Below are 125,391 nucleotides of genomic sequence, written 5' to 3'. Positions count from 1 at the left end.
TTTTTGAAAGAAAAATAATTTGTAATATAAACTAATCATAGATATTTGGGATTCCCTAGATATTTCTATGAATATAAAATAATTTGATTAAAATAAATACACAAATTTGTCATCAATTATTTTAAATAAAAAAAAGTATGACATTCCTAATTAAGGTTCAATCTATCATATTAATTTTAAGATTCAAATTATATATAACCATTGTGCAACTTTATTAATGTTGCAGAATGATGCAAAGATAATATCTCTCAATGCATAAAAATTGAACACTTCAATTTACATGTTCTCATTTTGAAGTAATATAAAAGTAACCATAGTGGATTTTAACATTGATCTAAATTAATTAAATTATGTTTAGAATATAGAATAAAAAGTAAAAACTATTTTTGTCTTATCAATTTATTTGTGTTATTTATTTATTTTAGTTTGATTTACATTTTTTAGTAACTTTTAAATTTAATTCTTATGTAGCACGTGTAAGATGGTAAGATCATAGAATATCATAGTATATTCTTCATATTTTTAAATCTAATATCATATGATTTGAATTTCTTATTTATTTTTATAAAATACGTGTTAAGTTTGAATTATATAAATAAATTAAGAAAAAAATTAATAAAAATACACAATTTATATTATTAATTTTTTTTATAATTTGAAAAACATTACAAAATTTTTTATTTAAATACATCGGTATGCGATATTTCAAAATGTCGTGAGATGTTGAAGGTTGTATTTAAAATCACAATGCGATGATCAAAACGTTTTGAGCTGCATTCGAATTCTATTGAATTTAATGGATCTTAGTATTATTTTTTTTTAAAAAAAAAATACATATATAATGTAATTAGATCTTATCAATATGAAATTTATGTGAAATTTCAATTATTAAAATGGATAAAAAGCAAAATAACAGAGTATATCTCTAAAGGTCAGTTAGAGCTCTGAGTAGGAAAAAGATGAATAACCCAATAGCTATTTTAGTTTTTTTGGCGTTTTGGTCAGAGTCAGTGAGTATATTTTTGCAGTCAATTTATTTTTTAATTAAAATCAATCATAAGTTCACTCACTTATTTTTAAAGCAGAGAATTTCCTCATTTTCTTTTTTTTTTGTTATACTTATTGTTGAAAAATAATTGTTACATCAAAGTTAATTTATCGCATTATTAAGTTTGAAAAAGAGGCTTGCGACAGCGTTGACTCATTAAGTCTACGGAAGTCAGATAATGTCACAACTCACAATAGTAATGCTTTACTTTTAGAAGACCAAAATTAAAATATTCGCATATATTACTATACAGAAAATTTAAATAATTTGTGAAATCAATTTCATTGGGTTGCTTCTGTCAAAATAGTTTAATTTTTTATAACACGCATTTATTTCATCTCACATATGTCAGTCGTATAATACACCTTTATATTAAATGTTTGATTGAATATATAGTTATTTTTTTAGAAGTCAAATATTTATGATTATGAATTATTTATTATGAACGAAAAAAATAAAAATTAAGTTATTCTAATTATGAAACAGCAATATTTTCTTTTGAAAAGATTAAAAACAAAAAGACATTCCATAAATAGAGACAACTTTTTAAAAATAAATTACGATTTAATTTAAATAATTAATTTCGTTTAATCGCTCCCGTCCACTGTATTAAAATGAGTAAGGAAGATACGAGTGATATATCTTGGAAGTATATTAGATTATTTGAAACTTCGAAAAGAGGGAAAATATGATATTAATTAATAGTAAGTGGTAGGCTCATTGCTTGCATAATAAATCGTGGCGCTTTTAAGAAATTATAATTAGGTGTAAATGATATTTTTGAAGAGTATAAGGATTTGAACTTTATTGTTACATTTATGTAGCATCATTAATTTATGAAGATACTTTATACTTTACGAACAATAATTTCATCAAACGCCAACTCCTTTAGTATTTCATACATTATTAATTAATTCATTTTATTTGAATAATATTGTTGCTCTTATTTAACTTGTATACCATGAAGACGATGTAACATAAATGAACCAATTCCAACCAACAAAAATAAATTAAAGAACATACATGAATCTTTTCCAATTTCCAACCATAGACACATAAAAGAAAATAAATATAACTACGATAAATTTGAAGTTAATGAAATTTTAACTTTACGTGTTTTAATTTTAGAGTGATAATTTTAAGTGTTGATAACTGGATTATAATGGAGCGGGACCAGTGAACATGGCCCCCTAGCCAGCTCTCAAGTAGCTCTCAATTACCTAAGCTCCAAGTGCCATGGACCATATTGGTATCCATTGCTTAGATGTGCAAACAAAAGAGACATACAAAATCTCACTGACACTGAGAACTTTGTGGAAAGCATTTTTTAATTTTTTTGAAACACATGCTTGAATTTGATTATTTTTTTCAACAAAAAAATTCCATGAACCTGTCACTCAAAATATCTAAAATCTAATTATGATGGGTTTTTTTTTTTTTTTTTCAATTTAAAGTTGTGGTTGTTTTTTGTGAATGTTATAAAAGAGTCATCCGCCAGTGATCTAAAACTTTCGCTATTATAGCTTATTTTGAATTTCTGTAAGAGATGATTTTCATAACTTGAATGTGTAACTTTTTAATCACGTGACAATAACTTTATCAGTTACGTAAATGTTAAAAAATTATTGGATGATAAGATGATAAAAAAGAAAAAGCAATGGCTCACCAACTACTTACTGGCAATATTAAAAAGTGTTAGCTGCAAATTTTCCATAATCATCACAGCAAAAACCAAACGCGTTGTTTCTTTAATTTAGTGTCTTGTCATCATCTCACAACTCTTAATGATGGCTAAAAAATAACACTAATTACATTTCAAATTATTGGGAGTACATGCAAAGTCTTCCAGGCCCCCCCTCCCCCCCCACCCCCCACCCAAGTATCTACATGCAAGTTCACCAAATACTAAGAAAAAAATAAAATCCAACACTACTTAGTTTGAAATCAAGATTTAGAATTAATAAATTCAAATGAGCTAATAGAAACAACAATAACTACGACTCAGTTTTAAGCAAGTTAAAATCAGCTATATGAAATTTTTACTTTTTTAAAATTTAAACTCATATCATATTATATTAATATCATAATAAAAAAAATTGAAAAAATACTACATTGAAAATATATATACTAAAAAGGATAATAAATAATAATATTTTTTTAAAAAGTTTCATTTGAGTCAAAAACATATCCTCAACTAATAGCTATCACCTATATGTATCTTTTTATTCAATTATATGGTATTTTTGAGTAAGTCTGTATTAATACCAAGCATTTGAAGGTCTTTTAAGTTCATCTGATGTAATTTTAAGGGTATCGCGTACTCTTTTAACCCCTTCACTTATCATAGTTCCACACCTACAGACCAAAGCAACTATATATATGGGCCAACAGAAAATATGTCCAAACCTTTTTAACCTAATCGACCTTCTTACGTTTTATTACTGAATATGGTCATTTCTAATTTGATATAATCGTACATCTGTCTTAGCATCCGCAAACTCAACATTAACTACCATATAAAACATGGCTTGTCTACTTTCACTTTGGTAAGTATCCTTGTATTACACTACACCTCGATTGCACTTTTTCATTTTACTATTTCATTCTCGCAAAACAAAGAGTCTAGATATCTAATTGAATAATATTGTATACATTTTTATTATTATGCATGTATACATAGTTCGAGTTTGAAATAATAAGTTAGCGTAAACTAAGCCTCGAAAGATTTTCAGATGAATTGAATCATAGGACTTAGAAGGTTGTAAGAAAGAATAATATAATGTGTTTGTAGAGACAACAAAGGTTGGTGCTAGCTGCTGTGATGGCCCATGAAACAAAAAGTAATACTGATCACTAGAGAAGTTGCCAAGAAAATTACAACACACAAATACAATCGACTTCAATCATTCACTTTTGGAAGATGAAAAGTGTGCTCACTTTTATGGTTTTGTGGTCCTATGATCTAATTTTGTCGTCTCATAAAATTTGTAGAGCCATGTGAATCACATCAACAATGGTGTCATTATTATTGCACCTTCCTTTGTCAGACCAAAACGTTAATATATTCAATTTATTTTTATAGTAATTATCTTTGATCAAACTAAAAAACAACTTGTTAGTAGTAGCCAACCTAAGACTTGTGCTCATAAGCACGTAAGTGTTTTATCGAACGTGTATATAAGCCAAAAGATGCTAGTAGGTTTGTCAAATGAGCAAAAGATTGAGATTGAAGATATTAAATTAGGTTGAAACAAAAATCAACGTGGATCATGATTCGCCTAGATTTACATTGGGTTGAAACGAGTCAAGTTCAAATAGGCTAAAAATCAAATTGACTTATTCAATCTCAATAAGTTTAAGCATGTTGTTATTTAACTTTTTTTATAACCACTAACTTTAATAAGTCACAAATAGATCGATAAATTTTAATTAGAATATAAAATTAGATAGTAATTCATCCCTTCAACATAGAAACATACATTACACTAATTGAAATAAATAGTCTAACAGATTGAAATTAGAGATTAAATCAAGTTCAATTCAAGATTCTTTTAAAATGAACTAAAGTTTGAATAAGTTGAGATTAAACCTATTCAAATTATCTTGAACCCAACTCTAATTCTAGTAATGAATAAGTTGAACCAACTTATAAACTTAGCTAAATGCTCTTTTAAGAATTTGTTTTAAAAACTACTTCTTTGGGTGCATTTATAGATGAATTTATCTCCAATAGAGGTCCCCTCCAATGTTATGACACAGTTGACCATTTTCTCTGAGACCAAGTCATACCAATGAACTTCCTCTTTAAAAAAGAAATATAATTCTCCCCTTTCTGAAGCAGTTCAGAAATTCGTATTTTTTTCCCCACGCATGTAATATTGGAGGTCCCTTCAAATATCAGTCAGTACACACTGGTCCATTTTTACAATCAACTGTGGCACACACATTTAAGTTACTGTCAAGATTGATTCAAATGTTATTAACAGAACTAAGAGAATGTAATTTATATCCTTTCTTGTAATTTGATCATGGATCACCAAATAATCTTGTCAACTATGAACACCAGATTGACATTGATACCTTCACCCAAATCTGCAATAACTTCAGCTTTTTCGAAAAGGAATCTGGCGAAATGAAGAAACAATCCAGCAGTTACGTTCCTGTTAGCACAGGCTGTAAAACCAGTACGCATTCCTGATTAGTTAGCGGTGTGGACAGTAGATAATCATCAGAACAAGTATGTGCCATCACACTGAGAGCAAAAAGGACTAAACTATTTACAGAAACATATTGATTCAAAACTCTGACAGTAACGAAGAAGCTTAATATGTTATCTGAAATAAAAGATTCTCCTCCACAACATGGTATGAATGAAAAATATGATTTTTAAATGTTGCTGATAGCTTTTTCACAAACAACTCTCATGCCATACGGGCGCATACACCTTCAGGTTTACAAGTCAAATTTACTTTAGGAAGATAAACTAAATTGACTAACCTCCAACCAAGATTTCTTTAAGCTAGCGACACACTAACTCTGCCGTCAATAATATTGATTCTTACAGTTTTAAATTTTTAAACTAAAAGCACCTAAAGAGTCTCTCATGCTATATGCTGTGAGTAGCTGATTAATCAACAAAGGAAGATAAATTCACCTTCAGACTACAACTTGTTTCTTGACAGATGCAAATGCTACAAGTGGATGGATACTCCGTTAATACAGAGATGCTGGTGTTTAAGGTATGCTTGCGCACGTGTAAGAGGTAGGGAGTACAAGGATTTACCCACCATATGCAATTATTACTGAAGTTGATCATTCATTCCGTGCAGTCCTGATTGGTAAAAAAGAAGTATATACATCAAGGCAAAAAACATTAAGGAGGAGACTGATTAGAAGGGTAACGCAGCCACCAAAACTTACTTTGGTTTGTCACTTAAGGTCACCATAGATCTGAGGACACCTGGACTAACCGTATCAGCAAGAACTCCTTTATCTGATATCCATAAAGACTTCTCCTTTACAATGCTCTGAAGTTTATTAGCTTCGTAATCGAGTAGAGTTTGATCTGCATCAAGTAACCAACAATTTGAACCAGATCATGTGTTTCAAATATGGAAATTGAAAACAGGGTATAGAACCAAGGTAAACAATAGAGTTCTCAGCAAGAATAAAAATCAAATGAATTATAAAATATAGAAAATTAAAGGGAGACACCAGTTAAAGTTAATGGTCATACTTTTTTTTTTGTTTGGGGTGGGGGATAAGCTAATGGTCATTCCAGTGCTTCAACTTGCATAAAATCCTTTCCTACACTCAATAAGACCATCCTTAAGTGGCAAGTCATGATGGGTTGGCCTTGATAACAAAAACATACAATCAAAAGAAATAGCATGGGAAAATTTAAATAGCTGGCAATCTACATTGTAATTGTTAAGTTTCACATGACCATGAATGCAAAAAAATATGGGCCTGGGAGAGGTTCGTGAGGAAGTGGTAAGTTTTACCGGAAGTAATACAGGCTGCATCCCTGGATGTAATTTCTAATAAATTATTTACTCACTAAAGGAAAAAAAGCACAAAATATTGTTAGGCAACATAGCAGCTGCAAGCTAAGAATATTACATAGTTTGAATTGAATGAGGGCGTTAAGGCGATATGAAGCAAGATGATAGATAACAATTAAGAAATCCAACAGATAGGATAACGTTTCCTGTAGAGAATAAAGATTCATTTCATACCAAAGCATATACAACCCTGATGTTTGGACTGGCACAACAAGTGATCCCTGATGTGTCATACAAAAAGGACATAAGAATATTTACTCTCAAGAAAGGCAACTTCACGCCATCACTTGTATAAAAGCGATAATTAACTACACAGTTTCAAGTTATCATGCTTTGCTTGGTACCTCAAGTTTGGCCCAGTAAACTTGCTACTTGATTTAAAGTAGTTTACATTACAAAATCTATATAGCATCATGCTATAGAATTGGTAATTACTAGAAAATAATAAGTCTCATCTCAGACATCGGTCTTCTACTACCCTTCATATTGGCCCCACACTTCTCTCTCTTCTGTAAGAACATGTTCAGCACCTGGCAACGGCCTCGGTACCAAGGGATCTAACTCAGTGGAGGGCAGCATCAATCACCACATCACAAGCGAAAGTACTCCATAACTTGCATTTGATGTTGAGAAGATGAATATATTTCGAGATGTCAAAGATGAAGCTTACAAGGATTAACCTACTTGAAATAAAGTGTGCAAGCATAAAGGATGGTACAACACTTAACCTGGGGTTTGTATATTTGTTAGACCATCAAAAAATGAGTTCAGAGACTCTCAGAGAGCCAACACAAAGCTAGACACTCTTAAGGAAGATCCAAGAGGCAAGATGGGAGGGGTCAGAGAGAAGCAGAGGGCCAAAGGCTACGCCCTGGCCCTGAAGGCCTAGCCAACAGCCTGCCTACCTAGTTGTCGATCCCAGATTATTTTTTGTTTCGCATTCCTGTTTTGTTTTAAGATCTATTTTATGGGCCTCAATTATTATCAGTTTAGACAATAAATAACACATTAGAGGGGTTAGTTCCTTAGTTTTTAGATAATAATTGAACATGTGAAAAGCAAGGAGAACCCTATGCTCCTAGTGATTATCAAGGTCTTCTTAAATTGAGTTATTAGTTTGTAAGTAATCTACTACTCATCTTTATATCTCTGTTTCACTGTATGGATATTTAGGAGGTGAAAAGCTCTTTAATACTGTTTGTTGCCTATTTTCTCATTCTAGGAGACCTTGAATCCAAATCTCTGTCTTCTTAATCTCGATTCTATTTTACTTTTTGAATTTCAATTCTCTTGGTTGGTTCATTATCATCAAAAGAATGTCGCTCCTTTTTCTTCTCGAATGTGACAGAAAACCCATTCCAGACCTCCAGATAACCTTGTCTGTTGCATTTGTATCAAGGCTAGTACCCCACCCAAGAGTCAACAGTGGCCCCTTCCACTTTGCTCCCGTGGTGATTCAAACTTCCACCCTCTTTGTTAGAAGTAGCTCATGTTGAGCAACCTCACTTGTAACCCTTTGCATTCACTTTTATCTCCACTAAATTGATAAGGGAAAAAAGGTCTCAACTCTCAAGGCTGTCTACCCCTAAAATAGCTTATACTCATTAGCCAAGCAATTTTTCTGGTAAAGCTTCGCTCTGAAATAGCACATTTTTCATACATAGAAGCTTCTTCCTGACTTCCTCATGCTTTCATGTATAATTCATTCGATTAAGATAATACAGAGGAACTATTTTTGTATAAAGTTCATATAGAGAATGTTACTGGTGCATACTTTGTTAAAAAGATTCATAACATAAATTTGGGTAAGAAAGAAAAACCTTTCTCCAGAATGGTATGAGCAGCATGGAAAGGAATATTGGCAAATACATCAGTTCCTGGGAACATGACCCAAGTCTTCTCCTTTGAATCATGATTACCACACGTTGAACAAATCTCTTTCACCAACGGTCTTGATTCAACATTCCTCATTATTGAGTCAAAAGGAGTAGGAATGCTACTTTTTGTCGTCTTAGCCCTCCTCCTTAGTGCAGTTAATGCTTCCCTGTTCCCATTCCTCACTCTATCATTTTCAACTAACTGCATTACATTATGCATAGTTTTCTTACACATTCGAACTAAAAAGGGGGTTTTAACAAAGAGGGCACATCAAGTACCTGTTGCCGAGCTAATAGAAGACTTTCACCTTCGATTTCAACCTCAATAAGCTTTTCTTGTATTTGCTTCATCGAGTCATCCATTTGATCTCTACAAAAACACTAAAAATTATGAGTGTCCTCAAATTTCCACAAACTAATTCGTCTGATAAATTATTGCAAGAAAAAAATATCATGGTTTTAAAAGAAATACTGGTGCAAGTGACGAAGTCAACATCCCAACTTCTGGTCCAAAAAGAAAATATAATAGAATAAGGGGTTGATCAAGTGTACAACTTCCAGTCTCCGATTACCTAATATGTTACATAATAGTAAAATGGAGATAATTTAACTTTAAAATCTCCCAATGACCTAATTAAATCCACAAAAAAAATAATTATGGTAAGAGAAAAAGAATCTCATATTAATGTGATGTTATAGGAAAATTTCGTTAAAGAATTGTTTCGGTAATTCGCTTCTGTTTCGATTTCTTTTTTCTGTTCTTGCATTTGTTGCACCGAATATGGAACCAAATTATTTCAGTTCGACTCGATTTCTGTTAATTCGGTTCGGTTTCACAATTCATACGCTACAGGAGAAAAAAAACGGAGAAAACAGAAATCAAGAAATCAAAAAATAATCAAATACCATACCTGGACTGGTCGCGGCGGTCGGCGGGAAGGGAAGTGCGGGGGTGCACTACTGATTGCTGAAAAGTGGACAGTGATGACCTAATTTTTTATTTTGTTCGTCTATGATGTTTATTTGATATTAAAAATTAATAAATATGCTCTGTGTGTTCCAAATTAAGTTAATTTTTAAAGTTTTTTTTAAAAAAAAATTAACTCAATTGTTTTTTAATCCAACTTTCATCCTTCATTAGTTAACATTGGAATTTATTATTAATTATAAATTTAATAATAATTAATAAAAATAAAAATAAAAAACTAGATTTAATTTATATCTTGATCAATTTATTTTTTTAAAGGAAACATCTCAAAAATTTCACATAATGTGAAATGGGAAAAGTATAATAGAATTTATTTTGCTATTGTAACATACAAAAATACATATCGAAAATCATACTAAAAATGTAATGATATATTTAAAAAATTCGATTTAACTTGATGTTTATATGAGCTCAAAATGAGCAAAAATTAGCACCATAGAACCCCACAACATATAGATCAAATAACAAAGCGTTAACTATTTTGGGTAGTGCTACAATCAAATAACAGCACATTAAGCTCCAACTCTGAAAGGATCAAAAGTATACTGGTCTTATAAGTCTAACGATGGTAAATGAATGGGTTGAGAAAAAATTATTTGCCCTAAACCTGCTCATAATTGATATAAGTTTTTAAAAATATTTCAAATAATATTTTTTATAAGGCAATTTAAGTTACATATCAACTCAATGTGAATTGAAATGAATTGAGCTGATGAATGAGCTGATTTAAAATTCGTCCAAACTTAAATGAGTTGAATTTAATTTTTATCATTCTAAATATAATTTGAAAATTTAAACTTAAGATTAAACTCAATTTTAATTTAACCAAATCATAAAATGGAAAGAGAATACTTCGTATATAGAATATTGTTATTATATAACTTTTGTTATTTATCTTGATTCAATTATTAATTATACAAAAAATAAAATCATAAAGCCAAGTGGGAGGAACAAAAAATATAAATGCGTTTAGACTTTTTTTTTTGATCGGAATACATTTTGTTTTAAACTTTTCTGCTTTCATAATTCATTTTTTTATTAGAACATATCTAAGATATCTAAAATTGTTCATAAAAAATAATATATTATGTATATAATTATAAAAAAATATGTATGTAATTTGCCAGTTTGATTTTATTTATCTTTTTGTTCTTTTAGCAAATTTAAAGTTGAATAAAGTATTATCATTTTTAAGAAAATGTTAAACCAAATTCAAATAAAATCAATATATTTAATCTATTTGGTCCTATTTTTATCCAAAATGTGGATAACACTAGTTTACCGTAACAGAATTATTATATACTCCAACATTGCATGAGTTTCTTTCTCCTATTTTGAGATTTTGTATAAGATTCTACATTGATGTATTTGATGGCTAGGAAACATCATATTTTAATTTTAACCAAAATAATATTTGATGCTTTGATCTCTTAATGATATCTTAGACTTAGAACTCATAAGTATGTAACTTTTCAGATTGAACATCAACAAATAAGACAAAGTAGTTTGATTATACGAGAGTAGAAAGTGAAAGAATTTAGAGACAAGGAATCATATTTTGTCAATAGTGAAAAGATGATTCAACATATTAGTATGTGAAAATAAACTAAAATTCCATTTATTTCATTCATCTTCCAATGTTTATTTCCCTTGATAGATAAGAATTAATCACGATTTCAGTTTAGGCATGAATACGCTAAGGATTTTTCCTCAGCCAACTCCTTCGCGGTTGCATCCATCTTGGCCCTTGAAAACTCGTCTATCTTTAGACCTGTATCAATAACGAGGATCTTTAGGTAAGCTACAAACAATAGATACTTCCTTCGTTTCATATTATTTTATCTTTTAAAACTTTTAGGATACTCCTTAAGAAACACGTTATTAATATCCTTAATTATATAAGTAAAAAGTATATGTCTAATGTACTCTTTTACTGTCCAATTTTTCTAGTATTTGACAAAAAAAAAAGATTATTAGATGAAACTAATTGATCATAAATGAGACCACAAACTAACCTTGCACAATTGACCATTCTCCTTTTTCACAAGTAACAGGGAAAGAGTAAATTAAACCAGCTGGAATGCCATAAGATCCATCAGAATAAACCCCCATTGAAACCCATGTCCCCTGAACAAATATTTAGCTCGATCACGAAAAAGTAGAAAAACGGAAGGGGAGCCTTGGCATAACTGATAAAATTATTGTCATATCGTCAGGAGGTGTTATAAAATGGATGATACTAAACCTTTGGAGTGCCGAGAACCCAATCATGTATATGATCACAAGCTGAGCTAGCTGCAGATAATGCACTTGATAGCTTTCGAGCTTTTATGATAGCGGCTCCTCGTTGTTGCACTGTGGTGATGAATTCCGTGTTCAACCTAACATATTTTACAGAAGCTTATCAGTACTGGTTTGATTTTTTCTAGAAACATGCAAAGACTCAATAGCATTTACCATTGATCATTAGCAACAAGTTCTCTGACAGGCTTTTCTCCAGCAGCGGTTTTCACAGTTGCATGATTCACATCTGGATACTGAGTTGATGAGTGATTTCCCCATATTGCCACATTCTTCACATCACCAACGTGAACGTTTAGTTTCTCCGAAATCTGACCTAAAGCTCTGTTGTGATCAAGCCTTGTTAGGCAAGTGATGTTTTTCGCTGGAAATGAAGGGGCAAATTCTTTCAAAATAAGTGCATTAGTGTTTGCTGGATTAGCAACAACCAAAACCTGCAACAATTCGAGACTTCGATTAGACCTGATAAATGTTCCAGAGATAATTGAAATAATAAAATTCTGTTTTACCTTGCAATCAGGGGCAGCATGCTGTTCTAAGGCAGAGGCTTGTGCTTTGTAAATTGAAACATTTTTCGTCATCACGTCCTTTCTTTCCATCCCTTCTTTTCGCGGAAATCCACCAACCATAACAGCAACATTGACGCCTTTACAAGCTTCAACAACGTTCGTGGTAGCAACAACATCTGTGCAAGAATAATATTCAATAAATTTAACAATGTAAAAAAAAAGTGGTTGCACAATGCTTTTTATCTCTTGCTGCATTTTACCTTTGAGAAGAGGAAAAGCTGCATCAATCAATTCCATTTTCACTCCTTTTAAGGACTCAGCAGCTGGTTCAATATCAAGCATGTGTATGATAACAGGTTGATCAAGGCCTAACATGGCTCCTCTCGCGATCATAGGAACAAGAGCATAGCCAATTTGACCTGTTACAACATGTTCAAATCAACATTATGGTTTTGACAATTTTAGTTTTCAGATATAAGACAATTGACATGATTTTCAATTCAATTCATTTCATTTTTTGAAGTGAATCTAAGTTGATCTCGATCCTCTAACATCTTAAACTCTCAGATGAGATGATTATGGCTGTCAAATGGTCGGGTTGTGTTGAAATTGTAGATATTAAAATGGGTAGAAATAGAAATCGGATTGGGCTAAAATGGGTTGGACCTTGATCCGTCCAATTTGATCCAATTAATCTCAATAATTTAACATATTGATATTTAACTTTTATATTTACAATTTGAATTTTCATTTCTAAGAATTTTTGTTAAAAAAAATACAAATTGATAGATAAATCCTAAAATATATTAAATAGATAATAATTCATACCTTCAATATAAGAAATTATCTTAATAAAAAGTTTTAAAACATGTTGAAATTAAAAATTGAATTGAACTCAATTGAAGATTATCTTCAAATGGGGTTAGGCTTGAATGAGTTGATATTGAACTCAATTCAAATTATCTTGAGTCCAACCCTTAATATTCTGGACAGATTATCTATGTTTGAGTTCATTTTTGACACAGCTAATGACAGTACACTTCAACATGATATCACAACGAGTAGAAGAACTGAGATTGAATCACACTGCCATCAAGACAAAATAAATCAAATAAAAAGTTCACAAAAATAGAAAATAAATGCAATATAAATTAAACATGCCTGCAGCACCAGTAACAAGCACTGTAATGGGATCCTTTTCTATATTCATGAAACTCCATATATGCGTAACAATCTTCCATGACAAATATGCACAACCCAACAAAACAATAGGCTTTTCAATTGAACCCCAATATTCCATTAATTTAATAATTAAGAATAAAATTCACAAATAATTGAAATTAGACACTGTTAAAATGCTACCACAATACATAATTTAAAGGAAAATTTCACACAATTAAGAACAACAAAAGACTTTGAAGACAAGGCACACAACCCAATTAAATCAAATACCAAAGACAAAATCCACAAGCTATGAAATAGAATAGTAACTCATCCATGTCAAGAAAAGAACCTCATACAATTATACCAAAAAATTAGAACATTATAATGGTTAATTTTTTTTAAAAAAAAATTAAATAAAATTGTACCAGCAGCTCCAGTGACAAGAACTCTAGTGGGCTGTTTTGCCATGGTTAAAAAAATAAAATAAAAGTGTAGATTTAGTGTGAGTTAGAATATTGTGATGAATGTTGAAATTGTTATATATATGGACTTTTTAGGATGCTAATATCGAAATTCAAGGAGAATAATAAGGAGATAAATAGTCATGAAAAGAATTTGTAGTCACATGAAAAGCTGCATGTTAGTTGATGCATCATGGAATTGGCACTATACTAGTACTAGTTAATAATAGCAGTATAAATCAAATTCAAAAATCTCTAAATTTTATTTTTAAAAAAACACCGTTTGAACTTCATTGATTTGGTTAAATAACCGATTAATTTATCTAAAATAAATTAAATATTAACTAATATTTGGTCCATATATATAACCATTTTATCTAAATAAAAAAATTGAGATACATATAATATGCAAGGTATATTTTTTAAAAAGCAAGAGTGTTACAATTAGAACAAATAAATCATATATTAATTATGTTGCAATTAATTGTTAGAAAAAATATCCTTATTTGATAGTTGAACTTTCGATTTTACTTCCCTTACACGTGACTAAAAGAGAGTATATCTACCCTCTTTGTCACATCAACATTTAGAAAGATCAAAGCTATCAAATTTTTAAAATTCAAAAGATAATTGAGCTAACATAAGATTTAGATATGTATCGAATAAAACTCGTTAAATTTAGAAAATTTTGATCTATTCAGCCTAATAGTTATGGTTTTACAATTACTTTACACATTGAAAAAAAGAAAGCCTAAACCAATACTTTATTTCAAGGCCTCTATATAAATTAATCCTTACTTGAATCGTAAAGTGTTAATAGTCATTGTTATTTATCAAATTGATGAAATTTTCTGGTGTATTTGCATGTTCAATATAGTGACAAATATTTATTTTTTTAAAAAAATAAATGATTTTTTTTCTCAACATACAAATATTTAAATTAACAATTTAAGAATTAAGTAAAAATTCTGAAAGGAGGACAAAGATAAATCATTTGACAGAGTTTAAAAGATAAATATAAAAATCTTTTTCTCTTTGCGTAAAGCCGTAAATATTTAAATTAACAAAATTTTAAAATCCATAAAATACGGTAACGTGGAGCCATTCATGCACGTTTAAAAGATAAATAAAAAAACATAATTTCAACTATATCGAAATAAATTATAAAATTATAAAATTATATTTGTTAACCTTATCTAGGACGTAGGATGGATTGTGGGAAGTAGCTAACGTCTAAATACACGTTTAAGTTGGATGGATTAATTATATTTTAATACTAAGATTTGTACTCTTATTGGCCAAATTTTTTAGAGGCTAAAATTGTTTATTTTTAAGAAAGTCCGAAAAGTATTAAACTCCCACAATCCTTAATTAGTTGTTATTTTTTCTTTTATAATTAATAGGAGTACAATAATAAATATACTGTATTATTAATAGTTTTCTTAATACTTATATCAATTTAAAAGTAAACAAGTAATTACGATAGAGGAGAGTGATAAATAGCATAAACATAATTGAATAAAATAACAATTAATTCCATTTATTAATGAAAAAAAACCTTTAGCATACGAGATGAGTAAATTACAAGGAGGTTGCCGCGGTGATTCAAGAGATTCACCGGGAACTCCACACACGCGTTCCGGGGGGTTTTAACTTGAGAAAATTACAATTTATATTTTTTATTTTAATTTATTTTGCTTAATTTTTCTTTTTAGTCTTGCTAAAAAGATAACATTTTTTTTTATTTTCAGTAACTTTTTAATTCGAACTTTTTGTATAACATACTTAAGATCATTAGTTAAATGACATTTTGATATATTTTTAATTTAAATTATAAATTTAAGAGCCTTTTTTATTTCTTTATTACATCGTGTCAAATTAAAATAAAATATATAAATTAAAACAAAAATTACTATTATATGTAATTTTTGAATATTTAATGTTTATAAATTATCGTCTAATCTAAATGATCTTTCAAATTGACACACTTTTATTTTTTAAAAAGGAATCCTAATAACTAATTTGGAACAAAGGGAGTATATAGAGATATTATATCGTATAAATTTTATCACTAATTATAAGCGTATTTTATATATTTTTCATTTTTTTTGACTAAAATTCGTAATTCCGTTACTGATTTAGCAATATCTTCAAAGGCCTTCACTTATAAATAAACGTGATAAAAAACATTTTAAAAAAATATTGTCTGCCAAATAAAGAAATTTTTTTTAAAGAAGTTCCGTCACGGAAGTTTTTTTGAACGTATGATGGTTATATACAATGAAACTGACTCACTCATTCATGTCATGAGTAATTCTTTTGGTATTTTAAATAAATAATTATTTATCAAAATAATAATATCATATGTATGTATTGTATTATATTACTTAAAAATATAATATTTAAGCAAATTATAGTGTTTTCTATCTTTATATGACGTGACACATTAATGAAGAATAAATATACGAAAAAAGCATAATAAAAGATAGATTTTACTTATTTTTAGTTCAAATTTATTTAAAGCAAAATCAAATAAATAAATTAAGACTTAATTAATATATAATAACATGGTAATAAATGTGGGATTTTGCCTTTATTAATAATAATTAGGCAAATACATAAAATGTGAGCCCTTCCGAATATCAAAAGAAATCTGTGATTTTTAAGCTCTCCATTTTGCTGTTTTTGTATAAGTAATAGTAAAGAAGACAAAGATTTAAACTTTACATTTGGTTAACAGAAATATGCAGAGCTTCAAATCGACATCTATTTTGAGGCGTTTTCTGCAGAAATCACGGTTGGTTTCTCAGTCCAGAAGCTTTTGCGGTGTTTCTAGCAATGTCCTAATCGATGAACCAGAAAGCACAGTGAGCCCATTTAAGATTCTATGATGAAAAACCCCATTTTTTTTTTAGTATTGTAATAATGATTGTATGAGTTGTATTTCTCAGGTTTTAGTGGAGGGGAAAGCTTCTTCAAGAACAGCAATTCTTAACAGACCCCATGCGTTAAATGCCATCAATTATTCAGTTGTTAGTTTTTTTACCCGTTTTTCTTTTTTTCTCTCTTTTTGTATTTTTGATTTATACCCACCAAGGGAAATCGGTGTTTTTATGTTGAATTGGCTCTTGTTTTGGCTTCAGGCGTCAAGGTTGATGAAGCTGTACAAAAATTGGGAAGATGATCCTGATATTGGATTCGTGGTATTGAAGGTAATCTGTTGAGTGAAATCATATTTTTTATTTGTTAATCTACTTATAATTTTAAGGTGAATTTACTTATATGTTAATCTATTTAGTACTGAGTTATTCTTTTATCTTCGAAGGGAAATGACAGGGCATTTTCTGCTGGTGGTGACATTGTCTCTCTTTATAATTTGCTAAAACAAGGTACAGTGCATAATTTTTGACTGCTGTAATTCACGAGTGCAAACTTATTGAACTTCGTTTTGTATCAGCCTTTACTCAATTTAAATTTATCAGTTAATTTTTTTTTTTTTACATGACAAGATAAATTATTTTTTATGCCATTTATACATAAATGGAGTTTACCCCATTAAACTCAAGTCAGCAGATCGAAGTTTATAAATGCATCTAAATTATTCTGATTCAAACAGATAAGAACAGTACAATCCATCACCTGAATAATGACAACTCTGAGAGCCATTGCTATGCATATTCTTCCTTTGTTTATTATTTTCATCATGAACATGGCATAAAAAATAATTTATTTTTTGTCATATCAGTTTTTTCAATAATAAATGTAGTTGAGTGATTTTATTGATACAAAGGTCTAAGTTGAGTGGTTTTATTAATTACAAAACAAAGTTTAATACTTTGCTAGATAAATTTTCAAAGTTGAGTGTTGAGATATTAACTCGTAATTCACAATGATTTTATTCATATTCTGCTACATTGCAAGTGATATATAGTTGAGCAGAATGTTCTGAGTAGGAACAATTAAGATGGTTCTGGTTGATCATATCTATAAACTGCAGCGAGTGTTTTAACTATTGCTGCCAATGTTCTTTTAGCTCAATTTTTAATTTTATCTTCTCCAGCCTTTGTTTAATATTGTTTGTGTTGGATGGATGCAGGGAATTTTCAAGATTGTAAAGAATTCTGTTGGACAATATATAGCTTAATATATGTTGTTGGCACATACTTGAAGCCACATGTAAGTATGATTATTATTCAAACATCAGATACTAAATGAAGCTGTTGACTTGAATTTCTTTTGTTTCTACCCATAATATAAGTATCAAGAACTTTTTTTGTATTAACTAGTCTTTGATACAGTCCAGTGCCTTGTAAATTCCAACTGATCCAGACTAACACAGCACAAATTTATGCTATATTTGGAACCTAAGAGTTTCTAAAATGTAAAAGTTCCATTAGGTGGACAATCATCAAGGATGGATCGCCCTTACACTATCAACATACTCATACTAATGGTAGTCTTGTCGCTAGCTAATTTGGAAATGAAAGAAGTGTACTGAAAGCCATTGGTAATTGTTTGATCATCACACTGATAGCTTCAATAGTTCACTGAAAAGTTTGTGGTTTGGTATTTCACCTGTTAGTAATTCAGTATACGTATGCTAGGCCTCCTTCACCATGACATTAGTTGCTTAGCCGTTTGTGCTACCCTTCGCCCGATATTCTCTTGGTTACTGCTTCCGCCTCTTTAAGCATGAAATCCAATGCTTACTGTTATGTCGAGACCTTTGTACTTTTGGCAGGCAGTTTTAAGGATACTATTTAGAGGAATATCTAGATCATTTAGCAGATAGCTCAGTTCTGTTGATTAGATTCTCTCCCATCTTACTGTGGCTAAGATGCTTAGAGACAACACTTTGACGGTTAATTACACCAACCACTTTCTGATTAAACAAGTGTTCAATGAGTTGGATGTGTCTTGCCAAAGTTTGATGAATCTTATATTTAGAGTCAAAATAGGAACTCAGTAACTTTATTTATGCCAACTGCTTTACAATCTTCCAAATTGTGCCTGTTGAAGGAAATGTAATTTGTCACATTATATTTGACTTACCCTAGGATAAATGCTGATTTGATCCAATTGTTGTAGATATTCAACTCCATTTTGTTAAAATTTACTTATCACAAGATATTTTCAGCTTTGCCTTGACATTTTTTTTCATTTTTTTTTTCTGTTGCTTATCATAGAGTTGTTTCTTCAAAAATGTTTGAAACATCATTTTCCAGACTAGAATTCTGGAGTGCATTTGATAGTAGTTAGGAGTATTATCTTTGTTGCTTTATATCTTTCTATTGATTAGAAGTTCGTGCACACTTTCTGATTTTGATTACTTTGCTCTTTTGCATCCTCGATTCTGTGTTACAACTTAGAAGTGTTAGAACTTAGGAGTATTGCATATTCATTACTCGTCATACTTTTGTTGACATTAACTTGTCACTGGACACTATTTCAAAAACCATGCAGGTTGCTCTTTTGAATGGAGTTACCATGGGTGGTGGGGCTGGCATCTCTATTCCTGGAACTTTCCGTATCGCAACTGAGAAAACTGTATGGAAAGACTAGTCAAGTTTTATTTGTTTTAGCTTTTACTTTGTTGGTTCAATATTAATTCTCCTAGTCCAAGAATTTCTAGACTACATTTCTAAGCAATGTTAAGTTTGATTTGTGCTCATTCTTATATCTTTGTAGTGATTTCACGTATCATGAACTTTATGTTCTTCTATTAAAAATTATAAGTTATATGTTGATGGCTCTATACTGTATCAGATAAAGTGCAAGCATGTTCTCTGGATACAGGTAGTGAATGCTTTTTCCTTAAAAATCACACTTTCTCCTCCTGGAACTAAAATCCTTCTCTGCTTTCTACTTCTTGTATAATTCGATTTTTTGATGAAGGGCAGAATCGACACATGAAGGCCTATGTATGAAGACTTTGGAGTGTAGTGAATCTTTATTAGACCTGAACAGCTATTTCCGAGCCCAAGAACTGCATCTCTTGCTTTTCATTCTCATTCCCATTAGAATAATTCTATTAATGGGAATGAACTGGGATTGTACCTGGTTGAGACAATTGAAACATGTGGACTGTTCAGTACTTGAGAAGAAAGAAAAAAAAATTCTCCTTTTCTCTCAAGACTGCTACTGGTTCCTTGGTATCCTGAAAGTGACAGGTGGGATAATGTAGAAGTAACATGAGCACTTGTATCCCTTTCGAGAGATGGGGGGAACGGGGAAAAAAAAATAAGGTAGACTATTTCATTCTATTTCCTCTCTTTTTACAGCTTCGTCGACGGACAAAAGAAGAGAAGTTAAAGAAAGGGGCAGTTTAGTTCTTGATAGTCCTTTTTGAGACTCTAGTCTGATCCCCAATCAAGAAACAAAAGAAAAAGGAATGTGATAGCTTGAATAGATGGTTTCTATAATGATAGGTCAAAGCAAGATTTTCTCAAGAATCTGATTCATTCTGTAGAAACTCATCAGTTGGATGCGACACCTTAAGATCAAAGATAGGGAGAGACGTGCAGTGAAGGCTGACCTGATGAGATTTATGTTTTAATTATTCCTGAATACTTGTCATTTACAGTACAAATTGAATAGAAAATCTGCTTTGAGAACTTATTTATGATTTCGTGCTAAACCCTGTAAATGAACAAATGGGTAGTCTTTCAGCTGGAATGGGGTGAGAAACTCAGAAACCATATTAGGATATACATCATATGGGCGGAAATAAAGCATAAAATTGCATTTCCTCTATGATTGATCTCAGGTTCAGTTCCTTATTGTTGTAGTTTTTGAGGCAAAGACATTATGCTGCATCCAAGCATTTAAAAGGTCAAGGTTTCAGCCAGTTTATGTGCTACTGCTGTATTTTAGGCTTCATTTATATCTGTATTTGGTTTCTTAAGGGAGAAGTTCGAATCGTAGTGCAACAAACTTATACAGCGAACTTTTCCTTTGGCTCTTTTCTTTTTTGTCCTTCATTGATTGTTTTGGCCACTTCTCTATTTTATTAGCTATAATTTATTCCTGAGTTAATACTGAGTTCATTTTATAAAATTCATTATTTTCTCTTCATATATTAAAGGCTCTGTATTGGTGAACTTTCTCCTATACCAAAAAGTGAAATAGTAATTATGTTTATTTATTATTAAATCTTTTGACTCCTTGTGAAGAAGCTTGTTTATTTCCATTATATCTGATTTATAACGACAGATTTAGCATTTTTAAAGTCCAGAAACCATTAGATATCTTGGTCTTATTGCAAGGTTATAATCTAATTTTGAATTTCTCAAGAACTAAATGAATGCGCAGGTAAATAAGTCAGAGATTTTTTATTGAACTCAAAAGGGTCTGTTAAATTTGGACAGTGCTAGGTGATAATTTAGGTGTTTCAACTTTCAAGTGCTTTAAGTTCTTGATTTTTCACAGTTCTTATAGGGTATTGGGTGTTGCATCATGTAGGTTTTTGCCACACCAGAAACATTGATTGGTTACCATCCTGATGCTGGGGCTTCATTTTACCTTTCTCGCCTCCCTGGTTATTTGGGTAAATTCTTTTGCTGATCTCATGCTGTGATTTGGATTCATTAGTAACTTCTATCAGGTCATATCGCTGAGCGCCTTTGATATGAATTATCTAATTTGGAACTATTTTTCTGATCCCCCTCTCTACACACACCTTCTTTCTCAATCTTAAATTCTTTCTTAGTTTAGGGTAGTTGAGTCTGCACGTAAGAGATATCCATTTTCTACGAGGAAAAGAAACATGTCAATATCTGGACACTTTATATATTTGTTATCGAATTATCTGCATTAGGCATGATGTTCTTTTTATTTCATCTTACATTTCCCAATCTCCTTGGGAAGTAAGCTTGTGTGCCTCCTCCTGCTGCATGTATTTTGGAGATTACGACTCTTCGCTTGTGCTTTCCTCTGTTCAGTATTTTTCTGAACTACCTTTATTGCATGTAACTTCGTACCATGATGTTAATATGTGGCTCCCTATATTTGACTATTTATTATCTTTAAATGGTTTCTGACTAAAATTACAAGGCCTTTTATTTGTAGATATCACTGATAACTGATAAGTCAACATGCTAGTCGCTAGATCATGTAGGATAACTAAATTTTGATTTGCAGGAGAGTACCTGGCCCTTACTGGAGATAAGATCAGTGGAGCAGAAATGATTTCCTGTGGGCTTGCTACACATTACTCACACAGTGCAGTAAGTTCTGTGCTTAATTTGTTTTGCACCTTGGTGCCAACAGCCTACTTGGGTTATTTGATAATAGTTCTGGAAACTTCTTATCTTCCCTCTCCATTCATCTCAGAAAATTCCCTTAATTGAGGAACAACTTGGAACGTTGATTACTGATGATCCATCAGTGATTGAAAGATCTCTTGAAAATTGGGGAGAGATTGTCCATCCAGAACCGGAGAGTATACTTCACAGGTACCTGTCATCCTTGATAAACATGTAAAATGAATGTCCAAAAATATATTGTTTCCCGTTAAGTGTTATAGGGGTGGATTGATACAGATCACCGTTTTATGTTATGGGCTGCTTTCAGATTTGAATCACCTTTTCTAGTAGTTAATCAAGCATGTATTGCTCCAGTCAGTTGATTCCAAAAAATACCCTACATCTTCAGGAACCCCCCCTCATATTTCTTATTGGACATAGAAATGATCCCTTGCTGCAGCCTTGCTTCATCATTTTGCTTGCTGGAGGAAAGCAAGTTATAGATTTGATTGGTTGAGAAACTTGCAATCATTTCTTGTAACATTTTTTATGCTAGTAAAAAAGAAAGGATTGCAAGTCGATCTTTCTTTTTTTTCTTCTAGGAATCAAATTGGTAGTTTCTAGCAAATTGTTTTATTTTTAAACAGAGAAAATCCTGCAACTATCTCTTCAAATTAAACTTCGCATAGGTTTCAAGTGCCAGAAATACTTATTATTTTCTTTGTAGAGGTCGTATCACCAACTTTACCTTGAGTTGTATAGAATGCATCAACTGGTGGAGCAAAATTTCAGCTCTCCGAAACATACATTACATATGTCATATGGAAACTTTTGTGGCTCCTGATGACTTTTTTTATGGTTCCGCATGGATCTTTTAATCATTGTAATTAATCTTATTCTTTAACCTGTATTTTCTCATTGAGTGGTGCATGATCTTTCTTGCAGATCACTTTTTATTTTGATAGCTTAAACTAATCCATCTCTCTCTTTCTTTAGGATTGAAACTCTTGATAAATGTTTCAGCCATGACACAGTCGAAGAAATTATTGATGCATTGGTGAGCATATAGCTCCTCTGTGTGTGTATCCGTGTTTACATTATTCTGTGAAGGTCTCTGAATGATGCAAAGTTTCGTACATTGATTGATTTAAATTTGTGTGATATCTCTAATGGGAAAAGGAAGAACGGGAGCTCTTGAACAAAATATCTTAATTTCATGAAGACTGGGGTGTGAAGGCTATATGACCGAGTAAGAAACTTTACTGGATGGACATACAATCATAATGTGAACAGTAGAAACATAATTCTTTAAAATAATGGTGGTGTCTGGGTAAATTTACTCTCATATTGATAATTTTACCAGAGACATGCTATCTTGCACCAGCACAAGTATTGGGTAACTCTGGCTCCCAAATCACTTAACTTTTTCTGTCTCTGCTGGATTTAAAGCCTGATCTTCCATGTTTTCAAACACTTCTTCGACTTTTAGGCTACATCCTTGGGTGGTAGTAGAAACATAATTGAATTGATCTATACAATTACGTTCAGCATTTGATTGCTTTGCTTTTAATACCTTGGCCTTTACAATTACCACTTGAAAAATCTGGAAAAAGAAAACAAGGATCATTGTTCAGCCTTCTCTTTGCTTGCTCCCTGATGTTCTATAAGTGCGTATAGATCTAAATGCTGTTGTCACACTAAATTGTGTCAACTGTCAATCATTCTTTGGAGAAAGTACATTGTGGAGATCCCAACTTCCCATAAGCTAAAATTTATGGAGAGGCCTTCCCTTGATACATTTTTTTGACAATTGTACAAGCTGAGTCATTGAAATCAGCTATACATGTGAGTTTTTAATCACGGGTGTGATTACATTTCTAAAAGAAACTTAACTTATGTCAGGAGAGCGAGGCAGCCAAGCAAGATGCATGGTGTGTTGCAACACTGAGAAAACTACAAGAAACATCCCCACTGAGTTTAAAGGTTTCACTCAGATCTGTAAGTTCTAATTCTTTTTTTGTTTCAGATAGAATATTCTCTCTTCCAGCCAGCAGGGCATTGTGAGATGACCATCCACTAATGCCTACTCTCAGATCCGTGAAGGCAGACATCAGACTCTAGACCAGTGCCTAAGGCGTGAGTATCGAATGTCAGTACAAGCTTTATCTGGACAAATAACTAGTGACTTCCGTGAGGTAATATATCTTTACAAAACAAAAAATCTCAGTTTTACATCGGTGGATGATCATCACTGTGCATAAATAATATCTTCTTACCAGGGGGTTCGTGCACGGCTTGTGGATAGAGATCTTGCTCCTAAGGTAAACCAATATGTTATTTCAGTGAATAATGATCCTCTTTAACCTCGGGGTGCGTTTCTTGATTTATGTTAAAACGTGCAGTGGGATCCTCCAACGTTGGAGAAAGTAACGGACGACATGGTAGATCAGTACTTTTCTCGGTTAACAGCATTTGAGCCTGAACTGGAGCTACCAACACAACAGCGAGAAGCATTTACATAACTTTTGGGTAGGGAAACTCCTCAACTTTGAAGATAACAGAAGAAAATAAGTAAATTATATCAGTTATCTTTTCTTCACATTACAAACACTGAGCAATTCAGTCTTGATATAGTAGCATTTGCAAATCTGTATTGAAAATTACTAATGATATGGCCTTGGCAAATTGCCCAAATGATGTGGCAGCTTCTTCTTTTTTTAATCTTCTTGTCCTGGAAGATTTTCAGAGGAATTTGCTGGTATACATCGTCAGTATTGCAAATATATATATATTCAGTTGTTATTCTAAACAAAAATATATACCGTCGTTATTATATGATATAAAAGAACTATGCTGTCAATATCAAAGAAATTGAACTCTTTTAGAAGTGGAACCCTCTTAGGAATAGTGGGAGGGAGAGGTAAATTCAAGTCATTACTTTTGTCTATTTCTTTCTGTGTTGGGGTGGGAAGATGGTTAGCTTTTTGCTTTTCTACATATCATTACACCTCTCAAGGGTTATGAATACACAACCTATATGTATGTATATAAGCAATTATTTGTATACATTATGGAATTTTACTGTTTTATTCAGCATATCAAAATTGACTGACCAGTTCTGGTCCTAAGGATTTCACAACATTGCTCCCACCCAAGGAGACAAATTCATAAAAAAAAATAATTAAACAGGATGTAGTTGCAGGAGCTTCAAAGGCACACCATCTTTTCAATTTTCTTTGCTGGCCTTGTATGCGTTAACAAGTTGCGTTTGTGTATCTCCTGAAACTGGGGCATGCTCTCTGTATTCCATTGTGAACTCACCTTTCCCCTGCATGAAACAAAACAATGATTTGTATCACTGAAGTTCACTAAGCAAACAGAGCACTGAGGTCGGCATCACATATTTCTTCTCACTATGCAGTATACGCATGATCACGGGAAAAGGAAAAGGAAACAAAGTTATAGGAGAGGAATAACTTTAATTTTTTATTTTAATATTAAAGAAAAGAAAATAATGTTTTTTCACTTCACCTTAACACCTTAATGACATATTTTTCTACTAGTAAGCCTTGTGTATGGCATCATAAAAGCTTCTTCAGAACGTGAAACTTTTTTTTCTTAAAGGTCTCCACTCACTTGTATGACAAAATTAAAATTGTTATAGCATTATCCATCATTTTTCTCTTCTCCTGTCTTCCTTTCACTCCTACTATGTCCAGAAGCTTAAAAAAAATTGGAATCACCACCAACCTTCCTTTCCCTTAATTCAATAAAAGAGTTCTGTTGAGGAACTGGAAACAAAATTACTGACCTGTGTCATTGATCGAAGAGATGTTGAGTACCCAAACATCATGTTGAGAGGAACCTGAGAAATAAACAGTATAACCTCAGCTCTCAGAAGACAGAAAAGAGATGCTCATAACTCATGCAATAATACTTCCAGAACAAATGTATACTGTTCCAAGGCTGAAAGAAGTCGAGAACGAATTTTTCCTTTATCCCTTACAAGCCATGTAAATTAGCAATTCTTGTGCTGTTGTGCATCAGACTCAAAATAACAAGCATATGCAAGTAACATGAAGAACACTAATCTGCATGGAAACATTCTCTCATAACTATTCCATCTTCCCTTGCATGAAAACTAATCTGTTTCAGACACCGTTTGGCTAAGGTATTAATTATTAGATAGAAACACAAAATTATGCATGATGCATCTTTCTCACACAACTTTGTCGCACATACTTGAAAGCTATAATAAATATCATTGAGAAGTACGACAAAATCTGATAGGGGAGTAGGTCAACCACATTAATAAAAGTTAAAACTGTGATTACCAAGTGTCAGACACACGCCTTGTGACGCGTGTGCTCAAAAACTATTATTAAGAAGCCCCAATACAAACAAGTAGAAGATACATGACTAGCAATTTTATAAGCCAATTCTGTACCCAAAAAAGGAATGAACAATTGATTGCTGGAGCTGTATTCTAAGTGGTTTTTCTATAATTACATCACATAAAGTCATCCGAACAGAATAAAGAAAGAGAGGATAGAAAACATGCATATAAACAGCAATCCATGCTGATAGCAACAGGCACCAGAATCAATTCTAAATACAGCTTAAAGAGCAAAGAATGATAGACATACATTGGCAGTAATTACAGAGTCATCTCCTTCCTGGTCATTGCCGATTATGACACCTTTCCTCCTGTGAGAACAAGAAAAGAAGTGGTTAGAAAAGCATAAATCACATTCTCAAATCTCAATAACAAAGTCCCAGAAAGAACTCAAAGAGATTACTTATTGATATCCCCAGTAACAGTGCCCTGAAATTCTGTTGGCACTTTTATATCCACCAGCATCACAGGTTCTAAAATTATAGGCTTGGCTGCAGTATAACACTGTTTTGCAATAAAATTAGAGATACACATGGGCAATCATAAAATCACTGCAAGCATAGGGAACTTAGATAAAGCTCACCAAGCTAAGAAAAGAGAGGAAGGCTGGGAAGTTGGAGGTACAAACAAACATAACAGAAATAGTCTACGGTCAATAGGATGAATGTCTTACCTGTCTAAAAGCATAAATAGAAGCTAATTTGAATGCAAGTTCACTTGAATCAACATTATGTGAGGCACCATCCGTCAAAACAACACGGATATTTTCAACAGGATGACCAATCAGAGAGCCCCTGGAACACAGGAAGATCCAGATTTCTAATCAAATTAAAAAAAGAAACACCTAAACAAACTAGTCCAAGCAAGTCAATGACCAAATCTCCACTAAATCATGCATAAACTAAGATATGATAGTTCATAAGCAATTACTATATAATAACAGCACATGCTAGATTCTTGACTTGAAGGAAAAGCAGCAGGTGTATCTCAGAGTCTCGAGGCAAGTCATAATTTAAAACTAGAGAAAGAAAACTTACGAATTGGCAGCCTCCCTGAAACCCTTTTCAATTGCAGGGACATAGTTTGACGGAATAGTTTGTCCCACAAGCATGTTCTCAAATTCAAACTTACTGCCTGACCCTGGTTCAAGAGGTTCAACATACCTGTGGAAAACAACGTATTGAGGAAACATGAATATCAACAATGCCACAGAATTGAATTATGAAAATATAAACAGCTTACCCTCCCAAACCAACTCTCTCAGAGACAATTTAACATACTCTTGTTTACTGCAGACTTAATGGAGGTCAATGTTGAATTACTCCTTAAAGTTAAAGCTGTGATCTATTATACTAGCCAAAGAGAGTAGCCTATGCATGGGGATCTGTAACTGAGCCGCCAACTGTAAGCATTACAGATTTACAATCTAAGCTAGAAACAGGAACTTTGTAGTGGAGAGGGGGCTACGGGCAGAGAAGGGGATTTAGTTTAGGTTACAAGATTTAGAGTACTCTGTCAGGGGGCTGCAATCCGCCCATGTCAAAATATTAGAACAATGAGGAACCATATTTGCAACCACAAAGAAAATGGATCTCGGGCCTGGATCCTGAGATGAGGATTGCCCAAGACAATATAAAGAGAGCAATTTAGTCTTGATCAATATGGAACATTCTAAAATACTACTCCACGATTGGGGATGGACATACAGATCAAGGGCAACAGCACATGGGAACCCAACAGACGGTAAACCAAGAATAGAGATGATTTCCATCTGATACCACGTGAAGAACATGGATCTTGGCCTTACTCAACTCCAAAAACTAGCCTTTGAGGTGCTGATTAATCAAAGACCATCTGAGACAATGGTCAATTCCCTTCATCAACGTAGGAAGCCCAGAATTGAACATCTGATGACGGGACAATATAAATTGAGGCTCAACATTGTGTAAACAAAGAAAAGAGATAAGTTTGCCTTTGCTACTCTTTTCTCACAGCCCAACGAAAACTAATCAACTTTATGATCAGGCACTAAAGAAGATACCAAATATTCTATGGAAATCATCAGGCATACAATTAGTAGAGAAGGTGTGGAACAGTTGGAAATCATATAACTAGCATTAGCTCTCTCCATTCTACTTGCCCGTCATTTCATAATGGTAATTATTTATAGGCACTTTTAAGTTGCATGCGATAAGCTTTCAAGGAAATAACAAAAGGGACTTGCCAAAATGATACACATCTACACTTACCCAATTACTCTACCATATTGACCTTGCCCACCACTTTGCTTCTTGTGTAGATAATCAAAATCTGCTCGCTTAGTGATGGTTTCCCTGAAGTTTACACGAGGCTTTCCAACCTGAGCTTCAACCTAAAGAAACAACAAGATAGTAAGAAAAGGATCAAACAAACGATGATCCCAAAAAGAATGACTATTTGTGGAAGAAAATAAACCTTATATTCTCTCCGGATGCGCTCAACATATATGTCCAGATGCAGCTCCCCCATGCCAGATATGATTGTCTGCTCAGAAAACCATTGAGATGTTCAGTGATTCTCCCCATAAAGATCAATAATTCACATAACATGCAAATTATGCCCCCATCTAGGGTAGACAAAAAATACCTCACCACTCTCAGCATCTAAACCCACACGGAATGTAGGGTCCTCCTTCTGAAAACGATTCAAAGCTTTTGAAAACTGCCAACCAAACAGACACAACAATTATAAGAGGCTCAAAGAACAATTGCAAGAGTGCACGCCTTATAGACCCAACAGAACAACAGGTTCTACTATGACCACTCACTTGTCCACCAGAATCTTTAGAAACAGGTGAAACAGCTAATGACATCACTGGTTCAGGTACATTCATAGAAGTCATAGTGTATTTGACTGATCCATCAGTAAAAGTATCCCCTGCAAATGGATCAGACCTAAGCATCAGAATACATCATAATGGAAAGATCTCAGCCTTTTCTAATCAAGTCGACTTGAGCTAGAGAATAGGATGTTACCTGATGCACAATCTACGCCAAACACAGCAACTATCTGCCCAGCATGAGCCTCTTGGATATCCTATTATTAGAGTTGATATACATTTCTCAGAGTTAAGAAAGATGGGGAATCTAGATATACTGATATTGCAGGGAAAAGAATCTTTTTTTCCCTTCTAATATCTCTGAAAAAATCCCGTAAGGTAAATTCAATTTAAGAGTAACACAAAATATCATCCTGACATAGTAAGATTTGTATCTAATAAAGAAGTCAAAAGGACAAGGTGTGAATGACAAACCTCCATCTCATTTGAATGCATTCTCACCAAGCGAGGAATCTACAAAAAAATTAGTTGAACGTTAGGTTATAATAGCAAAATAATATATAGACTAATTTGCAAATAGTATGCAATAATGTCGAGCACATTTTCCATGTAAATAGATCACACATCCACAATTGAGTGGGTGACTAAAAAAAGACCTACATGGGTAAGCAATCGATCTCGGTATCCACATCACAAAGTAGAGAACAATTCTGTTCAAATACTATTCCCCTTGCAGAAGTTCTTTACAACAAATAAACACTTCTAACTTCCTTTGGAACTACCACCGATTCAACCAGCTCCAAAACCCAAGAAACTGCTATTCTTGGTGTAAATAGATACTTAACAATTACAAATAAATTTCCCGTTATGTATATCCCCTATATTTTATATACCTATTTGTAGGTTTTAACAACTTGGTCTCCTTTTACTTCCCGCGAGTATTTTTGCAAGTTCACATCTCTTTCCAATTAATTCTAGTATCTTAGCTGAGGCCATATCTCAACCCAATTGTGCCTTCCTACCTGGATAAATTCTAAGTTCCCCTTTTTGTGCTAATAGCTGATGCTTTGTTGCAGTAATTCAGAAAACAAGGCGGATGTTTTTTTATATGAATAAATGGAAATTTAATGAAAAATCTGCATCCCAGATTGGTAGTTCACTAATGTTTTGCACAAAGTTAACTTTCAGTAATAGCCAATAGAATGAATTCGTGAACAAGCAAAGCAAAAATACGATTTCTTTTTCAACAAGCAGAACAACATTCGTAGAATAGAACAATCAAGAAAATATTTTTGATTCAGTAAGATTAAAATTGTTCAGAGGAGTACACGTCACATAATTGACCAAAAAACCAAGAAAAGGCAGAATGATTCACAAACCTGTAAACTTTCGTAAACATGAATGCAACCATGAATCCATCCAAAGAAATTTATACAATAAAAACACCGCCCCAATCCAAAATAGTTCGCATCGGGTATCAATATCCTCAATGTCCAAAAACATTAATTCCAGTAGACAACAAAAATTCAAGGGATGAAACTACTAACACAAATATACACAAGATTTACAGAGATCATCAAAAGCAATTATTTTTACGTTGATTTAAGATTCTTAAAATCAGCATAAGGTCAAGGGAAATGCATTCAGATGCTAAACTAACATGACATATTTTGGTTCAAATGAGCTGTTTTCATATCAGGAAGATGAGCTGGACTGAACTCACCTTAATCTTCTTTCCCGTGTTCACGTTGATTATAAAATCGCCCTTCCGGATGACACCTTCATAGATTCTTTGATGGAAGATTATGTTAAAATGTGCGGTCCTTGCTAAGTGCACATACGGAGAAAACAATTGCACAAGAAATAAGTTTATACCTTAAATAGGTCAATTGACCAAAACGGCCTTCCTCTAATTTAAATGCCAGGGCAACCAAAGGGCCAGAAGGGTTTCCGGTTAAGGTAACCTAGCAACAAATGAGCACGAGGCTTAAACTCTACATCTGTACATGGAGAAAAGAAAGGTAAGAACTCAACAAAAAATATTATCAACTAACCTTCTCTTCATCCTTTGTTTGATCCAGAGCATAGTTGCTAACTTCAACTGGACAAGGCAAGTAACTGAGAACGCCATCAAGAAGTGTTTGAACTCCCTGTTTAGCACAAAATAACAGAAAGCATAAATTAAAACTGCAGCCACTGAAATATAAAAGAATTATACATTTGTTGTCACTTGAAAATCAAGAATGAATTGGGCATATGGTGCCAAATCAAGTATCAGAAAAGAAAATATAGCCAAGCAACAACAGGAATAAGTTAGAACTGCAAGAATGAGAACAAGCAGGCATGGACCTAGATTTACACCAGTAGAAACAATTAGCCAGAAAAATGTACATTGAAAAAATTGAGCTGAAAACGGGAAGGATGGACATCAAGTACTAATTACTTCACAGTTGTAATCATTAAGGAATTAGTCTTGAGAAGAATATATCATGGTCACAGCTAGTTGTCAGAATACTTCCGACTTGCATTTTTCTAAGCTCTAAAATGATCACATTGTAATTGATGAGAAATTTGATCCAGGTTCAAATGATTAACCTTCATGAAAGATGACAAAGTTTTACACAAGCCCAGTTATTCTGATATTCAATTTGGCGAGGTCGACCTAAGAAGAAAAATTACACCTCTGGAATTCAGTGGGAAATAACAATAATCATTCCGGTAAATTTATGCAACTTAAATATTTTTCACATAAAACAAAAGCCCAAAATATAGCCAATATCAATTTAAGATCAAAATTTTGCATCCCGTATTTAGTTAATCAGTGAAAAAATAGCACCTTGTTCTTGAAAGCACTACCCATAAAAAAAGGAACAAACTTCCGTGCTATTGTCGCTCTCCTTATGGCTGCCTGATGAACACAGAAAGAAAATTAAACAAACAGGGTAATAGCAGTATAAATCAAATTCAAAAATCTCTAAATTTTATTTTTAAAAAAACACCGTTTGAACTTCATTGATTTGGTTAAATAACCGATTAATTTATCTAAAATAAATTAAATATTAACTAATATTTGGTCCATATATATAACCATTTTATCTAAATAAAAAAATTGAGATACATATAATATGCAAGGTATATTTTTTAAAAAGCAAGAGTGTTACAATTAGAACAAATAAATCATATATTAATTATGTTGCAATTAATTGTTAGAAAAAATATCCTTATTTGATAGTTGAACTTTCGATTTTACTTCCCTTACACGTGACTAAAAGAGAGTATATCTACCCTCTTTGTCACATCAACATTTAGAAAGATCAAAGCTATCAAATTTTTAAAATTCAAAAGATAATTGAGCTAACATAAGATTTAGATATGTATCGAATAAAACTCGTTAAATTTAGAAAATTTTGATCTATTCAGCCTAATAGTTATGGTTTTACAATTACTTTACACATTGAAAAAAAGAAAGCCTAAACCAATACTTTATTTCAAGGCCTCTATATAAATTAATCCTTACTTGAATCGTAAAGTGTTAATAGTCATTGTTATTTATCAAATTGATGAAATTTTCTGGTGTATTTGCATGTTCAATATAGTGACAAATATTTATTTTTTTAAAAAAATAAATGATTTTTTTTCTCAACATACAAATATTTAAATTAACAATTTAAGAATTAAGTAAAAATTCTGAAAGGAGGACAAAGATAAATCATTTGACAGAGTTTAAAAGATAAATATAAAAATCTTTTTCTCTTTGCGTAAAGCCGTAAATATTTAAATTAACAAAATTTTAAAATCCATAAAATACGGTAACGTGGAGCCATTCATGCACGTTTAAAAGATAAATAAAAAAACATAATTTCAACTATATCGAAATAAATTATAAAATTATAAAATTATATTTGTTAACCTTATCTAGGACGTAGGATGGATTGTGGGAAGTAGCTAACGTCTAAATACACGTTTAAGTTGGATGGATTAATTATATTTTAATACTAAGATTTGTACTCTTATTGGCCAAATTTTTTAGAGGCTAAAATTGTTTATTTTTAAGAAAGTCCGAAAAGTATTAAACTCCCACAATCCTTAATTAGTTGTTATTTTTTCTTTTATAATTAATAGGAGTACAATAATAAATATACTGTATTATTAATAGTTTTCTTAATACTTATATCAATTTAAAAGTAAACAAGTAATTACGATAGAGGAGAGTGATAAATAGCATAAACATAATTGAATAAAATAACAATTAATTCCATTTATTAATGAAAAAAAACCTTTAGCATACGAGATGAGTAAATTACAAGGAGGTTGCCGCGGTGATTCAAGAGATTCACCGGGAACTCCACACACGCGTTCCGGGGGGTTTTAACTTGAGAAAATTACAATTTATATTTTTTATTTTAATTTATTTTGCTTAATTTTTCTTTTTAGTCTTGCTAAAAAGATAACATTTTTTTTTATTTTCAGTAACTTTTTAATTCGAACTTTTTGTATAACATACTTAAGATCATTAGTTAAATGACATTTTGATATATTTTTAATTTAAATTATAAATTTAAGAGCCTTTTTTATTTCTTTATTACATCGTGTCAAATTAAAATAAAATATATAAATTAAAACAAAAATTACTATTATATGTAATTTTTGAATATTTAATGTTTATAAATTATCGTCTAATCTAAATGATCTTTCAAATTGACACACTTTTATTTTTTAAAAAGGAATCCTAATAACTAATTTGGAACAAAGGGAGTATATAGAGATATTATATCGTATAAATTTTATCACTAATTATAAGCGTATTTTATATATTTTTCATTTTTTTTGACTAAAATTCGTAATTCCGTTACTGATTTAGCAATATCTTCAAAGGCCTTCACTTATAAATAAACGTGATAAAAAACATTTTAAAAAAATATTGTCTGCCAAATAAAGAAATTTTTTTTAAAGAAGTTCCGTCACGGAAGTTTTTTTGAACGTATGATGGTTATATACAATGAAACTGACTCACTCATTCATGTCATGAGTAATTCTTTTGGTATTTTAAATAAATAATTATTTATCAAAATAATAATATCATATGTATGTATTGTATTATATTACTTAAAAATATAATATTTAAGCAAATTATAGTGTTTTCTATCTTTATATGACGTGACACATTAATGAAGAATAAATATACGAAAAAAGCATAATAAAAGATAGATTTTACTTATTTTTAGTTCAAATTTATTTAAAGCAAAATCAAATAAATAAATTAAGACTTAATTAATATATAATAACATGGTAATAAATGTGGGATTTTGCCTTTATTAATAATAATTAGGCAAATACATAAAATGTGAGCCCTTCCGAATATCAAAAGAAATCTGTGATTTTTAAGCTCTCCATTTTGCTGTTTTTGTATAAGTAATAGTAAAGAAGACAAAGATTTAAACTTTACATTTGGTTAACAGAAATATGCAGAGCTTCAAATCGACATCTATTTTGAGGCGTTTTCTGCAGAAATCACGGTTGGTTTCTCAGTCCAGAAGCTTTTGCGGTGTTTCTAGCAATGTCCTAATCGATGAACCAGAAAGCACAGTGAGCCCATTTAAGATTCTATGATGAAAAACCCCATTTTTTTTTTAGTATTGTAATAATGATTGTATGAGTTGTATTTCTCAGGTTTTAGTGGAGGGGAAAGCTTCTTCAAGAACAGCAATTCTTAACAGACCCCATGCGTTAAATGCCATCAATTATTCAGTTGTTAGTTTTTTTACCCGTTTTTCTTTTTTTCTCTCTTTTTGTATTTTTGATTTATACCCACCAAGGGAAATCGGTGTTTTTATGTTGAATTGGCTCTTGTTTTGGCTTCAGGCGTCAAGGTTGATGAAGCTGTACAAAAATTGGGAAGATGATCCTGATATTGGATTCGTGGTATTGAAGGTAATCTGTTGAGTGAAATCATATTTTTTATTTGTTAATCTACTTATAATTTTAAGGTGAATTTACTTATATGTTAATCTATTTAGTACTGAGTTATTCTTTTATCTTCGAAGGGAAATGACAGGGCATTTTCTGCTGGTGGTGACATTGTCTCTCTTTATAATTTGCTAAAACAAGGTACAGTGCATAATTTTTGACTGCTGTAATTCACGAGTGCAAACTTATTGAACTTCGTTTTGTATCAGCCTTTACTCAATTTAAATTTATCAGTTAATTTTTTTTTTTTTACATGACAAGATAAATTATTTTTTATGCCATTTATACATAAATGGAGTTTACCCCATTAAACTCAAGTCAGCAGATCGAAGTTTATAAATGCATCTAAATTATTCTGATTCAAACAGATAAGAACAGTACAATCCATCACCTGAATAATGACAACTCTGAGAGCCATTGCTATGCATATTCTTCCTTTGTTTATTATTTTCATCATGAACATGGCATAAAAAATAATTTATTTTTTGTCATATCAGTTTTTTCAATAATAAATGTAGTTGAGTGATTTTATTGATACAAAGGTCTAAGTTGAGTGGTTTTATTAATTACAAAACAAAGTTTAATACTTTGCTAGATAAATTTTCAAAGTTGAGTGTTGAGATATTAACTCGTAATTCACAATGATTTTATTCATATTCTGCTACATTGCAAGTGATATATAGTTGAGCAGAATGTTCTGAGTAGGAACAATTAAGATGGTTCTGGTTGATCATATCTATAAACTGCAGCGAGTGTTTTAACTATTGCTGCCAATGTTCTTTTAGCTCAATTTTTAATTTTATCTTCTCCAGCCTTTGTTTAATATTGTTTGTGTTGGATGGATGCAGGGAATTTTCAAGATTGTAAAGAATTCTGTTGGACAATATATAGCTTAATATATGTTGTTGGCACATACTTGAAGCCACATGTAAGTATGATTATTATTCAAACATCAGATACTAAATGAAGCTGTTGACTTGAATTTCTTTTGTTTCTACCCATAATATAAGTATCAAGAACTTTTTTTGTATTAACTAGTCTTTGATACAGTCCAGTGCCTTGTAAATTCCAACTGATCCAGACTAACACAGCACAAATTTATGCTATATTTGGAACCTAAGAGTTTCTAAAATGTAAAAGTTCCATTAGGTGGACAATCATCAAGGATGGATCGCCCTTACACTATCAACATACTCATACTAATGGTAGTCTTGTCGCTAGCTAATTTGGAAATGAAAGAAGTGTACTGAAAGCCATTGGTAATTGTTTGATCATCACACTGATAGCTTCAATAGTTCACTGAAAAGTTTGTGGTTTGGTATTTCACCTGTTAGTAATTCAGTATACGTATGCTAGGCCTCCTTCACCATGACATTAGTTGCTTAGCCGTTTGTGCTACCCTTCGCCCGATATTCTCTTGGTTACTGCTTCCGCCTCTTTAAGCATGAAATCCAATGCTTACTGTTATGTCGAGACCTTTGTACTTTTGGCAGGCAGTTTTAAGGATACTATTTAGAGGAATATCTAGATCATTTAGCAGATAGCTCAGTTCTGTTGATTAGATTCTCTCCCATCTTACTGTGGCTAAGATGCTTAGAGACAACACTTTGACGGTTAATTACACCAACCACTTTCTGATTAAACAAGTGTTCAATGAGTTGGATGTGTCTTGCCAAAGTTTGATGAATCTTATATTTAGAGTCAAAATAGGAACTCAGTAACTTTATTTATGCCAACTGCTTTACAATCTTCCAAATTGTGCCTGTTGAAGGAAATGTAATTTGTCACATTATATTTGACTTACCCTAGGATAAATGCTGATTTGATCCAATTGTTGTAGATATTCAACTCCATTTTGTTAAAATTTACTTATCACAAGATATTTTCAGCTTTGCCTTGACATTTTTTTTCATTTTTTTTTTCTGTTGCTTATCATAGAGTTGTTTCTTCAAAAATGTTTGAAACATCATTTTCCAGACTAGAATTCTGGAGTGCATTTGATAGTAGTTAGGAGTATTATCTTTGTTGCTTTATATCTTTCTATTGATTAGAAGTTCGTGCACACTTTCTGATTTTGATTACTTTGCTCTTTTGCATCCTCGATTCTGTGTTACAACTTAGAAGTGTTAGAACTTAGGAGTATTGCATATTCATTACTCGTCATACTTTTGTTGACATTAACTTGTCACTGGACACTATTTCAAAAACCATGCAGGTTGCTCTTTTGAATGGAGTTACCATGGGTGGTGGGGCTGGCATCTCTATTCCTGGAACTTTCCGTATCGCAACTGAGAAAACTGTATGGAAAGACTAGTCAAGTTTTATTTGTTTTAGCTTTTACTTTGTTGGTTCAATATTAATTCTCCTAGTCCAAGAATTTCTAGACTACATTTCTAAGCAATGTTAAGTTTGATTTGTGCTCATTCTTATATCTTTGTAGTGATTTCACGTATCATGAACTTTATGTTCTTCTATTAAAAATTATAAGTTATATGTTGATGGCTCTATACTGTATCAGATAAAGTGCAAGCATGTTCTCTGGATACAGGTAGTGAATGCTTTTTCCTTAAAAATCACACTTTCTCCTCCTGGAACTAAAATCCTTCTCTGCTTTCTACTTCTTGTATAATTCGATTTTTTGATGAAGGGCAGAATCGACACATGAAGGCCTATGTATGAAGACTTTGGAGTGTAGTGAATCTTTATTAGACCTGAACAGCTATTTCCGAGCCCAAGAACTGCATCTCTTGCTTTTCATTCTCATTCCCATTAGAATAATTCTATTAATGGGAATGAACTGGGATTGTACCTGGTTGAGACAATTGAAACATGTGGACTGTTCAGTACTTGAGAAGAAAGAAAAAAAAATTCTCCTTTTCTCTCAAGACTGCTACTGGTTCCTTGGTATCCTGAAAGTGACAGGTGGGATAATGTAGAAGTAACATGAGCACTTGTATCCCTTTCGAGAGATGGGGGGAACGGGGAAAAAAAAATAAGGTAGACTATTTCATTCTATTTCCTCTCTTTTTACAGCTTCGTCGACGGACAAAAGAAGAGAAGTTAAAGAAAGGGGCAGTTTAGTTCTTGATAGTCCTTTTTGAGACTCTAGTCTGATCCCCAATCAAGAAACAAAAGAAAAAGGAATGTGATAGCTTGAATAGATGGTTTCTATAATGATAGGTCAAAGCAAGATTTTCTCAAGAATCTGATTCATTCTGTAGAAACTCATCAGTTGGATGCGACACCTTAAGATCAAAGATAGGGAGAGACGTGCAGTGAAGGCTGACCTGATGAGATTTATGTTTTAATTATTCCTGAATACTTGTCATTTACAGTACAAATTGAATAGAAAATCTGCTTTGAGAACTTATTTATGATTTCGTGCTAAACCCTGTAAATGAACAAATGGGTAGTCTTTCAGCTGGAATGGGGTGAGAAACTCAGAAACCATATTAGGATATACATCATATGGGCGGAAATAAAGCATAAAATTGCATTTCCTCTATGATTGATCTCAGGTTCAGTTCCTTATTGTTGTAGTTTTTGAGGCAAAGACATTATGCTGCATCCAAGCATTTAAAAGGTCAAGGTTTCAGCCAGTTTATGTGCTACTGCTGTATTTTAGGCTTCATTTATATCTGTATTTGGTTTCTTAAGGGAGAAGTTCGAATCGTAGTGCAACAAACTTATACAGCGAACTTTTCCTTTGGCTCTTTTCTTTTTTGTCCTTCATTGATTGTTTTGGCCACTTCTCTATTTTATTAGCTATAATTTATTCCTGAGTTAATACTGAGTTCATTTTATAAAATTCATTATTTTCTCTTCATATATTAAAGGCTCTGTATTGGTGAACTTTCTCCTATACCAAAAAGTGAAATAGTAATTATGTTTATTTATTATTAAATCTTTTGACTCCTTGTGAAGAAGCTTGTTTATTTCCATTATATCTGATTTATAACGACAGATTTAGCATTTTTAAAGTCCAGAAACCATTAGATATCTTGGTCTTATTGCAAGGTTATAATCTAATTTTGAATTTCTCAAGAACTAAATGAATGCGCAGGTAAATAAGTCAGAGATTTTTTATTGAACTCAAAAGGGTCTGTTAAATTTGGACAGTGCTAGGTGATAATTTAGGTGTTTCAACTTTCAAGTGCTTTAAGTTCTTGATTTTTCACAGTTCTTATAGGGTATTGGGTGTTGCATCATGTAGGTTTTTGCCACACCAGAAACATTGATTGGTTACCATCCTGATGCTGGGGCTTCATTTTACCTTTCTCGCCTCCCTGGTTATTTGGGTAAATTCTTTTGCTGATCTCATGCTGTGATTTGGATTCATTAGTAACTTCTATCAGGTCATATCGCTGAGCGCCTTTGATATGAATTATCTAATTTGGAACTATTTTTCTGATCCCCCTCTCTACACACACCTTCTTTCTCAATCTTAAATTCTTTCTTAGTTTAGGGTAGTTGAGTCTGCACGTAAGAGATATCCATTTTCTACGAGGAAAAGAAACATGTCAATATCTGGACACTTTATATATTTGTTATCGAATTATCTGCATTAGGCATGATGTTCTTTTTATTTCATCTTACATTTCCCAATCTCCTTGGGAAGTAAGCTTGTGTGCCTCCTCCTGCTGCATGTATTTTGGAGATTACGACTCTTCGCTTGTGCTTTCCTCTGTTCAGTATTTTTCTGAACTACCTTTATTGCATGTAACTTCGTACCATGATGTTAATATGTGGCTCCCTATATTTGACTATTTATTATCTTTAAATGGTTTCTGACTAAAATTACAAGGCCTTTTATTTGTAGATATCACTGATAACTGATAAGTCAACATGCTAGTCGCTAGATCATGTAGGATAACTAAATTTTGATTTGCAGGAGAGTACCTGGCCCTTACTGGAGATAAGATCAGTGGAGCAGAAATGATTTCCTGTGGGCTTGCTACACATTACTCACACAGTGCAGTAAGTTCTGTGCTTAATTTGTTTTGCACCTTGGTGCCAACAGCCTACTTGGGTTATTTGATAATAGTTCTGGAAACTTCTTATCTTCCCTCTCCATTCATCTCAGAAAATTCCCTTAATTGAGGAACAACTTGGAACGTTGATTACTGATGATCCATCAGTGATTGAAAGATCTCTTGAAAATTGGGGAGAGATTGTCCATCCAGAACCGGAGAGTATACTTCACAGGTACCTGTCATCCTTGATAAACATGTAAAATGAATGTCCAAAAATATATTGTTTCCCGTTAAGTGTTATAGGGGTGGATTGATACAGATCACCGTTTTATGTTATGGGCTGCTTTCAGATTTGAATCACCTTTTCTAGTAGTTAATCAAGCATGTATTGCTCCAGTCAGTTGATTCCAAAAAATACCCTACATCTTCAGGAACCCCCCCTCATATTTCTTATTGGACATAGAAATGATCCCTTGCTGCAGCCTTGCTTCATCATTTTGCTTGCTGGAGGAAAGCAAGTTATAGATTTGATTGGTTGAGAAACTTGCAATCATTTCTTGTAACATTTTTTATGCTAGTAAAAAAGAAAGGATTGCAAGTCGATCTTTCTTTTTTTTCTTCTAGGAATCAAATTGGTAGTTTCTAGCAAATTGTTTTATTTTTAAACAGAGAAAATCCTGCAACTATCTCTTCAAATTAAACTTCGCATAGGTTTCAAGTGCCAGAAATACTTATTATTTTCTTTGTAGAGGTCGTATCACCAACTTTACCTTGAGTTGTATAGAATGCATCAACTGGTGGAGCAAAATTTCAGCTCTCCGAAACATACATTACATATGTCATATGGAAACTTTTGTGGCTCCTGATGACTTTTTTTATGGTTCCGCATGGATCTTTTAATCATTGTAATTAATCTTATTCTTTAACCTGTATTTTCTCATTGAGTGGTGCATGATCTTTCTTGCAGATCACTTTTTATTTTGATAGCTTAAACTAATCCATCTCTCTCTTTCTTTAGGATTGAAACTCTTGATAAATGTTTCAGCCATGACACAGTCGAAGAAATTATTGATGCATTGGTGAGCATATAGCTCCTCTGTGTGTGTATCCGTGTTTACATTATTCTGTGAAGGTCTCTGAATGATGCAAAGTTTCGTACATTGATTGATTTAAATTTGTGTGATATCTCTAATGGGAAAAGGAAGAACGGGAGCTCTTGAACAAAATATCTTAATTTCATGAAGACTGGGGTGTGAAGGCTATATGACCGAGTAAGAAACTTTACTGGATGGACATACAATCATAATGTGAACAGTAGAAACATAATTCTTTAAAATAATGGTGGTGTCTGGGTAAATTTACTCTCATATTGATAATTTTACCAGAGACATGCTATCTTGCACCAGCACAAGTATTGGGTAACTCTGGCTCCCAAATCACTTAACTTTTTCTGTCTCTGCTGGATTTAAAGCCTGATCTTCCATGTTTTCAAACACTTCTTCGACTTTTAGGCTACATCCTTGGGTGGTAGTAGAAACATAATTGAATTGATCTATACAATTACGTTCAGCATTTGATTGCTTTGCTTTTAATACCTTGGCCTTTACAATTACCACTTGAAAAATCTGGAAAAAGAAAACAAGGATCATTGTTCAGCCTTCTCTTTGCTTGCTCCCTGATGTTCTATAAGTGCGTATAGATCTAAATGCTGTTGTCACACTAAATTGTGTCAACTGTCAATCATTCTTTGGAGAAAGTACATTGTGGAGATCCCAACTTCCCATAAGCTAAAATTTATGGAGAGGCCTTCCCTTGATACATTTTTTTGACAATTGTACAAGCTGAGTCATTGAAATCAGCTATACATGTGAGTTTTTAATCACGGGTGTGATTACATTTCTAAAAGAAACTTAACTTATGTCAGGAGAGCGAGGCAGCCAAGCAAGATGCATGGTGTGTTGCAACACTGAGAAAACTACAAGAAACATCCCCACTGAGTTTAAAGGTTTCACTCAGATCTGTAAGTTCTAATTCTTTTTTTGTTTCAGATAGAATATTCTCTCTTCCAGCCAGCAGGGCATTGTGAGATGACCATCCACTAATGCCTACTCTCAGATCCGTGAAGGCAGACATCAGACTCTAGACCAGTGCCTAAGGCGTGAGTATCGAATGTCAGTACAAGCTTTATCTGGACAAATAACTAGTGACTTCCGTGAGGTAATATATCTTTACAAAACAAAAAATCTCAGTTTTACATCGGTGGATGATCATCACTGTGCATAAATAATATCTTCTTACCAGGGGGTTCGTGCACGGCTTGTGGATAGAGATCTTGCTCCTAAGGTAAACCAATATGTTATTTCAGTGAATAATGATCCTCTTTAACCTCGGGGTGCGTTTCTTGATTTATGTTAAAACGTGCAGTGGGATCCTCCAACGTTGGAGAAAGTAACGGACGACATGGTAGATCAGTACTTTTCTCGGTTAACAGCATTTGAGCCTGAACTGGAGCTACCAACACAACAGCGAGAAGCATTTACATAACTTTTGGGTAGGGAAACTCCTCAACTTTGAAGATAACAGAAGAAAATAAGTAAATTATATCAGTTATCTTTTCTTCACATTACAAACACTGAGCAATTCAGTCTTGATATAGTAGCATTTGCAAATCTGTATTGAAAATTACTAATGATATGGCCTTGGCAAATTGCCCAAATGATGTGGCAGCTTCTTCTTTTTTTAATCTTCTTGTCCTGGAAGATTTTCAGAGGAATTTGCTGGTATACATCGTCAGTATTGCAAATATATATATATTCAGTTGTTATTCTAAACAAAAATATATACCGTCGTTATTATATGATATAAAAGAACTATGCTGTCAATATCAAAGAAATTGAACTCTTTTAGAAGTGGAACCCTCTTAGGAATAGTGGGAGGGAGAGGTAAATTCAAGTCATTACTTTTGTCTATTTCTTTCTGTGTTGGGGTGGGAAGATGGTTAGCTTTTTGCTTTTCTACATATCATTACACCTCTCAAGGGTTATGAATACACAACCTATATGTATGTATATAAGCAATTATTTGTATACATTATGGAATTTTACTGTTTTATTCAGCATATCAAAATTGACTGACCAGTTCTGGTCCTAAGGATTTCACAACATTGCTCCCACCCAAGGAGACAAATTCATAAAAAAAAATAATTAAACAGGATGTAGTTGCAGGAGCTTCAAAGGCACACCATCTTTTCAATTTTCTTTGCTGGCCTTGTATGCGTTAACAAGTTGCGTTTGTGTATCTCCTGAAACTGGGGCATGCTCTCTGTATTCCATTGTGAACTCACCTTTCCCCTGCATGAAACAAAACAATGATTTGTATCACTGAAGTTCACTAAGCAAACAGAGCACTGAGGTCGGCATCACATATTTCTTCTCACTATGCAGTATACGCATGATCACGGGAAAAGGAAAAGGAAACAAAGTTATAGGAGAGGAATAACTTTAATTTTTTATTTTAATATTAAAGAAAAGAAAATAATGTTTTTTCACTTCACCTTAACACCTTAATGACATATTTTTCTACTAGTAAGCCTTGTGTATGGCATCATAAAAGCTTCTTCAGAACGTGAAACTTTTTTTTCTTAAAGGTCTCCACTCACTTGTATGACAAAATTAAAATTGTTATAGCATTATCCATCATTTTTCTCTTCTCCTGTCTTCCTTTCACTCCTACTATGTCCAGAAGCTTAAAAAAAATTGGAATCACCACCAACCTTCCTTTCCCTTAATTCAATAAAAGAGTTCTGTTGAGGAACTGGAAACAAAATTACTGACCTGTGTCATTGATCGAAGAGATGTTGAGTACCCAAACATCATGTTGAGAGGAACCTGAGAAATAAACAGTATAACCTCAGCTCTCAGAAGACAGAAAAGAGATGCTCATAACTCATGCAATAATACTTCCAGAACAAATGTATACTGTTCCAAGGCTGAAAGAAGTCGAGAACGAATTTTTCCTTTATCCCTTACAAGCCATGTAAATTAGCAATTCTTGTGCTGTTGTGCATCAGACTCAAAATAACAAGCATATGCAAGTAACATGAAGAACACTAATCTGCATGGAAACATTCTCTCATAACTATTCCATCTTCCCTTGCATGAAAACTAATCTGTTTCAGACACCGTTTGGCTAAGGTATTAATTATTAGATAGAAACACAAAATTATGCATGATGCATCTTTCTCACACAACTTTGTCGCACATACTTGAAAGCTATAATAAATATCATTGAGAAGTACGACAAAATCTGATAGGGGAGTAGGTCAACCACATTAATAAAAGTTAAAACTGTGATTACCAAGTGTCAGACACACGCCTTGTGACGCGTGTGCTCAAAAACTATTATTAAGAAGCCCCAATACAAACAAGTAGAAGATACATGACTAGCAATTTTATAAGCCAATTCTGTACCCAAAAAAGGAATGAACAATTGATTGCTGGAGCTGTATTCTAAGTGGTTTTTCTATAATTACATCACATAAAGTCATCCGAACAGAATAAAGAAAGAGAGGATAGAAAACATGCATATAAACAGCAATCCATGCTGATAGCAACAGGCACCAGAATCAATTCTAAATACAGCTTAAAGAGCAAAGAATGATAGACATACATTGGCAGTAATTACAGAGTCATCTCCTTCCTGGTCATTGCCGATTATGACACCTTTCCTCCTGTGAGAACAAGAAAAGAAGTGGTTAGAAAAGCATAAATCACATTCTCAAATCTCAATAACAAAGTCCCAGAAAGAACTCAAAGAGATTACTTATTGATATCCCCAGTAACAGTGCCCTGAAATTCTGTTGGCACTTTTATATCCACCAGCATCACAGGTTCTAAAATTATAGGCTTGGCTGCAGTATAACACTGTTTTGCAATAAAATTAGAGATACACATGGGCAATCATAAAATCACTGCAAGCATAGGGAACTTAGATAAAGCTCACCAAGCTAAGAAAAGAGAGGAAGGCTGGGAAGTTGGAGGTACAAACAAACATAACAGAAATAGTCTACGGTCAATAGGATGAATGTCTTACCTGTCTAAAAGCATAAATAGAAGCTAATTTGAATGCAAGTTCACTTGAATCAACATTATGTGAGGCACCATCCGTCAAAACAACACGGATATTTTCAACAGGATGACCAATCAGAGAGCCCCTGGAACACAGGAAGATCCAGATTTCTAATCAAATTAAAAAAAGAAACACCTAAACAAACTAGTCCAAGCAAGTCAATGACCAAATCTCCACTAAATCATGCATAAACTAAGATATGATAGTTCATAAGCAATTACTATATAATAACAGCACATGCTAGATTCTTGACTTGAAGGAAAAGCAGCAGGTGTATCTCAGAGTCTCGAGGCAAGTCATAATTTAAAACTAGAGAAAGAAAACTTACGAATTGGCAGCCTCCCTGAAACCCTTTTCAATTGCAGGGACATAGTTTGACGGAATAGTTTGTCCCACAAGCATGTTCTCAAATTCAAACTTACTGCCTGACCCTGGTTCAAGAGGTTCAACATACCTGTGGAAAACAACGTATTGAGGAAACATGAATATCAACAATGCCACAGAATTGAATTATGAAAATATAAACAGCTTACCCTCCCAAACCAACTCTCTCAGAGACAATTTAACATACTCTTGTTTACTGCAGACTTAATGGAGGTCAATGTTGAATTACTCCTTAAAGTTAAAGCTGTGATCTATTATACTAGCCAAAGAGAGTAGCCTATGCATGGGGATCTGTAACTGAGCCGCCAACTGTAAGCATTACAGATTTACAATCTAAGCTAGAAACAGGAACTTTGTAGTGGAGAGGGGGCTACGGGCAGAGAAGGGGATTTAGTTTAGGTTACAAGATTTAGAGTACTCTGTCAGGGGGCTGCAATCCGCCCATGTCAAAATATTAGAACAATGAGGAACCATATTTGCAACCACAAAGAAAATGGATCTCGGGCCTGGATCCTGAGATGAGGATTGCCCAAGACAATATAAAGAGAGCAATTTAGTCTTGATCAATATGGAACATTCTAAAATACTACTCCACGATTGGGGATGGACATACAGATCAAGGGCAACAGCACATGGGAACCCAACAGACGGTAAACCAAGAATAGAGATGATTTCCATCTGATACCACGTGAAGAACATGGATCTTGGCCTTACTCAACTCCAAAAACTAGCCTTTGAGGTGCTGATTAATCAAAGACCATCTGAGACAATGGTCAATTCCCTTCATCAACGTAGGAAGCCCAGAATTGAACATCTGATGACGGGACAATATAAATTGAGGCTCAACATTGTGTAAACAAAGAAAAGAGATAAGTTTGCCTTTGCTACTCTTTTCTCACAGCCCAACGAAAACTAATCAACTTTATGATCAGGCACTAAAGAAGATACCAAATATTCTATGGAAATCATCAGGCATACAATTAGTAGAGAAGGTGTGGAACAGTTGGAAATCATATAACTAGCATTAGCTCTCTCCATTCTACTTGCCCGTCATTTCATAATGGTAATTATTTATAGGCACTTTTAAGTTGCATGCGATAAGCTTTCAAGGAAATAACAAAAGGGACTTGCCAAAATGATACACATCTACACTTACCCAATTACTCTACCATATTGACCTTGCCCACCACTTTGCTTCTTGTGTAGATAATCAAAATCTGCTCGCTTAGTGATGGTTTCCCTGAAGTTTACACGAGGCTTTCCAACCTGAGCTTCAACCTAAAGAAACAACAAGATAGTAAGAAAAGGATCAAACAAACGATGATCCCAAAAAGAATGACTATTTGTGGAAGAAAATAAACCTTATATTCTCTCCGGATGCGCTCAACATATATGTCCAGATGCAGCTCCCCCATGCCAGATATGATTGTCTGCTCAGAAAACCATTGAGATGTTCAGTGATTCTCCCCATAAAGATCAATAATTCACATAACATGCAAATTATGCCCCCATCTAGGGTAGACAAAAAATACCTCACCACTCTCAGCATCTAAACCCACACGGAATGTAGGGTCCTCCTTCTGAAAACGATTCAAAGCTTTTGAAAACTGCCAACCAAACAGACACAACAATTATAAGAGGCTCAAAGAACAATTGCAAGAGTGCACGCCTTATAGACCCAACAGAACAACAGGTTCTACTATGACCACTCACTTGTCCACCAGAATCTTTAGAAACAGGTGAAACAGCTAATGACATCACTGGTTCAGGTACATTCATAGAAGTCATAGTGTATTTGACTGATCCATCAGTAAAAGTATCCCCTGCAAATGGATCAGACCTAAGCATCAGAATACATCATAATGGAAAGATCTCAGCCTTTTCTAATCAAGTCGACTTGAGCTAGAGAATAGGATGTTACCTGATGCACAATCTACGCCAAACACAGCAACTATCTGCCCAGCATGAGCCTCTTGGATATCCTATTATTAGAGTTGATATACATTTCTCAGAGTTAAGAAAGATGGGGAATCTAGATATACTGATATTGCAGGGAAAAGAATCTTTTTTTCCCTTCTAATATCTCTGAAAAAATCCCGTAAGGTAAATTCAATTTAAGAGTAACACAAAATATCATCCTGACATAGTAAGATTTGTATCTAATAAAGAAGTCAAAAGGACAAGGTGTGAATGACAAACCTCCATCTCATTTGAATGCATTCTCACCAAGCGAGGAATCTACAAAAAAATTAGTTGAACGTTAGGTTATAATAGCAAAATAATATATAGACTAATTTGCAAATAGTATGCAATAATGTCGAGCACATTTTCCATGTAAATAGATCACACATCCACAATTGAGTGGGTGACTAAAAAAAGACCTACATGGGTAAGCAATCGATCTCGGTATCCACATCACAAAGTAGAGAACAATTCTGTTCAAATACTATTCCCCTTGCAGAAGTTCTTTACAACAAATAAACACTTCTAACTTCCTTTGGAACTACCACCGATTCAACCAGCTCCAAAACCCAAGAAACTGCTATTCTTGGTGTAAATAGATACTTAACAATTACAAATAAATTTCCCGTTATGTATATCCCCTATATTTTATATACCTATTTGTAGGTTTTAACAACTTGGTCTCCTTTTACTTCCCGCGAGTATTTTTGCAAGTTCACATCTCTTTCCAATTAATTCTAGTATCTTAGCTGAGGCCATATCTCAACCCAATTGTGCCTTCCTACCTGGATAAATTCTAAGTTCCCCTTTTTGTGCTAATAGCTGATGCTTTGTTGCAGTAATTCAGAAAACAAGGCGGATGTTTTTTTATATGAATAAATGGAAATTTAATGAAAAATCTGCATCCCAGATTGGTAGTTCACTAATGTTTTGCACAAAGTTAACTTTCAGTAATAGCCAATAGAATGAATTCGTGAACAAGCAAAGCAAAAATACGATTTCTTTTTCAACAAGCAGAACAACATTCGTAGAATAGAACAATCAAGAAAATATTTTTGATTCAGTAAGATTAAAATTGTTCAGAGGAGTACACGTCACATAATTGACCAAAAAACCAAGAAAAGGCAGAATGATTCACAAACCTGTAAACTTTCGTAAACATGAATGCAACCATGAATCCATCCAAAGAAATTTATACAATAAAAACACCGCCCCAATCCAAAATAGTTCGCATCGGGTATCAATATCCTCAATGTCCAAAAACATTAATTCCAGTAGACAACAAAAATTCAAGGGATGAAACTACTAACACAAATATACACAAGATTTACAGAGATCATCAAAAGCAATTATTTTTACGTTGATTTAAGATTCTTAAAATCAGCATAAGGTCAAGGGAAATGCATTCAGATGCTAAACTAACATGACATATTTTGGTTCAAATGAGCTGTTTTCATATCAGGAAGATGAGCTGGACTGAACTCACCTTAATCTTCTTTCCCGTGTTCACGTTGATTATAAAATCGCCCTTCCGGATGACACCTTCATAGATTCTTTGATGGAAGATTATGTTAAAATGTGCGGTCCTTGCTAAGTGCACATACGGAGAAAACAATTGCACAAGAAATAAGTTTATACCTTAAATAGGTCAATTGACCAAAACGGCCTTCCTCTAATTTAAATGCCAGGGCAACCAAAGGGCCAGAAGGGTTTCCGGTTAAGGTAACCTAGCAACAAATGAGCACGAGGCTTAAACTCTACATCTGTACATGGAGAAAAGAAAGGTAAGAACTCAACAAAAAATATTATCAACTAACCTTCTCTTCATCCTTTGTTTGATCCAGAGCATAGTTGCTAACTTCAACTGGACAAGGCAAGTAACTGAGAACGCCATCAAGAAGTGTTTGAACTCCCTGTTTAGCACAAAATAACAGAAAGCATAAATTAAAACTGCAGCCACTGAAATATAAAAGAATTATACATTTGTTGTCACTTGAAAATCAAGAATGAATTGGGCATATGGTGCCAAATCAAGTATCAGAAAAGAAAATATAGCCAAGCAACAACAGGAATAAGTTAGAACTGCAAGAATGAGAACAAGCAGGCATGGACCTAGATTTACACCAGTAGAAACAATTAGCCAGAAAAATGTACATTGAAAAAATTGAGCTGAAAACGGGAAGGATGGACATCAAGTACTAATTACTTCACAGTTGTAATCATTAAGGAATTAGTCTTGAGAAGAATATATCATGGTCACAGCTAGTTGTCAGAATACTTCCGACTTGCATTTTTCTAAGCTCTAAAATGATCACATTGTAATTGATGAGAAATTTGATCCAGGTTCAAATGATTAACCTTCATGAAAGATGACAAAGTTTTACACAAGCCCAGTTATTCTGATATTCAATTTGGCGAGGTCGACCTAAGAAGAAAAATTACACCTCTGGAATTCAGTGGGAAATAACAATAATCATTCCGGTAAATTTATGCAACTTAAATATTTTTCACATAAAACAAAAGCCCAAAATATAGCCAATATCAATTTAAGATCAAAATTTTGCATCCCGTATTTAGTTAATCAGTGAAAAAATAGCACCTTGTTCTTGAAAGCACTACCCATAAAAAAAGGAACAAACTTCCGTGCTATTGTCGCTCTCCTTATGGCTGCCTGATGAACACAGAAAGAAAATTAAACAAACAGGGTAATGGGAGAATGAACGTCCCATGAGCAAGATAAAGACAGTAGTCAAGGATCCATAACAGCAAATTACTTTACCAATATCAAGTACTGCAATATTTATTGTATTAACAGTAGACATTAATGTAGGTTAAGCACTTTGACATAGTCCGTGTAAAAAGATAAGGCTAAGCGTAAAGTCGTGCAATCACAATCAATTAATCTAGTTGGGTAAATAACCCTGTCCACCACTACAGAATCTCAGCTCCCAGTCCTATGCTCACACAAATAAATGGTACAGGAAAGAATATTACACAAAAAGAAGATGAAATGCCCTTTCAAACTATCACCAAACCTCCCTCATTGTGCTTGTTTCAATTGAGAACCCACAAAGCATTCAACTGCTATACTTCCACGATCTACAATGACTATGCTAAGCAGCGTGAAACAATCACTTTTTATTTCATTCCCGATAAGATTAACAAAGCTTGCAAGTTTGGCTCAAAATTTGAAATTGGGTATTTATATGTCGTTGAATCCTCAAAGTACACAAGATGCAAAAATCTACTATTTGAAAACGAAATACGTGTCGTAAACATAATGTATACTTCTGAAAGGTAGCAAATGGAAACAAACAAGGTTGTAATTTCCTTGTAAACAAGATTGACTAATGTGTACAGACCTCAAGATCAGCAGATGATATAGGCTCATCATTCAGAAATGATTCGGCAAGCTTATCATCAACCTCAGAGACTGCTTCAATTAGCTCTCGCCGCTTCTCAGAAGCAATTGCTTCCATATCAGCAGGAATATCTTCTGCGACAATCTTCTCACTGCAAAAGCCAAAAATGAATATGAACCTGGTAGAGAAAATTTACCTATCATACCTAACCAAACATTTTTAAGCTAGTCACAGACCCATTGGAACCATGGAAATAGTAAGCTTTTGACTGCACGAGATCAATAAGACCCTTGAAGTCATCTTCTAACCCAATAGGAACTTGCACAGCAGCACTGTGATGCCGAAGCTTTGCTCTTGCCTGTGCGGGAAGGAAAGAGAGCAACTGAACATACTATACTCACAGTTTCAAACAGCTAAACTGCTATTGAGAATTCACATACAAAGTTCTAGAGGAAAGCAGCAAATAATATCAGTGATAAAAATAATAAGTGCTTCCTGCCAAAGAATTAAGGCAAACACATGTCACACACAAGAAGTAAGTGAGGATGCAGTGAATCAAGTAGCAGATGTTTATAACAAAGATATTTTCTAAAAACCAACCTAATTGATCCAGTTTGCTACGTTGACAGACATAAATGCTTTCAGTTAACAGCAGAACTACAAATGCTGATTTCTAGCATGAGGTCTAGTGATTTGAAACTCAAATAAGTTTATTCTGTTTTAGTTCCTTCACATATGATGACAATGAGCTTGGCCAGGCAACAAGAGAAAATGTCGCCCGGTACCAAAATCAACAAATAAAGGGCAACATTATTTAATTTATTTAAGGGAAAGTTTTTAAATTAAACTTTTTAGAAGTTTAATAGGCCTTCAATGATACATAACTGACCTGGTTAAGAACTTTCCAAGGGTCTGCCCCCATCCGATCAAGTTTATTAATAAAAGCAAGTCTTGGGACTTCATATCTTCTCATTTGCCTATCAACAGTGATAGATTGACTTTGCACACCACCAACACTACAAAGGACAAGAATGGCTCCATCAAGGACACGCAAAGCTCTTTCCACCTCAATTGTGAAATCAACATGACCTGGTGTGTCTATTATGTTCACCTACAACAACAAGCAGAAATAAAGAACTGAAACCAGAAAAATTACCACAATTTTTTTCTAATGACGAAACGGTTGAGAATTATTGCAATGTGCTTGACTCAAAAAAAGAGAAAACATCTGCATGCAATATTATGGTCAATTTACCTAGAGAAAAACCTTGGGAAAAAAAACAGAAGTTATAACAATGTTTCACATATCTCGCTTAGTTAAGTAAATAAACATCCACCAAGAATCTCTAGTGAACCAATCCTGACAATCTCATTTATATCATTTTTGATCGATTTGTCTAGTCAGTAAAAGTTGCTATTCCTTTATCAAGAAACTGATGAGGGATAAAACACTCATCCCAAATCCTTGTTATAACTTGTACAGAAAAAAAATCTTTTTTGTTTTTTTCTCCACAACATATTAAAAGATCAATCAGAAACTGGAAAACCAAACTTCCATATAAACAACATTTATTCCATGGCTGCTCTATGATCTTATATAGAGCACAAATACCGAATGAAAACCTACTATGATTCAGTTGATTATGTACTTAGTCCAGGTTAATCCTTTAACTGAAATGAGGAGAAGGGAAATTCAATATCTGATAGTTGGGAACAATAGAAAGGAAATAGACATGATAAATCTTTCTCCAACAGAACCCTCAAAACACTATATGCATATTTTTCATGTTACTTTCTATCTAGTATCTAACACCGACAACATAATGAGAGGAAATCAATTTTCCTCGCATTTTCTTCATTTACCTCCTTATATTCTGCAGGCAGAAACACCAACCAGCAAGAGAGAGAAAAATTCATTGACCAATCTCATTGCTCTAAATGACAGTGGGAACAACCCTAATGTATTTGCCCTCGTGCTTTCGTCAAGTGGTATGAGCACAGCACTTGGTATGGATATGGCTCATAGCACAGGTTCGAACCTTGCCACATACAAAATCATGTAATTTAAGTGGAGAAGGGTAGAAGGGTTGGGCCATTATCCACGAGTTCCGAACAGTGTGCCACAAGCCTTTAACAATTCAATTTCAATAAATCAAACCATTTCCCCTTAAACAATTCAATTTCAATAAATCAAACCATTTCCTAGTTCTAATCAATTTGTTACTAGCACATAAATAATTTAAAACCTAGCAGCGAAAATGATTAAGATTAGCAATCGACAGTGTTCAATGCCAAATTAGCTACTTCCACTCCATTCAAACAAAAAAACAATAATTTTGAAAAACAAAAACTGCTGAGAGTAAAATAATATATACTAAATCGAAAGAACATTTTTTAAATACCTGGTAGTCCTTCCAAGTGCAGTAAGTAGCAGCAGACTGTATAGTAATCCCTTTTTCTCTTTCTAAATCCATGGAATCCATCTTTGCACCAACTCCATCTTTACCCCTAACTTCATGGATCTCATGGATCCGGCCAGTATAAAACAATACCCTCTCTGTCAGTGTAGTCTTACCGGAGTCAATATGAGCTGAAATCCCAATATTCCGTACTTTTTCTAGCGACTCCCTCCATACCGCATCTTTCTCCTCTCTCACTCTAGCGGTGGCACTACTGGCGGCGTAGTGGCGCAGCTGGAAGTTTCCGGCCAATAAGGCGGCGACTGGGGTTGGCGGTGGGTGTTGAGGAGTCAACGGCGTCCTTTTGGTTGAGGAACATAGGGAGTAGAATAGGCGCGTCGTAGAGGATCTAGCTGATCGAGCCATGGGGGGTTTAGGGTTTTTGGTTAAACCCTGTGGAAATTTGCTCCGGCGTGGAAGAAATGTTTCAGAGGCTTTTTTCTTAAAATAATTTATGAAAAATTTAAACGGGTCGGTTTCTTGAAACGGGTCAAATTGTTTAGTACCCGCTCAACTGCCGTACTAACTACTTTCTAAATTGCTGTAACTTTAATTTGTTAGTAACTAATATTAATTCTCACACTTAAATTTACTTGATTGGTTGTTACTTTTAATATTATAAAATTAAAGTCTGAAATAAAATTCATATCGCATATATAGACATATAAATTGATATTATAACAAAATTTTCATTTTATACGAATATTTCATTCAATTTGATATTATTCTATCTCAACTTTGATTACGATTGCTCAAAATATCTTATCCATAACCTAATTTTTTCTGGTTTATCAAGAAAATTGTGTAGATACCTGCACTCTCAGAGGTTGACTTAAAAGTAGAGACTATAGAGGGGGAAAATGGGAGGAGGAGCCATGTTGCCACTCTTTACAAGTACAAACTCCAACAATTGTTTCACTACCCTACCCCTACCCACCCACAGGGACTCCAATATCCACCCTCCCCCTTCTTTGTCATCAATTTGTGAAACACCCTTTGGAGAATCTTGGAATAAGAATAGGTGTATTGAATATGGTTCAAACTCTAAGATTCTTGATAGTGGATCTTTTGATGAGTTTGTTGAAAAAGGGTCTCCTTATTATGAGACTGTTTTTGGTTCTGTTCCTTCTAGGTGGGAGGTTGAGAAGGCCATGTCTGATCTCCAAAGGTAAAATCATTGACTTTATAAGAAAGATAACAGTTGGATGTAGCGATCAGTGTATTAGTAATGTTGGGACTATTTCTTATCCATCAGTATTATTCCATGGTGTATATTATACTGTAAAGTAGATGTCTGAAGCTCTGTTGAGTATACTGTTTACTGCAGTTTCAATTATGCTCCAAAAGAAGAGATGAATTGGGCTGAACCGATGCTGGTGAAATCACCTGGAAATGCAAGATTTTATGATGCTCTTTATATGCTTCAAAATGAACCATCAATTCAGGTGTGTATTTTGACTAGTTGTTGTTGTCAGCTTGAACTCCTCTTACTTTGTATGATGCTCAGCTTTTAGTGATCTCCAATGAAAATTTTACTGAGTTATGACTACTTTAAATAAGAACATTGAACGTACATGCTTCATTTCATTTGTCAGTTGCATAGACATACATGTCTCTTTTATTTGCATGTAGAGATTGGTTTGTTCCATAGCTTGTGATAGAGCTGTTTGGGAAGCCATGATGAGCAACAAGGCAGTTCAAAATCTTCAAGGCTCAGTCATATCTGCAGGTTTATATTATTAATAACTCCTCCCTCGTTGGCTGGTACTTTTTCGTATTTCAATTTTGATGTTAATCCCTAGAGCAATGAATGCAGCTAAAGTAGAAGAATCACAAAGCTCAACTGGGGATATCGGATCCCTCATAGTGAAATGGATTATGGGCATCACAACTTCCAGAATCGCGGAGCTGCTCCAATCATTTGGATCATTATTAAGTGAAATAATCCATGATATATTTGAACCAGACAATAAAGAAAAACCCACATCAGAACTCTCTGACCTCATGGAAGAGAAGATTAGATCCTCTTTCCTTTTATCAGTTGTTTTGTTGTTGATTGTGGTCGTCACAAGAACCCAAGGAGCTTGATGACGATCCATTTGCTACATACTTGACATCAGAAAAAAAAAACAAAGCTTTTTGTGAATAGTTTTCAGATGTTGTTGACTTGTGTAGTTGCTTACCTCTCTCGATTCATCCGCCTTTGAAGCATTACGCCTTTTTTTGTGATAAAAATCATATTCGACCACTCTATCCACACCAAATTGTATGGTACCAATGCAGGGAGGGGTAATCAATTCAGTCTGGGCTGCTCATACTCTCATAGCAAACAAAAGTAGGAAACACCATAACTAACATGCATCAGCAAACAAAAGACTCTGTTCAACCTTTTAGTCTGCTAATTTTTGTACTTCTTATGTAAACATCATTTTGTCTTGACAGTAATATAATCAAAGATTAGGCACGTGAGTTTAAGCACCATTTTGGAAAGAAAAAAGAAAGATCTCAGCATTTCAATCACCAATAAGATGTAAAGCCTTTGAAATGAATCAAGATTTAACATCTCTGTCTTTAAACCTAATAGCATACACAGCAGGAAGGAGAATCCACAAAAGATTCAGAAGCCCTTGGGTTTATACTTTGACATGAACCTGTTGACAGCACCAATACAACAATCATCGAGTCAACCATAATTTAGGGGCAGTTGATTCACGATTGGCAGCAGGCCCTTCACTTGCAAGCTTCTGAATACGAGATGAGAATTCTTCAGTCTGAACAAATGTAGAAATGGTATCATTAACATTTCATATTTAAGGAAAGAAAGCATCCAAAGTAAACCAAGAGTACGTTTAGAACAGTCTCAGATCTTATATCATTCAGTTCATAAAGGTGAGGGTTCGAGTCTTAAATTGCATCTAGATGAAGCCTTCAACAAAATTAAATCTATTCACAAAATGAACAGTAGAAAACAGATCTGGGATGGTAAAGTAGGCTACGTATTGATCAGTATCAGTAATAGTAGATCCTAAAGCATTCGCTAAGACAGGGTAATGTATGTACTATGATGAATTAATAAGAATTTTGTTAGTTTACTAGTACAATCTAGGGGCATAAGAATTTTTGGGAGTAGGGAGGAAGAGGCATAATAGACTTTTCGCCCTAAACAAGGTAGTAGGTGCAGGAGACTACACCCACAGGCCCCACAAGAAAAGGATTTCACATTGGCAATTATAATTCATCAGAGTGATAGTTCCAGGTGGTGATCCCCCTTCCTATATCTGTTTTTTTAGGTTGTTTTTGGCAATAACGTATTTTGGCAATACTGTATTCAAACTGTAACCAAAACTTGACTCTGCTTATCTTTAAAGAATTACTCCCAAACCTAGTCCGGCTATAGATTTTTTTTGTGAGCTTACGAATTTAAAACGAGTATATGAATCAAACAGTTAGAAACTTAGTGGAGTAATATTTCTAACCCTGCAAGATCAATGATTCTCTGATGTAATTGCTTCTAAGAGTATATCAAACCCTACCTCAAGATAAAAAACGAGTATGCCATTCCAACAAAATGATCCAAAAAGAAATCCAAAAGGGAAGACAAGTATGATTCCAGCTGAATTCTGAAACAGGTGCTAGTAATCCACATACAGTAAATTTCTTTATGAACTAATTTTCTCTCTCTTAATCTTTTCCCTTCTATAGTGGAGATAACCATCTATTCCAAGAGAGAGAGAAAACATTATCAGGAATAGCAATGTCTCTTGAACAATATGCATTTACCAAAATAGAATATTTTCCTTTCTATATGGAGATAACCATTTGTACCAAAAGAGAGTGAAAACTTTATTAGGAATAGCAATGTCTCCTTGGACAATATGCATTTCCCAGAAATAGAAATTCTTAGACTCATACAGAACAACACCATTTTTGTCACATAAGATTATCTGGAAGAATGAATCTAAAAACTAAAGACTTCCCTTCTTTTTCTTTCCTTACGCATCTCTCACCAGTCCAATGACATTGTTACTAGTCCAACTTACTTTCTTTTCCTTCTGATTTCATTTAATGCAATAGACTAAGAAACAAAAGCCACAAGAAACACAAGAAGACAATACTCACCTTTTCATCAATCCACATCAGTGAACTCAATTGATTGTTCAAGATTCGTACAACAACATCAAGCGGTGTCATTCCATCAGTTGCCTCAAGTTCTCCACCCTAAATGAAATAAACCAGTAAAGAAAGAATTAATAAAAAACATATATTTTTAATACCATCTAATCATAATGCAGGAGCAGAAATAAATGAAGGTACAAAACCTGGCAGGCATTAAAAGTATTAATGATTGACTTGATCTGCTCTGTCATTTTCTCCATTTCCCTCTCCACAAACTCGGCCTGTTCATACCTGAAATCACACCAGTTCCGCAGAACTGGATGCATTAAAATATGGCCAAGTGGAGGATATAGATGAAAAAAGGGCAGAACGAATCTAGGATTAAAAAATAAAGTTTATTTCTTGACTGCAAGAGGGTAATGGACTATCCTGCTTCCATTTACAGGACAGATCAAAATAGAGAACTATTTAAAGATCCAAGTGCAAGTTGATACTTTATGTCAGAGTTCAGACTATGAAGTATGAATAAGAAGAAAATGGATATATAGTTACTAATTATATTCTCTTTTAAGCTATCTATTACGGCCTGACGCCCTAACCTTCTAAACTGGCAAATGAAACCAAAAGAAGGTAACATAATGCACTTTTTAAGACTTGTTTTAGGTCATTTAATGCCCCACTCCAATAAAAGAAACAGTATGAGATTTTTGCAGTTGGCAATACCAACAAGCTGGATATGAATTTAAAAGGCCATCATTATGCATGGCTTTAAAGAACCCAGATGCAAAAAAGATTATCCAAAAATGCACATACATTGCATCCCTTGTTGCTGCAGCTTCATCATCAAGAATCACTCCTCTCTCATCTTTGTAAATTCGCTCAGCTTCTTCTTCCATGCTTTGCAATGCCTTGTCAACCTAACAGAGGGTGAGAAAAATGAGAATGAACTTCTGGATGTTTCTTGTAACTCCTGGAAATCACAAACCAGGAGTTACAAGAAACAAAACAAGCAAGTAGCGACTGTGAAACACTGGCCTAAATAGGTAACAAAGATTCACGCAAAGTAACTCCATATTCATCAATTATACAAGGCAAAATTGATGTGTGTGTCCTCATTCTATCCTCAACCATGGATGATAGGTTAGGAACATCCAGAAGATCTAAACTATGAACTTGAAACAATACCAACTAATTGTGATTAAGCTAGTTAAACGCTCAAGATAGTATAAAATTTAGAGAAACACTAGTTTGTCTTAAAGGAAAAGTAATTAGCACCGCAATGGAATAGAACTAGGCAGAACAGAATGGATAAGATACAAGTAGCGACCTTAATGGAACTGGGACAGCATAGATCTGGATACTGACTAATAACAGCTTCCTCCAATGGTACATTGGCACAAGAAAGTATGCAAAAGTTGGGTATCAAAGAATATCAGTAGATCCACTCCAGAAACATCAACCAGATTAGCATTTTTAAAAGTATGGCTCCGAAATACTATTTAACTTCTTCTTCTCTTATGAAATTTCTAGTTAGATGAACACTGCTCTGCTGCATGACGGAGTGATCTTTCCCTCTTATGAAAGCCGGTATCTCACTTTCGAAAGAGAGTCTCGACGTGGCGGTGTACACCTAGCTCCATAGCTGGGCTAGTCACTGGCTAGAGGGCGACCGACCTACCGGACCGGAGGCAGCCGAGCCAACAATCTTTTGGTTAAAATTGCACGGATGGCATAAGCATAGAATCTTTTAAAAATTACATGACAAATACACATTCAATCGGGAAAAAAGACTCAAATTGCAGGAAAGATCATGGTAATTAAGTGACCTCTTCCTGATGAGTCTCAATTAGCTCCAGCTGTCGCTCTAAGCTGCCTTGTGTCTCAACAACCTTTGCAACTTCACTCTGAGATAACAATGTAATTACATATGTCAAACTTCCCAGGAGAAATAACTGAAGGTACAACCTATACAAGTATGTTAGGAAAAACGCAACTAAAGAACATGGCTACAAGTAACTCTTTTGACCAGGACTTAGCAGCAAAGATCAATTAGAATGAATATAGTGCTCTATTATTAATCTTGGAAACTCGACCTCTTAGCAGGAAACGCCTACCTAGCTATTGCATAAGATAATTGAAGACAAAAATGACATGGAGCTTACTGCATGCAGCAGCTACAGAATAGAAATGGATTTGCAGAGAGCTTGAATTAAATATTGGGTATTTTCCAAAGAAGAATGTTGACTCTAAATAAATCTTAAGTTACCTCAAGTTTGAGAAGAATATCACGGTTCTGCAAGATCCTTCTGTCCCACTCAGCAATCGCATTAGCCTGCTTTCTAAATTTTGCAGTACGTTCCTGCAGCTCAGCGTTCCATTCCTTGATGATCTTTCATTGAAAGAAGGAATCGCAGTAAGTTACATATGTAACAAACAGGAACAATGTGAATTCCTCAAAAAGAAACGGGAATGGGTGAAATATTCACTAAGAAAGACTGGATAACTGACCAATAAATATTGAAATTAATGTCTCTATCATCTATCCCCCCCCCCCCTCGTGCAGTATGTTCATATTATTAATTTTTGCTAAAACATTACTCGGCCACAAAAGTTAGTGAAACTTCAGCATATTCAAGGAAGTCCATAGTTCAATACATGTGAAATCAAAGGTAAGTGCATTATATCACCCCTAGAATTGATTATCAAGGGGAAAGAGAGAAAAAGATACTACCCAATATTTAGCACATATGTTACCTCTTCTACAGACTTTCCTGTAATTTCTGATGGTAATTTCGGTGTGGAAGTGGCAACTACAGTAGAAGTTGAAGTAGTCCTGTAGAGAAAGAGGCAAGCAAAATAAAATTCAAAGCCAAACTGATGCACATAGAGCAGGTCACAACAAGATTGGATCTCAATTGAAGAATACATTCCTAATTTGTGGCCATAAAATTCTCAAAATAATGTTCTTTTTGCATGGTTAGCATGAGTTGGAAAAGAGAAGTACAAGAATCTTTATACCTCATTCATAATAGACTCTCCTCTTCACTAAATAAATAACCACCACAACAGATGAATTGAGCTTTATTTGATGTTATTACATCCAAATTCTACTTTCTGAGGGGACTAATTGTGACTTGTGCTGATTAAATCAATAAATTTCCAACTAACAGTACAGAGTATAGAGAATCTGCAACTTAATAGTTTCTTCTTCTCCAATGACTTCTTTGTGAGTCTAGGACCTTTTTTTGGTGGGTTGAATAATGAATTTACTGATGTAGGAAAACAACGGTGGTAGCCAGAAAACCATAACCTACACAATTCTGTACCAATAGTACCCAACCACATATCTTTATAGAAGCATAATACCCAATTGCCAATACTTGTAGGGAAATTGTGGCTGCTCCAAAAGTTAAACTTTGTAATCCTAGTATGTTCCAATTAGAGTGTTAACTTCAATTGTTTCAGGATGACAGAAATGAAGCCATGCTTCCTTAAATGATGTTAAGAATTTTTGTAAAATATCCAATAGCATAAGAAACCATCAATCCGCATTAAACTAACAACACCTGAATAGAGCTTTACACTATCTTTGGAAGCCAGACGCCTTATGGTTTGAAAGTCAATTGATATAGGAAAGGACGAGAAGCTCTTTTGAAATAAATTACTACAGTGCAACATCAAATAGAAAAGCCAAAAATACTGCTCATTCTTAACACACAAGCTGAAGTAAGCTCATAAACTATTTACTGCAGTCACAATGTTACTCATTCACTTTGCACTTTTCGTCCCCAAAACTCTCTTCATTCCTTGGCATAAACCCAGGAACTTATTTCAGTAAGATAAGAGAAGTTTGAGTTTACTTTAAACAATCAAAATATACATACCCACTACTAGAAGCCACAGTCAAGGGTGATGATGTTTGAGCAGCTGAACTTGTTGCAGTGGCAGAAGTTGTGCTCGGGACACCTAAAAAAAATAACAAATGGCACTTAATATTGTATCTGGAAATGCTTGGAAAATGGAAGCAGGACAGAGTAAGGTAGATGATCACATTCTGATCTTAAATAAATGGGATGTAGATAATTTCAATTTTTAGAATAAAATTTAAATGTTTGTGAACAACCAAAAGTACTACAATCCACAACATTTCATCAAATATCAATTAAATACATTTGATAGCTTATTCAAATATTCGTTTCACTCTAGAGGAGCAAACATGGACTAATATTTCAGGACATGGTAAATATGCTACTAAAAATGACATCGACGTTGTATTCAGTAATTACAGCAACTCTAAGCAGAACATAAACAATGCGCTTTTAGTATCAGGATGTGTAAATGATTAACCAAACTACCACCATTGGTTCTTGTGAACTAATAAAATTCTCCTAGAGATTTCCATATGATCCATAATTTTGTTCTTTCCTAACAGATTAAGTTTTTAGTGCTACACGATTAAAGATTAAACAGCCCATTTTCAGCTCTAAACTGTTCCTCCACAGTTCCATGAGTCGGGTCAACTCAAATTGTTTTGTGTTTCTATTTTGCTCCCTCCATTCACTTATGCTTGTCCCTATACTAAAAACACATTTCATGTTTAGCATATCAAGAGATGATCATGTTTTTTTCATGTTTTACCCTTAGCATTAATTACTTGTTCCCCAAATCACTTTCCAAGACCTAAGACTAAATAACAATTAATATGGGTATTGTGGTAAAATACCCATATCAATCAGTGTTTCTTAAAGTGCGAGCGAAGTACAAGCTGGACAAGTAAAAGTGAACGTAGGGAGCACTTTTCTGACAGGTGAAGTGCATCGTTCCATGATTGAAAGAAAAAATTTAATGAGCCTGGCAAAGAAACTAGTGGTAATCCTTTCAAACATAAAGATGTTTTCATTTGATATAGCAACAAAATTGGACAGGCACGGGGACATAATACATGACACATTTCTGTAATAGTTGAAAGTTTTGAGTTTTCTCAACCATGGAAAGAACTCCTCTCAATTGCTTCCAAAGGCTCAATTGTTATAACTATTCCTATCTATGCTGCTTAGACATTTAAAATATGCACAATTTACATTATTGCAACACATAAAAGGATGTTGCCAGATAAACCTATTTTCTGACATTTAAACCCTACAAGTGTACAACGCTGGAACATCTAGGGGATAAAAGCAGATGCTTAGCAGCGGTAGAGCACCAACAAATAAGTGTGGGCCCAGTGTGCATATATATATATATATATATATATATATATATAACCATATGTGTAACACCAAACTAATGAGCCCAAAAGCACTTATCAGGCTAGGCAAAAAATATTTCAAGGCTCTCAAACACCTAAATCTTTGTGATTGTAAGAATCTAAGACTGAAAATTCCAGTAAGATCTGAACCAATATTTCACACATGTTACTTCTCCAGTTTACTTAAATCAACAAACAAGAGGAGAAACGATAAAACATTGAGAGATATGGCACACAGAAAAATTTTCACTTGGAACAAAATTAACACTACTTCTGTGAAGGAAATAAAGGAGATACAAGCAGTTCATCATCCCTTCACCTAAATTATTTCAAATAAAACCTTTGTCCAACTCAAGCAAATCCACTTCATATTTTCCACATTCATTGCAGATTTCTTTGCAGCATTTACAAGTTCCCAACATATCAAATTATCAGATTGAAGGGTATAAATTGAGTGACACAATCAGAGCAAATAGCCACATTAAGTAGTTTGGGGCTGAGGCATAGTTGTTGTTCTTGTTGTTTATTTACGTGTTGACCCAAGTCATCTAACTCGTTACTCTATCAGAAGTTCCTGATATTGGAAGCTATGCCAACTTTTTCAACTCTGTGATCCATTTGAAATGCACCTTTAGGTGATTCAGCAGCCCTTCATTTTCATGTGTAGCAGTTCATCATAATATGATATCCCTGGGGCGAGATGCACAGCCATGGCTGCCGTTACTTTAGCCACCTAACTTCAAAATTCTGGCTTTGTGGTTTTACTATTCATGATATTCTTCCGTGGAAATGTCATCTTATTTGCTTGAAATTTATCCAGAGTTAAGAGTGATATGGAGGTAAAACTTAAGTCATTCATGTCAGCAGAGAGTTTCAAACTGCTTCAAGCTCCCATTCTCTCCAGCAACAACCTCAAACTCAACACTCAACAGATGCTCCACAACTGCTGTATGGACTTCATATCAACAGAACCAATCTCACTTAAAGAAGGCACAGTACACTTAGCAGGGACTATGGCTATTGGCCAGTACATCTAGCAGACAACCACAGTACTATGGACACTTAGCAGCTCGTCGCCTACAGGATGCTTCCCAGCTTTACTATAGGAGCAACATTATAGGCTACACAACTCTATCTCATAGTCAAATTCTCAGACTCCTTCCTTCTTCAGCATGATCTTACTATAGAATATATTTCCTATTAGGAACGAGCTCTAACATTTTAACAACTTGCTGTTTAAATAAATTGCTAACCTGTCATAATTTGAACATCTTTATCTCAATCACCTAAAACAATAGCTATCAAGAATAGCAGAATATTTGAGAAACTTTATACTGAGTTATAAAAAGTCCCTGAAAAGAAAAGAGAGGAATTTGTACTCAATTATCTTTTTTTTATGAAGGGGAAATTAGCACTGAATATCACCTCAATAATATGGCCTCTAACTACATTTTCTCTTGACAATTATCAAAACATTCACTTCTCTCACTAGGGAATGTTTTATACAGCAGAAGAAAATCGCTGTCATGGATGATTAAGCCACCTTTATGGGTATGGGCTTCCCTTTGCAATCAATGAAAAAAGTCAGAACAACTAACTTCACTTCATTAACCAATCAAAGCTCCATTAAAGTATGCCGGTCACTATATTCCATTCAATAATCAAGTTTAATTATCATATGATACAACACAATATTCAAACAAGGTATGAGTAAACCTTACCAAAGCTTGGCACAGCCGCAGTTGATTGAGGCTGTGAGGATAAAGCTGGTGCAGATGCTTTGCTAGACAATGAAAAAACTGTAGATGGGGCAGAGGTGCCAAATCCAGCAATCGGAGATGAATCAACAGCACTAGTCGTTGAAGCTGAAGAAGTGGGTGCAGGAAATGTCAGAGATAAACCAGTCCCGCTAGTCGTAGAAGAAGCTCCAATAGCAGCTGCGGTTGTAGAAATGCTGGTGGGGGTAGTAACAGTTGAAAACAAAGGCGATGAAGAAATTGAAAACCCAATACTGGTAGGTTTAGACACCGGAGCACTTGAAGAAGAAGCAGAAGCTGTTACAGAGCTTACAGTCCCTTTTGCAACCGAAAAAGGTGATGGGGATGACGAAGCTGAAAAAGGTGATGGGGATGACGAAGCCGCAGCAGGCATGGAAAAAGAGAATGAAGGTGCAGGTGATGCTGCACTCGGCGTTGGCGTTGATAATGAAATTGCTGGACCTGATGCTGCTGAGCTCGAGGTCGAAAACGAAAATGCTGGTGAGGAGACTGCAGAACTAGTTGATGCAGCAGCAAGCGAAAATCCCGGTGCAGAAGATATTGAAGTGGTGGTTGAAGTACTTAACAAAGAAAATCCCGGTGCAGAAGAAGCTGAACTTGCGGGTGAAGCACCAGGGAAAGAAAATGCAGATGAAGAAGAAAAGGAACTGGCAGCTGCCGAGCTGGCAAACGAAAGTCCAGGTGAAGAAGAAGCTGAATTTGACGCCGACTGGAACGAAAGTGAGGCCGCTGATGACGGAAAACCAAATGAAGGGGCTGTTGAAGATGATCCAAAAGGTGAAGATGATGCTGAAGAAGAAGACACAAATAGAGATGAAGAAAATGGAGTTGTACTAGCACTAGATGCTGCATTTCCAGTAGAAGCAGTAGTTGATGATAAAAACGGAGAAGAATCAAACAAGCCCAAGCCCGAATTTGAAGCAGCAGCCGAACTGGACCCAAACAAACCCGGCGAGGGCGTACCTGACGACCCGAAAAGTGAAGACCCAAAAGGGGATGAATTGGCAGCAGCGCTAGCTGAATTCGCCCCAAACAATGGCGAACCACTTGCAGATGTAGTGGATCCGGAAGAAGATCCAAATAGAGTTGGTTGGGGACTGGAACCAGAAGCAGCACTAGATGAAAACCCAAATGACGGTGTAGAAGCACCGGTATTAGAGCCGAAACCAAAAGAAGGAGCAGAAGAGGCTGAAGTAGTAGATGAACCGAATCCAAAAGAAGGAGCAGAAGAGGCTGAAGTAGTAGATGAACCGAATCCAAAAGAAGGAGCAGAAGAGGCTGAAGTAGTAGATGTACCGAAGCCAAAAGAAGGAGTAGAGGAGGTGGGGTTAGGGTTTGCGAAGGGCGAGGAAAATGGGGAAGAACCGGAAGCGGATGTGGTAGCGGCGACAGAGGGGGTGGTGGTAAAAGACGGATTTGAAGAGAAAGAGAAGGGTGAAGTAGAAGAGGAGAATGAAAAGCCTGTCGACATTGCTACCGGAGCTGCGGATGCTCGTGTACTTCTTTCTTGTTCAAAATTCACCGCCGGAGCAGGAGAGTAGCAGGGGACAGTGAGGGTTTTTCAATGGGAGAAGAAGGGCTTTTATACAAACTGACCAGAAAGAGTAATTTGCAAGGTAAGTACATAGTTGTAATTTACACCTTACTCTTTATTTTCTGTGTGTGTTTTTTTTCGCAAATCTAAATAGGTATGTATTTTAAAGCACAATATATCAAATTCTTTTGATCATTCATTATATCTGTGTGATATTCCAATTATCGACTTGGCGGCGAGCACAAAATAGAGTGTTTAGTTGAATATTCGTTGGTGTCGAAATGGAGCACCAAGAGTGGTTGGACATCTATGGTAATTAATGGTAACATTGATTATCATAGACGGTCGATATACTTGTGTGATCACACGTGTGGCAATTGAACATCATATTTAAATTTAAAATATTAAAATTATAAAAGAATAAAATAACAAATTTTAAAAATAAATCTTCTTCACGCATGAGTGCTCGATGAAGTTCATAGTCAATCCCTATTGCATTGGAGTGAGACAACATTAGTTGGACCCATTTTTGCCAGAATGTAAGGCAACGAGGGGTTTGTTGGGGGCATGCTGGTACGTTGAGAGGATGGTGAGGAGAGGTGGTATCTGGTGGTTCGCAAGGGAACGTTGGTGGTGTAGAGAAAGGAAGACAATTGAGAGGAGAACAAGGATACTGGTGGGTTCTAACTATATTATAGTGGAAATGGAGAGAGAGAAAGAGGAGTGGCGGCGATTGGGTCTTGGGTGCGGCTATTTGGAGTTAAAATTTTATCATTTTACATTTTATTTAATATTTTAGTCAATAATTCTAACAATGCTTAATGAAGATAATTATGACATATTATTAATTAATGTGACGTGACATTGACGAGTGAACTACACGGTAGTAAGGGTTTAAAAATATATTTTTTACAAAAATCTTAGTGTTAAGAGCAAATTACATATGATCTCTATTCTTTTTCGTTACAAAATCCCTTAATCTTTTGTCGAATCGGCATATGTAACAACTTGTTTCCATCATTATGGATGAATCAATGGGGAAGGAATTTGGGCCAAAAAACTTAGGAGTAGTATCTTATAAATTTCTTACCTATGCTAGACTTGAACGAAATCTGAATCAGGTGAGGTATAGGGTAATCTGGTAATGGATTAAAGGTTGATTATGACTTTGATCATTTGAGTGGATAGTCAAGACTCAAGACGATAAGGAACTTGTACGGCTTTATGAAATCGAATTCGGACGGTAGAGATCTTACAGCGAAAGGATGGTTTTAGGATATTAAGGTTTGAGGGTATGTTGTGAATTGGATACTTGGAACACAAGTTTTGAGTCTCTTTGTGAAACCCCGCCACTACAAGATTATTCCCGCCATAGCGGGCCAATCGCAAGTAAAAATGGGAAGAGTCTCAAAAACGTTATTTCCAACAAACTTCATTCCTGGAGAGCAAAAGGGCGACATATGGCTGCTTCTTCTTATTTTCCACTAATTTTTACGCTAAAGGTAAGTAAATTACTTCCCTAATTCATAAATTGATTCTTAAAACTTATAATCCTTGCTATTTATCCTTCGGGGAGGCATTTTGCGTTGACTTTAACATCGGGAAAAATTCTAGTTGAGTGTTTGGATCATGGAATTGGCCAAGGGTTAGTATTTGAATATAACTCGGATAAAGTAGGCACTATTATTGATCCTTTACATGAACTACTTGTTTTAGAATCAAGAACAACCTAAGAGACTCCGAAAAGGGAAAACTCAAGTTCATCAATAATATTTAAGCTTAGTTTCGAGGTAGGTGATTGTTTGATTTTTCATTTGTATTATATATGTCTGCTAACTACTCTAATTGTATTCATGCACGTAGGTGAATACGAAAAGATGAAACAAATTAATGAAATAACTATTTGTGAACTATTGCGATATTGATTGTGTTTGTAATTATGGTTGATTGGATCGGGTGTCACGTTTCGACACACTAACAATTTGAGTGTGACTTCTATGACAGGACAATTATTGACTATTGCATTTGAGATTGATATTTGGAAATTGATATATTGAGCATGAAATGGTAAATTGTTATTCTTTCTGTGTATGTGTGGTTTACTATGTTGTAGTTACTTGTGTATGTCATACTTACTGAAAAAGTCGTTTGATCTTACCAGTATACCGTTGGTTTGTGTACTGATATTGCATATGCTCTTTCTATGTTGAGTACATGGCATCTTTGAGAATCTCAACTAGGAGATCATTGACTTGTCGAGATTAATGGTGAGCCAGTTCCTTCAGACTACCATGGATTCATCTAAGATCTTAGTCTATTTACTTCAGACTTAGACCTTTAAGACTCTTTACTTTATATTTAGTTGTTTTAGGGTTGCATCCCCTTATCTTATACCGTTTAATTAAAAAAAATTGATACAACGACTTTCGGATTTTAAGGGTTGAACATCCGTTTGTTTGTGTTTGGTTTTTTATAACTTACTGAGTTTATGAGAACTCAACTTTTAAATTGATTATTTCAACATGTTTCCACATCTTTAAATGTTTGTCTTTTAATTAGTATTGTTTGGTTGGGTGGTAGTAATGGTTCTCTAATCGGAGGGTAGTGTGAGTGTTAATCACGACAGTTTAGGCCGTGACAGCATACATTTCAAAATGTCCCACTATATTGCGTCCTAATTTATAATACATCTCTCAAGTCATGATACATTGCTTCTCGATTTTTAATACATCTTAATACATCACATACGATCCCATACTTTTATGTATAAGTGATGTATTTGACAGATACATAGCGTAAAGTGATGTATCTGAGAATATAAGAGAGTAGAGATTGTTGTAATTTTTACAAATGATAGGAAATTTTAGAGATTATGATAAAATAAATTGTGTATTAACATAATTTTTCCTTTATAAATCTTCTTTTGATTGAGTTAAGAGCCTAGTTAGTAAAAATTTAAATAGAACATTTCATAATACAAACTTGTACAAGTACGGGAGTTTGTTAGATCATTTCAATTTTATTTTCGCCTTCATAATAAGTAGACTTTGGGTCATAGATCTCCAGAGTAAATTTCAAGAATTTATTTTAAATAGTCATCTAATCATAAAATTATTAATCTTGAAATTTTTCCCTCATACTTTAAAAAAAAAAACAAGATAAAATATTGATTTAACTATCAAACTTATCAATTTTGAAATTTACACTTATAAAGAAATATTTTTTTAAAATAAAATATGTCTTCAAAGAGGAGCAGATTAGAAAAAAATATAAATATCAAAGATATTCAAATGACAAAAGTTTCTTTCAGAGAAATTCCGTGTCAAATGATTTCAACAAAGGCAACATCGATTTCAATATTTTATTACGATTAGCGAGCGAGATTAACCTTATTTAGTACTCCTTCTGTTTTTAATTATTTGTTTATATATTCTTTTATTTATCTATGATCATTTGTCTATTTTAAAGAATCAAAAAAGAATAATTCTTTTTACTTATTATATCCTTAATTAATTATTTTTAAAAAGATAGAAAAATAGAGAAAGTATAGTATTGGAGTTGTAATATGAATTTGTCTAGCTACAAAGGTATATGTCTTTATTTAAGAAGCATATCACCTAAGATAAGCCGAAATCATAGTTTTTCTTTGCCAATTGAATGTGGTGTAATTAATTGAATGTAATTATAATGTCAGACATATTTGGTTGATCATATAATGAGTAATTGGTAAGGGAAAATTATACAGAAGAATTATAAATAACCGATAATTACTTGTTATAAAGAATTTAAAATAATAATAACAAAATAAATTAATTATATGATCATAGCTTATACAACTAAAAAAATGCTTACATCTGAAATAAAAGAATTGACATTGTTGGAACTCTTCTGGATTCTAGTATACAAATGAACTATTTTACCAAAAAATTAACCTTATTAAATTTTCTAAAAAACTTTTGCATAATTAAGCTATTAATGAACATCTATATATATAAAAACATTATTTATTTTATTATTTTTTTTATTATTGTCCAAGTTTAACCATGTTATCCTTCATCATTGACCAAGAGTTTTTACACTTGGATTCAATTTTTTGTAGATTGGCTAGGCTAGAGTTGGTAGGAGCCCAAAAGCCATGAAAACCAAGAGGAAAATTCAAATGTCTTGGGACTTCAAGTCTTGCAACTACTTCATTCTTCTCTCCAATTTTTTGTGCATCCAAAATTACAAGATAACACCTTTGTGTTGACACTGCATACTGCAAATTAAATATTCACACACAAAATCATAAGAATAGAAGTAATACTATTTTTTTTATATATAAATTACAATTAATGTCTTTTAAATACGACGTTTAATTTGTCAATCTTTGAATTAAGACGAATTGTCTGCTATAACAAATAAAGGTGACACTAGAGTATAAAAATTTACCACATTGTAAACTTCTAAAATTTTCTTACATAATCATATATCACTCGAAAATAACATATTTAAAGTCAAAGTAACTAAAAGTGATATTTTACTCGTAGAAAAATAAGACATGTGGTGCTAAAAGACACTAACTATGCAAACTTTATTAGTGTATGTGTATATGTAAGTTATAATTACTTACTTCAACCACAAGAAGGTATCCATCATCCTCTTTATTAGTTCCTCTTGGAATAAAAACAGGTTCACCAATGAATCTTCTTCTACCAGCTGACCACTTTTGGACTGATTTATCAACCGCGTTTAATTTCACGACTGCGTCAAAAGGAAAATGGGGTAGCGCTTGACGTGAACCTGTACATGTTGCTGCATAAATATATCTGTTTTTTCTGCCTGAAAATTCTGGATTCATCGCTGGAAAATCTGCTGCTTTGTTCCATTCAGGATTTAGATCATTTACTGAACATTTTGTGCAATTCCCTTTTTTATCTAAGTTTATACATACCTGCATACCCATGATCACAAATTCGCATTACACGTGACACTACTATAAAATAATAATAACGACCCGATTCTGAAACATCTTTAAAAAAATAAAAAGTTTCTCATGTATCATCATATGTGTCACATGAAATAAAATGATTATATGTATTGATTAAGTCCAATCGTCTTTTATTTATTTTATTTTTTGTTTTAAAAATAATAATTTTACGATTTTATTATAATAAACTAAACATTAGGAAGAAGACCTGAACTAAGTGAGGCAATAGCTTTTCTTCTCCTTCTTCTACATTCATCATGGAAGGATCAAGTTTACCACTTTGCCAATCATAGCCTGAAAAATATATATGGAGGAAAAGAAACAAATTAAGTTTTAATCATCTACTATATAAAACGTTTTAGTTTATATATACTGACAGTGCGGCAGACATAAACTCGTGCTTGCTTACCAAACATTTTTTGGAAATTGAACCATTGGTAAGAGCAACCAGAAGCCTGAATTTGTATGTTTAGATTTCCATTTTGTTCATCAATTTCTTCAAAAGCATTTCCAACATGTAACACCCACATTTGTGAAGGAGCTTCTATAGGTTTTCTCCAATCTCTTTCTACATTATTGTTACGAAATCTAGGCAGCAAATAAATTGGAGATGTTGGTTTGCTTGGATTTACTGATAATGCTGATATCATTGGAGAAAGCCCACATACTGCTGTCATTGATCCTGCAACGATGGCGTACGCAAAATTTTAGTGAATAAATAAGTAAAATGAAATATTTATTTTTAGTATAGAAATCGAATAATTAGTTACCGGGGATATCGAGTTTGATGCGGTTGCCGAACAATATATAGTGAGTATCAGTAAAAGCCCAATCATGTATCATTAAATGATCTGGGATCTCGAATTCTTGGCTTTGTAGTAGCTGGAAATTGGAATCAAATTCTAGACAAAAAAAAAATAAAATGAATTAAATTAACTAGAATTTGAATTATTATGAATATATGGAGACAAAAACAAAAGAATTATTCTTGTTAACGTTGTACTACATCTACATGTGATGTTGATGAAAATATACAATTTTTTAAAAAGTAGAGTTGGATTATTGGAGTATTATATACTAGGATAATGATCATTTAATTATGTTTACTCCTTGTTTTAGTTTAAAAACATTATAAATATTTTATTTATCACTGGACCCTCTACTCTTATTTATTTATTTATTTTCAAAAAAAGGAAAACATATAATAAAATCCCACCTTACTGATGTCAGGCTTACAAGCAAAAAAAAAAAGCCAAAATAATATGAAAAAGCTTGTTTTTCCTTTCATTTTTGATGTTGCTTTAATTTACTGATAAGAAAAATTTTACATCGATGATTTTAAGGAATGAATCGTTTCTTTAATATGAACTTTATAAAATCGATTTCTTTATTTAAAATAATGACCTAATTTACACTACACCAGACATGAATGCTAGTGCAATAGATACTTTAAACATTAAAAAGGAAGAAACATAAGAAATTAATTAAATGGAATTTTCAGTTCATAAAATTAAACAATCTTACCATAAAATGTAAAATTACTCCTAGGGAGCAACATATCCTCTGCGTTGCATGACATGATTAAAAGTCTGTTTCTACGAGTATCAATCTTGTAATGAGATAACAATCTCTTTGGAGACATTTTAAACACCCCTGCAAATAAAAATATTTAGCTAATTCGTCATTAAATAAAGATCAATTTTCATTATTTAGCACAATAAAAGTCCTTTCGTATCGTACCATATAATATAGGCTTCAATAGCTGAGCAGCAACATCCAAAAAATCACTATGACTAATTTTTTTATCTTCTAATACTTGATCAGAGTTCTTAATTAATTCAAATTTTCCAAGTGTATTCAAAGTTTTAGAATCAATTTCATAAGGATCACCACCTTCCCACAAACAAAACAACCTACCACCCCATTGTAACACACTAGTATTCGCCACATTCTTCATAACTTTCGTATTACCAACCATCTTCCCTCCTTTCAGTACCGAAAACGGGCCCCGGTGAGTGAACCTCCACTTTCCACTCACCGGGTCCCGCTCCTCAGTCTGAGCCTCCGTTTCAATGTACCTAGCCATAAACTTAACCTGACCCGTACTACCATCAATTTCAAATGTCCTTAAGTAGCCGTGTCCGTCTAGAGGGTGCACCGTGGAACCATGATCATCCGCGAATAGGCCCGGCCCGGTGAGGTAATACGTACCGGAAGGGAAATCGGATGGTATGGATCCTTCCACGACCCGAAGTGAAACGGGTTCGGTAGCTTCAGAACGTTGGGACACGAAAAGGAATTGGTAATCCCAATAGGCAGTAACTGTGTCATCGATTTCTGGTGTGTAAACTTCATGAGTTGGGGACGTGGTGATCGTTATGGCTCGCGCCACGTGGCTAGGCAATGTTAATTGGCTCGGGCTCATCGCCACCGTGGACGGCAGTTTAGCCGGTGGCAAGAGTTTTGGAGGAATATTGTTAATATTATGGCAAGCTTTGGCCTGCATTTTGGCTTTTGTTTTAGAGTTGGGTGGTAGTGATACAAATTGAAGATCCATCAAACTATCTTATATATATATATATATATAATAATATATGTAAGTTTACATCACCCTCAACCCCTCCCCCCTCACCCCTCCATGTGGCGGATCCAACTATGGAATCATTTAATTCAATACGACACAATTTAATAGTTTTAGTCTAGGTTATGTATTTATTTATGTATAAAAAGTTTATTTTGGACCTAGTTATTGTTCTTTATTATTCACAAAGAATGGTTTAGTTTGACTTGACACGAAATTTAAAAAAATAAAAAAGAGTTTTTGTCATGTGGTCATAAATTAAAGTTATGTCAAATGTATAAAATTGTCCTTTAATCTTGTGGCATTAAATATGCTATGTGGAAAGTTGTTATTAAAAAAAGAAAAATGTTATTTTTTTTGAAACATATTAAAAAAAAAGGAGGTAACATATAGTTAAAATCCTGAATTTAATTAATTGTTGTGCTGCATAATATCTAGTGATTTGGAGTCGAATATGATATATGTATGTATGCTTAGATATATATTTCACAACTCATTCTCTTAGATTATTAAAATCTATCATGTTTAAAGATTGAATTTGTAATTGTCATCGACTATTTATCTGTTGACATCTTTTTATTGAAAATTTATATCGTATAATATGAAAAAATGTACATTTTAAAAGAAAATTCTAACTATATTACTTGACTGGTGAAATAAATAAATTAGAAAGAACCCATTTGAAGTGGGTGGTGGGGAAGGAAACAGTGAAAAGCTTTGTTTTTCATTTTGCTTCTATTTAATTTTCTTGGCAATATTGACGAGTTGTCCTATGGTTTGTTAAGATCGTATGGAATTGTAAAATATATGGTGGGACTATATGTCACCATATTGAGATTTTGTAACTTACTAGCAATATAATATTTACAAAATTAAGGTGGTGGGCCATTTATGCTTCTTGCTTTTTCTTAATTGGAAGACAACTTCCTATTGCCTAATTATACTATAAAATATATAATATGAGTGCACAAATAATATTCACATTGTTTATTTGTTGTTTGCTACCTTTCTTCAAAATTCAAGGAATATGCCACTTCACTTAAAACTAAAATTAGTAAAATCTGCGTAAATTTCAAAGCAGCTTCATCAGTTTTATCTCATGGCTTACTGGATTATATATATTGATATGATTCTTTTTAATGGTTATTTGAATTAAATAGTTCAAAGTTTTATTTTTTTCTATTCAATAAGTTTTTTACAAACTCGATTTAGATAATTTTTGTTGTTATATAAATATATGAATAAAGTAGTAGATAATCCTACAAATTATTTTCTTATAATAACTTCTTTTTTACTTTTTATAGTTTTTAGATTATACCTCTATTTGATCTATAGTTAATTAAATTTCTAAATTTCATCTAAAAGTATTATTTCATTCAGTTTAATTTTTAAATTTCACCTAAAACTATTATTTTATTCGGTTTTATTACTAGAGAAGTATTGCAAACATCTGCACACGCGAATCATTAGTTTCGCTTTCGAACTATTGATAATCTTAAAACGTCATTTTACTTAACTAATTGAACTTATATACACGTTGTATAACATGAGCGAAATACACCATTAAATTCTCGCCAAATTTAAGGGTGTTTTCAACACTTCTCTCCGCTTTAAAAGATCTTCATATTCTTAAAAGAGTTTGAGACCACGTGCTATTAAATTTGGTTAGTAAGATGAATGTTTTTTAAACTGTCAATAGTTTAGAGACGAAACTTATATAATAATTTACACCAAATTTAAGAGTGTTTTCCAATAATTCTCTCTTTTATAATCGGTATCTTTACACGGAAGGAAATATAATAGTATCTCAAATTAATATTAGCATTGTTTTATATGTGTCACGATACATTACATTGCACAATGATGAATCACTATTACATTGTTGTTGTCGTACAAAATCAAAGTTTTGCATGAAAATGATTATAATGATGAATACCTTCATGACTTTTATTTTTATTTTTTTCTTTCCTTTCGGTTGTTTTGAAAATTTAGTTTTGTTTGCCAATTGGCACCACAATCAAACACAAGTTGGCCAGCAAAATAAAAAAGTCATCTAACTTTATGCAAAGTGTAATCATCACTAAGTAGAATATACACAACTCCAATGACCAGTTAATAATATTTACAAGTACCTATAGCTAGCAGTTTTGATAATAGTAACACTACTATATAGTCTAGTGCACCATATATTATTTTTTAATTTTATAAGAAGGAAAAAAAAGGACAATTGGTCCATGATTATAATTCACACTATACTAATATTTTATATTATATGCACAAATATTTGATACCAATATGTGATGTCGTGGTTGATTCCATCAACAAAGTGACAATAGAGGGTCCACATTGTTCATTTCATGGCCGTCTAATGAGGAATCTTTATGATTTCATGCATTCATCAACTTCCACCATTTTTCTATAATATATAATATGATTATTGATTGAAATTGAACTACCCCCAAAATTATAAAAATACATAGGAGCTTTCCAATTTGGGGTTTAATTTGTATTGACCAAGGTCCAATCAATGATATGTTCCAATTGTGTGGATCTTAGGGTGGTGGGTAGGGCCCCAACTTCGAGGTACAATATCAGATATATTTTGATCATCTGAACTTAATATTTTTTTTAAAAAAATCTTATAGTATTTTAAATAGAGAATTTATCGAATATGTATAAATATTTAGTTACATGTATGTAAGTAAAATAAGTGATAAGTTGGATAACGAATTTAGAATTTATAAATTTTAAATTTTGACTCGAACTTTAATCAGACTATTTTATTGGACTTTCAAGAATCATAGGGGAACGATATTGGAGAGGAAGTGCACATTATGATTTGTTTTGTGCAAAGTTGTAATTTGATTTACCCTAAGTGCTTATTTAATCGTACATTTATTTATATTTTTGGTGGCAATAAGGTTTTGAACTTGAAGAGAAAATGATTTCACTAATGAGCACATACGCACTTTTATTTAAGAAAAGAAAATATATAGTTCTTGTATTCCATGTGTCCCTTTATTAAAAAAAAAATATATGTGACGGAGAAACGAGAAATAGAAAGCGGAAATTAATATGGAGAATTCAATTTTCATTATTAAGGTCAGACAATCAACAAATTAAGTTTTAAAATTCTTCACGTGTCTCTTTTTAACATAAGGTGAGTAAAAAACAAAGAAGAGGAGATTTGATCGAGGTTCTTGAACTGTAATAGAGAGAAATGAAAGTCTTGTATTCAATATCAAGGTTATGTATTTGTAATAGGAAATTAATTAAATTTGTATGTATAAATATTTTATTACAAATTCAACACATAACTAAAACGAGCTATGAATTCAACATATTTTAAAAAAATATTAGTATTAAAAAAAGAAACTATATTTTTTGTAGTCCATGTGTTCCAATTTTAACAAGGTGAGTATAAATGAATAAATTTCTTAAATAAATAAAAGAGATTTGGAGTTTCATTAGGCAACTTAATAATTAATAAAAATGTAATAGAGAGGAATGATGGTCTTGAATGTCGGGCTAATTGCTTCAAGGCGCAAAGAGAAATTTAAAACTCGAATATTATGAGTTTTGAATTATTGTTATATTTAAAAATCCTACACAATATACTTATTTTATTTGGTTCCAATGTATATTTAATATTTTTATTTAGTAGTAGTAGTACTTTTTAAATTCATAGAAGTTAAAACTATCTTTAATTATTAAAATTGATATAAAATTATTCCACGTCTGCCTATTAATCATATATGTCTTTAGTATTATTTGTAGCTCTTTTATACATTTCCATTATATATAGGCAGGGTACGATCGACATGTCTTCTTGATAATTGTACTATCTTTTTTGGTGATTTTTTCATTTTAATTTAATTTATTTTTAATTTTTTAAAAATATATAACTTACTTAAAAAAAATACTATATATTATGATAATTGTCAACTTAATCTATTACAAGGCTTTACCTAGCTAACTGATCTAAATATAAATCCTTGTTATTTCTTTTTTATATATAAAAAAGACCATAACCCCGGTTCTTGACCAAACACAATGGGGAATACATAAAATTGAGTTCAATTTTTACACTTATTTCGAACCTATGAATTCTAGAAACCTAGCATTTTGTTTGGATCATTATTATCCATTGTTTTATATTGTATTGTATTGTACTCTATTGTACTATATTGTATGGTAGATACAATGTTTGGCTAGACTGTATTGTTTGTTGTTGTTTAATAACATTTTAATTATTTGGTCTGATCGTATTGTACTTTATTGTAATTTATAAATTTACTAAAATATCCTAATTATTCTAAGGTAGGAGGCTTGACTAGATTCAAATAATTAAGATAAAGGATAAAATAGAATTTTGAAATATTATATAAATATATGATTGAAAAAAAATATTAAGTAACAGTGGGAACACACCAAATTGGTTGTTTCATAAAATAGAGGTTTTCGTTGTTATGTAACAACGAAATATAACAATAAAATACATTTTAAGTAACAATCAAAACAAACATTGTAGGTATAATAACAATACAATACAATGGATAATAATGATCCAAACATAGTATAAGTAAAAAGGAATTTGTTTTAGTTTTAAAAATAAAATGGTGGCCATTTTGGGTCGAAATTCGGTATATGATTTTTTTATTTTTATTTTTTGAAATTTTTCTGCAAGGGTTTATATTTAGATAAATTAGGTGAAATCATGTAAAAAAAAAATTTATTCTATTAATTTATCTCTCCGTCGAATCAAATTGTTAAAGGTGTAAGTTCTAAGCCCATGCTAAAGTTTCAATCTATTTCTACCAATATCCAAGCAAATAAATTAAGAAAATACATTCAGTGGCCTGATTTTTGTTATTTGATGGGAGTAGTTTGTTTATGGGTACTAGAAAAGGGCCATAAAATTAACCCTAAGATTATTTTTGATTCAATAATTAGATGAAGAATATCTATACATTAATTTCGATAACTCAAAAATAATTTAATTCTTTTATATATTTAATTTATTGAAAATTTTATCACATATATACAAAATACAAAGTATATATATTATATATAAGATGAGCCTAACAATATATTCATAAGCTGTATGCTAGATTTGTCCATATGAGTGGGTAAGACTAATATTGCACTCACCATCGAATTTCGATCCTCATATACTATCCTAGTACCGGGATAGTATATGAGGATCGGAGTGTCACGTTCCGACACCAGGATAGAATATGGATCGGGTGCCATGTTCCGGTACCAGGATAGTATATGAGGATCGGAGTGTCACGTTCCGACACCAAGATAGTATACGAGGAGCGGAGTGTCACGTACCGACACGAGAGGAATAAAGATAATGAATCTTGAAAGATGTTAATATACTCAATCTAATGAACCTAAATCCCAAATGAGTATGATGAGGAGGCGTGAGTCCTCATTGATGTGCTTGGTGTTATGACCAAGGGTTATGGTAATTGTAAATGCTATATGTTGAGTATCATAGTTGATTTTATGATATTACTTGGTATATATTTATTTCTATTTTGAGTTGGCCGATGATATCTACTCAGTACCCGTGTTTTGTACTGATCCCTACTTTTATGTTTTCTTCTTGTTTAATTGTGGAGTGCAGCAAACGTGCCGTCATCTTCGACTCAACAGTAACTCTAGCCAGTCTTCATTACTCCGGATAGTTATTGAATTGGTTTTTATTAATGAGTTTAAGTCTTCCGCATTACTTTATGTTGATAGTACATTGAAATGTTAAGGTTTAGATTTGATTGATTCGCTCACACAGGAGGGTAAGTGTGGGTGCCAATCGCGGTCCGATTTGGGTCGTGACAGAATAGCTCCTTGTTGCAATGGTATAGATTGGAAGTGCTCATATAGGTTCACAATTTAATTAAGAAAAATAAAATAAAATAGTGATCCTCTTAATTTATTTACCATTAATGTAAGACAATTATATGATTTGATTGATTTACCCTTGCTAATACGATATTCATTTTGTTAATTGATTTGTATATCATTGTTGCAATTCACGTTATTTGACTAAGATTATGTTTTTACATTAATATACTTGCATTAAAAAAAATCTGAACATTCATATTACATAAGAGATAATTGATAAGTGTCAAAAACATACTTAAATTGTATTTTTTTTTTGTTTCATATCTAAACTATTGAGAGTTTAAGTTTGATACCTAAACTATTGTTATGGATCAGAAGAAACTAGAAAGAGAAATTAAAGAGAGAATGGTAATAACTTTTTGTATTGATTCTTGCATTGATACAAACAGAATAGTACATCTCTATTTATAAATAATTAAGGAGAATAAAAGAGAATCCTTCTAGATCTAAACTAAAATAAATTTAAATATTTTGTTATTAATATAAATCCTAGATTTGAAAGAAAATTAAATACTATAAATTATTTTTAGACTAAAAAATAAAAGTAAAAAAATTCTACCAAATTTCAACATTCCCCTCAAACTCATTCTTCTTATACTAATAATGCTTGTGATTTATATTGAGTATCTTTGAATTTGCACACTTTCATAACATGACCTGTTTGTTTGCAACTTCCACATACCGCATCAGATCTCTACCAACATAATTTTTTCAAATGTGTTTTTCTATAATATTTGCAAGGAATAATCAATTTTATTTTATTTTTTGATAGTTTGCATAAAAAATGCCTCCAACAATTTATCTTGTCTGAAGAACACTTATCAATTCAACAAGAGAGATGATAGATAGATCTTTAGACCATTTCAAAGTAGAAATTTTAGACTCAAACTAAACTATTAATTTTTTTAGTTCGAGAAACACATTTCTCTCTTTATACCCCTCTTATCATGGTATGTGTAATACTCTCTCTCTTTTATTTTAAAGAATTTTCACATCATACTCTACATGAACAAAACATTCTACCTTGACAAAAATTAAATAAATTATTAGTATTAATTAAAATTAAAAATTTCAAACTATTATAAAAAGCAATATTTTCTTTATAAAGAATGTAAAATATTTTTCTTACCCTACGCCATCACTTTCTCTCACCCCCACAATTTATTTTGATTAAATTTCTTTTACAAAAGTATTTCATTTTTTTAATTCGTCTCGCCCCCCTCCTCATATACTAATTTGGAAATTCTACCCATCCCACTTAACCCTCCACTTTCAATTTTTTTCCCGTGTTTAGATATACATATCGAAAATATTTTTTACTTATCATCACAAGACTTTTTTTTTAAATCTTTTAGTTATTTATGTTATATTAGGTACACTAATATACTTTTTTTCTAAAAATATATATACGTGCATATCTAACACAAAATGAGAAAAATGTAAAAAAATAAAAATTAAAAGCAGAGGAATAATTAGGATGGGGTGGACTTTTTTTTTAAAAATAATATCAATTTCTATAAGGGGGCTGAGTAGGTTTTTTTTTTTTTGGGGGGTGGGGGGGGGGGGGGGGGGAAAGTGATGGAGTGATGTAAGAAAATAATTTATTTTTTTATATAGATAATAATACTTTAATTATTTTATTTAGATAAAATAGTTTATCTATGTGAAATGCCACGTGTCAAAGTTTTTTCAAATAAAAGAGAAAGTGCATTACACACACAATTGATGTGTTTCTCAAACTAAAAAAATGATAGTTTAGGTATGAATCTCACACTCTCAATAATTTATATATAAAACTCAAAAAAAATTGAATAGTTTTAGATGTGTTTTTGACACTTGTCTCATTATATTATATAAGACGTTCACAATTTATAAAATGCAAGAAAATCTTTCTAGTACATTTAGTTACTAAAATTTGAATTATAACATAATTTTTTAAAAGTGATTCTCAAATAATTTATACAAAAATTTAATCATTTCCTCAAATTTCTAAATAGGGAAAATAATCAAAAATATCCTTTAATTTTATTTTTTTAGTTGACTATATTCTTATAATTAAAACGAAGTTATATTTACCTTTGTCGTTATCAAACTTGTCATGTGTACCCTTCAATTATATGAAAAGCTCAAAATTATTCAATTTCAATTGAAATTACCTGATTTCATCTTTTTTGACCCAAATTTAAATCCAATCCATAAAACATGTCAAATGAAATCCCAAAATCAATTTCTTCATCTTCTTCCTTGTTAAATAAAAAAATACTCTTTACTCCTTAAAAGCTACATATGTTTGCAAAAATATATATTCTTGTGGATTCATCATCTTGTCAATTTAATTTTCTTACTTTAACATAATTGATCTTCATTAAAACAAGAAAATATCTTCGTTAGAATCTACCACTAGCGGCAATAGCTTCACTGTAAACAAGTTACATGGATAATTGAAATACATAGGAAAATAAGAGTAAAAAATTGAGACCCATATGCTACAGAATCATCTTAGGAAAAAGGACCAAAGATTATTGTTTATGAGATTATTCAAAAAAAAAAAGGTAAAGATTCAATCTTTTTTTATCAAACAGCAAAAACCATTGGATTTTTATCAATTTTCTGGTAAATTGTATCATCTCCTAATTAGGTTTGAAAAAGAAAATTTCAATCCGCCATTAATGGTGGACTGTCGGACCTCGAATTCATCGAATGTAAAGATTCGTATTTTTACTAAAATATATAAGCTCTTTGAGTATTGTTTCCTATTGTTCGAGAAAAAAAATCAAGAAAATTGCTATTGAGATTACAAACCTATTTAGCAAGAAAAGAATTTAATTGGGTCCTTTTAATATTGCTAAAAAAACTTCTGAGGTTTATCAGAAGTTTATTTCTGAAAAAATTGAACTCGAGTCTCATGATATATTGAAGAAGGCTAATTGCTTGGGTTACTTGTTTGTTGTGTCGGGTGTGGTTAGAATGAGATGATGATTTTTTTAGATAATTTATTCTGATTTGGGTATTTTTTGTTAAAAAAGAGGATAACAACAGGAATAAAAATAACTTTATTTTAACGATAAAGACATATTTAATCAATAAAATAAAATTAGAAAATATTTTCGATCCTTTTTTGGTTATTAACATTTTGTACAAGAAACTCTTTCGGATAAAATAGTGCAAGTAGTGCTACTAACATTTTGTCAAGGAACACAATTTTTGCAAACAGATTTTCAAACACAATATTTATATAAAAAAAAAACCCTATTTTCCAATTTTCAATTTGCAAAATAACGCTGTCCGAGGGCGTTCTGGTAAAATAACACTCCCCGCGCACGTATCGCGGGGTTCGAATAAACATTTTGGCTCTAAAAAGAAATAAAATTAAAATGAAGCGGTAGTTTCCACTTTTCAGCACCGCCCCTTCCCCGTTTCCAATTGCTTCCACGATTCTGTTTGCCGATGAATTTCGAGCAGAGATTAATCGCTGCGGCGAAGTTTGTCTACGCCGGTGATTCAGTTGCCGATGATCCGCCGGTCAACTCCGTTGACTTCGGAGTCGAAGCGGCTCTTAAACCTCACCAAGTTGAAGGAGTCTCATGGCTCGTCCGAAGATACCTTCTCGGCGTCAACGTCATTCTCGGTATTGCCTCGTTCTATAAAGTTATTTTTACACATAAAGCTAATGAAACTGTGTTAATCATATGTTTTTGCGTTAATTTCTTGACGTCCCTTCAGCAAGGAAGCCGTAATTTAATTTTAACCGAATGTGATGTCTATAACTATGAAGAAAGTGAACGAAACTGTAAGTGAATGAAGTTGCAGTATTTTTTTTTGTAGTTCTTTCATTTTGCGGTGTTTCCTTAACAAGGATGACATAATTTAATCGGAAGATGATGTTTACTACTACTTTCAAGTCTCAATTTCGGATCTGTTTATAAGGCTACTCTTTTGAATAACCTTAAACTATTGATTTATAGATTATTACCATCATTTCATAGAGAAAGTAATGAAAATGTCTGAGATAACACTGAACAACGAATGAGTCGAATTTGCTATGTTTTTTGTGACACCGGGAGTATTTATTTCTATAATTGCTTATCATAATTTGACATGAACGGTGATGTTGTCATTTTATTTTTCTTGCAGGGGATGAGGTATCACTGCCAACATTAAGGCCAGCATTTAATTGTTTTTTTAATTTATCTTCTTATGATGAAGAGTCAAAACTCAAAAGACTTTATTGAGGTGTGAACGCGCGCAATCTTTTCATGTTAGGTGCTTGAAAAGTTTGTTGTGTTTCTCTTTGAGGTGAATGTAGCCACAGTGGAATGGTTAATTGTTTTTGTGAGATATGTCTGTATAAGAAATTTTGGTCTTTCTGTTGTTATATCAAAGTAGATAGGCGCATTCGAAAAGAAATTTATAGGGACCTCAAAATTCTGAACTTCTGCTGTATAAACCTGAAATTATCTGAAAGTGTTTTGTAGTAACAGGGGATAAAGGGCAAAGAGAAAAAAGTTATAGGAACAATGTTAAAATTCTTCAGTCTTTCTTCTCAATATTATGCTTCACAAAATATTTAGTGAAAGCGTAATGTTTGGTGGAACTATGCTATTTCCCTTGTGGAATAGAGATCTTATCTGGTATTTTTGTTCCCCAAGATTTTCCCGTTATCCTAAATCATTAAAAAAGTTGCCTGTGGGGATATGTCGATGTACTAGTTTACCTAGGGTAATACATGAAATTGAATTATGTTGAAAATTAACATTTTAGAATCTATGTTGATAAAAAAATAATCCAAAGCTGATTGTTTCAACAAGGCAGTTAACACCTATTATGTATGGCCTCCGCATGAATGATTCACTCTGCTTAGCAATCATCCCACATGGGGCTGTTAACTGTTCAGGGAAATGAAGGATCCATGTAGCACATTATGAAACTGAATTTCTTAGCATCTTGACAGACTTAACCAAAGATCATGTGAAAATGTTGAAAAAGAATCTTTAAAACCCGGATGAAAAAACATTTAGAACATTCTTTCTCAAAAAAAGGAACTTTCTCAAAAAACATTAAGAACATTAAGAAAAATGTATAAATATACACAATTGCACACAACATTTAACAAGTTCCTTCTTAGAACATGCTATAAGTTTTCTATTTCTTGTGCTTTTATGGATCAGATCAGTATTTCTGCAGCAAGTGATTAAATGTGTTTTATTAAATTAAAGTGGATTGCAATTTATGCCTTTGATCTGGTCACCAAATAAGTTTTCCTTTATTTTTTCTTGGTACCATCTTCCTTTTGGATACTTTGAATTCTGGCCGTGTCCACGAATGCTTACTAGACAAAGATTTAAATCTCTTAAGAGAACTTCGTGTTGATTGGAAGATTTGGAGCCTTGACTAAATGAAACATAGGTGAAAACTAGATTTGGAGCCTTGACTAAATGAAACATAGGTGAAAACTAAGTGGTCTTTGCTAGGAGAAATGTTTTGTTTACTTGACTCTCCTTCCTCAAGCTTGTCTAGGTTGGGTTTGCACTATCTATAATTGGTAATACAAAACACCGTGATCTGTTAAGTAGCGAATTTGTAGTCGATGGCTATTGTCTTGATTTTCTCTTTGCTATTAATGGTTTTTTGGCAGATGGGATTGGGGAAGACTTTGCAAGCTATATCATTGCTGAGCTACTTGAAAGTCTATCTAAAGACTCCTGGACCATTCTGTGAGTGGGAAGAACTGTAATTTTGATCTAATAAGAAATAGTAGCCGAGATACATCTTAGGTTAACAATCCATGCTTAGCTCTGACAAAATGTTGCAGTGGTACTCTGTCCTCTTAGCGTGACGGATGGTTGGATGTCTGAAATGGCCAATTTTGCCCCAAAATTGAGAGTGCTATCCTATACTGGAGACAAGGAGCATCGGTGCAACTTACGTAGGAAGATATATGAGAGTATGAACAGGGAGGCGTCGGTTGTAAGTATTGGGTTGTATACACACTTTTAAGTTTTTAAAGTGTCTCTAAAGACAATCATTTTAATTTTATGTAGGTACTTTGTATACGTTTATATAAGCTCTATTTGGACGTCTAAAGGCATACTGGGGCTTTATACATTATTTTTCTCTTCAAGAACTGTCAATTCTTTTGTTATTTATCTTACCTTGATTTTCCTCATTTCTTACAGGCAAAATCACTACCTTTTGATGTGCTTTTAACTACTTACGACATAGTATTACTTGATGAAGATTTTCTATCCCAAGTTCCATGGTGTTATGCAATAATTGACGAAGCACAAAGGCTCAAGAATCCATCTAGTGTATGTCTGAAATTCTCTGTATTTTGTTTCACAAATCTTGAGATATCACAAGTGATATGGGGGTTTAATGTATGATTCATGTATTTAAAGATCTTTCTAGTTCTTGAACTAGTCTTCCCCGGCTTGAAGTCAAGTGAGGAACTCTTTCTCTTATTTAGGCTATTTTTCCCTGAAATCCCATTCTATACATTAAATTCATGAACCTCCTATAACCATATTTTCCCATCCCTGATGATGAAAGGTATCTCGGGCCTTAATTCAACCTCAAAAGCTAGCGCAAGAGGTGAGGATTTTCCAAGACCATATGAGGAGATAACGACCCATTTCCTCATCAATGTGTGATACTTAACGACCTTCATCCTTCAGCAAGCCTAGAAATAGAGGGCAAGCCCCTTATGTCTGTACTCATAGTATCCAAAATCCCTTCTCCTAAAAAGAGCACAATTAGAATGGTGGTATCTGTGCCATTTCTGACTACGTAAATATGTTCAAACCGAGCTAAATGGTTATTGAAGATTCATATAGCTAACCCAACCAGTACGGAATTGATGCATATCTACTGTTGCATGTAAAATATTCAAAACCGGTATAAGCTACAATATTGACAACTTATGCAGTTATCATGTGTGGTCAAGTTGAATAAAGTTAATCCTGCAGATTACCTTTTTTTTTGAAATTGGTAAATTGTATTCCTTCAGCATTAAGGCTATGCTGGCCACTTCCAAATAGTTTACAAAAAAAGAAAAGAGAGATACTTACAAAAAGCCTATAAAATCCACTAATAGGATTTCCTCTTCTATACTCTGTTCTTTACACCAAAAACCTAGTGAAGTAATTACTTTCCACTTAATCTTCAAAATAGAGGATTCTTTCCTTCAAAGCTCCTCTGGTTCCTTTCCTTCCAAATGGTCCACCAGATGCAGGCTGGGACTGTCCTCCACCATATTTTTTGGCTTTTGCTTCCTCCTCTTCTGATCCAGCAGCTAAGCAAGTCTGCAGTATGTTCTGGCATGATCCAATTGATTCCAGCAATGGCGGTGAACATAGCCCAAATTTGTGTCATTACTTTGCAATGCATGAAAAGGTGTTTGCTGGTTTCTAGAGCCTCCTTTCAGAGGAGGCATCTAGATGCTATGATGAACCCCCTTTTTTGCAGTGCCTCATGTGTCAAGCATGCCTTCCTGGCTACTAGCCAAGTGAAGCATTTCACATTATTAGGAGCCACACTTTCCCATATAGTATTCCAAGGTCCAGTTGACCTGCCTCCAGCAACACTCAGTTCCCTTTTGTATACTCTGTTAACAGTGAGAATTCCATCATTGTGGTGCCTCCAAATGAGTTTGTCTGAATTTGTATTAATGCCCGGGATGTTTCCTATTAGTTTTAGAACTACTACCCATGGTATTTCCCAATCATTTAGGGGTCTTCTGAAAGTGAGGTTCCACCCTTGAGGGGACCACATTTCTTGTATACTGCATCTAGTATTCAAGCTTATTGAGAATAGTCTAGGAAAAAGGGATTGAAGTGTGCCATGATCACTCCAGTCCTCTTTCCAAAAAAGTATCTCGTCTCCCCTACCAACTCTATCTTTGGTGTTTAGCTTGAGAGTCGTTCATAGATTCCTGATAGATTTCCAAACCCCAACCCCATATGTATTAGTCACTTTATTAGTGCACCATTGCCCCTCCGGGCCATACTTATGAAGGATAATCTCCCTCCACACGGATTGATTTTCTCGAGTAAATCTCCATAGCCATTTGGTAAGTAGTCTCTTATAATGAAGCTTTAAGTTCCTCACTCCCAGACCTCCAAAACTCTTGCTTTGCTGAACTGCCTCCATTTTACCAGGTTGAAACTTTTCTCAATCTTGCTTCCTTGCCATAAGAAATCCCTTCTTAACTTGTCTAAGATTTTCAGCACCTCATCGGTTATCCTTTAAAGTTGTGTTAAACTGTTAATTAAGTGCGTAAATGAACACTGATGTATCTAACATTCTAATAGGGATGTGATAGTGTCCTGCAACCTTACCATGTATCTGGATAAATATGATTTTCTTATAACAGAAAACGTATGGGTAGGGATTATCTGTGTTTTGGATGAATCATTATAGCAGATTTGGATACATATTATATTCTGCCCCTTAAGAGAATAGAGATATAATCATTCTTTTTCTGAACTTCCAAGTTCTTGAATGGAGTTCTTCTCCTCTTGAGAGTTAATCTGATGAAATGTCTTCAAAATCATCATTACTTTGAAAAATAATGTTACCCTCCCAGCTTTCATTGGAACTGCATGGACATTCTCAGATATCTTTTCTTGATTAACTATTTCCTTTTGTAGATTAAAATATCATTTGAAAATGCAAACTTGAGATATGTATTAATATTTCCGCATGATTTTGTCATTAATCTATTTCTTATAGTTCTGGAGCAATTTTTATATTTCAATTTAACTTTTGGTTTGGGCATGGGGGGAGTGGGCAGTTGACTTTCAACAATTAAATCTTTGTTTGCTGAGTGTTTGAAATCTTTACAGGTCCTGTATAATGTGCTCAAAGAGCGTTTTGTTATGCCAAGGAAATTGCTGATGACTGGCACACCCATACAAAACAACCTTTCTGAGCTTTGGGCTCTTTTGCACTTTTGTATGCCTTCAGTTTTTGGAACAGTGGAGCAGTTCCTCTCTGCATTCAAGGAAGCTGGAGATCCATCATGTAATACTTACACCTGTCATGAGTCATTTTTATATTTCTATATTTCTGAGAAAGAGTTGTTTATTGTTCTTCTTCTTTCTCCACACCCCTCGGAAAAAGACCACGGCTCTTCTGGAATTTGTTTGTCCAGTTATATGTTTTTTCAGTTAAAATTAGCATTGCTCCTGTAACTCTTTTTGCAACATACTGTAAGTTGGGTTATTGAGACAGACATTGGGCCCTTCAATTTTTATAAATGGGAGTTTTTCAACTATGAATCAAGTCTAGGGACTAAGAAAGATATTGTGAAAGTTCAGAGTAATTTTTTAATATGAAAATGCTACTGAATATTTTCTGAGATCTTAAGTGGGACTTCAGAATTCACTTTACAAGGTTGAATCCACTTCACAAGATTGCGTTGAATTATGTAGGAGCATCTTTAAATCCAAATAACATTGCCACATGTTACATGTTTTTACATTTACTTGAAAGCAATGGACTCACTCCTATGTTTTCTCTAATATGGCTCCGCTGAGTAGGTCCTGATGCAGACAAAGCTAAGGAACAATTCAAAATTTTGAAATATGTAATAGGGGCGTTTATGCTCCGACGAACTAAATCTCAGCTTATCGAGTTGGGGACTCTTGTGCTGCCTCCTCTAACTGAGATCACTGTGTAAGTTCATCTTTCTCCATGATCGCTGATTTGGCAAATGACATATTATTGCAGAAGTTCCACTAGAGCTGGTAGAGGATATGTCATCTTTAGATGGCTGTCGATAGTATGTCACGTGGTTTCCTTGGACTTGCTTTTGTGTAGTGTTGCTAATATGTTAGTAATTTTGATTCTAGGATGGCACCACTGGTGGCCCTGCAAAAGAAGGTATATATGTCCATACTAAGGAAGGAGCTATCTCAGCTGCTAGCACTTGCTTCTGGTGCACCCAATACCCGGTCGTTGCAGAATATTGTATATACCTATTCTTTTGGCCAAGGAATTTCTTATTTTGGGTTTGATGATTTTAACTTGTTCTTCCATGTGTGGTTGATTTCGAATGTACAACTAGAGGTTTCTGAATGCATTATGAGTGGCTACAGAAAGCTTCTGTAGGTTATGAATACTCTTAATGCATTATGAATGGTCCCTAGTTTACTACATCCTGATTAGTTAGAGTAGCTATGAGCTTCTTTTTTTAGGTTGACTACATGCCAAATTCTGGCCAGGATTATTAGTAGGTGTTAAATAATAGAGTTTGAGTGATAACTGGTGGTAAGAATTAAGCTATGACTCTCGGTGATTGTATAGTATAAGTAATACATATGGAACCGTTACATGTGACGATTTTTTGTTTATAATAACTATTCACACTTTAAAGTTGATGACATGTTACTTGTAAAATAATTGGGCTATACTTGTGTAAAATATTTAGTTTTTAGGATTAGTTTTACATACTTCGTAAGTTAAATGAATCTTAGTTGGTACTGCATCTGAAAGTGCTGAAACACCAGACTGAGAAAGAAGCAGATAATTAGACTTAAAATTGTCATGTAATATGAACTGACTACTAATATTTGTAATCCGGTTGTAGGTTTCTGCTTCATGATGTTTGGCTAAACTTATAAGCTGGTCAAACTGGTTTATAAAACACATGTTAGCTTATTTATAAAACACATGTTGGCTTATTTATGCATTGGCTAAACATCTAAAGTGCTTATAAGTTAAAAAATAATCAGTTGGTCAATCCTGACTTATGGCTTTTCAGCTTGTAAGCACTTTTTGATTGACCAAGACTTTTACTATTTTATCCTTAATATATTTTTTAATTCTTGAACCATCTTTCTCAAAACAAAACCCCTAACTTCATGTTCATTCTATATTTGTGGTTTTTCCCTTTCTTTAAAAAGATATTTTCAAATTTATAATACTTTGTACAAATTTTAAGGATACTTTAGTCATTTAATTAAAAGAACAGCTTATCAACACCTTTTTACCAAGCACGGCAGCTGCTTATTATTAGTTTCAGCACTTTTATCCAACATTTAGCTGCTTAGTTTCTAGCATCAATTTCAATAATTAAGAACACTTCTCAACACTTGAAACTTATCAGGTATTTACAATCAGCAAAAGCAAACAGGCTCTATGACATAAAGTGACTGATTATACCTTATAGACTATAGTCAATGAGGTAACTTACATATTGGTATTTGGAATACCTTTAACATTAATTGTTTGTGCTTTTCAGTGAATTGCTATTCAATACTCACATCCTTTTCTAAGTTGAATCTGCATTCAATGAGAGTTCATTAAGTATCTTTCTGAGGTTCAGCATCTCCACTCATTTTGTCATAATTATTATGCTTAAGTAGCTGTTTTAGCCTTTAAAGGGTGAGAAAAATGCTTTGGACTTGGAGATCTATTTGTTAGAGCTCCAGCTTGTGTCTTCCCTAATACTAACCTGCAGACTCACTTTCAGGTAATTCAACTACGAAAAGCATGTAGTCATCCTTACCTTTTTGCTGGTATAGAACCGGAACCATATGAAGAGGGAGAACACCTGGTTCAGGTACTGTATCTGCTTTCTGCTGATTGTCACTGTTTGTAATTTTGTGGCTGTAGATTTCACACTGGGTATGCACCTTAAGTAATGGCAATCTACCCGGCTGTTACTAAGTTAAGAGTATGCAGCTGTTAGTTATTTAGCGTTAAAAGATTATCCTGCATTCTTTTATATTTATTACTAATATTTCACCCCAGGTAAGTATGTCGTTTTCATGGGTATGGTTTTCTAACCATTAAGTGCTGTCAGGCTAGCGGCAAGCTGCTAATATTGGATCATCTTCTTCAAAAACTTCATGCTTGTGGACACAGGGTTCTTCTTTTCTCTCAGATGACTCAAACACTTGATATACTGCAGGTAAATGTTTGTAATCTGGTATGTTTTACAAAAACTCCATTTGAAATGTTTGAACAGTTCAACCGGCAGTTGAACGGTCTTCTGCTTTGTTAATCTTGTACAGGATTATCTGGAATTGAGGAAGTATTCTTATGAGCGTCTTGATGGTTCAATTCGTGCGGAAGAGCGCTTTGCTGCAATCAGGAGCTTTAGTCATAATAGATCAAAGTTTGAAGCTGAACAAAATGCAGCATTTGTTTTCTTGATTTCAACAAGAGCTGGTGGAGTTGGGTTGAATCTTGTGGCTGCTGATACAGTGAGTGACAATTTCTGGCCCGAACTTTTATTATCAGATTGGTTTAAGATTATATACTCGGGTTAATCCTTATATTGTACAAGTACTTTTTTCGAATATATATTGTACAAGTAAGGAGTATTCATTTGGATCATACGCAAAAGCGAAATTGTAATGCACAGGTAGAATATCTAACAGTTCAAGTTCAAACTGGTTCAATGCTTGAACTCAAATTTGTTAAAGGATATTATCTTCATTTATGGATATTGACGCGCTTCTCTTTTCCTAATCGTTATCATCAAGAAGTTTAGCTCACGAGTTATACCATCAAGGAAAAAAGTGCTGATAGCTCATATTTTGTTGACAACATGCATCACAGTGATGCCAGTTGATACCTACTGGATGATAGGTGGAGCATGTGTTAGGAAGTCATAATTTTTCTGGACCTGGCAATGCTTAATGGTGCACTTCTTGCAAGTGATTTGAATAATATACTTTAATTCTTGTCTTAAGTGCGATTTCAATGGCACAAAATAGTCATTCCTCTTCCTTTTGGCCACTGCATAGTGATGTTAGTAACATATGGACCTGTCTTGTTTTGGTTGGACATCCATTTCTTTCATCTCCTTGACAAGTGTTGGTGGTGTAGGTCATATTTTACGAGCAAGATTGGAATCCTCAGGTAGACAAGCAGGCCTTGCAACGTGCTCACCGAATTGGTCAAACAAACCACGTGTTATCTATAAATTTAGTCACAGAGCAGTCAGTGGAGGAGGTGAAGAGAAGATTTGAGAGCTACTTCAAAGTTGATATTTAGTTACCCTAAAGGAAGGTTTTGATTGTGTAGGTTATCATGCGTAGAGCTCAACGGAAATTACAGCTTAGTCACAACATTGTAGGAGATGATGTCTTGGATCAGGAAGGGAAAGAGATGGCAGGAGCTGAAGCTGGTGACTTGCGATCTGTTATGCTTGGCTTGCATATGCTAGATCCCGCAGAAGTAACCAATGAAGAATCAGATAAATTTGATAGGAATGAATTGACTGCAATGGCAGAAACAATTATGGCGTTTCGCAATAAAGAACGTTCAGCTAGAGATGACAAGTTTGAGGTTAAGCCAGCTAACTTCTTAAGTGAGTTTAATGTGGTTACGAAAAGGGGTCCAGAGTCTGTTAAGCTTGATCAAATTCTTGATGAAACATCGTATCTCGAGTGGGTTGAGAAATTCAAGGAAGCATCACAGATAAACCATAATCCAATTTTCGAGTTAGGAAACAGGCGAAGCTTGCCTGAAGAAAAACATCTAAAAGCTGAAGCTGCAAAGAAGAAGGTAGAGGAGGAGAAAATGTCAAAATGGGAGACTCTTGGATACCACTCCTTATCGGTCAAAGATCCTGTATCAGCTCCTGATACTGATATCTCCTCTGATTCTGGAGCCGTTCACTTTGTTTACGGGGACTGTACCCGTCCTTCTAAAGTGTCTTCATCAGAGCCGACCATCATATTCAGGTGTATATGAAACACTTATCTTTTCAGGTCAAGCTTGTGATGCTTATCACAGCTTTTATAGAAGTATTTTTGCCACTGTTTTAATTGCACAGACGTGTTAAGCTTTCCATTATTGGGTTGGATATGTTGTGAGTACTAAAATTATTAATTTTGAGATAAACAGAGGACACCTGCATTTGATAATTTCTTAAAACCACTCAAGCTTGGCAAAGTTTCATGTGCATGTTCTGACTACTTGTCAATTTTGGTAGCTGTGTTGATACATCAGGAAACTGGGGTCATGGGGGTATGTTTGATGCATTGGCAAGACTGTCAACTAGTGTACCTGCAGCGTATGAACGAGCTTCTGAATTTGGTGATCTTCATCTAGGCGATCTCCATCTTATAGAGATCACAGGTAAATTTGGTGCTTTAACTAGTCAAGGTCATCAGTTTGTTTTCTCTGACATCACTAGCACTGTTATTCATGGTTTTAACTAGCCCTGTGCTAATTTAGGAACTCAGTGAATTGTGTACTTGATACTTATGAGAGAAGAGGTGTATGTGTACATGCATTTCTTCCACTTTAATTACCTCTAGATTAGTTCTCTTTGGACAAATGCTTCCTTTTTGTGGTGGAGTTTAGTAATATTTTGCACACATAAGTTTGCAGTTCAACCAGTTATTACCTCCTGCTGCATATGTGGATGAGTCAATCATGCTAATCAGTTTGAAATCATGGAATGTTTGTTTATCTCGACTTGTCAATTAGGAGTCTTTGTAAGATATAAAATGTTATGGTAGTGGATATGCTCAGTACATTGATAGAAAAGCTTGGAGGGTTCACACCAGTTTAAGTGGAAGATTTTGGGGAAGATGCTTCTCACAGAAGAACTCGTCTTTACCAGGGAAAAAATAGATATCCTAATTGACAGAGAATAAAAGAAATGATAGGTTCCACATGGGCTGCCGGATTGGTGGCTTCTATGACCTGCACTACACCTAATATGAGCTACTACTTAATTTTCAAAATGAGAAAAAAATATCTTAAAAATATTGTCGTCTTGTATTTTCCTTCTTTTTGCCTGTACTCTTCTCCTCCTGCTCCACTTAGTCCTGTCAAATTTCTTTTATTGGTCTTCTGCTATACCTTAAATTAATTCTCTTGTTATATCTCCATGCGATCATTGTGATGTAGAGGATCTAGCTAAGGGCAGTGGTTCACCTCATGCTTCTCAATGGGTAGCTTTGGCTGTTGTGCAGTCTTACAACCCTAGGCGCAAAGTCCCACGCGGCAGTATCTCCATCCCCGACTTGGAGAGATGTCTGTCAAAGGCATCGTATTCAGCTGCTCAGAAGTCCGGTATTTCCAATTTCCAGTCTTATAGAAACGTTTCTTCTGTTTTATTTGTAGTTTGAGTTCTCTATGTTTTGTTTGATCTGCATTTGAGTTCCTTATTTCAATTTTTTTTATAACCAAGAAATATTTGAGAACCAGTTTGTTTTGAAATACACCTTAGGGAGTGAATATTTTACTTGAAATTCATATAGTAATTCACATTAAATTGAAACCTTCTTGTTCAACATCTCAAGCGACTTGCATATCTAGCTTCTCTTATTAACATGTAAAGTAAAAGCAAGTACTTTTTGCTTAGATAGGAGGAGAGTAGAACACTATTTATTTGAGCATCGATGATTATTTTCGGACAGCATTCATGAACTTATTGGAGCAATGTCTATATAGTTTGAAAAGGCTGATCTGATCTGCTCATCCAGACATGATGAGCTATGTTATTCCTGGTCAGGAATCTCTGGGGATGTGGGGTGGGGGGTGGGTTGGGGGGTTATGCACTGATGTGGCAGGTAGGTCTGAACCTGTACCAGCTGTTTGTTAGTAAAAATAAATACAAGAAATTTCTATAATTGTTTAAACACTACTGTTTATTGTGTTTGCAAAAACATTTATTCAAAAGTACTCCTGGCTATAACATGATGCATCTCCAGCTATTATCATGATTACATTTGTAAAAATTGCTCAAATATTCTCTTTGATGGTGACTGTTTTTTTCTGCCACTGCAATATCCTAATAGTCTATTTTATACTTTTTGATATTTCAAGCATCGATCCACATGCCAAGAATCGGTTATCAGGATGGTTCTGACAGGTCAGAATGGTATACAATTGAACGTCTGCTGCGGAAGTATGCTGCTCTCCATGGCATAAATATTTTTGTGTAAGTTCCTCTGTTGTTTGTGGCACAAATGTAGTCCTGTTTGTATGTGTGCAAGCATGCTTCATAAAAGTTGGTTGTCGTACTAGTTTTTGTATTATTGATACCTTTGAATATTTTTTCTTTAGCATGCCCAATATATAGGGCTTTGTAGTTTACTGCTTCTCCAAAGGGGAAAGAGAAAAACTAAAATCCTCTTTCTGAGTTGGCTCTAGTGTGAAATATTAACTATTATAACTCTAAACCAAGAATAAACATTCGTCGTCAGTTTCCATAAGCATGATTCATTATATTTCACGTGTGCAGGTATTATTTCCGACGTGCATCTCAGAGCTAAGAGATGGATACCATCGGTGTTCCATCAGCAATTGGACAACATCAGGGAACAGTCTCATTAGTGCAGATTGACCTCATGCAGCATGAAGTTGGCCTTTGATCAGGACGTGAGGTAAGCAATGACAATTTGATGTAGAAACCTCCTTAAACAATCTAATCAATGGTTTGGTATCTAGAAGTTGTTTGTACAACTCAGCCATACTAGGTTACCTTGTCAATATTTGTAACTTATCGCTTAACTATGCTAAAATTAATTTGGTTTGGTGCAAAACACTGGTGTGAATTAGTATTTTCTTCTCCCTTGACACTTGCCAGTGGACAGGGTCATGAGATCTAGAGAACATTTAGTTTTAATCTTTAGAGAACTAGTTCATTTTTTTGAAAATTAAACGATTGGTAGTTTGAGTGAACTAAGTAGAGAAGTTGACCGGATGGATTTATATATAATTGAAGTCCCACTCACTTGTTACATAGTTTTGTCTTTTATTTCCTTAATAATTCAATTTCCAGACTATGAAATCTTAATTGTAAGAACATGAAATTGAAGTTACGTAGCATTAATTCCACAGTAAGGTTTAGCAGTGCCATGAGCCATGGAGCTAGCACCTGAGAGGTAGTACCAAGCTAATCCAAAATTATCAAAAGGCTTGTATTGTATAGGATGTGTTTCATCCACTAATTCCTCAGGTATTTCTGTTATTCCTTTGTTGAATGTGAATAACGCCAATGTATACCTTTCCTTATCCTCTTTCATCAACACTTGGTGCCTTGCTGCATATATTCTTCCATTGCTCCATGCCTACTTCCACAAACAAAATTACTTACTTTTTGTCGCATTAAATAACTGAATGATGTGTGAACTTTGATGCACCAAAGGATGTGGTGCAGTGGCCTGTAACAAGATGTCTCAGTTTTGAGCTCTGCCTATTTTCTTTTGATAGGGAGTGGCTTTCTTGAATAGGCCCTATGGGGCATAATCAAGGAGTCCGGAGATATTAACAAAAAATTCAAAACGGTATATAAAATTTTATATTAACCAAAATGGCAAAATCGCTGGAACAGCAGCGATTTACTCCACCGGAAAAAGCAACATTTTGCAAAATTTTAATTAACAATTTTAGTGAAGAAAACTCCACGAAATGTTAGCTAGTACAATAGAACTAGTTTATAGTTGCTTGCTACATGCAGGAATATAAAAAGTAGTCGATGAAATAATTTGAGATTGATGGTGAAACTGACAAAATGACAACCTTACCTCATAAGCATCACCAGCCAAGAAGACGAAGGCGGAGGGAGGGACATCAACGTCAATCCACTCTCCACTTTTGGTTTCAACTTGCAAAGCATTTATTTGATTCTGAAAGAGAAGTGTGGAGAAGCTTTTATCCGTGTGTGCATTGCAACCGATATTGCCAGACCCGTCCTCCGCCCCTTGCAGTGGTGGTCTGTACTTAATAGGGCGGAGGAGGTATGTAGTGGCTGCAACATGAGATTCATAGTGCCTTTCTGCTACTCCATAGCTCTCGAATACCATTTTATCCACCAATTGCTCTACTTCTGCTGCTACCTTGACGTACGATGTCACTGTTTCACTAGCATACGCAAAATATATATATATATATATATACCGTAACCCTCGGAGGTTATTAAAATTGAAACTGTATCAAACTTGTTGTAATCGGCTATACAAATGTTTTTGTATCAAGCTCCGGATGGGATGGGTGTGGGTTTGGGGCGGGATTAGTAGGTAGATAATGAAATCTCATTGATAAATTCATATTGGATTTTAAAAAATAGGTTGAATAAGTCAAATTATTGGAATTATATGACTTAAATAAATTCAATTTACATTCGGTCAGTCTATTAAGTTGACAAGATGAGTATAATTCATATTATTCTAAGTCATATTAGAATGGCAAAATTCATCAAAAACTCTTTAGTTGACAATTGTGAGGTTAAGAATCAAACATGGTAACCTTTACATAAATTATTGAAATATAAATATCAGTATTTGCTGCTATTTTCCTTTCTTGATTATTATTTTAAGGAATGAAATTTAGTCTTACATAATCATGTGGAGGCAGAGCGAGTTGGGACATATGCAGCTGCAGTGTGGGGGTTATGTAAAAGGAAGGGGATTATAGCCTTCTTAGTTCAGATAACCAATCAATTAACTAAGCTACTAAGAATCCTCGCGGAGAAAATAAAATGAAGGAAAAATGAAATATGTCTCACCAAAATCTGCGGTTGCCTTGTGGCCACATAAGTGTAGTGAAGCTTTGTAGTGCTTCAACATCAGTTGGATGTGGGATCCCAAAGCTTTCATGAAGAGGAGCTTTTTTCAGTAGACCATTCCATTGATAGAAATAAAAGTCAGAAGTGTTTTTTTTCTTTGTTTCAATGGGAAGATCAAATAATTCTTCCATTACATCGAATATTTCTGTTGAAATCTTATTCTTCTTATCATCGTCATAGAGTGCTATAAAATAACCATATTCTTCAAGTGCATGTCGAACGTTATTGCACAATGGTACCCAAGAATTTGAGTATTCGTCTAATTTGAAGAGATCAATTATGGGAATTTTGGAATCACTCATAATTAATGTGTTTTTGTTCATTTTCAAAATTTGAAGCTCAATGTTTCTAGCTTTGGTATATGGGGGATTAATACTAATGCATGTCACTCTTTCAAAGTTAATTATATAGACGTTTCTGAAGTGTTAAGTAAAGTGTACTCGTATTTATTATTTTTTTTTTAGGAAAAAGGTTTTAATGTACCATCGAACTTTCACAAAAGACTTATTTGTGTCATCCTTCAAAAGTTGGCTCATCTATGTTAATGTTGTTAAAGAAAAGACTTATTTTTAATTCTGATTTTGCAAAATCAACTTAACACTTATAAAGTTTTTGGATCTACTGTAATCTATTTGTTTCTTTTTCCTTAAGAACATCAAAAACATAAACAACTCTCAAATTTTCAACATATTCATATTTTCACTAAATCATCTCAAATTCCGGCGACATCATTAATTTATTTTTTGAAAAATCAAAATTCTAAAATCATTTGTAGAGTCTAAAATTTTCACATTGTATTTAAAAAAATATTCCAAAAAAACAAAAATTAGTCCTAAAAATTCAAAAAATTGCTTTGATTTATGTTTTTGTAGTTGTTTTTGACATTAGATCTCTGTTCCCTATTATTTTTTGAGTCTATGTTTAAAATTTCAAATGATTTGAAGTTGTGGAGAAAATTCTACTATTAAAAAATGTTGATGTTTTGAAACTTTGGAGAAATTTCAAGTGAGTCTTATTGAGTTGAGCTCAAAAGATATTGATTTTTGATATCTACCTAGGAGGAAATTACTATTGATACTTGAAGTGGTTTCATAAAGAAATTTGAGAATTGTTAATGTTCTTTATGTGTTCTTGGAGTTCTTAGGAAGAAGCAAAAAGATTGATCTAAAAAATTCAATTGAAAGGTGCTAAAAGTTGTTTAGGATGTAAATTTTTTTTTTTGCATAATCGGAGTGAAAAAATGGCATGAATAAGCTAATATTTTTTGTTAATAACAATGACATAGATGAGCAAAACTTTTAATTGATTACATAGATCAAACCTTTTCTAACCATTTGATTGTATAGTTGAGCATTTTTCTTTGTTTTTAAGCCACTGTAAAATTTCAAGTGGACAAACTTTATATTTAGACAATTTTTTTTTTTTAAAAAAAAGTTAGTAATGAATATCAAGTATTTGATATGAACGGACGGGTAAGTTAATTATGATTGATGTGCTCATTCATGAAATCATATCTATTATTTTATGGTGCATTATTTTTTATTAACTTATAAAGAATTGATTAATGAAAGTACGACTGTGAATTGATTCAACATGAACAGTTTTTTTGGTAAATAAAGAACATTTTATTACCAAACTTTGACCATTACAGCTCTAGTTTATTTAATTACAAATTTATTTGGTGCTGATCAGCAAGATATAAGAGATAATTATTGTAGGATGACGTCAAACAACAAATAATTTAGTTTCATGTTTATTAATTTATCATAAGCAACTTAAACGTAGTTATTTTTAAGGACAATTATGCTCTTAAATAAACATATATTAATTGATTAACTAATATAATTATAGTTTGAATTAATTACGGCTCAAAGCTTAAATTTAGTTGTAGTTACGTCACCTCTCTCAATCTCGCTAAATAAATATACAAATACATTTATATACTAGTTACATATATACAACTATTTGACAGATATACGTAATATAATTCACCTCTCTCCATTCTATGCCTTATCTCACTCGCTTCTTTTTTTCCAATCTTGCTCGCCTCTCCCCTTGTTCTCTCAATTTCACTCTCTAGATATACAAATACATATGTATAACAATTATATATATATATATATATATATATATATATATTTGACAGATATACATATACATTTACCTCTCTCCACTCTCTGCCCTCTCTCACTCTCCTCTCTCTCCCAATCTCGCTCGTATTACTCCTCTTCTATAGGTACGAATCATAATTAGCAAACTATAGTTATGAAGCATAATTAAGTTATTTTGAGTGTCTATATGCAAAAACTCTCTGTTATTTTTTAATACTATTCTTTTGGTCTGCTCATATTAAATTATCATACATATCTTCGGGAAATTTTCCCTGGTTAATAATTACGTAGTCTGATTAATATGTTGGTGCATTCTTTTTTCTTTTTCTTAATCGAAACGAATATTATTTAGAGTAATTTATTAAGAAATTGTTCAATGTAAAAACAAACAATGACTTAATTACATCAAGTGCAGTTAGATTAAATATATAAAATTATAAATAAATTATTAAATTACGAATCAGCTGATTAGTTGAGCTTAGCTTTAATTGTCTTATGATTAGTTATAATGTCCAATCTAGTTGTTGGTTCATAATATTTAATAGTGTAAATATTTCTAGTTGTTATACACTATACTCAGCATGGAATAACTAGTACATTTATTAGGGGCGAGTTTGGGGCGGGACGTACAAAAACTATTGAGGGTGCAAATTAAAGACGTTGATTCATAGGGCGTAAATTTTAGAAATTGAGGCGTAAATTTTTTTGCTTTAAATCATATTTTTTATTATTGGTGTAATGATAATATGATATTTCTCAAATAATAATTGTAATACTTTTTTCTTCATTATTGGTTATTAATACAATTTTCAAATAAAAATTATAATATTTTCTTTCTATATATTATAGATTAATTATTAAAATTTATTTGTAAGATAATTGAAAGTTATATTTTTACTTATTTCCTTAGTAATAAAATTAAAAAATTGAATATACATGAGACTGCGACTCGTAGATCCATAAGACTTATGTCCTGTGTCTCGAATATGTCTCGCCTTATACTGGATAAAACATCTGACCTCACGCCTCATCCCTTTAAAACATTGTCCTTAGCAGTTCAATATTTAGAGGGTGTTTAAAAGTTTATCAAACCTACTTTTAAGTCATTTTTTGATTCCTAAAATGTTTGACAAAGATATATATATATATATATATATATATATATATATATATATATATATATATATATATATATATAAAACTTAAAACAAGTCAAAAATGACTTAAAATAAGTTAGGAAGTGTCTGACAAGGTAAAAAATGAGGATAATGCACAAGTACCCCTTCAACCTATGCCCGAAATCCCAGAGACACTTATATTATACTAAGATCCTATTACCTCCTGAACTTATTTTATAAATAATATTTCGGCTTACATGGCACCATTTTGTGGGCCCAACATGTGTTAACATTTTTTTAGAACTAGTGCAACGTAGGCCAAAAAGGAGTAGAAAATTATTTATAAAACAAGTTCAGTGGAGTAATAGGACCTTAGTATAGTATAAGTGTATCTCTGAGATTTCAGGCATAGACAGAGGGGTACTATGCACTTTTCCTAAAAGATGACTTAAAATAAATCAAAATCAAAAATGGGTCTCCCATACGTTTTATCTTTTTGATTTAAAAAGTCATTTCAATTTGATAGTTTAATTTTGACTTAAAAGCTACTTTTTATAAAGTCAATCCAAACGGTCTCTTAATATGAAACATAAGACTATCTCCAATCAATCTTTATTTTACTATCCATTCTCTGTATTTGGAGAGTAAAATAAAAAACGTCCTCTACAACCCACCTTCAAATCAGGTCTATTCTCTATTTATAGAGCGGACAAGGACCTAAAATACCCTTAAAGTATTGAAAATGGTACAAAATTACCCTTCATCCACCTATTGGCTCCAAAATGTCATTTTCATCCACCTATTGGCTCCAAAATACCCTTTTTATCCACCTATTGGCTCCAAAATACCCTTCTCATCCACATTTGAGTTCAAAATTGACCACTTTTTTAATTGTTTTAAAATTAAACTCTTTAAATATTTTTTTAAAATACTTGGCGCTCAACTATTGATTATAATTTTAATTTATTAATATAATTTATAAACCAACCCACTACCCACTCATTACTAACTAAACCTCACCCAATTAATAATCCAATTATAATATCAAAATCGTACTAAACACAGGATGAAATTATAGATTCCTCAAAATAACATTCAAAATTATTCGAGTCCGAATCGAAGCCCCAATTAAATTTAGGTTGAGCCGCTTATTTATGAGGACACTTTCTTTCAAAGTTGAATTAGAAATTTTTTATTAAAGGCAAAGAAGTAATACATCCCGAATTAATTCATGCACTTTTTTAAATATAATTTTATAAATATCTATGATTTGTTTTAAAACTTTTAATATATTATTTTGAAAAGAAGTTACCTATGAAGTAACATCACATAATTGAGACGTAAGAATAATTAAGATTAACATAGTCAGATTTTTAAGTTTATCGGTGATTTTTATTTAGCCACTTGAATGTATGATAATTTACTTCTATAATTTTTAAAAACACTCAAGTGGCAGTAGCTTGCATTAATAATGTGACGGGTTCATTAATTTAGAGGGATTTAATTAATAATGGTTGGGTAGTGGATTGAATTATAAATTATACTAGTAAGTTAAATTGTAACAAATAGTTGAGTGCCACGTATTTTAAAAATATTTAAATAGTTTAAATATAAAACCGTTAAATAAGTGGTCAACTTTGAACCAAAAGGTGGATGACAAGGATATTTTGGACCAAATAGGTGTGTGTGAAGGGTATTTTGGAGCCAATAGGTGGATGAAAGGTAATTTTATACCATTTTCAATACTTTAAGGATATTTTAGGCCCTTTTCCGTTTACAGAAAGGTGAATAATAATTCTTCAAATTTGAATAACTATTATTCACACTCTTTATTTAACTTTTTTATTATTTTATTATTATTTCTATTACTTTCTAATCAACATAAAAATCAAACTTGTCAATTGTGATTAAGAAAAAATAAAAACTATCAGAAGGGGAATTTTTAAAATTTTTATTTTATTATTTTGTCTGCTTTGTGATTGATAAAAAAAAGTCAAAATAATAGAAGAAAAACAAATGTGGATATTGTTTCGTGACGTGCGTGAAATTATAGTTGGCAACCGACTTTTAACCTAACTTCTTCTTTTCATTAATATATTATTTTATTTTTTCTTTATAATATACTTATATTTATTATATTGTGATATTTTAATTTGTTTTCATTCTACTTATATATATTTTACGTATAATTTCATTTGTTAAAAAATATCTAATATTCATAATTCTTTTTTAAATGTAATATATTTTAAAAAAATTATCTTTTAATATATACTACTTTAGTTCCAAATTAATTGTATTTTATTTTTTTTAATTTTCATCGATAGTAAAATTTTATTTTATTATTAATTTTCATTATAAAGAATACACAAAATTAAAATGGCAAAATGAAAAATTTAATTAAAAATACAATACATGGTATGATAATTTAAATTAAAGAAAACAGTACAATACATAATATAACAAATTTAAATACAAGATAACAATACAATATAATCCATAGCATAATAATTTAAATACAAGATAAAATACAATGCATAACAAAATAATTAATTAATCACAATAATTTTTTAATAATTCCATTTCCAAATCTAGCACTATTCGAAAAAACTTAGGATATGATTCCAAAAATTGTTGCGATTGTGGTTGATTGTGTTGTGACTATCAATTTCTTTTTTTAAGTATTCTTTGTTGTTCTCGTTGCAGGTAATCACGAACATTTGGATCACTATTACTTTCTAAATTTTTTTATTAAAATATTAGTTTGTCTCGAAATTCCTTGGCTTTGATATATCCATCTAGCCTTTCGACATGCTTATTTTGGTTTGCCTGACACCAACAACGATATTAATGTTTTAGAGGCATCACATTTATTTTTCAATCTTGCTAGTGGTATTGCGTCTCCCGCCCATTATGTTATTCAAGGAAAAGAATACAATATGGGTTATTACTTAGCTGATCTACAATTGTTCAAACTATTCGTGATCTTCATTCCCAAAAGAAGAGATATTTCGCGATGAAACAAGAATCGTGCCCAAAAAATTTTGAACGTGTATTCGAAATTTTGCAATCACGTTTTGCAATTATTGCAGGACCGTCACATTTTTTGAGAAAGGATTTGCTATATGATATAATGATTGCATGTATTATACTGCACAACATTATAATAGAGGATAACTGTGATTTCAATGCACCAATTCAAGATGTTGTAGAGGCTTCAACCCTACTATAAAAATCGTGGTAGATGAAAATCTCCGATTTGAACAACTTTTAGCTAGATATAAAAAATATTAAAGATAAAAATACTCATTTTGAACTCCGTAATGCATTAGTAGAGCATTTATGATGGATAGTAATGATTTTGAAAATTTAGTGTTTATGTAATTGTATATCACTTTATTTGTATTTGTTCCCTAGTTTTTATATTATATTATAGTTTCTTCCAATTTATGTTGTTTAAAAATTTAGAATAACATATAATTTTATATCACATTAAAAATTAAATAGAGTATTTGGAAAAAAATAAAAAAGTTATATTATAAAATATGAAAATAAGAATGAAATAGAAATACTAATATAATATTGACAAGAGAGATTTTTTTTTTTGTAGAGAGTAAAATAGAGAATTGAATTGGAGTTGGTTGTCTGAAAAAATAGATAACTCTATATTTGGAGAGTAAAATAGAGGATTGGGTTGGAGATGCCCTAATTTAACGTAAAGTTATATAAATTGTTATTTTGATGTTTCAATATTGTAAATAAAATATTACTTTGTATATATTGTGTATAACTATGTCTTAGAGATGTATGCATATTTATAAACAATATTTATACATTGCAAACGTTCATTTTTATCTATACAGATTGTTTTTCTTTTCAATCCCAATTAATTCTAATCTCCTCTAAACAATCCCCAAAAATTTAGATACGAGCTTATCTCTATATTAGCCACTTCTATCCCTTGGATGTTGAAAAATACAGAGTTATCACTTCAACTGAGCATTAGGTCAATAAATGTAACAATCTTATATTATATTGAATTTGAAATAGATAGTTGAAATTACACATAGAGTTCATCGTAAAACTAGTTTGAACTCATATTATTTATAATAAAATAGGTATCTATTGAGCATTAATACCACAGTAAGGTTTAGCAGTGCCATAAGCCATGGGGCTAGCACCAGTACTGTAGTACATAACTAAATCAAAATTATCAAAAGGCTTGTATTGTAAAGGATGTGTTTCATCCACCAATTCCTCAGGTATATCTGTTATTCCTTTATTGAATGTGAATAACGCCAATGTATACCTTTGCTTATCCTCTTTCATCAACACTTGGTGTCTTGGTGAATATATTCTTCCATTACTCCATGCCTACGCTCATTAATAACATATATATATATATTAAGGTCAAATACATAAACAGATCCTTAAATTAGTTGGATTTTTTTCCTCATCATTAAACCACCCATAATTTATTCCTTTAAAATACTGTTGGTTGATTTTGATCGACTTTTCTATTGTAAATGTCTCCAATTGTGTTCGAATTGTAATAATTTTGATTGAACGAATGAACACAAACCGTGTTAATCTCATTTGTTTTCTAATGTCTTCAAATCACTTAAGTGAAACACAATTATTCTCGAACATTTTCACTATCAATTGGACTAATGAGTTCAGGAACAACATATGTATCTTCTATCAATACCCCTCACGAATATGGTTCCACATCAGACAACAGTGTTTGTTTAAACGGAACAGATTATGGGGGTTCAATGATTCAATAAGAAAATGACATAGTTGAGATACCTGAGGGAAAAAACTCAACAAATTTAGAAATCTGCTTATGTATTTGGCCATATATTAATATATGTGGATATCAGACACGAGATAGATGAAAAAATAAATAAGAAAAAAGCATAGTAGTACCTCATAAGCATCACCAGCCACGAAGACAAATGCAGATGGAGGTACATCAATAGGAATCCACTCCCCACTTTTTGTTTCGATTTGCAAAGCATTTATCTGATTCTGAAATAGAACCGCTGAGAAGCCTTTATCTGTATGTATATTGGAACCTACATTGCCAATACCGTCCTCCGCCCCAGCAGGTGCTGCTCTGTACTTGGTGGGGCGGAGGAGGTATGTAGTAGCTGCGACATGAGATTCGTAGTGCTTTTCTGGTAATCCGTAGCTTTCAAACACCATTTTATCAACCAACTGTTCTATTTCTGCTCCTACCTTTATGTACGATGTCATTGTTTCACTTACAACAAAAAAAAAAAAAAAATTAAAATTAAAATTAAAATACTTTATACAAATTAATTTACTAGTTGTGATATATACCAAAATCTTTGGTTGCCTTGTGGCCACATAAGTGTGGTGAAGCTTTGAAGTGCTTCAACATCAGTTGGATGTGGGATTCCAAAGCTTTCGTGAAGAGGAGCGGTTAATAATTGACCTTTGTAACGATAGAAGTAAACGTCTGAAGTGTTTTTTCTCTTTGTTTCGATGGGGAGATCAAATAATTCTTCCATTACATCAAATATTTCCTTGGAAATTTTATTATTAGCATCCTCATATAGTGCTATAAAATAACCATGTTCTTCAAGGGCATGTCGAACCTCATTGCATAATGGTACCCAAGAATTTGAGTGCTTGTCTAATTTGGTGAGATTAATTTTGGGGATTTTGTAATCACTCATAATTAATGGGTTTTTACTTTGAACCTTAAAGGTTTATAGGTATATGCATCACTCTCTCAAGTTATATAGGCGTTACATCCACTTGTTTACAAAATGCTCCATTATTTTTTACAAAGACATTGAATTATTTATGTATAAAAAAAATTTATGTTTTATTTTACATTTATGGATCATTATTTATTATTATTATTTTACGTATTAACTTTTAGAATTAGAAAAAAGGGAACAGCAATTGCATGATTAGAAAAAATGAATAAAACAATTAAAGATTTCAACCTTTTTTAAAAAGGTGTATTGATTGAAAATTTGAATTTGAATTTAATGAAAATAAAAATTTAGTTAATTTTTTTGTAATAGATGTTTAAATTAATTTATCTCTATAAAATAATCTTAATATTAATTAATACTTGTCCTTTATAGTAATTTGACTCTAAAAAACATATTTTAAAAAAGATTAGTTAAACGCAATTTCTTATTTTAAAAAAACACACTTTTCAAATGATTAAGCAATTTTTTTTTTTCAAAATCACTTTTCTGAAAAAACTATTTTTAAAAAAATACAATTTGTAATCAGGTTAATATATTCAGATAATTTCTTTTATTTGAAAAAAAGTTATTAAGATGGACGGGTAAGAAAATTATGATTGATGTACTCATGAGGTCACAGTATGTCCTATTTATTATTTTAGGGTGCATTATTAACTTATAAAGAATTATAATTATTGAAAGCTTGATTGGTGCATTTTTATTTTCTTAATTTTCTTAATCGTGACGCATATTATTTATTAGGCAGTTGTTCACGTAAAAACAAATAAAGAGTTAATTACATCTTAAATTTGGACATCATAACTAATCATAAGATAAACTAAGCTCAACTAACTAGCCGATTCATAATTTAATATTTGTCTATATTATATTATATTGTATATATACATACTTGGAGACATATAACTAATGGATTAAAATTTATTATTCATAATATAATACGATACATCACGAATTACGTGTAACAAATATCCAATAAGTTGTTGATCGTTATAATAAGCATTAAGCAAGTTATGCTTACGCAAATAATTTAGCGCCAAAGTGTATTAATTTATCGTGAAGAACTTAAAAATGTGGTTTGTTCTTTAATATTATTTGTTTAATCTACTTATACTTAATTATCATATTTATCTTCGCGAAAATCTTCTTTTAGCAAAATTAAAGAAAATTTCTCAAATATCACTATAATAAACTTAATTAGTCTTTTTAGCTATTGTCTGCATAATTATAGGCGGTAGTTATAATTTAAGTTGTTATGGACGACCTTGTTTTATAATTCGCGTGTATGTTTATATAATTCTCGTATATTTATATAATTTAGTCATTTTTTGTCCATATTTATATAAACTGGTTAGTGTCAATTGATTTATATTTATTTTTGTGCAAACTCAAAAAACAAATTTAAACAAACGAAAATATCTAATCTTTAAATCGTTATACACATTATATTATATAATAATATTATATAAAAGTCACAACAAATTATGTAATACAAATCCTGAAAACTTCATGTTTATACATTGAAATTCGCTGCGTAATTTTGCTTAAAAACTAATGACGAATGATAACTAATTTAAACTATAATTATGTTAACTAATTAACTGTATTATTTGCTTATTCGCATAATTTCTCCCTAAAATTAGGTACTCCACTAATTAATATTTTGGTGCATCTTTTTTTATGCTTAAGTCAAATCAAAGAGTATTTGTTAAACGATTGTTCATACAAAAGACAAAGTTCAATTATTTAAGTGCAGTTAGATTGGACATAATAACTACTCATAAGATAAAACCAAGCTCAGCCAACTAGCTTCATAAAATAAAGGATTTAGTATAATTAATATGATTGTCATTAGATTATATTAACAAGATAATGAATATTCATAATTAACCATTTATATAAATATATAATTAATTTATATATTCGATCGATAATTGTATCACAAATATAATTAATGTAATTGATTTGCATAAAATACTAGCTATTAGAAAGAGGAGAAAAACGAGCGAGATTGTGAGAGAGGGGAAAAGGACAAGTAAGATTTGGGAGAGAGAAGAGAGATACAATTATTTCGTATATCAGATCGATAATTGTACCATGAATATAACTAATACTATTGATTTCTATAAATGAATACAATTGTATTAAAAAGACTATTGTATTCAATTCATAGATTTCTATAAATGAATACAATTGTATTAAAAAGACTATTGTATTCAATTCATAGTGTAAATAAACTATATTAAAGAATATAATTTATATCAACTAATACAATTGTATCATTATTGTAATTCATAACAAATGTATTTGTATTATGTGTATTCGATTCGATTTGTAAAAAAAAATTAGATCCATCCGTTGCCTTGTGTATTATGTTTTCATGTTACCATGTGTGTTTCTGTTACTTTTTTTATTTATATCATTGATTGTTATTATTTATATTCGTATTGCATAGAGAGGCGAGGGAGAGAAGGAGAGAAAAATAATTGCTATAAAATCATAACTATAGTTATAAATCATAATTTTTTACAAAACTATAATTTTATACCGTAAATACATATTACATATTTGTGTTCTTACGTGATTCTTCATCCTAAAAGAAGGATTAAATTCTTCAATGTTTTTTCTTTTGCTTTTGCATGAAGTTATGTTGGAGACGGGCCTCACTTGAAGGGCCCAACCAACACGAGCAGCATGGGTACAGCCCGTATTGGTCCAATCCATTTTATTCTTTTCGACAAATTACAGAAAATATATACTTTTTTTTTTTTACTTATTTTCATTATCTCTTATAACTTTAAAATCTTAAAAATTATTTACTTCTTTAATGTATCCGAGTCAGCATTTAATGTATCAAGACTACATATTATGTATGAAAGCTACATATTAATGTATCTGAGTAAGTATTTAATGTATCTAAGCTATATATTATGTATTTGATCTAGTTTTTAATGTATCCGAACTACATATTAACGTATACGAAGGAAAGTCCCACATTGCGGGATAAATCTCTCTCTTACAAAAGCGACTCCGTATCCAAGGGAGCTCGAACCCGAGATCTCTTGGTTAAGGATGAAGAAGTACTTACTTCTTAGCCACAAGCCTTGTTCGCAAATTTTCCATATTACAATTTCTGTTATATTGTGATATCAAATACACTCTAAGCAGATAAATTAACTTTGATTATGGCTAGTAACCTCTAAAAGAAAATAAACAATTAATATCTTTAACGGTATACATGTATACGCCGTGCAAATCTTATACATACCAGGAGAAGAATAACAACATTATTAGAAATGAAAAATAAGAAGACAACAAAAAATATTTCAAACTTATTAACATTTGAACAACATAATATTAAGAAAATTATAAGGGGAAGGAAAAGATTGCTTTCATATTATTTTATATCTTCACACAAATTAAACCATGTACAAGAACTCAATCATGAAATATCTAAAATCTACTTCATTGTTAAAGCATGTACTATTTTTAAATTTTGTCATGCCAATAGTTCTCTCAACACAATTAAACCAACTTTTCTCCAAACAACAAATTTATCTCACCATTTATACATCTTCATTCAACATGTTTGTAACAATCTCATACCAAAGATATCACTCAATCTTAAGTCCAAATATGTCTCACAACAACAAGAATGTTAATGGTGCATCTAACCACTTTTTACGCCTTCCTACTCCAGGAAAAGCCACTATTCTTGCCATTGGCAAGGCTCTTCCTCCACAACTCGTCCCTCAGGATTGTTTGGTTGAAGGCTACATGCGCGACACCAATTGTAAAGATTTGAGAATTAAGGAGAAATTGGAGCGCCTTTGTAAGCAAAAAATTTACTTCTATTCATGTTATTTCTATTAGCTTATTTTAACATGATGTTGTAGCAGGTAAATTGTCTTATTTAACCGTTACATAAGAGTTGGAACTGTTACTTAGTACAATTTTTCATGACAACATAACAACTTTTTTTTTTTATTATTGTAGGCAAAACTACTACTGTGAAGACAAGATACACAGTGATGTCTAAAGAAATATTGGAAAAGTATCCAGAACTAGCAACTGAAGGCACACCAACAATAAATCAAAGGCTAGAAATAGCGAATGAAGCGGTTGTTGAAATGGCAAAAGAAGCCAGTTTGGCTTGTATTAAGGAATGGGGAAGATCCGTTGATGAGATCAGTCACATTGTTTATGTTTCATCAAGCGAAATACGCTTACCAGGAGGTGATCTTCATCTCTCCACTGAGCTTGGACTGAGAAGTGACGTTGGGCGCGTAATGCTCTACTTTTTAGGATGTTATGGTGGTGTAACAGGTCTTAGAGTTGCCAAAGATATAGCTGAAAACAATCCAGGCAGCAGAGTTTTGTTAACAACTTCTGAAACTACAATACTTGGTTTTAGGCCACCTAATAACGCTAGACCCTACGATCTAGTTGGTGCTGCACTTTTCGGCGATGGAGCTGCTGCTGTCATAATTGGAACAGAGCCAATTATTGGAACAGAGTCCCCTTTCATTGAGCTGAATTTCGCGATGCAACAGTTTCTGCCAGGGACTAAGAATGTGATCGATGGACGACTTACTGATGAAGGGATAAACTTCAAATTAGGCCGAGACCTTCCTGAGAAAATTCAGGAGAACATCGAAGAGTTTTGCAAGAAATTGATAGCGAAGAGGGATGAATTGCAGGGAAGTAATTACAATGACTTGTTTTGGGCTGTTCATCCGGGTGGACCGGCTATATTAGACAGATTGGAGAAGACAATGAAGCTACAAAATGAGAAATTGAATTGTAGCAGAAAGGCATTGATGGATTTTGGCAATGTCAGTAGCAATACTATTTTCTATGTGATTGAGAATATGAGGGAAGAGATGAAGAATAAGAAAGATGCTGGTGAAGAATGGGGACTTGCATTAGCATTTGGTCCTGGAATTACTTTTGAAGGCATACTCCTTAGGAGTCTTCTAATTTAAATCCACATCTTATAACCTTATTTATTTTCTTTTTTTATATGAAATAAGAAAGACGTGAGTTTCATAACTCATGCAATTTTATGTTTGTTCGAATTGTGGAAGAAAATTATTCATGGAGAAAGGATGTTAAATTTGTCTAATAACAATAGTTACATGTTTGTTAAGATTTACCTTTTATGTATTTGTTCTGTGTAACAAGTTTTCTAGCGATAAAATTTAAATATATATATAAAAAAAAAATTAAACTTTTTAAATTAACATGTCTGTTTTATTCCTTTAAAAGTGGTATTCAATAAGAAAAAAAAAATTTTGTGGCAAAATAAAAAGTAAATTTGAAAAACTAGTTATGATCGGATCTTAAAGTTAAAGTGCTAAATATCTAAATTCACACTCGTTTACGATATAATGAATTTTACCAGATTTTAGATTTCAAATACAACTATGTGACGCGTCTAGATACTATATTTAGGAATCTTATTTGCCTCTCTCCTTTTCGCTCGCCTCTCCTTCTTAATTAATAATAAGCAAACTATAAGAAGTTCCAAATTATGAATTAATGAGCAAACTAAAAGAAGAATTAGCAAACACGGTAGAAATGTTTGTCTAACTAGGTATGTTTTTTTAAAGAAGCTTACATAAATATATTATAATAAAAATTATTTATTATTTATAAATAATTTTTTTTTAACTTCATAACTTTTAATACATATTACAAAAAATAATTTATTATTCACATATAATAAATTTTAATGATGAATAATACGTTAAACACACATTTTTTTTAGTAAAAATTTAAAGAATCCCATGTAATTCAATAATATCATTTTGTCCCGACAAATTTAGTATTTACAAAAAATCCCTTAAATTTGTTGAGCCGTGATACTTTAGACTTTAGTGATACATGGTAAATGATACATGGTAATTTTAAATTGTTGAGAAAAAAAAGGGGAAAAAACAGTACAGTTAATGTTGTTAATAAAACAGCTAAATTTACGGTAACATATCATTAATCAGCATAAAATCAGCACTTAATTGGATATTAATTTCAAATTTTGAAAAACAAAGATTATGTCATCTATTTTGAAAATAATTTTTTTGAACAATCTGTTAAATTTCGAACTACAATAATTTTATTGTTGTTACAGTGGATTTTTCAAGATGAATACTTCGATTTTGATGAGACATTCCGGAATTTGGGTGAACAAATTGCAGTATGAAAGTTACAAAATCGACGGAATCGTTGTTGGAGATTTAATTTCATATTTAATACATGTATGAGAAACATCGACTAAACAATATACACACTGATTCTATATGTATCATCAAGTACAGTTAATGACGCATTTATTAAACTTAGTGAATGATACATTATAACAATTTTCAAACATGTATCAGTACATCAACTAAACAACTAATACCTTACTAATACATGATATCAGTTTTCAGAAATTCATACTATATGCAAAACATGTGATACATATCTACTACATGTATCAGTGAATTGACTAAACACTGTACACACTGATTTTATATGTATCATCAAGCACAGTTGATGACGCATTTACGAAACTTATTGAATGATACATTACAACAATTTTCAAAACTTCATGATACATATAAAATATTATGATACACAACAAATTCATGTATCAATTCACCTCTAAAACACTATACACACTTATTCAAATGTATCGGCAAGCACACTAGATTCCTCAAATTTTTTACTAATTTCAACAACATTTTTAAGTACCAAAATACTAACCCGAGACAATATAGGCCTAACAACAATGTTTGCTGCTTTTTTTTCTTTTTTTTTGTTGTATTTTGACAACCTTTGATTTTGATATTTCGCCAGAGTCTTTGTTTGAATCCTTCTGAAGATTCATATGATCATGAAAAAACTTTTTCCTATTTTCTTTCCAATGTGGGAATTTACCATAATAGAGCTAAAGAATGAAAGTGAGGATTCGAGGCTTGCTTGCACTTATCAACGAGAGAGGTAGTAAATCCAATAATTAATTTATGAAAGAATCTTGCAAAAAAGAAAAGAAAAAAATGTAATGGGTTAAGATGAATGAAGACGATTAAGGAAAAAAAAGAACTGAAATTTGATGGAGTAAGAAGAAGACGGTAGAAGTTAATGGAAGTTGTCCTGCTTCCTGATATTTTTACTTTTTTAAATTTCAAATTTTTTAAATTTTGAAATTCAAAATTTCAAAATTTGGTCTTTTAATTAAAATTAATTAAATTTAAAAATTCAAAATCATAAAGCTGATTAAAAGGTTGAGTGTTTAAATGGATAAAATTTAAAATTCAAAAACTGATTTAAGAGGTTGAGTGTTTTAATGGAGAAAAAATAAGCATTAAAATGGGTAAATGTGTATTATAAGAGAGAATGTAATGAATCTAAAAACTTACACTAAAAAAAAAAAAAAGGGAATTATGTAATATTTAAAAAAAGTAGGGAAAATTGGAGAATATAAAAATTATAGTTGTGTATTTAAGTTATTTTTCCATATAAAAATTATAGTTGTGTATTTAAGTTATTTTTCCTTTTTTTTATTTCTTTTTTCTTTTTAGGTTGTTGAAAATCAAATTGGATCAAAATCCTATGTGGCCCAGCCCAAAAATAGGGCGGTGCACGATCTTCGTTTCCGCTAAACGTAACCGTCAACCCCCTTCGTTTTCTTCGTATAATCTCTATACGACAACGTTTCAAAGAATTTCGGCCGTTTTTTTCTTCAGGAGTGTTTGTTAACTTTGATATTGCTTTGCAATTAAGTAATTTACTCTTTCTCTATCATTCTCGAAGCCTCCTATTTACAATTTTTATTTTATTTTTGAAAATAATATGAATAAAAAAAATCGTTTTTTTCAGAATCGTAAAATTGCCAAAGATCATTTCAATCTCTTCTGCTGATTGAGTTAGTTTTTTGAAGGTATTTTGATGTATTTTCAAATTTTATGATTTTTTTTATCAAAGATATAATTTTTGCAAGTTTTATGTTTAATTATCCGGCCCCTTCTAATGATTTTTCATATTTGTTACCTAAATTTTGGTTTATGACTTCAATTTAATTTGTTTGGTTTATAGCTGTGAGTTTATAATATGGAGGGGAGTAACAATACAACCCAGGAGTCGAGGGAGCCCTTTGTGGTAAGATGCGAACCCATGATTACTAATTTATTGGGGAAAAAAAATATTTTTTTGCCAGTTTTATTCTATATCGAAATACCAATGTTTAAATGCTCCAAGGAGTTACATTTTGAATGCAGTAGTATGTGTAGTGTAAAGCTAATTATGGGAATATTGTGTTTCATGTAGTATGTTTGAAATTTAAGTGCGAAAAAGGCTGGGTTTTATGGTTTTAGTTGATCCAGGGGTTCCTAGATCAGTTAATGGTACTTCGCTTATGCATTTGTAATGATGTTTTCTTATACAGAACAGTTTTGTAATTAGCCCCTGGTAGGGATAGAAGTTTTCGATAGTCCTGATGTAAGAAGATATTAATCGTATTAATCTTCGTAATGAAGTCGAGAGACAAAATTTGCACAAAATATATTGTGTACCTTATTAATGGTTCATAACATACTGACATCCTGTTGTTTCATTCACACACTCCATTTTCCACCATGTTCGGGGTCAGCCTCCAGTAAATATATTCGATCCACTAACTAACTGCTTAGGTTTGCATGCTGTGACAAAAAATATTTCTGATTTTAGGTGACTTTTCAAGCTTTGACTAATAACTTAAGCCATGCTAGGAAATGTAACGAAGGCCAATCCTGTATACCCAACCCCCTCTGTTGATGTGAAATTAGGTCAAACAAGATTTGCAAAGGAATGGAAAAACTGTGTTGGAGGACTGAGTGGTTAAGAATACTAACAGTGCCCTCATCTCCTCTTTATTGCTAAATCCACAATTCTACCACACCAACCCCATATGTTCAGGCAGACTAGATAAGCATAATTGCAGAAGTTTGGCCCATTATCATCCCTACCTACATATGAAATTTTTGCTTTTCCTCTCGCTTACATGGCAAGGTCACTACCATTTATGCAGACTTGAACTATGGTTGGATATCAGGAATTTGTCCAAGAACTAAGGCTTAAAGTTATCAACTTCTATTAGATATTACTTGGCTTTTATCTTCTTTTTTCAAGTGTACATGTTTTTTGATAACCTCTATGTACTTCTATGAAGCATTTGGTCCCTAACTTCTGAAAGTTTTTCTTGTCCTTTTATTATTTGAAATTCATGCGGCCCCCTTTATTTGCCCAGGCAAATGACAGTTCCTTACAAAACAATAGGGTTATCCCTCAGCTACTTACCTCTGTGCCGGCTCTCAATGATGCTGCTTCCTATCTTTCTGAGACGACATCTTTATTTACTCGCTGTTTCATGGATTTTTCTGGTGAGCTTCATGAACCTTTTCATGTATTCCCTTTGTTTACCCATAGTAAATTTATTCCTGAGTTCATTTAATGATGATTGTTGAGATTTTTGATCCATTAAGGTTTTGCATACTGCATGTGTTTTAGAATTTCTACCTTTAAAAGTTTTCTTTTTTATTGTCTTAGAATTTTAAGAGAAAAATTCCTTTTTTGAATTTGTTGCCAATTGTATCCAAGTAATATCTTCCAGGTTAGACTTCCCATGCTGAATTTTGTGGCGTAAGCTAATGGGCCATGTTAAACTGTTGAATTTTTCCTACTTGAGATATACCTTGTTTTGTGGAGTGACATGATTGGATATCCTTTAAATGAGCGAAAAATGAGTGTCCTACTTTTTGTTTGCATACTTAGATCATATCTGTTTTGAGTTGCAACAGTGTATCTTGGCATCACTAGATTTTTAGGTTGAGGCACTAGATATTAGGAATTGAGATTTTAACCTTTTCTTTCCGTTTTTCCTTTTCCCCTTCCACATAAGATGCAGCATGGTCATAAGTATAGATGACATGATATTAACTCCTGACCTCTGGTGTGACTACATTGGGTATGTTGTTGCATCTCTGTTGTGAGCAAATTCCTTTCTGGTTCTTCTAGAATTTGATGAGCTGTGGTTACGGGTCATCAATTTAGTGCTTGCATGATGTTTTTTCCTGCTTTCAACTGTAGCAGAACCTGCCTCCAGAGGCTTAGGAGGCCAGGAGATGGTTACATTTGGTTCTGCCGAAAGTAGAGGATCTCCTGCCTTAAATACTGCTTCGTCAAGTGGAAGTGATTTAGCTGTTGGTAAAACATCTCAATCATCTCTTGCTGCTCCACTTCTCCATGAAGGATTAAGCAGGACCTTATCTAGAAAATCATCCCAAAGTGGTAATGCAGCCAAAAACTCGGAGGACCTATCTGAGGGTTCCAGTGCACAAGTTTTATCAAGGAGTACCAGTCCAAATGGCATTTCCATTTTCCAAGGGTACGATTATCTGAATAGATACAAGTTGGCATGTTAAATTGCCCGTCATATTCTTGTTATACATTTGTATGGATAGTCATCGTCACATCGATAACTGAAACTACATAGAAGCTGTTTTTTTTTTTAAAAAAAAAAGTCTAACTTAGAGAATCTTGGAAACTATCATATTCCTTTATTGTAGTCTAAGGACTTCTCTATCTTTTATTTTACTGCTTTTAAGGAACAATTTGTATTGCTGGTTCTATCCATTCGTATAACTCGTCCTTATTGAAGTGCTTCTCCTCATGATTTTTGCATTTTTTTTAGTCTTATAGAGAGGGTGAGAAGGACGGTTCGTGGGTCAGCGGATGATATTGGATGGCTACAACGTGCTTCACATATGCCTCCGGTTGATGATCAAACTGATAGATTTGTGGAAATCATTGATGATATTAGGTAAAAACACCACTTGATGTGTAAATTGACTGCAACTGCCAACGCTGACACAATTTGACCTGTTCTGATCTCTTTTTGTCAGGCATGGACTACATGGATTACCAAATTCAATGGTTTACTTGTTAGTTCCAGGTAAAAACACCCTTTTCCCATCAACGGTGATTGTAAACGAACCAAAATGTTTAAAATTTGAAATTAGATATGCCTAAGAGAATTTATGGAAAGCTTATCAGTTGTACTGTGCCAACAGTCGCTTGTGTCAGTACAGCTATGTGGATTATGTTCCCCAGATTTGCCTGCACTTGTCTTTGACCATATTTAGGGTCATGCTTTATTCAGTTACTTTTAATTATTAGCTCCTTCGGTCCAATTTATATGACACAGTTTGACTTGACACGAGGTTTAAGAAAGAAGGGAATATTTTAAAATCAATCATTTTATCAAGGATGGAAGGGGAATTATGAAGTTAAATTATTTCTAATTATAGAAAGATGACATTCTTTTTGGGACGGACGGACGAAAAAGAAAAGTGTGCCACAATATTGGGATGGAGGCAGTAGTTATTATTTATTAGGGGATGCTGGAAAATTGATCTTACAGTTCAAGGTGTCTTTTAGATATGAGCAACCTAATCATCTTTAGTAGCAGATATCCTGATATTTACTGGTCTATGCAGGTCTCTTCAGCAATCATGGACCGCTTTACTTTGTCAATACAAAAACAAGCTTTTCAAAAATGGGGCTCACTTGTCATATAGCCAAAATTCATAGTGAGGTATAGGTATCTTCTTGTTTGTAGACCATGTGGGCAGCTGACTGCTTTCTCTTAGACTACCTAACATAAAATAAGCAGGCCTGTGTGGAGAAGAATGCGAGAGAAATTAAAGATTACATTGAAGAAATTTATTGGGGTTCCAGGAAACGTGTCTTGCTTCTTGGACACAGTAAAGGGGGAGTAGATGCAGCAGCTGCTCTGTCCATGTATTGGACTGATCTGAAAGATAAGGTTGGAGGGCTGGTTTTAGCACAGAGTCCATATGGTGGAAGTCCAATTGCTTCAGACATTTTACGAGAAGGACAGCTTGGTGATTATGTAAACATTCGCAAGCTTATGGAGACCCTCATCTGTAAAGTAATCAAGGTATATCCTCTAGTTGTCGCTTCTCTGTTATTGATGTGTTGAATTGTCTTGTTTTCTGTCCAAATATAGTACGATCAGATGAAATTTCCGTCGTGCTTAAAATCATCAGTAGTTTTAGAGTATTTCACTCTTTCATGCTGTGGGTCAACGCGTACAAAGAGGAGTAATATGCAAGATTCCTGTGATGTGTGTTTGTTTTATTTCAAAGATCGTTTGAATTATGTTTTTGGGGGAAACAGTAAAGGTAAAGATGTGTTGGGAACTTAAGAAAGTAATCGGAATGGCAGCCAAGACAACAATGGAAGTATGGCTTGATGTTCAAGGAAAGCTCAAACTTGAGGTATTTGTCTGCATGCAATAATTTAGTGTAGATCTCTTCTGAAGTTAGGTCGTCAAAATATGAAATCTGGAAAGGAATTATAAACAGAAAAAAAAAACACTTGTTTTTAGTTTTTGGAATGATCACTTGAAATGGCAATGGGGCGGATCCGGGGCTGGGTGGGTTTTAAGGCTATGCAGGGCGGGCGGATATAAGGTTGTGAGTTGTGCGGGGTGGGAGGGATGTGGAGCGGGTTGAAGTGAATTTTTTTTGAGAACTAATGTGGGGCTGGACGGTTGCGGGTATATGTGATTTTATGTGGGTTCAAACTTAATTTTAACTCTTTACCTGTTATAAGAGTGATAGAGCATTATTATTTATTACGATAATTTCTTTAAAGCTACAAAAATATTCAAGATAGAAAATAAAAATGGTTCAATAAAAAACAATACAATTTCTTACATGATTCTCAATTGACCTTTTGTAAGTCATTATCTATTAAATTAATATAATTTAACGAAGAAATAAATTTATTTTTATGTAATTATTTTTCGCATCAAACTTAACCAGAAAAGAAAATATTTAAAGAATTAAGCGGCGCAGGTGTCTGCGGGATGGGGTTGGGCGGGCTGAAAATGAAAAAAGTTGTTATGCGGGGTTGGCTAAAAATTTTGTGGGTTAATCTTAACCCTCCCCGCACCGCCCCATTGCCATACCTAGCAACCTTCTCCTATAATACATGGATAGCCGATTGTGTGGTCCAACAAGCTACATTGACTAACTGATGAAGTGGCTGAAAAAAATCGAGAAACATCTGCTCATCCTTGTTTTGGAGAAAAATTAGATGAGTCAGATCATCTCTTATGAAAGTTCCAAATAATGTTATTCATGATTAAGGTCATGGCTTAAGCTGTTAAGACCTGTAAGTGATGTGAACCTGCAACTTACAGTTTTCTTCAAAGCTATATTATATGACATTTAACAAAAGATGCAGGACAAGAAAAGTAATATATAGTTGGAGTAACATTAAGTTTTTTCTTTGTTACTTATTATGGTCATATATTTAATTGCATCTACGTAAGCGGTGTATGTAATGTGTATCCATTGTATATAACATAATATTGTATATGTAAGATGTTGTCATTCTGGACTTTCTTCTTCTCCTTTTCAATGGAGAAACACTGTTTGATAAGTGTTAAGATAATATGTCACCTGTTCATCATCTTGTGTTAGTTTTTTCAAAGGATTTACAATGGTTCATTCATTAGTTTTATTGTTCTGGGTTGGATGCTTTGATTCGTTTGCATGATGGTAGAGTCGAACTTGGAAAACTTGTTTTCAGGATCATCTTTTCTCTATTTGTTATATTTCTGTTGGATTTTCTTTCTCAATTCAGCTCATCGAGACGCTAACTTAACTCTAAGCTCATTCCTTATCTTGTTGAGATTACTTGCTATATCTGCTACATTTTCAGTTGTCTCTCAGAACTTACAAGCCTCATCGTTAGCCTCGCGAATCCTTCCTAGAAAAGAGACAAAAGTTTTCAAATCCATGCGTAAACCCTAGGATCAAGTTACATGTGTCGCAGGGTGTCATAGCAACTATCCCTAACGGGTTATGTTCTTAGAATGATGATTGATTTTCTGGTGCCCAAAGAAAGCAAAACGAAAAAAAAAATCCAGATCTTCCAAGCTCCAGTTGTCAGATATATGAGGAATTGTTTTCTTGCTGAGTGGTAGCATTTTGTGTTTCTAATATCTGCTGCTGTTTTGAAGGGGGACTTGCTAGCTTTGGAAGATTTGACTTATGAGAGGAGGAAGGAATTCTTGAGCAAATACTATTTGCCAAAGGAGCTTCCTGTTATTTCCTTCCGAACAGAAGCCAGCATTTCTCCAGCAGTTTTAGCCACATTATCTCGTGTGGCACATGCAGAACTGCCCACATTTTCCGCTGCCCAACCTGCAACTACATTCCCAGTGGTGATGCCTCTTGGTGCTGTGATGGCTGCATGTGCCCAGCTTCTTCAAATCAGGTATGGTGAGAAGAGTGATGGGCTTGTTACTTGTTGTGATGCAGAAGTCCCTGGCTCCGTGGTGGTTAGGCCAAAACGGAAACTGGATCATGCTTGGATGGTATATTCTGAATTAAATGACAACCCGACAGAGGCTGATGCATCTCAAGTTTGTGAAGCTCTTCTAACATTACTAGTAGAGGTAGGACAGAGGAGAAGACATGAACTATCAAGCAAAGATGAATGAAGCGTATACAAACATCCTCCGGTTTCTGGATATTGATGCTTAACGAGGTGTTTCATCCATCTTGTCATAATATGTTTCGGTCGTTTTTGTTGAAAATACAGAATAGAATATATAAAATTATCACATGCATATTGAACAACCACCCCCTCGCCCCCCGGGCTCTTCCCTTTTCTATAATCGAAAAAAAAGGGAAGGAATGTGGCTGGTAAAAAAAAATGGGTGAAGAATGAAGCTTTTTCTTATGTGCAGATTTGGTTCATCTCTTGTTTATTTCTTAGCTTGTCCATTTGTTGTTAGAAGTTGTAAATTCACTAAGGTTTGTGGTCTAATGGGCTTATATTTCGCCATCAGTTTGAATCTTACAAATGAAAATTTAGCTAATAGAAAGTGCTTTCTCTTTAATAGATCATATTGCAGAAATTCGAATGAATATTGCCTACACGTGTATGAGAAACTGACTATCCCTGAAGAATGGGATGTAAATTTGAGTTATATGATGATATATAATTCTATTCATCGATTAAGTATAGGACAGTGAAATTACAATAATATTCCCCAAAAACAGAAAACTAAACTTACTGTGTTGTAAAATGGTTGGTCTTTGAATTTTTTGTCGTCGACTAATATTTTTTTATTTATGAAAGGAAAAATTATTTGGATACCGTACTACTTTTTGATATATCCCCTTCTTTCAGCTACACTTCTACCTGTGCTTTCCTCCTCTACGTATTCAGATGTCATATCTCGTTTTTGATTCTATCTCTTTTCTCTTGGATAATTTCCTCTTCTACGTATCTGGATATCATATCCGCTCTCTGATACATATGTTTGATGATATATCTGAAAGCCATGATTTTTAAGGATTGTAACTCGGGATTAAAAATAATAATAATAATATAATTAGCTCTTAACACAACGTGATTTGTATAAATTATACTTTAAAAAATGACGGGACGAAAAAATTGGCCAGAAATTAAAGGGTTTATGTTGTCCATTAGATAGAAGTTTTAACATTTGTATATTAGGCAGAGCTTGTGGGTGGCTGAACATGTTCATCATCATGAAATATCCTAAACATCTTCTTTTTAGAATGTATAACTATATCCAATCCAGTTGTTGCAATTCAATTGTTGCTTATAAAGCAAAACTAGTAGTTAATTAAACGTATTGATCACTGTCTTAAAATATTCAACAAAAACTTTATCTATCGAATTTTCCAAAACAAAGACTTTATATTAAAAAAAAAAAAAAGTTAAGCAAAACCAAAAAAATTAAGACCACCCCTCGTGAAGTTAACTTGTAACCTATAAAAGAAAAAGGCAACAAATACAAAAAATGGTTGTTTTCATGGTAGAGAACAGAAAATGATTTAATGAATTTTAACTTAAAGAGCAACAATTTAGTTGCCGTTTTGAAGTTTGTGTTGACATGTTTCATGCATTTATGTGTATATTAAATTAATTGATGAGTGCTTGTTCAAAAATCATATTAAAAAAGAATCGTCCTTTTTTTTTAAATTTTATCTGTTTGCTAACTTTTGTTCAAGAAATCCACTGACTTGTGTCAATTTCTTGTCTCCTTTTTAGCTTTTTTGGTACACTACAATACCTCTCTTACATTATTCATATGTTCTAGCTCTCACGTGTTGCATATCATCATCACTACTTCCCTTTCGTTCAAAACTTATCTTTATCTGTGTCGAATATTTACATCAGATACATACAATAAGAGCGGACTTAGGTTATTTGATGGGTGGTTTTAGAGAATTCATTATTTATTTTCACATTTATTAATCTTTTTCCATTTTTAGCTAATAATTGCATTAATTATTATTTACCGATTAAAAGATGCACTACAAAGAATAATATAATAAATTATGATTAATGAATGAATCATGTTAGGAGTTGTTTGATGTGAGGTATAATAATTTTAAAATATAATATAGAATTATTTTATTTTACGTTTGAGAATAATTTATCCTGACATAATTAAGTCTAAAATAATTTCTTCCTAATTAGGTAACAATCCCTTAGTGTGTTACCCAATCAAAAAACAGGTAGAGAGACACCACATGATATTATGGAATACCTTAAATTGAAAGGTGGCTTACCATAGTCCACATTTTTTGTTGGCATTATTAGTAGTAGTAAAGAGGACAAAGAGACAATTTACTCAAGTTTTTGGATTCCTCCATGTTCTAATGTTCTCAATCTCCAAGTACACTTGGTATTAATACCTTTGTATCATTTATTTTATTTTTATTGGTTTTTCGGTAATCGGTATCAAACAAAATAGAAAAACTATTTAACTACACAAATATTTCTATTATATTTATCAATTTTTCCTATAATTTGAGATGATTATATTCTATATTACTAATTAATAATTTCATATCTAATTGCAAGTTAGATACATTCAGATACATCCTTCTGCTTTCAGATTTATCGAAATAGGGAGAGAGGCGGGCAAAAACAAGAGGAGGCGAATGAGATTTGTCTAGGTATCCTAAATTAATATATGTGAATCACACTAAATACACGTAATGTGCGTATTTGGTGTGATCCACATGTACCTCGGATGCATATAATAGGAGAATAACGAGCGAGATGTAAAGGAGGTGAATGAGTTTTGTCTATGTATCACAGATACATACGAATCTACTTGAATGCAGTGTATTTAGAGCAAAATATATTGAATTTTGACCCTAGCATCTTGGATACATGTATATGGACATATCTGGACACACCAAAATTTGATAGAATTTGTGATATTGCAAACTAATGTATATCTAAGAAATTAGTTTTTAAACTAATGAGATTTTTGTAAGTTTATCAAAAAAGATTCATTCTAGAAGATAGAATGTAATATCTCGGGCTAAGAAGAAAATCTCATTTATCGATTTCTATATGGTCCTTTTATAGTACTTGGTTGAATTAACTTATTTTTAGGTGTTTTTGACTTTCAAGTTGTTAGTTTAGAACTCGTTTGGTCATAGATTTCCCAAGTAAAATTTGGGGAAAACTTTGACAAATAGTGTTGTTGACACCCAATTTTGACCCGCGTCGGTATAAGTTAGTTAGTTTTATAAATCTTGCGAAAATAAAATATATGTACATATATGTATATACATATATGTATATGTATATATGTATATCTTATTCCCAGGCCCAATTACCCCTCAACCCAACACTAACTTAATTCCTTTCAACTCAACACTGTCAAGCCCACTCCCAATTTCAGACAATTAGTTAATTTCCAAGCCCAAACTCTTAACAGCCCACTTCATTGCTTTTAAACAACAACCCAACCCAACTTAAAATTAACCCCCAGGCCCAAATCCCCTTCAGCTTTTAAAATACCCGCCCACTACATTAATTCGACCCGCCGACCCGACCCATCCCTTCTCCCCTCTTCTCCACCCCTTCCCCCACACGACCCCATTCCCAGGAAGAACAGCACCCCCCACGCGACCCCCTCCCCACGCTCTCTCCTCGCTTTCTCCCTTCCTCTCATCCCTCTCCCCGTGCTCTCTCCCTCAACCCCGCGTCTCCCCCACGCTCGCTCTCTCCTTCCCCTCT

At 32.9% G+C, this 125,391-nt stretch overlaps 14 protein-coding genes across 32 annotated transcripts; 6 read left to right on the top strand and 8 right to left on the bottom strand.

The window, feature by feature from the left end:
* Nucleotides 1–4,834: 4,834 nt before the first annotated feature.
* On the bottom strand, nt 4,835–9,539 carry LOC101266161 (uncharacterized). 7 transcript variants are annotated; one of them, XR_742906.4, is made up of 7 exons: nt 9,401–9,539; nt 8,769–8,859; nt 8,433–8,691; nt 5,969–6,113; nt 5,836–5,879; nt 5,703–5,739; nt 4,835–5,221 (listed from the first exon to the last, which is right to left on the bottom strand). XR_742906.4 is itself a non-coding variant. In XM_010327184.4 (6 exons), the coding sequence occupies exons 2-5, from the start codon at nt 8,850–8,852 to the stop codon at nt 5,861–5,863; spliced, it is 507 nt and encodes a 168-aa protein (XP_010325486.1). In that variant the 5' UTR covers nt 8,853–8,859; nt 9,401–9,539; the 3' UTR covers nt 4,835–5,221; nt 5,836–5,860. The 7 variants fall into 7 exon arrangements, 3 of the variants coding, with proteins under 3 accessions (XP_010325486.1, XP_010325493.1, XP_025887440.1); XR_742910.4 differs by having other exon boundaries at nt 4,835–5,172; XR_742903.4 differs by having other exon boundaries at nt 5,703–5,879.
* Nucleotides 9,540–11,073: 1,534 nt separating this feature from the next.
* Nucleotides 11,074–14,033, bottom strand: cMDH (cytosolic malate dehydrogenase). 2 transcript variants are annotated; one of them, XM_010325922.4, is made up of 7 exons: nt 13,877–14,033; nt 12,548–12,706; nt 12,288–12,463; nt 11,935–12,212; nt 11,723–11,858; nt 11,493–11,604; nt 11,074–11,248 (listed from the first exon to the last, which is right to left on the bottom strand). In XM_010325922.4, exons 1-7 carry the CDS (start codon nt 13,917–13,919, stop codon nt 11,154–11,156), a joined length of 999 nt encoding a protein of 332 aa, XP_010324224.1. In that variant the 5' UTR covers nt 13,920–14,033; the 3' UTR covers nt 11,074–11,153. The 2 variants fall into 2 exon arrangements, with proteins under 2 accessions (XP_010324224.1, NP_001234152.1); NM_001247223.1 differs by lacking the exon at nt 13,877–14,033 and adding an exon at nt 13,449–13,497 and having other exon boundaries at nt 11,154–11,248.
* A 2,468-nt stretch (nt 14,034–16,501) lies between these two features.
* Nucleotides 16,502–24,970, top strand: LOC138337267 (3-hydroxyisobutyryl-CoA hydrolase-like protein 1, mitochondrial). The gene is made up of 14 exons (XM_069287169.1): nt 16,502–16,779; nt 16,864–16,944; nt 17,056–17,124; nt 17,238–17,301; nt 18,009–18,088; nt 19,376–19,459; nt 21,374–21,458; nt 22,052–22,137; nt 22,244–22,365; nt 23,152–23,212; nt 24,058–24,153; nt 24,249–24,350; nt 24,435–24,476; nt 24,558–24,970. Exons 1-14 carry the CDS (start codon nt 16,657–16,659, stop codon nt 24,675–24,677), a joined length of 1,215 nt encoding a protein of 404 aa, XP_069143270.1. The 5' UTR covers nt 16,502–16,656; the 3' UTR covers nt 24,678–24,970.
* Nucleotides 24,971–25,173: 203 nt separating this feature from the next.
* On the bottom strand, nt 25,174–32,393 carry LOC138337266 (elongation factor G-1, mitochondrial). The gene is made up of 17 exons (XM_069287165.1): nt 32,369–32,393; nt 32,206–32,277; nt 31,424–31,519; nt 31,245–31,333; nt 31,093–31,159; nt 29,844–29,882; nt 29,566–29,626; nt 29,358–29,467; nt 29,177–29,251; nt 29,006–29,074; nt 28,801–28,922; nt 27,589–27,714; nt 27,225–27,345; nt 26,955–27,055; nt 26,802–26,862; nt 25,967–26,020; nt 25,174–25,483 (listed from the first exon to the last, which is right to left on the bottom strand). Exons 2-17 carry the CDS (start codon nt 32,227–32,229, stop codon nt 25,382–25,384), a joined length of 1,317 nt encoding a protein of 438 aa, XP_069143266.1. The 5' UTR covers nt 32,230–32,277; nt 32,369–32,393; the 3' UTR covers nt 25,174–25,381.
* A 2,284-nt stretch (nt 32,394–34,677) lies between these two features.
* LOC101265771 (3-hydroxyisobutyryl-CoA hydrolase-like protein 1, mitochondrial) lies at nt 34,678–43,146 on the top strand. Its single transcript, XM_004229725.5, has 14 exons — nt 34,678–34,955; nt 35,040–35,120; nt 35,232–35,300; nt 35,414–35,477; nt 36,185–36,264; nt 37,552–37,635; nt 39,550–39,634; nt 40,228–40,313; nt 40,420–40,541; nt 41,328–41,388; nt 42,234–42,329; nt 42,425–42,526; nt 42,611–42,652; nt 42,734–43,146. Exons 1-14 carry the CDS (start codon nt 34,833–34,835, stop codon nt 42,851–42,853), a joined length of 1,215 nt encoding a protein of 404 aa, XP_004229773.1. The 5' UTR covers nt 34,678–34,832; the 3' UTR covers nt 42,854–43,146.
* Nucleotides 43,147–43,349: 203 nt separating this feature from the next.
* Nucleotides 43,350–54,239, bottom strand: LOC101265477 (elongation factor G-2, mitochondrial). 2 transcript variants are annotated; one of them, XM_004229724.5, is made up of 20 exons: nt 53,547–54,239; nt 52,034–52,255; nt 51,381–51,502; nt 51,145–51,295; nt 50,382–50,453; nt 49,600–49,695; nt 49,421–49,509; nt 49,269–49,335; nt 48,020–48,058; nt 47,742–47,802; nt 47,534–47,643; nt 47,353–47,427; nt 47,182–47,250; nt 46,977–47,098; nt 45,765–45,890; nt 45,401–45,521; nt 45,131–45,231; nt 44,978–45,038; nt 44,143–44,196; nt 43,350–43,659 (listed from the first exon to the last, which is right to left on the bottom strand). In XM_004229724.5, exons 1-20 carry the CDS (start codon nt 53,967–53,969, stop codon nt 43,558–43,560), a joined length of 2,283 nt encoding a protein of 760 aa, XP_004229772.1. In that variant the 5' UTR covers nt 53,970–54,239; the 3' UTR covers nt 43,350–43,557. The 2 variants fall into 2 exon arrangements, with proteins under 2 accessions (XP_004229772.1, XP_069143264.1); XM_069287163.1 differs by lacking the exon at nt 50,382–50,453.
* Nucleotides 54,240–54,267: 28 nt separating this feature from the next.
* On the top strand, nt 54,268–55,749 carry LOC101265167 (uncharacterized). The gene is made up of 4 exons (XM_004229723.5): nt 54,268–54,771; nt 54,931–55,048; nt 55,236–55,332; nt 55,420–55,749. The coding sequence occupies exons 1-4, from the start codon at nt 54,464–54,466 to the stop codon at nt 55,689–55,691; spliced, it is 795 nt and encodes a 264-aa protein (XP_004229771.1). The 5' UTR covers nt 54,268–54,463; the 3' UTR covers nt 55,692–55,749.
* Nucleotides 55,750–55,991: 242 nt separating this feature from the next.
* LOC101264859 (nucleoporin-like protein) lies at nt 55,992–66,414 on the bottom strand. Of its 2 annotated transcripts, none has more exons than XR_011221550.1 (9): nt 64,689–66,414; nt 61,604–61,685; nt 60,474–60,552; nt 59,986–60,108; nt 59,047–59,623; nt 58,533–58,636; nt 57,923–58,010; nt 57,723–57,821; nt 55,992–56,374 (listed from the first exon to the last, which is right to left on the bottom strand). XR_011221550.1 is itself a non-coding variant. In NM_001345849.1 (9 exons), the coding sequence occupies exons 1-9, from the start codon at nt 66,214–66,216 to the stop codon at nt 56,279–56,281; spliced, it is 2,277 nt and encodes a 758-aa protein (NP_001332778.1). In that variant the 5' UTR covers nt 66,217–66,338; the 3' UTR covers nt 56,089–56,278. The 2 variants fall into 2 exon arrangements, 1 of the variants encoding a protein (NP_001332778.1); NM_001345849.1 differs by having other exon boundaries at nt 56,089–56,374; nt 59,546–59,623; nt 64,689–66,338.
* A 3,656-nt stretch (nt 66,415–70,070) lies between these two features.
* On the bottom strand, nt 70,071–73,805 carry CCD7 (carotenoid cleavage dioxygenase 7). The gene is made up of 7 exons (NM_001247504.1): nt 72,989–73,805; nt 72,773–72,901; nt 72,019–72,150; nt 71,658–71,930; nt 71,457–71,542; nt 70,892–71,212; nt 70,071–70,537 (listed from the first exon to the last, which is right to left on the bottom strand). The coding sequence occupies exons 1-7, from the start codon at nt 73,803–73,805 to the stop codon at nt 70,304–70,306; spliced, it is 1,992 nt and encodes a 663-aa protein (NP_001234433.1). The 3' UTR covers nt 70,071–70,303.
* Nucleotides 73,806–83,098: 9,293 nt separating this feature from the next.
* Nucleotides 83,099–97,846, top strand: LOC101263936 (probable helicase CHR10). 5 transcript variants are annotated; one of them, XR_011210838.1, is made up of 18 exons: nt 83,120–83,370; nt 83,877–83,975; nt 85,378–85,456; nt 85,555–85,709; nt 85,919–86,050; nt 88,586–88,763; nt 89,282–89,417; nt 89,594–89,711; nt 91,216–91,305; nt 91,549–91,656; nt 91,760–91,951; nt 92,580–92,705; nt 92,778–93,439; nt 93,691–93,836; nt 94,617–94,781; nt 95,538–95,652; nt 95,956–96,097; nt 96,555–97,846. XR_011210838.1 is itself a non-coding variant. In XM_069287157.1 (17 exons), exons 2-17 carry the CDS (start codon nt 83,940–83,942, stop codon nt 95,984–95,986), a joined length of 2,469 nt encoding a protein of 822 aa, XP_069143258.1. In that variant the 5' UTR covers nt 83,120–83,370; nt 83,877–83,939; the 3' UTR covers nt 95,987–96,256. The 5 variants fall into 5 exon arrangements, 3 of the variants coding, with proteins under 3 accessions (XP_010325463.3, XP_069143258.1, XP_069143260.1); XR_011210839.1 differs by having other exon boundaries at nt 97,174–97,252; XM_069287157.1 differs by lacking the exon at nt 96,555–97,846 and having other exon boundaries at nt 95,956–96,256.
* On the bottom strand, nt 96,401–98,693 carry LOC101264554 (deoxypodophyllotoxin synthase). Its single transcript, XM_004229721.4, has 3 exons — nt 98,221–98,693; nt 97,241–97,577; nt 96,401–96,784 (listed from the first exon to the last, which is right to left on the bottom strand). The coding sequence occupies exons 1-3, from the start codon at nt 98,601–98,603 to the stop codon at nt 96,533–96,535; spliced, it is 972 nt and encodes a 323-aa protein (XP_004229769.1). The 5' UTR covers nt 98,604–98,693; the 3' UTR covers nt 96,401–96,532.
* Nucleotides 98,694–105,517: 6,824 nt separating this feature from the next.
* On the bottom strand, nt 105,518–107,341 carry LOC101264253 (deoxypodophyllotoxin synthase). Its single transcript, XM_004229720.5, has 3 exons — nt 106,853–107,341; nt 106,436–106,772; nt 105,518–105,880 (listed from the first exon to the last, which is right to left on the bottom strand). Exons 1-3 carry the CDS (start codon nt 107,209–107,211, stop codon nt 105,629–105,631), a joined length of 948 nt encoding a protein of 315 aa, XP_004229768.1. The 5' UTR covers nt 107,212–107,341; the 3' UTR covers nt 105,518–105,628.
* Nucleotides 107,342–110,776: 3,435 nt separating this feature from the next.
* Nucleotides 110,777–112,411, top strand: LOC101263641 (type III polyketide synthase A). Its single transcript, XM_004229718.5, has 2 exons — nt 110,777–111,088; nt 111,253–112,411. Exons 1-2 carry the CDS (start codon nt 110,842–110,844, stop codon nt 112,239–112,241), a joined length of 1,236 nt encoding a protein of 411 aa, XP_004229766.2. The 5' UTR covers nt 110,777–110,841; the 3' UTR covers nt 112,242–112,411.
* Nucleotides 112,412–114,824: 2,413 nt separating this feature from the next.
* LOC101263350 (uncharacterized) lies at nt 114,825–122,215 on the top strand. 6 transcript variants are annotated; one of them, XM_004229717.5, is made up of 10 exons: nt 114,825–115,022; nt 115,120–115,180; nt 115,336–115,398; nt 116,525–116,657; nt 117,364–117,661; nt 117,968–118,096; nt 118,179–118,228; nt 118,773–118,870; nt 118,949–119,236; nt 121,331–122,215. In XM_004229717.5, exons 3-10 carry the CDS (start codon nt 115,351–115,353, stop codon nt 121,811–121,813), a joined length of 1,527 nt encoding a protein of 508 aa, XP_004229765.1. In that variant the 5' UTR covers nt 114,825–115,022; nt 115,120–115,180; nt 115,336–115,350; the 3' UTR covers nt 121,814–122,215. The 6 variants fall into 6 exon arrangements, with proteins under 6 accessions (XP_004229765.1, XP_010325451.1, XP_069143253.1 ...); XM_069287152.1 differs by having other exon boundaries at nt 114,855–115,022; nt 117,367–117,661; XM_010327149.4 differs by lacking the exon at nt 115,120–115,180 and having other exon boundaries at nt 114,853–115,022.
* Nucleotides 122,216–125,391: the final 3,176 nt, after the last annotated feature.

The sequence above is a fragment of the Solanum lycopersicum genome, chromosome 1 (assembly GCF_036512215.1).
Source record: "Solanum lycopersicum chromosome 1, SLM_r2.1".
In the NCBI taxonomy this organism is placed as follows: domain Eukaryota; kingdom Viridiplantae; phylum Streptophyta; class Magnoliopsida; order Solanales; family Solanaceae; genus Solanum; species Solanum lycopersicum.
Note: the sequence above shows the minus strand (reverse complement) of the source record. Positions and strands in the feature narration are given on the sequence as shown.

What these genes read in the sequence shown, in the direction of transcription:
- LOC101263350 (XM_004229717.5), top strand. Translation starts at nt 115,351, where the DNA reads ATGGAGGGGAGTAACAATACAACCCAGGAGTCGAGGGAGCCCTTTGTG. An exon ending in GGCATTTCCATTTTCCAAGG is followed by an intron (nt 117,662 to 117,967) that starts GTACGATTATCT and finishes CATTTTTTTTAG; the next exon opens with TCTTATAGAGAGGGTGAGAA. An exon ending in GGTTTACTTGTTAGTTCCAG is followed by an intron (nt 118,229 to 118,772) that starts GTAAAAACACCC and finishes TGGTCTATGCAG; the next exon opens with GTCTCTTCAGCAATCATGGA.
- LOC101264859 (NM_001345849.1), bottom strand. Translation starts at nt 66,216, where the DNA reads ATGTCGACAGGCTTTTCATTCTCCTCTTCTACTTCACCCTTCTCTTTC. An exon ending in ATATTCTTCTCAAACTTGAG is followed by an intron (nt 59,624 to 59,985) that starts GTAACTTAAGAT and finishes TTGTTATCTCAG; the next exon opens with AGTGAAGTTGCAAAGGTTGT. An exon ending in ATACTTTTAATGCCTGCCAG is followed by an intron (nt 57,822 to 57,922) that starts GTTTTGTACCTT and finishes TATTTCATTTAG; the next exon opens with GGTGGAGAACTTGAGGCAAC.
- LOC138337266 (XM_069287165.1), bottom strand. Translation starts at nt 32,229, where the DNA reads ATGGGTAGTGCTTTCAAGAACAAG. An exon ending in ACACGGGAAAGAAGATTAAG is followed by an intron (nt 29,883 to 31,092) that starts GTGAGTTCAGTC and finishes ATTTTTTTGTAG; the next exon opens with ATTCCTCGCTTGGTGAGAAT. An exon ending in TGCATTCAAATGAGATGGAG is followed by an intron (nt 29,627 to 29,843) that starts GTTTGTCATTCA and finishes CTCTAATAATAG; the next exon opens with GATATCCAAGAGGCTCATGC.
- LOC138337267 (XM_069287169.1), top strand. Translation starts at nt 16,657, where the DNA reads ATGCAGAGCTTCAAATCGACATCTATTTTGAGGCGTTTTCTGCAGAAA. An exon ending in TAAAGGTTTCACTCAGATCT is followed by an intron (nt 24,154 to 24,248) that starts GTAAGTTCTAAT and finishes GCCTACTCTCAG; the next exon opens with ATCCGTGAAGGCAGACATCA. An exon ending in TAACTAGTGACTTCCGTGAG is followed by an intron (nt 24,351 to 24,434) that starts GTAATATATCTT and finishes TCTTCTTACCAG; the next exon opens with GGGGTTCGTGCACGGCTTGT.
- LOC101263936 (XM_010327161.4), top strand. Translation starts at nt 83,190, where the DNA reads ATGAATTTCGAGCAGAGATTAATCGCTGCGGCGAAGTTTGTCTACGCC. An exon ending in GGAAGCTGGAGATCCATCAT is followed by an intron (nt 88,764 to 89,281) that starts GTAATACTTACA and finishes TCCGCTGAGTAG; the next exon opens with GTCCTGATGCAGACAAAGCT. An exon ending in CAGAGCAGTCAGTGGAGGAG is followed by an intron (nt 92,706 to 92,777) that starts GTGAAGAGAAGA and finishes TTGATTGTGTAG; the next exon opens with GTTATCATGCGTAGAGCTCA.
- LOC101265477 (XM_004229724.5), bottom strand. Translation starts at nt 53,969, where the DNA reads ATGGCTCGATCAGCTAGATCCTCTACGACGCGCCTATTCTACTCCCTA. An exon ending in TATTTCCATGGTTCCAATGG is followed by an intron (nt 51,296 to 51,380) that starts GTCTGTGACTAG and finishes TGGCTTTTGCAG; the next exon opens with TGAGAAGATTGTCGCAGAAG. An exon ending in GTAGTGCTTTCAAGAACAAG is followed by an intron (nt 49,696 to 50,381) that starts GTGCTATTTTTT and finishes TGTGCTAAACAG; the next exon opens with GGAGTTCAAACACTTCTTGA.
- LOC101266161 (XM_010327184.4), bottom strand. Translation starts at nt 8,852, where the DNA reads ATGGATGACTCGATGAAGCAAATACAAGAAAAGCTTATTGAGGTTGAA. An exon ending in TTCTATTAGCTCGGCAACAG is followed by an intron (nt 8,692 to 8,768) that starts GTACTTGATGTG and finishes AATGTAATGCAG; the next exon opens with TTAGTTGAAAATGATAGAGT. An exon ending in TCATACCATTCTGGAGAAAG is followed by an intron (nt 6,114 to 8,432) that starts GTTTTTCTTTCT and finishes TACTTGATGCAG; the next exon opens with ATCAAACTCTACTCGATTAC.
- CCD7 (NM_001247504.1), bottom strand. Translation starts at nt 73,805, where the DNA reads ATGGATCTTCAATTTGTATCACTACCACCCAACTCTAAAACAAAAGCC. An exon ending in CATCAAACTCGATATCCCCG is followed by an intron (nt 71,931 to 72,018) that starts GTAACTAATTAT and finishes CCATCGTTGCAG; the next exon opens with GATCAATGACAGCAGTATGT. An exon ending in CAATTTCCAAAAAATGTTTG is followed by an intron (nt 71,543 to 71,657) that starts GTAAGCAAGCAC and finishes TATATTTTTCAG; the next exon opens with GCTATGATTGGCAAAGTGGT.
- cMDH (NM_001247223.1), bottom strand. Translation starts at nt 13,497, where the DNA reads ATGAATATAGAAAAGGATCCCATTACAGTGCTTGTTACTGGTGCTGCA. An exon ending in GCTTGTTACTGGTGCTGCAG is followed by an intron (nt 12,707 to 13,448) that starts GCATGTTTAATT and finishes ATGTTGTAACAG; the next exon opens with GTCAAATTGGCTATGCTCTT. An exon ending in GGGTTCTCGGCACTCCAAAG is followed by an intron (nt 11,605 to 11,722) that starts GTTTAGTATCAT and finishes ATATTTGTTCAG; the next exon opens with GGGACATGGGTTTCAATGGG.
- LOC101263641 (XM_004229718.5), top strand. Translation starts at nt 110,842, where the DNA reads ATGTTTGTAACAATCTCATACCAAAGATATCACTCAATCTTAAGTCCA. An exon ending in GGAGAAATTGGAGCGCCTTT is followed by an intron (nt 111,089 to 111,252) that starts GTAAGCAAAAAA and finishes TTATTATTGTAG; the next exon opens with GCAAAACTACTACTGTGAAG.
- LOC101265771 (XM_004229725.5), top strand. Translation starts at nt 34,833, where the DNA reads ATGCAGAGCTTCAAATCGACATCTATTTTGAGGCGTTTTCTGCAGAAA. An exon ending in CACATTACTCACACAGTGCA is followed by an intron (nt 40,314 to 40,419) that starts GTAAGTTCTGTG and finishes CATTCATCTCAG; the next exon opens with AAAATTCCCTTAATTGAGGA. An exon ending in CCGGAGAGTATACTTCACAG is followed by an intron (nt 40,542 to 41,327) that starts GTACCTGTCATC and finishes CTCTTTCTTTAG; the next exon opens with GATTGAAACTCTTGATAAAT.
- LOC101265167 (XM_004229723.5), top strand. Translation starts at nt 54,464, where the DNA reads ATGGGAGGAGGAGCCATGTTGCCACTCTTTACAAGTACAAACTCCAAC. An exon ending in GCCATGTCTGATCTCCAAAG is followed by an intron (nt 54,772 to 54,930) that starts GTAAAATCATTG and finishes TGTTTACTGCAG; the next exon opens with TTTCAATTATGCTCCAAAAG. An exon ending in AGGCTCAGTCATATCTGCAG is followed by an intron (nt 55,333 to 55,419) that starts GTTTATATTATT and finishes CAATGAATGCAG; the next exon opens with CTAAAGTAGAAGAATCACAA.
- LOC101264253 (XM_004229720.5), bottom strand. Translation starts at nt 107,211, where the DNA reads ATGAGTGATTACAAAATCCCCAAAATTAATCTCACCAAATTAGACAAG. An exon ending in CAAGGCAACCAAAGATTTTG is followed by an intron (nt 106,773 to 106,852) that starts GTATATATCACA and finishes TTTTGTTGTAAG; the next exon opens with TGAAACAATGACATCGTACA. An exon ending in TGGCTGGTGATGCTTATGAG is followed by an intron (nt 105,881 to 106,435) that starts GTACTACTATGC and finishes TAATGAGCGTAG; the next exon opens with GCATGGAGTAATGGAAGAAT.
- LOC101264554 (XM_004229721.4), bottom strand. Translation starts at nt 98,603, where the DNA reads ATGAACAAAAACACATTAATTATGAGTGATTCCAAAATTCCCATAATT. An exon ending in CAAGGCAACCGCAGATTTTG is followed by an intron (nt 97,578 to 98,220) that starts GTGAGACATATT and finishes TGCGTATGCTAG; the next exon opens with TGAAACAGTGACATCGTACG. An exon ending in TGGCTGGTGATGCTTATGAG is followed by an intron (nt 96,785 to 97,240) that starts GTAAGGTTGTCA and finishes TTGTGGAAGTAG; the next exon opens with GCATGGAGCAATGGAAGAAT.